Genomic DNA, 144,179 nt, shown 5'->3' with positions numbered 1-144,179 from the left:
GTCTGCTTCCTGGAGAGCCCCACTTGCAATGGTAGCAATCTAGAAGATGCATAGACACCCCCCCCGCAACTTGAGTCTCACTCATGTCTAGATCACAGGCTGTAGCACCTTGAGCAGAGATCATGACTTATACCTGTCATAGCGCTGACCTCTCTAGTATGTAGAACATTCTCAAATATGTGCTGTGATAAAAGGATTATAATGAACAGAGAGGGCTGTGTGAATATGAGGAGTTCTGAGTAAGCATCAGCTGAGTGTTGCCAGCTATTGAGATTAAAGGCAAGACTGACTGGTTCTCAAGTTTCAAGTCTGAGAAGCTACTGGGAGCTGATGTTAATTTTGTGGAAAACTGGTTTGATGTTCAGTTCAGTTCAGTTCAGTCGCTCAGTCGTGTCCGACTCTTTGCGACCCCATGAATCACAGCACGCCAGGCCTCCCTGTCCATCACCAACTCCCAGAGTTCACTCAGACTCACATCCATCGAGTCAGTGATGCCATCCAGCCATCTCATCCTCTGTCATCCCCTTTTCCTCCTGCCCCCAATCCCTCCCAGCATCAGAGTCTTTTCCAACGAGTCAACTCTTTGCATGAGGTGGCCAAAGTACTGGTGTTTCAGCTTTAGTATCATTCCTTCCAAAGAAATCCTAGGGCTGATCTTCTTCAGAATGGACTGGTTGGATCTCCTTGCAGTCCAAGGGACTCTCAAGAGTCTTCTCCAACACCACAGTTCAAAAGCATCAATTCTTAGTCTGGTGCAAATGTTGCATTTGAACTGTGTCAGAATCTTCAAGGAAAAGTGTCTGCTAGGTAGAAGGTATATAGAGCCGGGTCTTGTGTATGAGACAGTTTGAAGATAGATATTGAAGCACTATGGATTCACGTGGAAGTACTAGTTGAACCTGTGAGAATAAGGAAAGTCTCAGTCAGGGTTTTTTCCTTTTTAAACTTAGAAATAGAAGAGTAGAAGATCCATTAAATGATGGTGCCTTGGTTAAAGAGAGAAGAGGAGGCACGCTGAAGGGAGAGAGAAGGGGTCAAATGTATGAGGAAGAGACTCAGGATGCTGCAGTATTCCCATGGACAAAAAGAAGAAAATTTCAATAGTGAGTTCTTCATGTTAATTTGGCTCAAGTCGCACAGAGCTGTACACTTAGTTGTCTGTCCCACAATGCATGTATGGTAAAGGATACAGAGGTGATGCAGGGAGGAGGGCAAACTTCAGGGAACAATGATTGATATCTTCAGAGAGAAAGGAAAACAGCAAGATGCTGGAAAAGAGCAAGATCCAGTGTACAACAGGAAGCTCTTGGAAATTAAACACATGATAATAAAGATTTTTAATCTATTTTTAATCTTCTAACAGAATTAGAAGACAATTGACTAACTCTTCCAGAAAAATAGTACAAATAGGGAGAAAAGAAAGTTGGAGAACCAATTTAGGAAATCTAATTTCTGAAAGATAGAACAGATAAAACAGACCAGGGAATTATCAAAGAAATTATATAAAGCAACTTTTCTGTAGGATGTTTTCAGACTGAATAGGCTCCACAAAGGCCCAACACAATGAATACAAATGACTCACAACAATAATATTGATAGATATCAGTGATATTGCAGAGTTCTGGGGATAAAGAATAAAAGTTCTGAGAGACAGAGAGAGAGAGATCACATGCAGAACTAGGATGGTATCAGACTCTTTAGTAGCAATACCAGAAGTTAGAAGATAATGGAATAATGCCTTTGAGGTCCTAAGAGAAAATAATTTTCAAGCTAGAATCTCAAACCCAACTGAGCTTTCAATCAAATTAGATGGTGGAAAAAGACAAGATCTCAAAATGTATCTCCCATGTGTCACTTTTCCTTCTTTCTTTGTTTTATCGGCAATGCCCCATGACTTGCAGGACATTAGTTCCCTCACCAAGGGTTGAACCCAGGCCATGGTAGTGAAAGCACCGAGACCTAACCACTGGCCTGCCAGGAATTCCCCATGTGTCACGTTTCAAAAAGTTCCTAGAGGATACATTCCACCAAAACAAGGTAGTTAAGAAAGAACAAGACATGAGATTAACGACATTGTGCGTGCTAACTTGCTTCAGTCGTGTCTGACTTTTTGAGACCCTATGGATTGTAGCCTGCCAGTCTCCTCTGTTCATGGGACTTTCCAGGCAAGAATACTGGAGTTGGTTGCCATGCCCTCCTCCAGGGGATCTTCCCAACCCAGGGATCAAACCTGCAACTCTTAAGTCTCTTGCACTGCAGGCAAGTTCTTTACCACTAGCGCCTCCTGGGAAGCCGTTAACTAATGTAAGGTATGCTTCCTTGTGTCAGTCACAACAAATAAACAAAAATTAGAGGATCCAACAGAGAAGAAAAGAAAAAGCAATTTCCAGGATGGTAAGTTGGGGGAATATGAGAAAGCTGAATTCTGATCTTTCACAGCAGGAAGTTAATGGGTAACAGCTGTAACTGAAAAATAAAGAAATAGCAGTATAATATTGTTATTTAGAAATATGAAGGTAAATAACAGGAGGTACAGGTAAAGAAATGGAAGGAATTTCCTGGAATCTCATGGATGAAGAAATTAGGGGCAACAGTTGGGTGGGGAAAGGGTTGCTGTTTTTCTTTAAAAGTTTTGTAGCAGTCAATTTTTAAACTAAACACATTTATTTCTTTCATACAGATTAAATCTAAATTAGTAAAAAGTCCACGAATATGCCAGTAATCATTTGTAAATTGTGCGTAAAAATAGCCCTCTCACCTAGACTATTAGAAGTCATCTTTCAAGAGAGAAGGCAAGGCCCTCTGATTTGTCTGTCTTCTGCAAATGGCTTTTGAGGAAATTCTTGGGAGCCCATCAATCTGCCAATTAGAAGAAAATGCAAGAGAAACAGCAGGAATCAGGACCGCAAGGAAACAATTACCATCCCATAAAATTATTGCCTTTACCAAATTAGAATAAACCTGTCAAGGGAATGTTTAACTATTTTTATGTAAAAATCAAAACGGTCTGACTTCAACTGTCAAACAGACTCTTCCAACTCATCTGTAACAAAATGCTCCCTTTGTAAGTCGTATACTTCAAGTTGCATTTGCACTCTGGGGAGACGGAGCTGCCAGCTCAGGAATCCAGGAGCCTCATGGGGGCCTTAGGTGCACACAGAATGGCCGGCTCGTGTAGTTGGCCTGGCAGCTGCAGCAGGATAGGTGGATGTTGCTCCTGCAGGCAACCTACAAAGGGAAATATCATTGCGCCTACCTCACTGATCAATAAAACAAAATAAAAAGTCTAGCTTCTCCATTTGGATGAGAGGCAATTTTCTGTGGCTTCTCACATTTGCTATAATTTTACAAATACGTTTTCCCCAAACCACCAGATGAGGAAAATTGGTACACTACTAGTTATTTTTATGGGCCGCCTCATCCTTTACACAAAGTATCTCAGATCACTTTAAAGTGCAAGGGCAGAATGGAGAGTGTGATTTATAGAGCCTAAGGGACCAGAGCTCATGCTACAGAAGTAGGAGATGGCCCACAGAGGACCTGGGAAAAAAGAGGGGCTGAAAGTTGGATGTAACCACAGTTGCTTCCCCTTGCCAGGACGGAGAGAGATCTGTAGCAGGAGTGACAGCTTCACTCTCAGAGTTGAGGAGCTCATCATGGAGGGATGGGCAGAATTAGAAGACAGATGAACCCCAACAAGGGTTGAAATGCTTATAAATCTCTCTTCACACTAATTACTTTTTAGAAAGAGCTTGATTGAGATATAATTTACATGCCATAAATGCACCCACTTAAAATGTAAAATTCCATGTTTTTAAATATATTTACGAAGTTACACAACCACCAATAAATTTTAGAACATTTTCATCACCTCCCAATAAAACCCATACCCCTTAGCGCGATTACTGTCCTGTTTCCCTCCCCACATGACACACAGTCCTAGGTAACCACTATTCTACCTTATGTCTCTGTGAGGTTGCCTTTTATAACTGAACATCTCATATAAACAAAATCATATAATACGTAGTCTACTGTGACTGGCTTCTTTAATGTAGCATAATTCTTTCAAGGTTCATCCATGTTGTAGCATGTATCAGTACTTCTTTCCTTTTTGTGGCAGAATAATATTTCATTGTAGGTATATACCACATTTACTTATCCATGCATCAGTTGGTGGACATTTGGGTTGTTTCCACTTTTTGGCTACTATTCTAAGATCATGACATCTGGTCCCATCACTTCATGGCAAATAGATGGGGATACAATGAAAACAGTGAGAGAGTTTATTTTGGGGGGCTCCAAAATCACTGCAGGTGGTGACTGCAGCCATGAAATTAAAAGACGCTTGCTCCTTGGAAGAAAAGCTATGACCAACCTAGACAGCATATTAAAAAGTAGAGACGTTACTTTGCCAGCAAAGGTCCATCTAGTCAAAGCTATGGTTTTTCCAGTAGTCATGTATGGATGTGAGAGTTGGACTATAAAGAAAGCTGAGTGCTGAAGAATTGATGTTTTTGAACTGTGGTGTTGGAAAAGACTCTTGAGAGTCCCTTGGACTTCAAAGAGATCCAACCAGTCCATCCTAAAGGAAATCAGTCCTGAATAATATTCATTGGAAGGACTGATGCTGAAGCTGAAATTCCAATACTTTGGCCACCTGATGTGAAGAACTGACTCATTGGAAAAAACCCTGATGCTGGAAAAGATTGAAGGTGGGAGGAGAAGGGGACGACAGAGGATGAGCTGGTTGGATGGCATCACCAACTCAATGGACTTGAGTTTGAGTAAGCTCTGGGAGTTGGTGATGGACAGGGAGGCCTGGCGTGCTGTAGTCCATGGGGTCGCAAAGAGTCAGACATGGCTGAGCAACTGATACTTTCACTCTCAATATCATTAATACTTTAGAGAACATTTGTATATCAATTATAGTGTGAATATATGTTTCCAATTCTCTTGGATAGGTATCTAGGATAGGAATTTCTGGGTCATATAATAACCCTATTTAAATATTTGGGGAACTTTTCCAAAGCACCACTTTACATTTCCATCAGCAATGTATGAAGTTTCTAATTCTCCCCCATCCTTGTCAATGCTTGTTTTTGCCTGTCTTTTTAATTATGGCCATCCTAACGTTAGCATGTGCAGTGGTATCTCCTTGTCCCAATAATTTCTCATTTTCAATTTTGTTGCTACACTCTCATGATATGTGGGCTTTAATGGCCAGTGGTTGTTTTATTAAAATTCCAAGATTGAAAAGAAAGGATCAATAAAGAACTCTTGAACTTTAGTGCACCTTTTAAAACCATCCACAGACCCCAATGTTTGGAAGAAAAATTACCCAATGCTTGGAAAGGGTAAACATGGGTTTAAAATAAACTATATGTTATTACTATTCATTACACACCATTACTTATTGAGGACATATATACCACCAAAGGACCATGCAAGTGCCTTAGAGGAAATGAAAAACACACAGGCTCTTGACCACCAAGGATTTGTAGAATTCTGGAACTCATAATGATGGCAATAATACTATTTGCACACAACTTTACAGATTATAAAGGGCTTTGAGATCTTAACTCTGGGTCGTTTGGGTATTTTTTTTCTTAGAAACTGAGAGTTAAAGCAGTCAGGAGGTCTGTGACCTCACCCCCACCCCAATAAGACAAGGGACCAGGGGCATACTAGGAGGTAGAGGTACCATGGGGAAACACAGCAGGGGGACCCTCGCATACAAGGCACACTTGGGGAGCCCCACAGTGCAGGCAGCATGAAGAGCCAAGAAGGACTGATAGCTGGGAAGGAAGTCCAACCATGCTATGACACCATGGAGAAACAGCACAGGTGGAGGTGTCCAGACAGATCACAGAGGACTGGGGACCAAAGGCCAGGTGCCTGGGCACTTACCTGAAATGGCTTCATGAGTGGCCATTAGCTTTCCCAGGCCACCTCCACTTCTCTAGCAATCCTGGCTCCTCTGCGAATTTTCCAAATGTGCCTCCCATTCCTACCTTTGTGTGTTTCTTCTATAGGTTGTTTCCTGAAACACCCTCCTCCAGTTCCTACACAACACTGCCAAAAGCAATTACTTATCAAAAACCTTTTGCCTTCTCACCATCACCTATACCAAGATGACCAAAACAGCATTCAATGCTGTTCCCAAACTGCTCCAGCCCCCACTTTCCCAGCTCCTCTGCTGCCCTTCACCTTGCATTTGCCATTCCCCCCACATATTCCACAAGTCTTCCCTGACTCACCCAGGCAAAAGTGATTACCCTTTGCTTTATGCCATCATTGGTGTGTTACAATGTTGTGTACATTTCAGTTCCTCAAGTTGTGGGGTCACTTTAAGCAGGGCTTCTGCCTCATTCATCTCTGTGTTAACAGTGCCACAGGAGGTTATCCAAGTGGAAATATCCAAAAGGTAATGTATGAATGATGGATGGATGGATTAATGAACAAATGAACTTATACAAAATGTTAGACCAAACCTGGAAATATTTAGGAAAAAAATTGCCTTGGACAAAATGTTATGGCTAAGGGTTAACTTAATCTCAACATCAGATCAGAACAATTGGTGAATTGTTCTTTTGTATATACCTTTGTTCTCCAGAAAACCTAAATAAGCCTGCTTTGATTAGAGCTCTTTTTTGATTAGAGTTTGTAAAGGATATAGAAGTATTATTCAATGCAAAAATGACAAAATATAAACGAAAAAAATGAAATGCAAGCATGCTTTTATTTCACAGTGGTCATCAATATCAGTGAGCTAGAAGAGCAAACAGAAGCATAGTGTCTGAGCCTGATTACTCTCCATTATAGTAAAAGTGCTTTAAAAGGGTGTGGGGTAGTCATGCTGGCCTTTGTGTTGATTTTCTAAGAAATGCAACAGTTACAATTACAAAGTGAGTGAAAGTCACTTAGTCGTGTCTGACTCTTTGTGACCCCATGTACTATACAGTCCATGGAATTCTCCATACCAGAATACTGGAGTGGGTAGCCTTTCCCTTCTCCAGGGGATCTTCCCAACCCAGGGATCAAACCCAAGTCTCCTACATTGCAGGCAGATGAGCCCCAAGGGAAGCCCAAGAAATGCAATAGACTTGTACATTTGTGAAACAACTGCACAATATCAGAGATACATTTTGTGGCATACTCTGTCCTCAGCAAGTAAATTGATCTCTATAGGAGAAAATACAATGAATTAAAGATGGCTGCATGTTCTTTGCCACTCATTTCATCAAGAGATGGATCTATATCATTTCACCTTGATTCTGGGCTGGCCCTGTGACTTTCTTCATCCAATAGAAAGCAGTAGAAATGACACTGTGTAATTGCCAAGGCTGAGCCTTGAGAGGCCTGCAGTTTCTGCTCTTGTGTGCTAGACATGTTTCCTCTTGGAATCCTCACTATGCTATAAAAAGCTCAAGCCATGTGGAAAAACTGAATGGAGGAGAACTAAGGTGCTCTGGTCAACAGTCCCAGATGAGCTTCCAGCCAAAAGCTAGGACCAATTGCCAACCATGTTGGTGAGGCAGCTTAGAAAATCCACCCTGGTGAAGCCCATAGATGACTGCAATCCCATCCAACACCACACAGTGCAGAAAAACCATCCAGCTGAGCCTGGTCAACCCTCAGAATTATGAAAGACAATAAACTATTGTCGTTATTTTGAGTCATTAAGTTTTGGTGTGGTTTGTCATCCAGCAAGAGATAACTGAAACAAACCCTGGTTTAGAACAGGGTAGGTTGAATTTACTGGAAAGTGAGACCAATTCAAAATATTTCTCAGCCCTAGGAATACCAAAATGGAACAGAAATAAGACTTTCTGCCTCTCAGGCAATTCCCAAGAGAAACAGAGCTTAGTTGGCTCTGGGAGAATTAATAAGAACAATGCAGTAAAGTGAGATAAACTGTGCTTTGTCAGCAGTGTCACTGGCAACGTGTACAAACGCTATTGTGCCATTAAAGTAAGCAATCTAATTACTACAATATGTATGAAGCAAAATAATCAACTTTCAGTTTGATGAGAAGAGTATATAAAATCAATAGCTATAAACAGCACAGTGGAATCAATAAAGTTTATGAAAATGGGATTAATTTTTTGTGAATGTGAGGAACAAATGCACAACATGTCTTGTTCTTAAGAAATGTGAAGAGGGCCTTCTGTGGTCTGAGGCCACATTCAGAACAAAGAGCTGACATATACCTATCTACTGCTTGATTTATTTTGATTATATCCAGGACTCTCAGGTTTATTCTAATTTTTTAGGTTTTGCATTTGTCCAGACATCCCCACTCCAGTAGTCCTGCCTGGAAAATCCCATGGACGGAGGAGCCTGGAAGGCTGCAGTCCATGGGGTTGCTGAAGGTTGGACACGACTGAGCGACTTCACTTTCACTTTTCACTTTCATGCACTGGAGAAGGAAATGGCAACCCACTCCAGTGTTCTTGCCTGGAGAATCCCAGGGATGGGCTGCCGTCTATGGGGTCACACAGAGTCGGACACGATTGAAGTGACTTAGCAGCAGCAGCAGCAGCAATCTGTAACTTGCCAATTTTGCCTCCAGTGGACTCCTACTTATCTATGTCCAGCCAATACTGCCGCTGTGAAGCTTTGTTTTATTTCTCCTACCAATAATTAATCATTTTTTTCACTGTGTCCCAATGATACTCTTTACAAGTTGCTAAAATAGCACATATCACATTGTTTCAATTTCTCATTACATGAGCTTATTGGGGGCAGGACTAAGCCTTATTCAGGTTGGTGCGCCCTCTAATGGGTAAGAGCTGGTTCTACACACATAGAAAGGCTACACAGTGGGTGTTCAGTATTCAAATGAGTATGGATGGATAGAAAGAATGGCTCCCAGAGCCGACTCCATTGATGGAATTCACTGGATATCAAATGAATATGAACGGATAGGTGTGTGGATTTCCCTTAAATGGTGACTTATGGAAAATTCCAAGAGTTGGAAAGATGGGCAAGAAAGTTATGTGATGGCTTGAGAGCTTCTCTATAGGAAGAGGTGGCTTAGATGGTAAAGAATGTGCCTGCAATGCAGGAGACCCAGGTTCAATTCCTGGGTCGGGAAGATCCCCTGGAGAAGGAAATGGCAACCCACTCCAGCATTCTTGCCTGGGAAATCCCATGGACAGAGAAACCTAGAGGTCTACAGTCCATGGGGTCACAAAAGAGTCGGACACGACTTAGTGACTAAACCAAGCATGGGAGTACTGTTGGAAGGAGAGGTGGAAGAACCCACTTAGAAGCACACATTCTTTCAATTTAGATTTCATGTTTATTTGGAGCAGATTTGGGGGTACTTACTCCTTGGTATAATTCCTTGCAAAATAAGTGTGATTGGTTCTCAAAAGCTTACTGGTTGGTAACAATATCTAATGTGCCCAAAGAAGGCAACTGGGACTGAGAACAAAATTACCTGATTGAGATCTGAAGCTCTACCACAGGGGCAATAGCAAGAAAGCATTATAATTTTGCAGCACCAAGCATAGAGATCTCTGTAGATGGGGTCTCTGCCTTCCCAAACAGTTTCCCAACCGTGACTGGGCTCATCCTTTTTCCTTCGAGACCTTGATTTGATTGACTGGAAGGCAGTCTCCAGAGTATTTTCTAAAATCTTTCCAAGTGTGTCTAATGGACCATTGGATTAGAAACCATTCATTGCTCTAGAAGCTTGCAGATACGATGACAAGGACCACAGTGGTTTCAGGATGCTCTGGAAATCGAATAAAAACACTGTCTACATGTGAAGAGAGCCACATTGTATATACATTAATTGAGCTGACATTTATTGAGTGGCTATGAGATACCAGGCCCCACATGAGGGGCTTGGAAACAACGATATGCAGTGCTCATGGTGTTTACGTAAGTCTCGTTGGGGTATTAGACATTAAATTATAAACACACATATAATTACAAATTGTGACAGGTGCTCTGGAGGAAAGGACAAGATGATGTGATACAAGATAATCCAGTTTAGCTGGAGTGGGGCAGGAAAGGGAAGCAGAGAGCAAGTCTCATTTAGGTTGAGATCTCAAATACAATTCAGTACATGTATTTGAGGAGTTGGAGGTTAACATTAGGTTGAACCACATGAAATTACTAAGATTTAACCATTTATGACCTACAAAATGGCAATTTCATACAGTTCAACCTAATATAAGCATGTAATCTGAGCAGGGACCAGGGAGAGGAGACAAGGGGTGTTCTATTTTCATCAGAGCTGGGACAGATGGCTGCAAGATTAGAGGCAACTGCTGCAAAGGGAGGAAAACTTGCAGCCCCACATTATAAAAGTAGCGCTGGAATTTGAGCAGTATACTGAATGTTTATAGCATCCTTTGATTTTAAATACCCATACTTGTTCTCAAATCACTGAATCAGTGTTTGGAAAAAAATCTAAACTTCTGTTATCTCCCCTCCTTCTAGAATAGAAATGAAGAGGCGCTGTTGTTTAAAGTTTAGTTCTTGGGTACAGTGCATTTCTGAACAAATCAGCGGCTCCCATCACCAGGTAACCACACAGCAGTGGACAATGTGGTCCAGTTACCATGACTGCATAACAAAACCCCCCTAAACGTAGTGGTGTAAAGCAACAACCATGTCGTATGCTCATGGATCCCAGGTATCGAGTGTTGAAAAGGTCACAGTGGGGATGGTTATTCTGTGCTGTAATGACCGGGGCCTCATTTGGGAAGATTTGGACTGTGAGGGATTAGAATTGCTGGAACTGGAGGATCCACCTCCCACATGTATCTACCTCCCCCACTGGAGGATCTCCACTCCCTTGTCTGCTGCCTGAGCTGGGATAGATGGTAGGATGGCTCAACTGGGATGCTCACTAGACCACTCCCCAACAACTTGGGCTTCTTGCATCCTACTAGCTAAGTTCTGAGAGGAAGGTCTCAGGAGGGGGCCTTTGCAGAGTGAGCATTTCAAGAAGACCATATCAAAGCCAACTAGACTTTGACCCTGTTTCAGAAATCACAATGAATCCCTCTGCCCCATTTCATTGGTGGACACAACCATGAGCTTACCCATGTCCAAGCAGGGGGAGAGAAAGAGAAAAATTCCACTTCTCAGTGGGAAGAGTGTCAAGGTCACATTGCAAAAGAGCACGGGGGATGGGAGATATTATTGCATCCATCTTTGAAGATACAATCTGCTGTGACACGGTTAGAGAATAACACCCAGAGAAAATTTCATGATGGGCCAGGTAATGACTTCGCACAGGGTAGTTGGGCCTGGGCACAGTGAAGGTGAGAGAGAACTAACTCTGTTACAAGAAAGCGGTGACTCCACCAAAAGGAGTTTTCCACTTCTCTCGTGATAGTGTACAGAACAATGCTGGTTCTTCCTGAGAGGATGGACACACGCACACTCAGTTTAAAGAGAGACAGAAGCCTTCTGCCGGCAGAGCTAGAATTTTGCAGAGCATGTTAGAGGGAAACAGAGTCTTGCAAAGAAATCAAAGGCTCAGTTTGAAAAGATTTTCTCAAGAGAACTGCAGAAGCAATAGCTGAGATAGAGTGACTGAAGGCAAGAAGCAGATGTCAAGATTTAAGACATCTTAGACTGTAGCCTGGAAAGAAGGAGCCAGTGGGATAAATACCCTGACCTTTCTCAACTCCTGCCCTTTGATCTCCTGCCAGTGCCTCCCATTGGCCAAAGCAAACCAACAGCTGGAGGGCAGGAAGCCTGGGGCCAGGCAGCCCCAGGAGGCCAGCTTTTCGAGGTACAAAGCGATGTGGAGATGGTGGAGGTGAATCCAGAGTACAAGCCCTGTATGAAGGAGCACACTCAGAGTCTGTGACCCAGCCTCTATGATCACCTGGACCAGGGAGGTCTGATCTGTAGACCCAACCTAATTATTACATTCAAGGTTCCGCAGCCGAGATGAACAAAACTTAGGTAAGCATTGTTCCTGTTTTGTGTTTGAGGCTGAATTTGGTCTTTGTGTGCTAATGCTGCAGAAGCATTCCAAAAAAATACTGTAGGTGAATACATGCAGGAGTGTCTGTGTGCCCCACGTTAATTATTATAAGTCAGGGCAGCGAGGGGGTTGTATTACTTAGTAAAATTGATTAAATTAAAACCCCAACACAATAAATACACAGCAAAGGATACTGTTCTGTACAGTAAGCAGCAATGACACATTTGGGGACTGAAGGAATAATGTGAGCATAATATTTAGGTAGCACATTTCCAATGATGCATAGCCAGGATTTCTAGGGATGCAGAAGAAACAGGGAGGGAGAATCCACAGGAAGGTGGGCTGCAAGGGAACATGACCATGGTCCTCAGCTGGGAGACAACTCTGTGGTGAGGGCTCTGATGATGAGGAGGAGCCTCTCTCTGGGTGACTTGGCCAACTGTCCACATTAAATCCCATTCTCACTCCTGCCATCTGGCAAACTGGATGTGACTTTTAAGAGGCAGAGCATCAAACTCTGACTTGGCCCATTTATTCTTTTCCAAGATGTCAGTTGTTGACATATTTGTAGCCAAATAGGAGTATCTTAAGGCTGCAGAGAGAGGGAGGAAGCCTGGCAAATGCCGGGAAAGTGAAAACCTTGCCTGGACAGCAGGAGAGGTTTCTGAGTGACCTTCAAAAGCCCGACTTAGCACCCACCACTCACAGCCCTCCCTGCTTCTGAAGGGGAAGGTGCCATGGAGAAACGTGCCTACACCACACGGGGCTCTGTGAGCTCCACCACTGGGTTGCTGCCCAGTGCAATTTAACTTTAGCCTGGGCCCCAGGAGCCGATTGGAGGTGCCCAGCCTTGAATGTGAGGCTCCGTGGCTTTCAAGAGTCTTCGTGTATCCTTAGGGATGACCCGTCTGCAAATGACCAGGCCATGACCCCCTTCCCCTTCCACGTACCCTGTTGAACTGAGTCAGCCTCTCCATGGCGCTGGGGCAGTACTCATGCTAGAGGCTGGTCACCTAGTGGACAGTGATTAGACCCTGAGTCAGGCAAAATGAAAACACAGGGCTCTCAATCCGGGTGTGCAGAGGCCGGTGGAGTGGAGAGGTCCCCTGACTGAAATCCTGGGGACAGACGCCATACAGTTATACATGCCTACATAATTGTTCACAGGCTTCCCACAGAGGCCAGAATTATTACAGAAGTACATACGTTTGATGCAGAGAAAATGAAGGAAATGAAGGCCTCAACCAAAGCAGTAGGGCACTAAGCAGTAAAATAAAAAGTATAAAATCCAGCCACCCACCCACCCATTGCTTGGGGGCCTGGTTTCCTCTAGTGGATACTCACCTGGCCTGGAGTCCTACAGACGACTGCACGCCTCTCTACCTCTGAATCCCACTTTACATTGGGCTTATTTGCCCAGAAGGAATGCATTTGTCCTATACAATTTTTTAAAAGAAATACATTTTCCTTTTAATGAGAACCCTGTAAGCTTTACTTGACCCCGAAATGCAGTGGAGGTCCCAACCCAGGTACCATTTCCTCTGGACTGTGAATAAGACCCAACTTGCTGGCACCTCCTCTCTGCAGGTCCCTGCTAGATGGTTAAGAGCATCATTTCACTTAATCCTCACACCTTCTGAGCTGTATTTTATTTTTAGCCCCATTTTACAGAGAGGAGATGGGTTCAAAGAGGAAAAACAAGTCACCTATAGTCACCTGGGCAGTGTGACTATCACTCCATACACCTCATACTCTTTAACATATGACAACAAAAAGTTAAAAATCCAAGATTCCATTTCTTGACTCCCAAAGTTCTGCTTTTGAATTCAGTGACATGACCCTGCAATCCAAGCCATGCAGGGTGGAGATTGAGCTCAAAATCCACCGCCCATGGGCTGGACCTGGGTGCAGGCAGGGAGAGGGCACTGCTGCCCACCACTGTCTCCAGCATGTACCTTTCCCTGGTCCAAGCTGGATGCTTCCCAGGTAATGTGCCCCCGTGAGAAGCAACTTCTTCCTGGCAGACCCAGGCTGTGTTTAAGCAATGGGTGCAGACTAGGCCTGCTCCTGCAGGTGAGGTCTGCCCTGGCAGCTGACATCTGGTGTCAGGATACCTCCTCCTCCTGGTCCTGGTCATCGGTGAGCGGGGAGGCAGGTGGTCGTCTCCACCAGGCGAGTCCTGCTTGGGTCCATGCTCAGGCTTCCTTGTACCTTCTCCCAGTGGGGAAACTGCGTCCTTTCATCAATCTCTAAAGAGGTCCCTACCTGTTTTAACAAGAGCCAATGCTGTCCAGGCTATTTGCAGAGTCTTTACAAATCTTTGCTTTGGAATCCCTCGAGAGAAAGAAAGATTCCCTAAACATTTTCTCCCCTACTTTTGAAGGGGCTCTCATCCAACATCCTCTCCACTTTCCTAAACCAAAGGAAAGACATTCTTTGCAATCCCTCTAATTAACAGTTTGTTTTATTTTTCAATATCTGGTGGTCAATTTAGTTTAAGGTCCTTGGAGAATTTAAACTACATGGATTAAATAAAAGCAGCTGGAAAGTGGAGAATGTTTCAGCAGAGTTTTTCCCTCTCTTTTTAATTGGTAGCAGCACAATCTGTAACAAGGTGAGTCTAATTCTATTCTGCTGAAAGAGAAAGAAAGTTTTACTTTTATTATCCTTCCAAGAATATCTAGCAAATCGGCAGGGTTGGTGGATTTTTTTGTGTGTTTTTCCCCTCTAATATAATGAAAAGGAGAAAAGCCCTAATTTCTTTCCATTTCTGAGGAATCATCAAGTGTGGAGGTCAAATGAGGAGATAGACATGTCCCTTGCATGAAGACTTTGCCTTACTCTGGAGTCCCGATCTTGGTATCCATTTTATCCAGGAGCATGGGCTGGCTTCACTGTCCCCAGCCATTAAAGCCAGCCTGGTCCTGCTCCTCTTGGAAGTGTGAAGCGCATTCTCTCCTCCAGCAACTCTGCGACAGCTCCCTATTGGGGACAGGTGGGCCTCTGCTTTACATCAGTTGTTTCCTTGACCTCTGGGCCAGTCAATAACCTGCTTTCAAGGCCTCCCTTAAGCCTCACCTGCCCCACGAAGCTTCCCCGGACTAATACAAACTCATCAGACTACTCCCCTTCTATGAATTCCGCACAGTCCTGCACTGTTGGGCATAATTCTCCAGATGTGACCACAGCAGCATAGGCAGCAAGCTTCAAGCTTTCACAGACCTGTTAAAAACCATTGTTTACGTAGTCTCAGAGTTCTTATACTGATCAATTAAAAAGCAACTAGATACAGCTTTAATGGAAGGCAGCTTAGTAATAAGAATCAAAAAACTTTCAATTTCACTGGGCCTTTGACCTACCAATTATACCTCTAGGAATATATCCTCAGAGAAAAATTATATATGAAGAACGCTCATTAGAAATATTTATTACTTCTAAAATTTGGAGATAATCCAAGTGTCTAACAATAGGAAAATAGCTAAATAAATTATACAGCAGCTATACAATGGACTAGTCTACAGCCATTAAAAATATTACATATAATATTTAATGACACGGAAAATTATTCAGGTTATTTTTTTAAGTAGAAAAACAGACTTTAAATTAATGGCAAATTTTACTTTTAATCATACAATATGCTATTTTATATTTTTACTCTATTATCATTGAATTAGCTGTTCTTTGTTCCTTTGAATAGCAAAAGAATTACCAACAAAACTGCAGAAAATCACTTCTGCCTGGGGCAAATTTAGGGGTATATAGCCATTCAAGGATTCTTTCTTTGTAGTTCATCTACCTTCTGCCGACTTTATTAGAGACTGATGCTTGATATTGCCTGTGTGTGTGTGTGTGTGTGCGTGCACACGTGTGCTTAGTTGCTTCAGTCGTGTCTGACTTTTTGAGACCCTATGGACTGTAGCCTGCCAGGCTCCTCTGTCCATGGGACTTTCCAGGCAAGAATACTGGAGTGGGTTGCCATGCCCTCCTCCAGGAGATCTTCCAAACCCAGGGATCAAACCCGTGTCTTTTATGTCTCCCTCATCACAGGCAGATTCTTTACCATTGAGCCACCTGGGAAGCCCCAGGATATTACCTATTGCCTGGCAAACCAAGGCCCAAGTGAGAATGAAACCTGATGTCTTCCTGAGTAAAGACCATACTGCATCTTCCCTGTTAAGGTCTAATTTTGGTCAAGGGGTGAAAGCGTGTACTGAGTCAGGTCTACGGTTCCAAATCACAAGATAATATTTTGATTTGCCTTTTGTCCCCTCACTTGTATTGGTGAGAGCTGCAGCTACTGACCCCTCTTTTGAGTCACACACATACACACACTTCTATTGCTAGTGCTCAGTTTCCCAGCTACTGGAAAGAGAATCTAACGTTTCTTTTTCAAAGGTCAAGTCTATAAGAGTTATTAATTTCCTGTTTGAGCTAATTTGAAGAATAGCCTTCAGAACGGAGAGAGGAGGAGGTGGCATTCTGTAACAGTGCCTCCCTCTCCAGGGCTCCTGATGAACAGAAGTGGGTCTTGGGAGGTGAATGCAGCAGTGTCAAGGACCTCAGGGCATAGAACTTCATGGCTTCTGGCTTCTCAAGGAAGCTTCAGAAACAGTGGGTTTTCTATGCTCCATAAAGCCTGCCTCAGTTAGTAACTTTTGGACACTGATGGACAGACGAATGCCATAGAATTCATGCTTTTTAGAGAACAGGAGTTTTTCTTTGCCATGCTGTGCAGCTCACAGGATGCCAGCTTCCTGACCAGAGAATGAACTGGGGCCAGGGCAGTGAAGGCTCAGAATCTTAACCACTAAGCCCCTAGGGAACTCCCTAGGCAATTGGGGGTTTCTAAGCCTGGCAGGGAGGGATCCATCCTACTCCTATCACAATTCCTTCATCTTTTTATGCAAGGAAGATCTGCCAGACTCCACTGCTCATGTGAGTACCAGCCCCATCCGTGGCTCAAAGAGGATTTTAGCAACACTTCCACGCCCCCTCCCTCAGGCAAGTTTTTAATAGTTCTTTTCCCATCCTAACCAAGTTTCCAAAGCCAGGGGATCAAAAGAAATAAAGGCTCTGGGGGATCAGACTTTAGAAATCGAATTCAATTCAAATCACCTTTGTTGAATTCTTGGGGCTGCATATATGACTAGGACATTGCATTTTCTAAAGAAAAAGCAGTCTTTAGTGTAATAACCTCAAGATATCTGTCATATGCTTTTTGGGGGAAAAATAGCATATATATATACATATATATATGATAATACCATTTTTAGACAAATAGACACATCTATGTATAAGTAAATAATAGTATATACATTTAAAAATTTGTAAGAACACAAAACATGCTATTAATATAATTAGACAGGGAGGACTTATTTTATGTACTTTGTTTTCTTTTTTTACAAGCAAAAATTACTTCTTAATAAACATTTAAATTTTTTAAAAATAGAGACTTTGGAAGAGTTTCATGAAAAATAAAAGTATAATGAAACACACTAGAATACTCAGAACTTTAAGTTATTTTAGATTTAAAATTCTGTAATTGATTCATTTTTTTTTTATTCATCCCACACATATTTTTAAACATCTCTGTTCTCAGCATTTTATTACTAGGTGATTTTAAAAGTTAAAATGGACTGGGTCAGGGGAGGGTAGAGGGAGCAGAAAAGAACCAAAAAGGAAGGCCAAAGAACTAGAAGACAAGGTCCTTATGCTTAAACTTAACAAAATTCATTACATCCAAGCATCGATCCATCTCCTCAGTGAATATATACTACTTGCAAGACCCTATGCTAAGTACTTCAGGGTATAAAGAGTTTAGAAAAATCACTCCCACCTGTAACAATTCTGCCATCAGGGCCCTAGAATGTTTGCCCTATGCCATGGACACTGTAGTGCACCTCCCAAAGCCACCTTCATCAGAAGATCTGCAGTTCCGGCGGCTGGAAGGCAGCCTTTCAGTTGTCAGTTCCTTCAGTGATGCCCTCAGCTCCAGAGAGCCGCCTGCCAAAGTTCTGACCCCTCCCCTGTGGCTGATACCCAATAACGGACTCTTACAGGAGTATAAAGGCCCAGACACCTCAGCCCAACTTGGGAACACTCTAAGGGGATGTTCTACATCCAGAGCACCTGTGGAAATGGCTGAGTCTATTGCCAGGTCTGCAGTAGCTTGGCTTCTCCCTCTATCTATTCTCTCCCATTTTCCACAGGTGATGATATCAAAGGCATTCCTTAATAAACATCCTTTTCATTAAATTCCCTCTCAGAGTCTGCTTCCTAGGGAATCCAATCTGCAACACACTAGCCCTATAAAATCCACTATTTACAGAAAATGTTAGAATAAGTCAGATTCATCTACTTGGCACTAGTCTGGCCAGGGTAGTTACAGAAGCAGTATTGTGTAGGGCAGGGGTAGCAAACTATTCTGCAAAGGGTCAGACAGTCGGGCTTTGCAGGCCACAAAAAGTTTCTGTTGCATATTCTGTATGTGTGTGTGTGTTTAAGATGCAAAAATCATTCTTAGTTCGCTGGCTGTAGAATAAACAGGCTGCCTGCCAACAGATGGTAGTTTACTAACCCTGGCGTAGAGCATTAAGAGCACAGACTTGTTAGGAGATTGTTCTCCAGGGGTCTCTCGTATTTTTCACATCTAGCAAAGTAGAGGTGTGAATAACATTGTCCCACACTTATCTTTTTAAGCATTTTGTACAGCCTACAGTCTGGGAAGGTACAGCATCTCCCTCCACAGAAGAGGTCAGGCATACTCTGCCTACTGTAAAAGAGAGCCACTTAGGTGACACGGAAAACAGAGTCCATAAGTCTCTCTTGGCATCAAGCCCATTTCATATTTTTCCAGAGTGTACTATGCCTCCTTCCCCACCCCCTTTCTCATGTGTCTTCATGAGGGAGCATGTTTCTGTCCCCTCTGCCCCCATCAAGAATCTCTGATTTAATGTCAGTGGAAGCCTAACAGAGAAAAGAAGTATAGACCACGGTACTGTAGAGTGTGTGCAAGTTTTATAACTTATGTAAAATAAATACATTGTTATTTGTAAAGTGTAGGCCTACGAATACAGGTAAAGAAATACTTTGCTAAGGTCCCAAAGCTACTCACACCTTCCTTCTATTAACTACACAAGAGGACCCATTTGGGCTCCTTCCCAGAACTCCGGAACCAGAACCAGTTTTGAGGGCAGGGTGAGCAACACCACTACCACCCCTTTCCTGATTTAGGAAACTGAAAACCTGGAAGACTGGGCCTCTTCATGATGGGCTGGTGCCTAATCAGTGGTCCAGGGGGATCCCCACATCTGCTGGACCCCGAGGCCTGTGCTCTTTCATATAATAGTGACCTCGCTGATCATTTCTGATCATGGGTCTCTAGCCAGACCGAATCAGGATCATCTAGGGGAATTTTTTTAAAAAATGTGGTTGCCCAGGGCCCACCCCAGGACCAAGTCAATAAGAAACCCTGGAGATCAGGTCTGGGCATCTATGTTTTTGTTTTTTAAAAAAACCTCCCTGGGGTGGTTCTCAAGTGCAGCAGTATTGAGAGCCACTGATCTCTCTGTCCCTGGGAAGACCAGTTCCTTCAAGACCTGGAACTCACCCACAGCCCCCAACCACAGAGGGGAAGGGAAGGCTCACTGGTGCCCGCCTGTTCCACTCTAACCCCTACACAGAGCAAGTTCACTGGCTTCCTGGGTGTCTGGGAAGCTGCCAGTTCTGGGCCTGCCCGCTCTGGCCAGGGCCCTGGGACAGAAGACGCGAGTCCATGCACCGCCAGTGGCACTCAGGCTGCCACCTGCCAGGAACATTCTGTGGCTTAATATTTCTGTCAAGAAGGTGATCAATAAAAATAGTATCTGCTCAACAGAAAGAGCAGCTATTACAATGCCACGATGCCTGGGGTGGAGGCTGGGGGCTGGGAGCTTACTCACAGGGCCAGACAGAAAGAGGCCCCATTTGGGCTCCTTCCCAGAACTCCTCCGGAACCAGAACCACTGCTCTGACTCTGCAGTTATTTTCCTCTTCGTGCCAAGTAGGACGCAGTGTGGGGTTCTGGAAGGGATGCCTGTCAGGCTTCAGGGATTCCAAAGCCCAGCATCCAGCAGAGGGATATCCAAGCTCCTTGGCCACATCCTCCTCTGCCTCCCACCTGGTGGTCATTTCACTGCTCATTAGCACCTCCTCCAGAAGGTGAGGGGTTGAGGAGGTGAAACTCAAACCCAGACATCCTCCTGCCTGTTAGCAGCGCTTATAAAAGCCTCGACAGAGGCGCAGATGAAGGCAATTGGCAAGAACCCCAGCCTCAGGCATCCCAGTCCCACAGATGCCCGGGGCCTGGCATTTACTGAGCACTTCCTGTCACTACCAGGGCCTGGCGTTTGCTGAGCACCTCCCGTAACCACCAGAGCAGTAGCTGATGGTGTGGGAGGCGCTCGGGAGTCCAAGAGGTGCTTTACCTCTTGGGCTCATCGCTTCAGAAGCAATCCTCCAGCAAGCCTGTGAGATGTGTACAGTTCTTGTCTTGACAGATCTGGAAGCTGAGGCTGGGAGAGGCCAGTGAAGTCTGTTCAAAGGTCACACAAACCACAGAGAGGAAGTCTACCAGGAGTGTGAATTCAGACGGAAATCAGAGTCCAGATGCTATAGGCCTTACTCTATCCCTCTGGTTTCCTACCATTCACTCTCCCTGTGAGGTTCAAGGTCTCCACTCCCAAGGGATTTCTATCCAACAGGAAAGGAACGTCATTCTCAGGTTAAAATTTTAAAACCCTCAAAACCCAAAAGGAAAGTAATGTGTGAGAGTCATAGCTGCTGAGAAGAAGAGAATGAGGAGAGGGAGCCTGAAGGGGCAGCATCGGAGATCTGTTTGAAAAGGGGGTGGCATTTGTGTGGATGGAGATCAGAGGAGATTCTAGGCAAGGACTGGGGAGGAGGGGGTGGGAGGCCCTTCAGAATGACAGGGGCCACGGTCAGGTGAGCAGTGGTGGGGCCGAGGCTGGCCTGGGGCGACTGAAGCGCCTGCGGCTGCCTGGCAACTCTGAAGGCCGAGCAGATCAGGTCCAAGTTGGGGCTACGCTCCAGGAAGGCCACAGGGACAAACATGGGTGGAACAGGTTGAAGGGAAAACGCACAGGAAGCAGGATCAGTCCCACTGCCGCCATGGTCCAGACTGAGCCAGGAGGGAGAAGCTGGGAGAACAGAGTGGCCCGACAAGCAGAGAAATGTCCTGCAGAAAGAATCATCTTTGTTTATGGAGCCTGTAACCAGCTCCGGGGAGGGCCTGTAAAAAAAGGCTACTGGGCTTCCATGAGGTCCGGTTACCCTGTTACAGCATCAAAGGGGTTATTAGTTTTTGGTCCTCAGATGGCTGATATATCTGTTCTGGGATTTACAATTTTTCTTGGAATACTCAAGTTCCTGGAATTCTTAAAGATTTCAAATCCTTCAGCAATAATTTTTAAACATTAAAATTTTCTCCAGGAGCCCACCTCTCAGGTCTCTCTCCTTGCCTGCCAGTCAAGAGGCAGCCGTTATGTAAACGACTTGCCCCCATCAAGCTGATCCAAGAGTCCAGTCCATAGGCTGGCCAGTGACTTATGGGTGGCTGGGAGCAAAACACTGAACTGGGCTAATCAGATTCTAGCTCTTGAGAATTTGATCTGGCAAATATAGAGGAAATTAGGCACCAATATGAGCTGAAGTTGAAAAGATGTGATGATGGAACAAAGAACAGGGGAGGGACTATTATGGGCAAAGAGGAAAACAAAGTTATGAGGCAGCAGCTTAGGTCCATGTGTATCCCATCAGTAAATCCTCTGCTTCTGGTTTTCACTCCCAAAGAATACCTCCTCAAACTACATCCTAACCACAGTATCCCCTAACATAGCATGGGCTGAGCCCTACTCAAGACACCAGGTTTTCTCAGACCTGAATGTGAAAGGAATCCTCTGGGGATCCTGTACAGATTCTGATTCAGCAGCTCTGGGCTGGGGCTGGGCTTCTGCTCCCAGGTGATGCCATTCCTGCTGGTCCCAGGTCCATAAGAACGAGATGACAGGTAACTGTTGTTACTTGGGAAGAAAGAAAAACCTAAATCAAAGCCAACAAAGACAGATTTCCATCCTGTCCAAAAGATAAGCAGTAAAGAGGCAAAGTCAGTGATACTTTCTAGCCCTCCTTTTCCTTTCTATTGCATTTAGAAATAGAGTGGATGTAGATGGTCAAAATACAGGACCAAGGGCCTCTGACATTTCAGTATACTATAATATTTGAAGCAATCATTAAAAATTAAAAAAAAAAATAGAAGTCTTAGGTTTTTAAATAAATCTGTACTCTGGCATCAATAAATTCCATCATTTTGCTAAATGGATTGGTTTTGAATAATTTTTATGACACAAGAAACTGTTAGAGTTCACCAGAAGGCAGTATGATGGAAGCTGGTAATCATTCTAAACTCAGCAAGAATTCCCTGGCAGTCCAGTGCTAAGGAAGGGCTCTGTGCTTTCACTGACGACGACCTGGGTTCAATCCCTGGTTGAGGGACTGAGATCCCACAAGCCAAGAAAACAAAAAGGCTTATATGGTCTAACTCAGGAAGTAAGCTTCCTGCTCCATCATTTCCAACAATGCTGCTTTCCACTGATGCTAAGTCTGGGATGTGTGTTTTGCTATTGAAATTAGAAGGCTAATTCTTGATTGAATGCAAACCTCATTTTCCGTGTACATATTTTCCTGTTTTAACTGCAAGGTGGATTAAACTGCACACCCTCTTCAAACACCAAAAAGCCCCACTGGAGCAGAGGTTAATAGTGAGATGGGAAGTACAGGGAAGAAAAGGGGTACGTTACTGAAAATACGAAAGCCAGCCTTGGAGCTGGTTTAATGAAATCAAAAAGCATAAGATAAATACGTGAGCTCTAAAAGTATCCAGTAGACTACACACTTACTTATCTGAAGGGGGGAGAAGGAGGGTTTTGCCTTAGTGGTATTATCATCTGGGTGAGAATCTCAGGCAAGGGGTCTTTTAGTCCATTATGGTTTGTGAGCATTTACTGCCTGTGATAAGCTGGGAGCCTCACCATGAACTTTTAGTGCTTCAGGTAGAGTGATCACAGCTTTCCAAACTGTAAATTACTTTAGCAACTACTCTGGACAGACCGAAGTAAAACAGGAGACTCAAGCTGAGAGGACCGCTTCTTATTCTCCCTGTGTCCTGGTGCTTATCTGCATGGGACATTTGGGTAAAAGCAGGCTTTCTGCCATCCCCCATCCCTAATCTGAGCAGCCTTTTTAGTTGGATTTTGAGTAAACTTCAAAGCCCTCTGTCAGTCATGCAGTACATGCACACGTGAACACAGCTCACCATGACGATAAACACAAGTGCGTACTGGAGGCTTAAGCACCACATTTCACGTTTTTAAACTACTTCTCTTGGCCTTCCTAATCTTCTTCACTACTCAACCAACTCGTTGAATCAATCAATAACAGGGTCTTTAATCGATAAGGTTGGTACAAGGGTAAATGCTTTAAAATTTCACTAAGATAATGAAAAAGTATACAAACTATATAAACCAGACCTTTCACGTCTGGGACATAAAACAGTTTTAAAGATGTTACATTGATCATGTCCTCTGGATTTGAAATCAATGCATCTTGTACACTACACAGTTTTCCTGAGGAGACACCTGGACAAAATATTTGAAAATGGAGCTGAATCGTATTGACTATCTTCCATGGGTCAGATGCTTTATAGATACTCTTTCATCTCATTTATTTCTCCCCAAAGCCCTCTGAACTGCTTTTCCATTACAAAGTTAAGAAAACTAACTTTAGAAATGTTAACATGCTAATTGTTGGCAATGCTGGTGTTCCAATATAAGTCTGCCATACTCCAAGGCCACTGTTCTTCTCCTTTCTAGGTATCATTCCAGATAAAGGCAGCCCTCTCTTTACTGCTCTCTTCTCCCCTATTCCTGACTCCTGTCTTTTCCTGCCTCCACACAGTAGTTCTGTTTTAGTTTCCACAGCTCTATCATTTAATCTAGGATCATATTTGTCTGCCTAAATAGTCATTTGTGCTTCCTCTCCAGTAACTAGGAGGCTTATAGGTAGCTAGAAGCAAAGATGCATGGATAATCTTCACTGGCTATGCTGTGCCTCTATTCACAATTTAACAGATGTAGGGAACATGCAGAGGTTCCTATAGTTCTGTGGTAGCTCTTCACACCTTTCTCACATCTCTAAAGCCAAACCTCTTCACCAGCTGACCCTAAGCCTGGCAAAGCTTGACTGGAAAGAGCCTGAGGAAGACGATGGTCAGATAAGGCACTGAACGACCTGTCAATGCTATGAAACAAGCTAAGATGAAGGGTTATGCTTATAAATATATCTCTATGTGCTGAAACAAACAAACGTTTCATTGTCTCTTTAAGATGCATTCCTAGGAATGAAATGACCGGCTCAAAGCATCTACTCTGTGAAAGCACTGTGCCATGCACTGCACATATCTTGTCTTTTTAAAGCCTTTCAACACCCCCATGAGGTAGGCACTATCATCACCCCTATTTTAAGATGAGAAAATGGAGACTGAGGGAGGCTGTCACCTTTCCAAGGCCACACACTAGGACATAGTAAAGCAGGGATTCAAACTCAGGCCTGATCTCTTATGGCCCAACGACCCTGCCTCACTGTTGCTGTGTTAAAAGGTGCAGAAGATGAGTGGAATGAAGGATGGCTTTCATCATTATTTTCAGAAGTTAGGTTATAAGTTTGTAAAATAAAGATGGGGTTTTAAACCTATTTCAGTCATGTATGTGAACCCAGGAAAAAGAGACTAAGCAAAGCTTCTGACTTTCTGCTACAATGGGTTTCTGTGTCCCCTGAGCTTGGTGATTAGCCAAGCAGCATTTCAAACTAATGGGCCTATGAGTCCAGTCGAAGTGCTCACCTGCCAGCATCCAGACACAAGTCACTCTGGGACATTGACTGAGTATCTGCTATAGGTCAGAGCCTGTGCTAGTGGCTTTACATGTGTAACTGGCTGTTTAGAGGGGCTTTTCCTGATGCCGTAGAATTGGCCTTGGGGCCCTTAAAAACAGGGGCTAAGTGTTGTTTCGAACTCAGGAGAGCTTCTGGAGCTGGGCATGGGGCAGCACCCATACAGTACCCCAAGGCTTCCAGAAACCAGGCAAACCAGCCCCACTGCAGCCAGTCCCTCCCCTCCAATCGCTCCCGCTCAGAGCCCACAACAGCAGAGCCCATGGGAGCTTTGGCTTCAGCTCTCTTCCTGGTGAGCCAAACAAAGGGGAATGTCAGAGTATTACTAATAAAAATTGGGGATGCTTATAACAGAAAACTGGTATCTCAGCAATTTGCTCATTTATTCATTCATTCTCCCTATAGATGCAGTATTTAGTGAGTCTATACTGTGTGCCAGGCACCGCACTGGATGCTTGGGACACAAGTGACAGCAATGGCTCTTGCCCACGTGGAGCTCCATCTGGACATCTGCCCCGGCACTAGCCGTGCTGGCCTGCCTCAGGCTGGCCTGAGCTGGGAAGAAGTGAACTGGAGAGTGATGTCTATAGAGAAGAGGGGGAGAAGGAAGGGGAACAGCCTGGCTTCCCACCATGGGGTGTCTAGGATGCAGGTGTTGCCCAGACTCCTGAAAAGCAGGTTCCTGGAGCCTTCTTATCAGTACTCACGTAGAGGGTTACTCTCAGACAAGCACACCTGCCTGAAGAGGCTGTCAGGTATATTCCCATGTAGAAGATGAGAGAGATGTAGAAAGGGGCAGGCTGGAAGGAGATTCTTCCTATGAAGGAATACTGTGGGGGTGTGGATGGGGGATGGGGGTGCCAGAATGGGGGAACCACAAGGCCTTCCAAGGCCCCGTATATGTTCTCTTGAGAGATACAGAATGCACGTGAGCCAGCTTTCCTAAGGAGTACAGGTGACTTGCTTGGCCTCAGCTGGATTGCCCTGCAACCCTTTCCCTAGCAGTCTTCACCAGCAGGCACCTCAAGACCTTCTCTTCCTCCTCAGCCTAATCAAACCCATCTGGAGAAACAGAGGGCATGGCCTCCCTTTACACCGTCCATCCATCTGAATTAGCTGGACAGGACCTGGAGTCCTGGCCAAGTCAGTATGAAATTGTCCCCGGCCTCTCTCCTAACACTTACCAGAGCTGGAGCATTTTTTTTTTCAGAGTGGAATGTCTCCAAGGTGACATTTATAGGAGTGTGCTGATTAGGAAGCAGGGTAAGGCTGAGGTCCTTGGCCTTGACAAGGCCAGACACAAAGGCTGAAGATTATTATTTAAACTCAAGTTCCCAACTAAGCAAGTTAGTGTCACCAATGTTTACAATACTTAAAAAGCATCTTGCATAAGCATAAGGATGCTGCTGCAAGCCAAAGAAATAGACCACTGCCCACCATTAATTCACTGCCTTTTTGGAAGGTCACAGGTGAAAACTTTCAATATCATTTCATTTTCTTTAGGGACTGTTTATTTTCCAAGTTATCCTTTGTCTCTACTGAGCTGCCCATTTGTTATCTATTCAAGGATCAGAGTAAGCAAAGGTTTTCTTTTGACAATTTCTTCACTCCAAAAGATATTCTTGATTACTGATAGCAAGGTAATTACTTATTATTCTGAAAACCAAAAGTAAAAGTACAGTTATACTGATCAGAGGCTCTTTTCTCTCTGGGAATATCAGTCTTGCCCACTTCTCAAGCAGAGGGCTGCTAACTAGCAGATTTTATTTAGAACGTGCGCTTAAACTGGCCCAATTCTTTCCTCTACTGTTCCCATTTCTCCATAATGGTAGGCTCTGGAAGGTAGGCTCCATGGGGTCAGGGCTTTTGTCTGCCTTGAGCACTGGTGGAGGGAAGCCTGGTCCATAGAATACAGCCTGGCTCTAAGGAGGTCCTCCAGAAACATTGGTAGGTAAATAAATATCTGTGGTCTGAGTCTGCAGTCCAATGTTACTTTTTCTGTGATCATTCATATTAATCCTCCTTTACCTCTCAAATAACAGAAAGGGAGGAAAACCTTTTTGTAACCTAATTTTAAACTCATAACCTATGTCCTTCATTATACCCTTCACCATTTAGAGCAAGCAAAACAAGTCTTAGGTCATCATTTTCCCATTAGCTGTGGACAGAAAGTGTTCACTTTATATGAATATTCTTTCCCTTTCCCACAAAGTAATTACCTAAGATTTCTAGCTTTAAAAAAATGGTGTAATTTCCAACCTGGAAACAGCATTGCTCATTAAGGTTGAAAAAGTGACTGGGGCTAGCTGAATCCTATGCAAATCAGTCCTGATGAGCCCTTAACTAATCTGTTTACAAACCAGACCTGCTGGACAGGCCTCACTGATTTTCTATCAAAGCAAAGCACTGCTCTTTATGGGCATCTGGCTGTCCCTGAATGGGGAGTTTAAACATAGACTTTTTCCTTCAAAGTAAGATCAAAGGCTTTATTACTCTTAAATGAGTGCATTATTTCCACTTACTACCTTCTTGTTTGCAATTTGTGTTTATTAACAGCACTGTCTCAGGTTTACTTTGTGAATTACTCGTTTCTGAAAACAGTATGGCAGTTTTATGGACCACAGTATACATTTGTGGAGATTATGTAGCATATAATACATAGAATGGCCCATCAGATAGGACATTAGGCAAAGAAAATTCTCCGCAAAGATGACAATACCTGACCATGCAGAATTCATTTATGATTTCTTCTTTTTTTTTTTTTCTAAGAGGAAACCATCTGGCATAACAGGGCTAACATAAGAAAAGATTCCCCACCTCTAAAGAGCTGGAGATTAGATAACTCTTTGACTGCCTTAAGGAGAATTTTCTTTGAAGTTTTCATTTTATTTCTTCCAAAGAGAACAAGCACACCAAGCTGTACCATAGATGAGCGATGCCATCGGTACTGTTCCAGGACAAGCACAACCAGAGACAGAAGAGAACAGACTGTTTTCAAAACCCGAAAATGCCAGCGTGTGAGTAGTAGCACTGCGGAAACCCCTCTTTCAGAGAGTCCTTCAAGCCCGCAGTCTCCCTGGGGCTCCTGGCGGGAGGACAGGCGTGTCTGCCCTCCTTGGTCCTAACACGGAGATTAGAGCCTTGTCCTTCACTCCCACCCTCCAATTCATCTCAGGAGGATGAAGCTGCCAAGAAAATTGCATCTTTTAAGATTTGTGGTGACACGGGAATACAAGCTCAAGGGTGTCACTGACCTATAAAAGGGGCCAGACTAAACTGCTGTGAGTGCAGTGCAACTCAGGGAACAGGCAACCTCGGGAGGGGCAGCTTTTAACGCCACTAGTTGGACCAGCCAGAAATTAAATGGGATGGCTGGGAGAGGCCATAATCAGGGATCAAGCCACTGTTCAAAGTCATATCAGTTTTTAATAGTGGAGTGTTTTGTTTTTTTTTTTTCTGGACACTGAAGCAAGCATAAATTCACAAGGATAAAAACACATTGTCAGAACCCCACGGTCAGACCCCAACCAACCCAAATGAGTTGGGCTGAAAGTGGAGAGGCAGACAACAGAGAAACTAAACCATCGTAAATCTCTTTAAAAGTCTGTTCGTGCTTATCACTTTCTAAGCGTCCTTGATGGCCCAGGTCTGCCATTGCAATATTGAAAAAAAAAAAAAAATCAGCATGCATTAAACACCATGTCAAAAAAAATTCCTGCACACACAGACAGGATCAGAAATTACACTAGAGAGGCTGGAGAAATAAGACATTCATACAGCAAAGCTTCAAGCACGAAAATTTTTACTGAAGACATTATGACTCCTACAACTCAGAAGAGGAAACTGGTTCTGAGAAATAGCGCATTAGGGTATAACTGCACAGTGAACTATGCTCTTAATGAACGTTTGCACTGTCATCTGTAACATGGTACACATATTTGTGTGCAGAGGCACACAATACAAAGACTCTCTCCTTCTTGAGCAGTTTGCTTTATCTTTCATTCCTGGGTAATGTCTGTCTCCTGACTGGCTTGTTAACGTTAACTGTTTGCATCTCCCTTGTCTAAAATATGGACTTTTCATCTCTGAGACAAAGGGTCAATTTTAGGCAAGAGTAAAAGACAAATAAATGAGTTAAGAGTTAACTAGTAGAGCATACTTACATTAGCACAAATAAGCTATCAGGTCTCCCTAGTCATCTTGGCTCATTAAAGAGGCAAAACTAAATCAAGCAAGGAGAATGAATCATGTTTGGCACTTATAGAGAGCAGGCTTGGGGTCAGGGTTAAGGTCATTAAAAGGAGGAGAGGGGAATGAAAGCTACATTTGCTCTTTGGGGTCTCTGAGATTGGAACTCAAATGTGAAATTTCTAGAGGAAGGCTTCAAATTGTCTAAAATTACCATAGAATATTTCAAGTTCCAGCCATAAATGGAATGAAAATTGAATGCAACAGGCACAAAACAAATGTGAAAGAACAGTGAATTTGATATCATCTGAGCTGTGCTCAGAGGGGCTGAGAAGCACCATCTGGAGGCGAGTTAACCATTTCAGGGCACAAAGCTATCTCTTCATGGCGTCAGGAGTCATCATCTACCTCTAAAAGGCCCAGACCATTCATTTTTATAAGGAGATGTGGCAACAATTATACCCAATATCCTCTGACTTATAGGGAAAATAATGGAGGATTTTTTATTTTCTGATTTGACAAACTTCAGTGAGAAGTTTTCTACTGTAGGGTACCGTCTGGTCCTGAAACAATATTTGTTCTAACCTACAAGAATCCCAACTCTCAAGCATTTTAGGCATTTATCATTTTTAATGACCACAGCAAATGCCAAATTTTGTCCTTTTGAAGATAAAATGCTACACTCAAAAAGTCATGGGATTTACATATACAGCCAAGGCTGAGAAACACACCCCAAATCTGCCCTTTGATTTTATGAGTCTGGCTGTGAGGAAGGTTTCCATAGTGTTTCCCTCTGCCAATGTCATTATTTTACAGAGAGGCCTGCCAAAATGCAGCTCAGAGCTAAGCTCAGTGTGTCAGGCTTATTCAAGGGGCTCATTCTAGACGAGCTCTCTTGCCATCTCTTTACCAGGCATGACGGACTATCATTAATAAAAATGTATTGATCTCTGAATCTATTCCCAGCTACAAAAAAACCCTAATAAATAAGATGCCTATATGAGCAATAAATAATCCCTGACCAGAGTCCAAAAACTGTCAGAAGCACGTGCCTTACATTTTCCTAAACCCTTAACTAAGAGGAATCAGAAATTTAGAGCTAAAACCAACCCTGGAGATCAGTGCAATGCCCTCGTTTTAAAGAGAAGGGAACTGAGCCATGATGCTGGACAGGTGAATGCTGACCCAGGTCTCCTTTCTGCCAGCCAGGGGCAACTTTGGGAAACAATACACTGAGGCACTCCCGACAGGCTGCTCGAAAAGTGCTTCGGCTTTACTGTATTTTCCTATTAATGTTCTCCAAGAGTCGAATTCTAGTCTGAATGAAGAAGTCATCATCCCTTTTAGGTATTCTTGAATTATTAACTGATGAATACAATTAAATAGTAAAAGGTCATCTTCAATCTCTCTGCCACTGACGAAAGACGATTCCCCATGCGCACTGGCGAGATAGACATGCTGGTTTATGGGCCTGACACCTTGCATGGAACGTTACAAATCTCTATGATGTCCTTAAGCTACCACTTCAACTGAACTGAAAGATGGCTAAAAACCCCACTCAGGCAGACAACTCCCCATTGGTTGGCCGTTTGAGAATGCTCAAGGGGGCAGTTACTGTGGCTGAAGCTGGTGGTAACCTGTGAAGTTTCCCTGAGCAGCAGCAGGCTTCTGACAGTAGCCGGGTAGGATTTATGCACATGGATAATGCAACCCCATTCTCTGCCCTTTCTCCCCCAACCCCCATAGGAAGTGGATAGATGACACGCATTTCAGAGTGCTTAGAAAACAAGTCAAGATCAAAATCCCTGCAATAAGATTGGCCAAGAGTAGACCCAGACCATTTGAGGGTCCCTTAAATAGGGACCCAGCAGTGGCCTTGCGTATGTTCTCTCATCATGGTTTCAGATCCGCAGAATAGCGAGAGAGTCTCTGAAATACCTAACTCTTCAAGGATCCCTTGAATAAATCAAACCTGTGTTATTATGAAATTCACCTTATGCCTCAAGGTCTCGGCTGCATGATAAAAAGATCACATTTGGAATTGCTGTACTCCATAAGGTGGAAGATGTGCATGCTTTATCTGCATGCAAGTTGATGTTTAAAGTACGTTCACATGAGACTAAAGCTTGCTACCCAAAATGCGTATTTTGATTGCACAAGTTCTTAGGTCAAATATCATAAGCTAACCTTTTGACTAAGAAAATTGTGTAAAAGTTCCACACTCTGCAAGTGTCTAACAAACTGCATCATTTATAACCCAAAGGAAAATAAACTTGATCCGCCAAGGAAGAATCTTTCAGGAAAAAGTTCATGCAGATCATAGTTAACCTAACGCAAATGCAATGCCGCTGCTTCCACTCGGTCTTCTATTGAGCTCTTATTTGATGCCAGGTGCTGACCTCAACACAGGGACTCAAAGCTGAATAAGATACATTCTGTGCCCTCAAAGACCTAACATTCTGTTTAGAAAACAGATGAGCAAACCAGCAAACATAATGTAAGAGGAAAGTCCTATGATGTAGGCTGGATCAACAAAGAGCTATAGAAACAGGGGAAATGACTCAGCCTGAGGTGGCCAAGGAAGGCCTTTTAGATACGGTGCCTGAGCCAGTGGGTCAGGAGTGTAGGAGAAGGGTATTTCAGGTGAAGGAAGCAGCATGTGCAAAGGTCCCGAGGTGTGAGAAATGTGGCATGCTTGGGAACTGGCAAGTGCTGTGGTTCACAAGCTGGGGCCCACAGGGTGCCATAGAGGAAACAAAGGGCGACAGTCTGGTGAAGTAAGACAGGAGCCAGAGGATGAAAGGCCTGACTCCCACACCAAAGGGTTCAGGCTGCATTTGAGGCTCAAAGGTGTTAAAGCAAAAGTGAAAGTGATAGTCACTCAGTTCTCTTTGTGACTCCATAGACTATAGGGTCCATAGGATTCTCCAGGCCAGGGCACTGGAGTGGGTAGCCTTTCCCTTCTCCAGGGGATCTTCCCAACCCAGGCATCAAACCCAGGTCTCCCAAATTGCAGGCAGATTCTTTACCAGCTGAGCCACAAAAGGTGTTCTGCAGGGAATTTTAGCCTTCCACTTCTCCTGCAGTGGGGGAACAAACAAATTGGGGAAGAACCAGATTGGTGGCTAAGCAGCAGCTGCAAGTCTACAGAGTCGGAAAGATGAGTGGTTGCTTAGAGTTTTGGGGTTAGGGCAAGGAGAGACGGGCAAGTGACTAAATGAGATTTGAGGGTGGTGGTGATGGAAAACTGGATGGACCGTGGTGATGACTAAGGGTCACTAAGTCATACATTTAAAATGAGCAAGTTTTATTGTACGTAAATTATACCTCTGTGAAGTTCTTAGGAAAAAAAGAAGTAACCACAAAGAAACCTAAGTATTCTAGACAGGAATCCATGAGGGTGTGAAGCAGGTATGAGAGATTTAGAATCTGCTTTGGAGAATGGGTGGAGGAGAGAGCCTCAGGGATGCTTCCTGGGAATCTGGATGGACAGGGACAAGGAGAAGAAGCAGGTCAACAGGGGAGGATGTGGGGCTCAGGCTTGATACACTGAATTTGAGGTATTTAGGGAATACCTGAGCAAGGCTTCTCAGATGCCCATGATTGACATCAGCGTGCATTAGTAGTCTGCTCCTCTTCATGGCCAGTCCTCCACAGCATGGATACACCATGGTGTGTTTATGCAATCGTCAGTTGAGGGGTGTTTGGATTACCTCCACTTTTTGCATATTATGAATACTGTTGCTATAAACATTTATGGTCAGGTTTTTATGGAGGTGTATATTTTAACTTTTTTTGAGCGCTTTCTAGGAGGAGAATCACTGGATCACGTGGTAACTCCATGTTTAACCTTTCAAGGAACTGCCAAACCATTTTCTAAAGTGGATGCACCGTTTTACAGTCCTGGCAGCAATGTTATGAGGGTTCTACTTCCTCCACATGCTCGTTAACACTTGCAATTGTCCTTGACTCACGTTTTGTTTCAAGTTTCCAAAAGAGCACTTAATACTAAGCTACACTATTGATGATAACTTTGTAGATGAGAAAGCTGATGATCAGGAGGGTGACTGATACAGATAACGCTTATAGGTCACTGAAGTCCTTTCCAGCACTAATACTTATCTGTTGAAAAAAAAGTATAATTTTTAATTATATTTAATTGTAGTATTTAACTGCAATACTACTCTATCCTTCATATAAGATGCTGGCAGTTTGACACATGATTTTTATGCTGGTTTTTAGTTTTCAGAGCTCCATCCATGCCTCTACCTTTCTCCTCTCACTACTCAAAGACCCCACTTAGCAAGCATCCTCTTTTGTGCATCATTACTTTACCCCTCTCTGATCATTTCACCTCCGTCAGCATAACCCTATAACACCTCCCATCCTAAAAATATGATGAAACTTCCTTTGACCCCATGTTCCCTACCAGTATTTATCCCATTTGTCTTCTTTCTATAGCAAAACTTGAAATTTGCCTCCATTCATTTCTCTCTTCCCATTCCCAATCTTATTTTTAACACTCCACCAAAACACTTGTCAGAGTCAACAATGACTTCTATTTTGCCAAATCCAAATGACTAATTCTCATCCCTTATATTACTCAACTTGTCAGTAGCTTTTGATACAAATAAGCATTCTCTCCTTATAGTGAGTCTTGCATTTGGCTTCTGGGACACTGCTCCCATTTTTTCCCCTACCTTACTGGTCATTCAGTCTCATCTGCTGGTTCTGCCTCATGTTCCAACCATTAAAACCTAGAGTAAGATGGGGCTCGGTCCTTGGACCCGCTTTTTCTCCACTTAGATGTCTATCATAAACTCCTGATTTTTTCTCCTATACCTCTCCCAATCCTCCCTAAATTCTTCTCCCACAATCTTGTTCTCATAGTACATGGTCACACCTTTCTTCCACCTTCTCCACCAACCTTGGAGTCATCCTTGACTCCTTTTCTCTCTCCCCATCCATCTTTATGTTTAGAATCTGACCACTTCTTGCCTCTTCCATCTTCATCATTCTGGTCCCAGCCACCATCCTTTCTCACCTGGATTATTACCATTGCCTGCCTGGTCTCCTTGCTCGTACTCTTTCCCCAGTAGTCTGTTCTCCACACCACAGCCAGAGGGATCCCTCTAAACCAAAATCTTTCATGTGCTGGCTGGGATTTAGGTTGTTTGCACAATGGTCCCATACTGCCCCCTTCTCCGTGTCCACATCTTATGCAACCCCTCCCATATTGACTCAGGGCTTTGCTAGGTGACCTGCTTTAACCAATGGGACAATACAGCCATAAAGCAAGCAGAGGCTTGAAAAAAGCTTGTTCACTGGGACTTGTCCTATGTTGCTGCTGGGAACCTTCTGCCACCAGGTCAACAAACCTGGATTTTCCCAAAGGATAAGTGACTATGTGGACAAAAGCCTCAATCATTCCTGCTGTCCCTGCTACATGAGACCAAACCACAGCTGCCAGCTCCAAATGAGTTAGCCCAGTCAGAAGAATAACATAGCCCACGTTGAGAATCTTAAAAAATAATAAATGCTTGTTATTTTAAACCACTAAACTTGGCAGTTTATTGGTTACCTTTCACTTTTGCTAACTGACATGCTACGTTTCACTCAGAGTAAAAGCTACCATCCCTACATAGCCTCCAAGGTCCTACACGATCTGGTTTCCCTCAGTCTATGACATTTCACAGTTCTGGCCTCCTTAGTCCTCATGTATCTTATGCTGTCCTAACTCAGGGCCTTTCCACTTTCTGTTCCCTGTGCCTACAATGTTCTTTCCCAGATACCTATATGGCTTGCTCCCTCGCTTCTTTCCTATCTCTGCTCAAAGGCCACACTGCCCTTACCTGCCTAATAAGGTACCCCTACACTCCCCATCCATCTCCCTCACCCCGCTTTATTTTTCCTTTTAGTTCTTATCATCTGACATACACATTCAACACTTATTTCTTGTCGCTCACACCTCCTCACATATACACCTAAGAGACACCAGAATTTATGGTCTACAAGGGCAGGACTTTATGTTTTGCTCATCACTGGAGCCCTAGCACTTACAATAATGCCTGGAATTTCTGATCACCAGGAAAATGATTAAAGTAGCAGTACTTTGCTAAATCTGGTGTCTAGGTATATGGCCTGGAGTATTTCTAGGGGCTGTGATGGGGAAAAAAAGCAACTGTGCTGCCTATTGGGACATAATTACATCTACTGCAGGCCAAATTCCTATAGTACCCACGAACCAGAAAACAAACAGACTCATTAAGGATGCAGGCAGAGGGGAGGATGGGGGCTGCCCACTGGCCAGTTCACACTCAGTTCCTTTTGACCTGCCCTCCCTTCCCCTCGTCCCATCCTTTCCCTATTAGTCGACAACACCAATCTGTCAGGTCATTTGACTGTTCACCAAAAAGGTTAGGAAGACACAAAAACTCCAAGGAAGTATTATCAGCATAGAAATTTATTTGAATTCAAAATAATATGGTTATATTTAGGATAATGTAATAATTATCTAAAGCATATATCATTGGCTCTGAAACAGTTCTAAAGAAGTCATTCTTCTGAAGTCAAAAAATATGTAGTAAGAATGTACAAGGAAGCAAAAATATATTTAAAAAAAAAGTTTGCTGAGTATTGGGAGTTGTTACAAGAGGGGCACACTGAGATACTATAACAGGGTCCAAATTACATAACATGCAGCAAGGCATTCTCTTGCTTTATCAACTCTTGGAAGATAAACCATAACCTCAATGCAAGACCACCACCACTGGGTTAACAGGATAAACTTCCTGAGGGACACAGGGAGTAATTCACTATACTTTCCCTTTCCCTAACTCATTTCCTCATACCAATTTCTTCTCCTTCCTTGAGGATAGGTTTTATCCTGTTGAAAAAAATTGGTCTTATTTGTGAAAGTGAAAAGTGGAGTAAATAATATCCTGATTGAAGTAGGCAACGTTTCAGCTGAGGATGCTCAGGAATCAAACTTTTGAAAAAGGTCAGTTGGCTAGCTAGCAGAGACCATCAGTGGCTTGCAGAAAAGGAAAAAAAAAAAAATTCAGGTACTAGGTGTTTTCTAAATAGATAAAAACAATAAGCAGTTAAAAATGGGTGAAGAGTCCCAGGGTTTATTGTGACCTAGACAATCAAAAGCAGACAGGTGACCTCTGATTAAGCCCATTTACTTGTGAAGTAAGCTATAAGTGGCTCCAAGAGAGTTTGGTTTCCAACAGTGTCCCCAGCCAAAGGGCAAGTTCAGAATGTCTCCTCCTCTCGTAGAAACTGGAACACGGATGAGAAGTCTTTTTTTGAGTAGCCTTTTGCACACATCATCCTGTAGATCTGATGGGCTTGACTGCCCAGAAGGATTGGGCTCTTCGTGCTGGTGGCAGAGTCTTGTGCTAATCCCAGATCCTAAATCAAACAAGGGTGGAGGGAACACATTGAGGCTGTGCAGTTAAGGCTCACTTCGGAATTGTGGCTCCTAATGCTTGGGTTTCAAAGAAGAAAAAATGAAATCTGAAAAAATAAGATACTTACAAGAATGACGTTAAGTTATCCGTGTGTGTGTGTGTGTCTATAAATATTTGATAAGTGCTATCTTACAGCTACAAAACTGCTCCAGAGACAAACCTTGATTTCTGAGTGTCCTCTCCACTCCTCCACAAAACCTATCTGTTTTGACTCTGGACAGGTATGTTCCTATCCAGAAGAGACCACATAGAGAAATGCTTTTTCACATCTGCAGAAGCCTGTAAGCCTAAGACAAACCCCAATATGAAATTAAGCATGATGAAATTATCAATGATGAAAATATCCATTCAATCTCTTAGCACATATTTAAAAAATCCTGTGTGCTAGACACTGTTCTAAGTGCTGGTGATACGTAGTCATAATAAAACCAAGTCATTATTCTCAGGAACTTAATGTCCAGTGTGGAAGACAGACAGGAAAACAACTGCTGAACTTCCAGATAATGACAAGTGATGAGGAAAAATAAGCAGGGTAAGGGGTCAGGAAGTCATACATAGCAAGGGGTAGAGTGGAAGGAAGAGAGTTCTGATTGATGAGATGTTTAGGGAAGACCTCCCGAGGTGAAGACACTTGACCTGCGATGTGAATGTGAGGGGGCAGTGAGCTGTTTGGAGAGCTGGGGGAATAAAGTTTCAGGCGGGTGGAAGAGCAAGGGAAAGGCCCCACAGGAGGCATAGCTTGGATGTTCAAGAAACAGTAAGAAGGCCAATGAGACTGAACTAGAGTGAGCAAGGGGCTGGGGAGGGTAATGAACCTGGGGATGGGCAGAGGTGGAACAAGAAAACTTTATGATGTTTGGTGAGAAGGCTGGATTTTCTTTCAAGTGCAATGGACAGTCAGCATCACATCAACCCTTTAACATCTCTGAGAGCTAATGCTTCATTCTGAGAGTTTTAGAAAACTTATGGTTGTTTAAAAATAGACAAAAGCTAACATTATAAATTTTTTACAGTTCAACTGTGGTGAATGATATCTTCTACTAAGAACAGAATCTTGTCCCACCTTGAAATATGTAGGGTAAATGGAAGACAATGAAGGCATGGATAACTGAAACAATATTCCCCACATTTCATTTTATTTGTGATTATATAAGAGCTGCACAAGTGGCAAAACCAACTAGATTGCCTTCTTACTGTTACCATCCTCATTGCCTCATCAACAGAAAAGTCAACAAGCAATGAAAAAGGAGGCAAGATCAGGACCATTTGTATTCTTTGAGGAACATTCTTGATAAATGAGCAGATTTATGGATACCATCCACTCAAAGGAGGAAATGATTCAAGAAAAAAGAAGGAAAGTTTAAAGAATGGGTTAAATCTCTAGCTGCTTGGATATGTATGATGCTATAGGTGTTAACATGATTTTGTGCTTACTTATATATTTTCACATGCAAACTCATGGATTTGGAAAATCTACTTAACCTAAAACTTGTCCATAGCTACTCACACATTTAACAAATGTGGGTGAATAAGCTACATTATTGCTTATACCTGGACAAGCAGATAAGCCTCTTGTCAACATCATTTTGCTGCATATCTGCAAGATGCATTTATTTAAAATGACAGGAAATCGGCATAGAAAGACTGCCTGTAATTTTTAACCTAGAAATATAACTAGAATATAAAAACTTAGAGTAAACATAACATATTGAGGAGAACACAACATTATTGAGAAGGAAGGTCTATTAGAGGTTTTCAAATGGGCAAGTAAATATCCCAAATAAGAGCTAATAAAACCAAAAAAAGGAAGCTAAAATAGCTTTGCTGGCTGCTACCTCAGAGGACAGACATTCTAAAAAGAGAAAGGTGATTTAGTCTATAAAACTCTAAGTGGTTTGTCTGTCCTGAAATGTAAGAAAAGAAGGCATGCTTTGAAGTCTGTAACATGTAATCTAAAACAAACAAATGCCCCACTTCACTAATCAAATAAAAATATTTATGAATTCATGAGCTCAGTGGGTGGTTCAGGGGAAAAAATAAAACAATTGCAAAAGTTTTCAACAAATTAATGAAGGACCAAGTCACTGCATTTTACAAGGAGACAGGTACATTAAGTAAGTAACAACAGTGGTCATGATATTCCGTAAGTTGTTCCTTAGAGGCCATCAGAAACAGACTTTTAGGTTGAGGAGTTTTTGGATGTTCTAATTATGTTCTGATTATATACACACCCTATATTAGAATTTTATGATGTTAAAAAATAAACATATAAGCCTCTACTTTAAGAACACACTAACATTCTCTCTCCCAACATAATATGATCTAATAGCAGTCAAGCAAAATATCTCCTAGTAAGTTAAGACCTTGTCATGGTGAAGGGGCTTGCATAACTCAATGAAGCTATGAGCCATGCCATGCAGGGCCACTCAAGATGGACATGTCATAGTGCAGAGCTCTGACAAAACGTGGTCCACTAGAGGAGGGAATGGCAAACCGCTCCAGTGTTCTTGCTGAGAGAACTCCACGAACAGTATGAAAAGGCAGAAAAGATACGACACAGAAGGAGGAGTCCCCCAGGTCCATATGCTACTGGGGAAGAGTGGAGAGCAATTACTAATAGCTCCAGAAAGAATGAAGCAGCTGGGCCAAAGTGGAAACAACGCTCAGTTGTGGATGTGCCTGGTGGTGAAAGTAAAGTCTGATGCTGTAAAGAACAATATTGCATAGGAACCTGGAACGTTAGGTCCTTGAATCAATCAAACTGGACGAGATCAAGCAGGAGTTGGCAAGAGTAAACATCAATATTTAAGGAATCAGTGAACTAAAATGGATGGGAATGGGCAAATTTAATTCAGATGACCATTATATCTACTACTGTGGGCAAGAATCCCTTAGAAGAAATAGAGTAGCCTCATGGTTAACAAAAGAGTCCAAAATACAGTACTTGGGTGCAATCTCAAAAACAACAGAATGATCTCGGTTTGCTTCCAAGGCAAACCATTCAACAACACAGTAATCCAAGTCTATGGCCCAACCACTAATGCTGAAGAAGTTGAAGTTGACCAGTTCTATGAAGACCTACAAGACCTTCTAGAACTAACACCAAAAAAAGATGTCCTTTTCATCATAGGGGACTGGAATGCAAAAGTAGGAAGTCAAGAGATACCTGGAGTAACAGGCAAGTTTGGCCTTGGACTACAAAATGAAGCAGGGCAAAGGCTAACAGAGTTTTATCAAGGAAAGACACTGGTCACAGCAAACACCCTTTTCCAGCAACACAAGAGACAACTCTACACATGGACATCACCAGAGAGTCAATAAAAATAAGATTGATTATATTCTTTACAGCCAAAGATGGAGAAGCTCTATACAATCAGCAAAAACAAGATCAGGAGCTGATTGTGGCTTAGATCATGAGCTTCTTATCGAAAAATTCAGGCTTAAATTGAAGAAAATAGGGAAAACCACTAGGCCATTTGGGTATGACCTAAATCAAATCCCTTATGATTGTATACAGTGAAGGTGATGAATAGATTCAAGGGATTAGATCTGGTAGAGGGTCTGAAAACTGTGGACAGAAGTTCATAACACTCTATAGGAGGTGGTAACCAAAACCATCCCAAAGAAAAAGAAATGCAAGAAGGCAAACTGGTTGTCTAAAGAGGCTTTACAAATAGCTGAGGAAAGAAGAGAAGTGAAAGGCAAGGGAGAAAGGGAAAGATATACCCAACTGAGAGCTTCCCAGGTGATGACAGTGGTAAAGAACCTGTCTGTCAATGCATGAGATAAAAGAGACACAAGTTCGATTCCTAGATTGAGAAGATCTCCTGGAGGAGGGCATGGCAACCCACTCTAGTATTCTTGCCTAGAGAATCCCATGGACAGAGGAGCCTGGAAGGCTATAGTTCAGAGGGTCACAAAGAGTTGGACATGACTGAAGCAACTTAGCATGCACACATATCCAATTGAATCAAGAGTTCCACAGAATAGCAAAGAGAGATAAGAAGGCCTTCTTAAATGAACAGTGCAAATAGAGGACAACAATAGAATGGGAAAGACAAGAGATCTCTTCAAGAAAACCGGAGCTATTTAGGGAACATTTCATGCAAGGATGGGCAGGATAAAAGACAGAAATGGTATGGACCTAACAGAAGCAGAAGAGATTAAGAAGAGGTGGTAAGAATATATACAATTACACAAAAAAGATCTTCATGACCCAGATAACCACGATGGTGTGATCACTTACCTAAAGCCAGACATCCTGGAATGTGAAATCAAGTAGGCCTTAGGAAGCATCACTACAAACAAAGCTAGTGGAAGTGATGGAATTCTAGCTGAGCTATTTCAAATCCTAAAAGATGATGCTGTTAAACTGCTACACTCAATATGTCAGCAAATTTGGAAAACTCAACAGTGGCCATAGGACTGGAAAAGGTCAGTTTACATTTCAATCCCAAAGAAAGGCAATGCCAAAGAATGTTCAAACTACTGTACAATTGCAGTCGTTTCACATGCTACTAAGATTATCCTCAAAATTCTTCAAGCTAGGTTTCAGTAGTATGTGGACTGAGAACTTCCAGATGTACAAGCTAGGTTTAGAAAAGCAGAGGAACCAGAGATCAAATTGCCAAAATGTGGTGAATCACGGAGAAAGCAAGGGAAAAACATCTACTTCTGCTTCACTGACTATGCTAAAGCCTTTGACTGTGTTATTACCACAAACTGTGGAAAATTCTTAAAGAGATGGGAATACCAGACCACCTGACCTGCCTCCTGAGAAATCTGTATGCGGGTCAAGAAGCAACATGGAACGACTGAGTGGTTCAAAACTGGGAAAGGAGTACAACAAGGCTGTATATTGTCACCCTAGTCATTTAACTTATATGCAGAGTACTTTGTGTGAAATGCAGGGCTGGATGAATCACAAACTGGAATCAAGATTGCTGGGAGAAATATCAATAGCCTCAGACAGATACGCAGATGATACCACTCTAATGGCAGGAAGTGAAGAGGAACTAAAGAGCCTCTTGAAAGTGAAAGAGCAGAGTGAAAAAGCTGGCTTAAAACTCAACACTCAAAAAACTAAGATCATGGCATCCAGTCCAATCACTTCATGGCAAACAGATGGGGAAACGATGGAAACAGTGACAGATTTTATTTTCTTGGGCTCCAAAATCACTGCAGACAGTAAACGCAGCCATGATATTAAAAGATGCTTGCTCCTTGGAAGGAAAGATGTGACAAACCCAGACAGCATGTTAAAAAGCAAAGACATCACTTTGCTGACAAAGGTCCATATAGTCAAAGGCATGGTTTTCCAGTAGTCATGTACAGATGTGAGAGCTGGACCATAAGGCTGAGTGCTGAGGAATTGATGCTTTCAAATTGTGGCGTTGGAGAAGACTCCTGAGAGTACCATGGACTGCAAGGGGTCAGACTAGTCAGTCCTAAGGGAAATCAGTCCTGAATATTCATTGGAAGGACTGATGCTGAAGCTGAAGTTCCAATATTCTGGCCACCTGATGCATAGAGCCAACTCACTGGAAAAGACACTGATGCTGGGAAAGACTGAAGGCAAAAGGAGGCAGTAGAGGATGAGATGGTTAGATAGCATCAGTGACTCAATGGATATGAATTTGAGCAAAATCAGGGAAATTGAAGGACAGGGGAGCCTGGCATGCTGCAGTCCATGGGGTCACAAAGAGTCTGACACAACTCAGTGACTGAACAACAACAAATAGCCTCATCTGCCCAAGCAGGTACGATTGCTTTCATCAGTAGCATGAATGGGGATTTTTTTAACCTCTATCAATTTCTCGACACGAGTCTCATCATCTATAGTGTGTTTCACTACCAGCTCTCTGAGGTGATGAAAGCATTTCTGTGTAAATTCTCTCATTTTAAGCAAAATTCAGAAGTCTTGTTCTTTGTAAGGGAAATGACACCTGCATTTTACAGAGAAAACAAGGGCAAAAGAGAACAATGTTCATATGTTTTACTACTGAATTGTCTTATGCTACCTTCTACTATCAAGGAAATAATTTTCAAGGACCTCAGTAGGGACAGATTCTTCCTGGGCAGGGATACTGGAGCAAACGGTGGAAGGAGAGGTGTGACACAGGGTCAGCTGCAGTTGAGACCCACAATAAAGCCAGCACTGCTCACAGGCCACTTGGTAGCTGCTTCTTCAATTGGAGCCATTAGTAGTACTTGGGAAACCAAACAAGCTAACAGGCCACAACCTACTTCACACAGATAGAGAAAGCAAACCGGGCATAAATGCGGTTCTTTCACTCTTCTGTGTCCTGATAAATGACCCTGCAGCTTTGTGAAAACAATCCGCTTAAGGAGCTACTTTCTCCAATAAAAGTAACACAGCACACTACATCAATAAAAGCCTGTGTGGAAGATATGCAAGCCGAAATACAAGTACAGACTGGCATAAAAATTAGTGTTTTCTTAAATGAAACATGAGGAGAAATGAAACTACAAAATCCACAAAATAAGAAACATAGTTTCAAACCTGGCTTCACCCAATCAATATTTCAAATGAGCTGACAATGTGCCAGGGGTCAGGCTGGAGGGAGAGGAAGCACTGAGGTAGGCCTGGGGCAGACCAGGCGCAGGGCTGCCAGGGAGGGGAAAACAAGGGGCCAAATGAGTCCCATGCGGCTAAAGCAAAGGAGGGGAGTGGGAAGCAGAGATGAATCAGGAAGGAGAGCAAAGGCCTTTAAGAAAAACGTGCAGAGACGGACTTTAACCTACAAGCAACTGGAAACCACGAAAAGAGACTTAACAGGAGAGACGACATAATCAGGTTTTTACATTTTAGGAAGCCCACTCTTTGCCATGTCATGGAAAATGAACTGGAGACGATGAGAATGAAAGGCAAGGAGACCAGTTGAGGGCTGAGGTGGCAGCATCCAAATGAGGTTCAGCCAAGGCATTGGAGGTGGTGGAGAGGGCAAGTGGACAAAGTCAAGGCACAGTCGAAAAGCAGAATGCACGAACATCATGGGGAACGAATGAGGGTGACCTGCGCACCACATCCAGGTGTTCGTACTATTACTTTGGTCGAAAAGTAAAGGGCAGGGTTGTGGGCAGTGAGAATGGGACAAAGCGCTACACAAAAATCTGAAAGTCTGTCTAAAAAGTATTTCCTAACGTTGAAATCACAAATGAAAGAAGGCTGATAATTTGCTTTTCAAATGACTTTACACATAAACACATATTCTTAAAGCAGGAAGATGTATTTAGAAATCTAGTATCATGAGAAAGATCCTCTCTTCTGTGATATGTACATCTAATGTCATTAGATTATTAGCCATCAGAAAATGCTTACTGCTTCCATTTCTAAGGACTTGGCAAATGACTAGAAACAAGAAGATTATAAAACATAGGAAGAACAAAATTTTACCGACTCACATTACAAACAGCCAAGCACAAGAGAAACATCCTAATCTATTCTCTATCAAAAGACCAGGATTAAAAATGAACAAGATAAGGGTTTTTATCGAAGCTAAGTTTGAGCTAATTTCCTGTGAGTCACTATTTTAGTCATCTTGCCTTCTAGGATAGGGGTGTGCTTTGTTACAAGCAGGGAGGAGTGGGGTCGGGTGAGGTGGGTGGGGTGGTGAGCCCTGGGGAGGGAGGGAGGGAGTGGCAAGGCGGGTGGGTGGAGAATGATGGAGGGAAAGATGGAAGGAGAAGAACAGACCATGACACATTTCCCCACTCTCTTGGGTAGTCACTGCATTTCCCATACCTTCGCCATGAGTGTTGTTCCGAATCCGCCCTGATAGTTATTAGCCGAGGGAACTCCATCCATCACCCCAGGTACAGGATTATAAGTGTCACTTGACCAACATCGTCCTGAGCTCATATTTAGGATTTTAGCCAAGAGTTTTGGGTCAAGCCCTAACCTGTCAAAGGTCAAAGGAAAGAAGTGTTAAATGTCAAAGTGTACAAGTCACATGTGACTTATTTACGTCTGAGGGTGCTCCATCTTCTCTCCATTTATGATGTCTTGAAAAATCAAAGCAGATGGATGAGTGAAGAATCCAATCTTAGATTATAGGGTGTTAAAAGCTAGTGAAGAAACACTTCTGAGCCAGGACATTCTACACTGAGAGAAAACCTGTGCTACCCTGCTTTTAAGAAATAATATATAATTGCATAAAAAGTATTGCTGGCTTATCATACATATAGGTTTTCTAGTCTTTTGAACATTATTGCATTTATGCATCACCTAAGAACCTTAAGCCAAGATGATCATCTAAAGTCTTTACTCGCAAATGATATATTTCAGAAAGAAATACTGACAGATAAGCTACGTACCATGGGAGTCTATGTATCATTTATGTGTATGTTTATTCTTTTAGCTTTTATGAGAATAAATGCAAGAGATGAGTCATGAGCAGTAAAATGAGCTTATGAGAAGTTATTATTATAAAAGAGGACATTTCTTGCTGTAAACTTTTCCTTATTTATTAAATCTTCATTAGCCCATCTTGCTTATGAAGCAAGTCTGCACAGAGCTGTGACATATGCTATCTATTCAGAGGCATGCATTATAGTTCTGGGTCAACTGCTGATAAGGTTACTGATCCTGATAAAACAAAGCCTGCCCAAGCGGAAACATCATTTGTTCTATCACTGAGCTGATGGCATAAACGGCTGTTCAAATGTGGACCCAGAAAAAAAAAAAGAATTAAAATGCTGTACTACTTTGATTTCAAGTATCTTAGTGCAGTCTGGGAAGCACAGTTTTGCTAAGTATCTTTTAATCAAGTTTCAAATAAAACTTTCTGCTTTTCCTTAAAATGAATCCGTTCCAGAATAAAAAAAGATTAAAAAGAGACATATAAACGTTAAATGAATTGTGTGTTTTGGTATGCTGCTTATTACCTGTGTGTTGAAAGATATCTGTTTATTTCCAGGGTGGAATATAACAACCAGGAAAACCTTTTTCCAAATGCTCAAGTGGGGTCAAGGGCTAATACCCGGGATGGGTAAGGACTGTTATGTAATCATACAACTGTTATGTAATCAGACTTTCAAGGAGCAACTGTGATTCAAGAAATACGATATGGCATGCCATCTACACGAATTCACACAGTGGGCCATGTTATAATGAGCAGTTTTTACTAAAAGATTTTAACAGATAAAGATTCCATTGAAGTCAGCTGTTCAACTGTACTCTGCTGGAAAGTAACCTGACAATTTCATTCATTCTTTTATAAAGATCCAAGTTTGTTACACGTACAATTTGCTACTGATGCTTTCTTTCTCTTTTAAATAAAATCAGGCTATCAGGGTTCTATGGTAGCAGATGACCCAAACACAATGCACTTAGGGAATAACTATGAAAAATAAAGTCCCAAATGAACAATTAGTTAATTTGCTTAACTGCAAATATATTTTCTGAGCACAAATATTGTGTTCTAGGAGCAGGGGATATTTTTAAAGACCCCCTCCCCAAAGCACTGCTTTTTCCTTCCATTTGAAATGTAATTCAGGCTTCCTAATTTAAATTTTCTTTTAAAATGGCTCATCACATTCTGAGCAGCAGAGATACTCCCTGCTTACCAGCCTGGACTCAACAGTGCCTCACAATGCTCTTTATTGCTAAAGAAATTCATACTCTGTCTATAATACTCACCAAATGGGAGCACAGCTTATTATCTGTCGTAAAACCCTATATTCCATTTTGCTTGAATGTTCAAGGAAAAATACTGGCACTGATTTATGGAACTCTTTGGTGAACATGTTACTATTTAGAAGCACCCTGAGGGGCACACCAAAAAACAAGGTGACAGTTGTTACGTGCTCACTTTTCAAATCTGATGCTCCCCCACCATGCTGATACCCTTTAGGAGATGGCTGCTCCCTCTCCGCTCCTCCCCAAGGCATCCCCCCCACCCCCAACAGCAAAGTGTATCATTAAAAAGAGCAAGTTAGAAGTGTTTTGCATTTCATCTTTCTGAGGATTCTTTCACTGGCATATATATAACTGACAGCTAAAATTAGACATGATATTAAAATCAGTTACTGAAGTCCTCTGTTTTCCACTGTGCCCAAGGCTTGTAATGGTCTGCAACCAGCTAGAATACACAGTAATTGTCATTCAGGGAGTCTATCCTAGAACGTCATGCTTCACTGGAGAAGACTGAGTTTCCATTTGAAATCAACAAATTAATCCAAGACAGGTATCTGAAAGGGCAAGTTTAATAGGAAGCAGCTACTGGGCTCTCAACCATGATAAAATGTTATTGCTGTTTCCCTGTAAATTGGCTGGGAACATATGATACTTTCTGCATAAGAGCCCCATTGCTGTTCAGGAGATATACAGCTCAAGCCATCAAAAGGATGACAGTCTGTCAGTCCCCATAATAACTTGCCACTGGATGTGGTTCGAGAGTATGCGCGTGCATGCATGTGGCTTTACAATTGCTGGAATGTTCTCTGATATAAACAGAGAATGAATTCATTGCTCTGACCGCATATATAATGCAACTCAAATAAACGTCACTGTGTCAAATCTACTCACCTTTAAAACACAAGAATTTTAAATGAACTTTTGAGAGAAGTAAAAATGATGCATAAACTGTAAGAAAAATTCAAGAGAAGCCAAGTGTTTGCCTTCACTGTAACCAAGGCTTTTAAAGGCCAACAAAGTTTGCTCACTTTATAGTCTCTGTAAGTATCTATACTGTGTGGTTTATATAAGGACACAGCAAATGATGTCCCTAAACTGAGATGTGTGTATCACAGGAACCAATCTGGAAATGAAATATCCAAGACTAGGTCAATTTAAATCAATCATTCCCTTATTCACCAAAGTTTATGCCGACTTGCCAGCTAACAAGAGGCTGTGCCTGCCCTCCAAGACTGGGCCAGTTAGGATATCCAGATAGTAACATTTACCTAAGGCAAGGGGAAGAGCCTTGCCCACCTCCCTCCCTCTTTCCTCTTCATTCACCTGACAAATCTTCACTGAGTGCCTACTATGTGCCATGGATGAGCAGACAAAGCTCACAGAGCCTGCATTCTAGTTGGGAAGACAGGCAATAAACGAACAAACAAATAAATATATAAGGCTAGCCAGTGAGAAGCATTATGAAGAAAAAAACGTTAATTGTACGTTAAGTACAATTCAAATACTAACCACCACCATCACGTCAATAACTGCCATGTATTAAGCACCTACTACATGTCAGGAACTGTTTTAAAAGATTGACATGGGTGAATTTATTTACTCCTCACAACAGATTACGGGGCTTCCCTGGTAGCTCATATGGTAAAGAACCTGCTTGCAGTGTGGGAGACATGGGTTCAATCCCTGGATTGGGAAGTCTCCTGGGGAAGGGAATGGCTACCTCCAGTATTCTAGCCTGGAAGACCCCATGGACAGAAGAGCCTGGAGGGCTACAGTCCATGGGTTACTTAGAGTTGGACACGACTCAGTGACTAACACTTTCACTTTTCACAATAGATCCTATTATTACTGTGGAGAGATACTATTATTTTTGTCATTTTATAGATGAGAAAAGTTTAAGTTGGTGGCAGAGCTGGGATGTGGTCATCAACAGGCACCCAGACTCACCACCCTGAGTCTCACTAGGTCATATGGGTAGTCACTTAATCAGCCATCAAATTTGGTCAAACTTTTATTATAAACCTTTGGCCATATGTTTTATCTATTAGGGTATACAACTGAGAGGTTTCAGTCATCACTTAAACAAAAAGGCAACACCATCTCAGGGCAGTAGCCAAGAAGCTAAAATTATGCTAGTGGGAAAGTCTTCATCTTGAACAGTCTTCCAGAAGTTTAACTGTTTTAAGCTTCTTTTGGTGGAAGGAGACAATATGGCTGTTGGTAGAGGGCCCTGGGCCCTGGTGGTAATGCAAATAACTTGTTACACCACCCATATTGGGGAAAAAAAAGAAAACCAAACAAAAACACAATTTCTGGTAGAAGAAAAATGAAAACAAAACAACAAAACTCACATTACCAACCTTATTCTTATGTGGTACATGGGAACAAAATCTCTCTAAGGCACATAAGGCATTTTTAGTACCTAAAACTATGCTCTGAGTCCTAAATAGAACCCAATTAGAAGGCAGAAAGGTCCAGTAAAAAAGAATCTCAAAATATGTTGTATACCAATGCTTTTTACACTTTACTTTTTTTAATAGCATTTAAACTTTCACTGACATCCATAAACATTCATTGTAAAAGATCATATAGGGTCAATAAGAGTTTAAAACTATAAGGTTTTATTCTACTTAAAAAAGGGAAACGTCAGTGTTTCAGAAAAAAACACTGCCTTATGAGAATGAAATTAATCAGAAATGATCACTTCATAGGAACAAGTGACTCAATTTGTAAATGTTGACATTAATGCTCTAGAAAATTTTCACTTCAGAGTGAACAGAATATAAATGTGGCTGAACCACTTTGATGCTATAGTACTTTGTGGGAATTTACTACTTGGGAATTTATGCTTGCTGATGCCAATTTTCTCTTTCACCTTGCAAAGCTCAATAAATCGTGGTTGCTCTCTATACTCTGTTAGAGAACAATCCTGTCATTTTAAACCATGTCTGTAAACCATGGAGAAAAGACAATAGCCAAAGCAATCATTTTTAGGACTTTCAAACCACTGAGAATCTCTGTAAGATAAACTGATAAAATCCTAATGTTATGAAAATAAACAATTCATTAGTACAGTGTAGAGTACCACAAACTTACAGATTATTAATATTATAGCACATAAGTAAAAATAATGAATTCCTGCTTTGAATTCAGACATATATGTGTGTGTGTATATACATATGTAAATATTTCATTTATACACATATAGATCAATAATAGTAATATGTAGTTTTGGGAAAATTAAACATTGAAAGCTTAATATTTTCCAAATATTGTTTTTATCATAGTGAATCAAAGCCAACAATAAGAGAAAAGATTTATTACTTTTGCTCTTAATACTTGTTTGAAATTTTATCACTTTTTTTTCTCTTTGATAATAAACTAGTAGCCAAGGTATACATTTTATTCATTTGATTCAACTGATTTTCATACTACTCTTTATTAGCTGGCCTTTGGAGTTAGACTTCCATAAGCACTTACTGTACAAACATTTCATTTTAGAACGATCACCTAATAAGAGTTTTGCTAGGAAAAACATTTGAGGAATGCTATAAGATGCCTAATGAACATTCTGATCCAGTGATGCTTAAAGTAAGAGGCCAGAATATAAAATAAACTGGCAAAAATAGAGGGAAATTTTGGTATAGTGTAACCTAGGCTTCTACTTTTTTAATTATATACTCATTTATATCCAGAAAAACGAAAATAAAATTCTAAAGGTGAAAATGCATACTAACTTTAATCCTGTTGTCAATACCAATTAATTTTGTATGCAATTTGGTTCCAGAAATTTACATTGTCTCCCTCCACAAAATTAGTCTAAAGAATGGACATGAAAACAAGTTACTAATAACTAGTTTTCCAATTATGATAAGTGACCCATAGCCTAAACTAGCTACATTTCAGACACAGCACTCTGAAAAGCTTCCTATATACTACTAGTTTTATTAAGACTTTGTACAGATATGCCTTACCATCTTACAGACATTCAATTTTAAAATGTAAATGGTACAGGATATTGATAAACCAATTAGCACTGATGCAAAGCAAATTCCTCTTTTATCTCAATTACAACATGACAACTTAATAGGTCAAGATAGTTTAACATCTGAGACAAGGGCAATTCAATAAAACAACAGCATCTTGATATGGTAATTAAGAGGAAATGTGAATCCATTACTGTGTTTTAAAAAATATCTCAAGTCCTTTGGCTCTTTTATTACTTTTATCAAAAGCTATGATATGAAACACTACTCTGATTTGTAATATATTTGGCAAGCAGTTCTGGCAAGTGTGAAGAAAACACTTGAATAAAAGCATCTTTCTCATTAAGCATTTTCTAAAATAAGAAATATATATTATATTCATGAAATACAAAACATCCAAAAAATTAATTAGGTGATTAATCATATTTAAAATTCCTAACCCAAAAGATTAAAGACTAAAATTAAGGCATTAACCTTAAGCATTCTAAAGGATGATCCCCATTGTAGGAAAAACTGAATTCCTAAATCAATTTCAGCAAAGTATGAATGCCATTTTATTTCAATGAAAAGATATATTTTTAATGTAAAGTAAGGATAATGTAAAACCCTAGGCAAGTTAAAATGAAGAGTTATGCTATGCAGTCTTATGAATGCCATCCAGTTTATCCTGAGAATAAATAACCAAGAGTCCTTTTAGTGTAGATACTAGGGACTGTATTTTAAATAAATACATAAAACCAGTCACATGGTAGCCTAACACTTGAATTCACTACACATTAAAACTGTATTTTATACAAATTTGTCCTACACTGCCAAAAATTGTTTAAATTTTATAGTAAAAGTGTTTCTTGCATTGTGACATAATAGAAGAAATGGAGCTCTCAATATAAAAAGGATAATGTAACTTCAAATATACAGCACAATACATTTTATGGCTTAGGGCAAAGAATATTCATGCTCTCCAGGGTCCTATTGGTTGTCCAATAAACAAAGTCTATTAAAGTTCAATAATGAAATACTTTCAAAATGTTTCTGGATCAACTCATTTATCTCTCATGAACATTTGTTTTCAACATCAGGAAATCAAATTGGAAAGCTCGTAAAAATTGTTAGTATATGAAAATGTACTATTCAACAAACCTGATTCCCAGATTCATAGCTTCAGCAGTTCCAATCATACTAATAGCTAACAGCAAGTTGTTGCAGATCTTCGCAGCCTGAAAACAAATTGAGTACATATTAAATATATTTATTTTCAAGCCGTAACTCACAGGAAGATTTCTTCACCCAATTCTACATGTTTCTAAAAGTAAGAGCATTCAACTGTTGATTCTCTCAAGCAGGAAAAGGCATTTGGTGCTGCAAACCTCCCTCCAAGCCTAACACAAGCTCCCAGAGCTGACGGGGGTGGGGGTGTCTCTTGCACCAGGGAAGAACCGTGAAGTGTAGGTGACCGAATTACTCCCATGGGTGCAGGCACGACAGGGAATACTGACTGATGTGGCACAACTGTTCCTTCAGGAATGGGGCTGACATCCTAACTGGGGAAACAGTGGTAACACACTGAATGAAAAGGCAGTGAACAAGCAAACACAACTAAGTGGTAAATTGCATGGGAGAAGCTGTAGACAGACAGCAGGAGTTCAGAGACACCAGATCACTGAAGGCAGGAGCAGAAAGGAAGTGAAACCTGAAACCATCTCTCAGAAGGTCACGCAGGATTTAAATAGGTAAGAGAGGGAAAGGAGGAGACCAGGAGAAAAAGTAAATATCTCATACACAAGAGAATGAGATATTCTTGAGAACAGTAAGGAAACGGATTCCTGGGCAGTGGTTTTAAGGAATGGGAAGAAGTAAGACTGGGTCAAGAGCTACAGAAGTTAGTATACAGCGTCTGAGTTTGACATGGTAGGAAACAGAGATCTACACAAAGTGTCAGAAGTGGGAACTCTACAAGGACACAAACATCTTGATTAGTTCTGGCTATAATGTTGGCAGAGGGGTAAACCCAGTGTCCAGAGATCCACTAGGCCCTGTGAACAGTAAACAAGGCAAGACACAATGAAAGACCAGGTAATGTGTGGACTGAACTAGAGAGAAAACAGTGAGAGCCACTGAAGCTAGAATCAGAAACTGGAGACTGACTGGATAAGGGAATGGAGACAATAGATGTATCTAAGATCACAGTATAGTCCTGAATATGATTAAAAAAAAAAAAGGGGGGGGGGGACCAGTGACCAGGACAAAGCATGAAGAGGAGTGCGAGTGTTGGGTGGGAGGGGAACAACCTGTTTGATTTCAAGATTCAATGTGATCGTTCACCTTTATCTGACTAGAAAAGTAACATAACACATTTCTTAATGAAAAAAAAAATTTTTAAGTTAAAGTGCATACATTACTTCTACCCAACAGTACTACGAATAGAGCTGTGGCAAGCAATTACAAAGTTAGAGGGTGGATAACAGCAAATAAGACAACACGAGCACTTCACACGGAAGCCATTTTAAGGATAATTTCAGTGGTCGCTGGGGCAAATATGTTAAAGTCTGAAATGAAGGAACTTTTGACATCTTTTTAAATTAATTGGCTGATCTCTGCTTACTTCCAGTAGGAATGATGGAAAACTAATTTATTCTAATTTAAGAAAACCTGAGCAAACAAAAAATCCATAGATTGAACAGAGTAAGGCAGAATCAGACTGTCGTCAGGAAAGAAATAATGAACATTAGCTGATTTTACATCATCAAATCAGTGTCAGTGATGTGAAAACGTTACCTGCCCTGTCCCAACAGCTCCACAATACACCACATTGGAGCCCATGCACCCCAGCAACTCTTGGGCAGCAGCAAATTCTTCTTCGACTCCTCCTACCATAAATGTGAGGTTCCCCGACCGAGCGGCTCCCACACCTGAATGGTTTGGGGGTAAAGGGATAGAAGCAGAGGGATACATTTCTTCAAGTGTTTAAGTAGATTATAAAATCAGAGAAAATTCCAAACCAAATCAAAAACCTTGCCTCCAAATTGTATTTGTATCAGGCATAAATCTCTCTTGGAATATTTTAATTGTCAAGTATTAAGAAGGTTACTCATAAGCCAAAGGCAACACACAGATTCAGTCGAACTCAATTCATCTCAAGTTTTTTTGCAAGATCATGGAGTACCATGGGAATTTGAAATGTGAATTTTATTATTTCCATGCATCTTTTATTCTCCTGAAAAACCTATTCAGTAATAGTGTGTGAAAAAGATGACCTGTACCCCGACCAGTACCTGTGCCATGGGAATAGCCATGGGGTCAGCTGCCCAGGTTTGGATTTGGGGTCTCTGGCTCACTCACTCCCTCTCTACACACTATCTACAGATGAGACCGACAAAGAGAGGGACTTGTCTTTTTCTCCCATAAACAAGTAGGCATTTCAGATGGAAAGATTCTTTTTTAAGGTAAAGAAAACAATTGCTTAGTTAGACTGATTATTCTGATGTGCACTTTTTAGCTATTACTTGATTATTCTTTTTCCTCCTGCTATACAAGCATGCATACCTTGAAGATTCTGTGGGTTCAGTTCCAGGTCACCCCCATAATGTGAATATTGTAATCAGGTGAGAGTCACATGAATATTTAGATTTTTTAGTGCATATAAAGTTTATATTTACACTATTCTGTACTCTACTACATGGGCAATAGCTTTATGTCTATAAAAACAATGTATACACAATTTAAAAATTCTTTATTGTTAAAAATGCTAAGTATCACCTGACACGTCAAGGTTACCACAATGTTGGTTCTTTCTGTTAAATAAATATTTAATTTATTTATTATTGAAGTACAGCTGATTCACAATGTCTTGTTAATTTCTGCTGTAAAGTGACTCAGTGATACATACATATATTCTCTCTCATTACAGCTTATCACAGGATATTGAATATAGCTCCCTGTGCTATACGGTAGGACCTTGTTGTATACTCATTCTGTGTTTAATGGAGAAACCCAATATTTGTAAAGAGCAATATAACAAGGTATGCCTATACACCTTTTGGGCAGTTCATTCCTGGTGACATGATGGGAAGAAGAAATAAACTTTATCAACGGTTTGGCCACTCCTCAGCCTCTCAAAGGTCTGAAGTATGTTCACTAATGGAAATGACTGGAGAAGCAACTTCTACTTCAGCACAGAAAATATGGCCTAGACTTGTCTTAAAAAGGAAGTAGGGGGGAGCTTCACTCATCTATATTATTATTAACTATAAAATAAAACCAAGAGTATTATTTATTGCCTTTAGCATTAGAAAAAAATCTTAATTCGTAATTTTCAGGTTAGGTTTTGTTGTTCAAAATCAGGGAAGTATGTGAAAGAACTATATTAGTACAATTTTTGCCTTTACAACTTATTTATAGTATAGCTAGGAATAAAGAAACTGTAACTATTTGTGCTATGTATCAAACCTGGCTATTAGACTAGACAGCTGCAAGTAATGGCCTACTTTTAAATTTGATTTATTCAATGAAATACAGGTTTTATACATAAAAAGCCAAATGAGGAGATCTTTATTTCATTCTAATTGTGAACATTTCACGAACTGATAGCCTTTCTATTTTACAGTTCATGCTATTTTTAACTAATTATTAAAAGGAAGAGAAGTCAGCATTATGTTAGCCAAACAATCTTGGAAGAGGAAGTGCCCACATGCTATGAAAGTCTGAGATGCTTACATATGGTTAAATTACATTATTTCACAATATTTTCAGACACACTATGGAACTGATTATGTACAAAAACCCAATTAGAACAAATGCTTTTAATTAGCTTATCTGTGTCATTTGAACATTCTGATAATGGTGAAGTTTAAGTGACTGTCATTTTGTTAGTTTCTAATTTACTTCACCAAGATGGTGGATCATTAATGTTTTACAATCATTTTGCTCAATTTCTATGGCTATTTTAATTCCAACCACATAACCACCCTTACTCCAAATCCTGTTGATCTGACCAGGAGAAATTAAGCAGACGATTTAAGTCAAAGCTTATAAACAAACCCAGCACTATCCATCATAGGTCAACAGCTTTGTATCTAGATTACAGGCTGCTAAATAGCTTCAGAGAGTCATTTATTAAAGGAAAATTAATGCTGACAATGGTTCTCAGCTGGTTAATCTTTTGACAAGTGTACTTTCTCACTTGTTCAAACACATATTTCAAAAAGAAGAAATAAGTTACTTAAGAGAATACCACGAAAGAAAGAATAATTCATCTTTTAATTTGTAAGTCTGTGGTATTTCCACTCTTTCCTTCTCTCATTATGTGATGTGATTATTTCCGACTTCATCATAATCGATATTCCAACGTAAGGGTCTGACCAAACTGGGTAATTCTAAAGTTCTGGCATTCCCTGGGACCACATTCTAACTTTCCACATGTATTCCTTTAACCATATGTCACTACCAAGCATAGTCCTATTGCAATGACAAAATTAAGACCTGGTCCGTCTAGTCAAAGTTATGGTTTTTCCAGTAGTCATGTATGGATGTGAGAGTTGGACTACAAAGAAAGCTGAGCACCGAAGAATTGATGCTTCTGAACTGTGATGTCGGAGAAGACTCTTGACAGTCCCTTGGACTGCAAGGAGACCCAACTAGTCAATACTAAAGGAAATCAGTCCTAAATATTCGTTGGGAGGTTTGATGCTGAAGCTGAAACTCCAATACTTTAGCTACCTGATGTGAAGAACTGACTCACTGGAAAAGATGCTGATGCTGGGAAAGATTGAAGGCAGGAAGAGAAGGGGATGACAGGGGATGAGATGGTTGGATGGCATCACCAACTCAATGGACATGAGTTTCAGCAAGCTCTGGGAGTTGGTGATGGACAGGGAAGCCTGGCGTGTTGCAGTCTATGGGGTCACAAAGAGTCAGATATAACTGAGTGACTGAAGTTATCCCAAAATAAATGCAACCATTTCAAGTTTTGAAATAACATAGAGACAGCTGGAACTCTAAAGCTGTATAAGACAATGTCATGGATTTCAGAAGACATTGTATATATTTTTATGTCTATGAATAATAAACAATAACTTTATTACTCTGCCATGAGTTTTAAATCAGATCCACTCCCCAAAATAGGAAAATATGGAATATATAACTAGGCAGCTGCTAGACTATTGGGAGTATTTATTTAAACTTATATTTTAGTAATTGTATTATATATACAAAACCAAAATATGCCCTATGCTTAATTTTATTACAGCATTTATACACCTTATTAAAACCTTTGACTTTCTTACCTGATTCCTCCATGACACCATAAATCACTTACAAGGGGGGCATTTGGGTCATGCTTATGTCAGCACTCCATTATCTATCACATTCAACAGATAGTTGTTCAGTAAATTAATTCATGAGCATGGTACAAACAGTAAAGGATCTGGAGATGAAATACCTGGTTTGGGGATGTGCTGGTTATGTTGTTATTATAAACAAATTATAAACAAATTACTTCACTTCTCTGAGGTTCTGTGTATAAAAGAGGAAAACATTAATAGCTTTTTCAGAGTGGTTTTTTCTTCACCTATATAATATCTTGAGTCCTTTCCTATTTGGTTATCTAAGCTGTCTGCTGTAGTATAATTTTAGCCTCTCTGGCTAAATAGTGGCTGGCTTGAGCCAATTCTATAAATAATGGAACCAGGCTGGTTGAAGTTAAGAACTACTAAAGTAGTCCATAGCCAGTGTCATTAAGATTACAGTGAAAACCTCTTGTAAAATCTTTCAAAAGCAACACAATTTGGGAAAGTGACAAGAAAGCTTGCATTCGTTTGGTCTTATTCATTCAACAAAATTAACCTACTAAAAATCAAGCCCTGTGCTAAGCCCTAGGGTGACAGATGAATAACATGTGTTCCCGATCCTAAGAAGTTGTTATACACTTGTGAACTAGCCCCCTCTCTCCTTAACCATCACTAAACCTGGGTTGAGTCATCACCATCTCTCACCTGAATTACTGCGACAGCCAGGTCCTACCTGATTTCTCTTCAGCTCTTGCCCCTAAAGCCTATTCTCCATACAACAGTCAGAGGGATCCTTTTTAAAATATAGCTGACCCTTGAATAATACAGAGATGGAGAGCACTGACCCCCACCCAAATGCACTTGAAAATCTGAGTCTAATTTATGGCCAGCCCTCTGCATCCAAAGAGTTAACCAATCATGGGTCATATAGTACAGAAATACTTATTACTGAAAAAAAATCTGCACATAAGTAGATCCCCTGTTGTTCAAGGGTCAACTGTATAAATCTAGTTCATGGTTCCTCCCTCCTCTGCAACCTCCAAAGTGGCCCATCATTCTCAATATAAAATCCAAAGTCCTACAAAGCGGTACATGGTGTGGTCCCTGGCTACCTCTCCTAGCTCATTTCATACCATTCTCTTCAGCACTCACTGCTTTCCAGCCATGTGGCCTCCCTGTTGCTCCTGAACCAGGTCAAGTAAGTTCCCTTCTCAAAGCCTTGGACTTGCTAGTCCTTCTTCCTGGAATGTTCTTTTCCTAGGTATTTAATACTTGTTTCCTTTATTTCATTCAGGTTTTTTCTCAAAATTCACCTCTTTAGAGAGGCCTTCCCTATCTCCGTAACATAATCATCTAAAATGGCAGCCAGCCACTCTCTATCCCCTTTTCCAGATTTAGTTTTATTCACAGCACTGATTACCATCTGCTTATGTTAACACCTCTATTTATTTGTTTCTGATCTGAATTCCCCACATTAAAATTAGCTCCAGGAGAGCAGCAACTCTGGCTTATTCACCCTGTATACACAGTGTCCAGTCCATAAGAGATGCTTAGTAAATACAGTATGTGTTTCAGAAAGAGAAAGGGGCAAAGGGAGAGCCAGGAAGTGAGTGACTACAGTACATGCAGGAGCTGTTCCCATAGACGCACAAAGCATTTGTCATTCTAGAAAGTTTCTCAAATGTAAAGTGAGATGATTAGACAAGATTATCACTGAGTTACTTTTAAGCTTTTGAAATTCTGTAATTTTGGATTCTCAAGTTCATACATATACACTTTCCCACACCCATCATATTAACACACAAAACTGAAGCAGGTTTCATTTTATGCAAATAATATATAAAAAGTTTCAGATTAGAGAAAAGAGTTAAAAAATGAATTTTTTCATGTAACGACAGTAATTAAATCTGACAAGCCTAAAGACTTGTAGTTGCCTTTGATGGTTTATCTAACGCTTTCCTGTGATGATGTCGTCTGTGTTTCTCTCCTATGACCCTAGATCAGAAAAACTGAATGCACTGGTACAGACAAATGAAAAGGCAAACGCCCAAACCATTCAAAATGGGTGGCTGACCAGCCTGCTTGTAAAGTGATAGATATCTATCACTTCTCTTGGTAGCAGTTTGATTTCAATCAACCTTACAGTGGAGAAGCACTTTAATCCAAGACCCTAAATCACCCCTCCCCTTTATAAGAAAGGTATCACAGGGAGCCTCCGTTATCTAAACTACCTTCCTTCTTTCCTTCCTTCCACTCCTACTTATAGCTGACATAAAAAAATGTGACCATCCGAAATCCATTCCTCAGTAGTTCTCAACCAAGAATGGCAAAGAAACAGTCCTTGCACCCAAGGAGTTTGACAGCTAGTGTTTGTGGCACTGTGTGGGTGCATGTGGATGGAGACAGGAAAAGAGGTAAGACAAATGCAAATATAAATAATAAAAGACTGTTAGATGCAAGCTACAGGAGAGGTAGACACACAATTGCAAGAAGTTCAAAGAAGAAAACATCAGCAGGAAATATCTATCAGTCCTTCTAACAGCTTGATAGACCTTGGTGCTAGGTACAAAGATTCAAGGAGTAAGCATATTTTCTAAATGAAAAATTGGGAACTCTTTTTTGGTATCAGGAGAATATCTGAAATACAACTGTTCTAGAAAGTCCAAAATGTAAGGTCATGATAGGTATAAAACATAGTCTTTGCTCTCAAAAAGTCTAACAAATAATTAGGAAAAAGAGACACATTCAGAAGTGAATGCCAAAAGGTAGCATCACATACCACGTGTCAGATGGATGAAGACAATCACCACCAAATACCAACTCCCACTTTCCTTCTATTTTTCAACCTCTATCATCAAAACAATACTGATTTTCAGAGAAAGAGTGAAAATCAAATAAGAAATTGATCTCAGATAGTAACGGTCTTGCTGTCAACTGTGGGTAGGCTTATGAAAAGTTTGATAAGAATACAAGTATTCTGAACCCATTTGTAAATTGTGTTCAGAGCAGTTTCAAGTAACTTGAGCATGTAATTTTGTTTGTTTTATATACAGTGAGTTCTGCCTGTTATCTAAATGCACATAATACCCTACCTCTCTTCACAACACATTTGAGCTTGCTTAGTAGAACAAAACAATCAGAAAACTGAAAATGAGAATTAAGAACAAATAACAAAATGAAACCATAAGATTTCACAATGAATTTCAAACACAGATATCAGGTTTTGTTTTATTTTGTTTTGTTTTTGGGCAAATCCTATTTGGGAGAGGAATAAAGCAGTCCCAAGGAAAATATAACTTTTCCTTGAACTAAGTTACATGCTTAAAATATTATCATTTGGAACTTTATGCAGGAGACAGTAAATAAAGTAATGGACAGTGTTCTTCATATTTTTACAAAATAGTGTAGTGATAATTTTTTTCAAGGTAAACTGAGCTAAAATTCAGTTCCTTCTTTATATCCTTTTCTGGCTAACCTTAGTCTTGTACCTGTCATATAAGTCAATATTAATAACCTTATTCTAATATTTATGTTTATCCTAATCTTTGGCATTTTTTTTTTGACAGAAGAACCAAAAAGGGCTTAAGTCTCAAGTCATGCGTCAACATGAATATAACCAGTAGCTAGAGACATTAATAACTGTTTCTTACTATTTCTGTAGTCTCACAGTTTCTTTTTCCATTAAGGAAAAGCTATTTTTTTCTGAAGTACTTAAATGTTTGTTTCTGCAAAAAAGAGAACTTCATAATTCACTGTATCTTCCCCCTCTTCTTTAGTTACAGGAAGCAATAACTTTCTATTTCTCTTCTTTCTCCGTAACTGGTTTCTGAATTTTTTTCTTTTTAATGAACTCTTAACTTCTCTGGTTTCCTCACCTAGCCCTGCAACAAAATGCACTATGCAATGCATACTGGAAACCCTTTTCAGTGGCTGTCATTGTGCAATGGCTTTTCATGCATCCATGCCTCTTCTGGGCATTCCTTCTTAAGAAATCTCCTTCTCTTTCTTCTTTGCCTAACTCCTGCTTATCTTTCTAGACTCAAGGGACTTCTTTGATGGTCCACTGGCGAAGACTCTGCACTCCCAATGCAGGGGACCTGGGTTCGATCCCTTGTCAGGGAACGCATGCTGTAACTAAGATCCGGTGCAGCCAAATAAATAAATAATAAATGAAATAAATATTTAAACAAAGATTCATCTCAGGTTAACTCTGAGAAGCAGTGAATGACCATGACCCCCTTTTTCTATTATTGTGACATTCCTAGTGATATCTCTGATAAAGCACTGATACTAATCAATGATTTTTCTGGGGTCTTGATAAGATTATTATGGGCATAATATCATGTTTGAATCTTAGCATCCAGCATGTGTCTGATAAATGATCCCTGGCTTTTTAGGAGGTAAGCAGAGAAGAAATCAATGATTAACAAAATGATCAAGAATACTAAGACAATGTTTTCTAACTTATTAAATAACACAATGTTTTTACTTTGGAATAGCATGATTCTCCACATGTGATAATGGCATTCTCACTTATTGCTGAATAAATATGCATGCACATAAGTACACATGTATGGAGATACTATCATGAACTTGAAAAATGAACATGTGATCTGGGTTAAGTGACCTGGAGTGAGGGTCACACCACTTGGACCTCTTACAACACCTTTCAATCTTGGTTGCTTCATCTGAAAATGGTGATATAAAAACACTTGCCATACTTAAATTTGAAACTCAAAAGAAAGAGTACATTGGAAAGATACTGAACACAGTTTCTATGCTGGTGTTACAAAAAATTCAAATATAACAAAAAGTAAATCTACTCAATCTGAACATGTTAAAGTCTTTGGTCTAACAGCAGCAAAGAACTGAAATATGGAATTTAGCCTTAATGAGAAGCTGAACAAGAGTTCAGCTCATAATAAAAAAAACTATTATGCAAGCATAGACAACTTAGAATAACCATTTATAAGTCACAAATAAGGAGGTCATTTTCAATACAATGGCTATTAGAAAGAAATCTTCAAAAACCAGAGAAGGGAGAGATGGCAATCTAAAGAGTACAATCGAGTTAGATTTGTCTTCAATACTGTAAAATCCTGCCACCAAAGCATTCTCATTGATATATAGCAAAATGTAGTAAATCACTTAATTTACTCAAAAGAACTTAAATGTTTTAACCAGTCTGCCATCAGAAGAGATCACGAAGAGGGCCAATGGGACTCGGGCTGCAATGTGAGCCGTCTTTAAAATGCAATTGTTCTAATCATTTTCTACAGATGCAGCCTCACAAGGGGCTGCTGTCACAGGGACCATTTACGACTTGTTATGGTGTCTCTATTGTTTACCAGCGACATTCGCTGAAAAAGGCGACAGCTGGGACAGAAAGCTGCTACTCAACGAACAATATAATCCCGTGAAAGTAATCAACAAATTTAAGGGTGTTAATTAACTTTACACTTTATCATGTTCAATTAGTTGTCCTTTCTAGAAAAGATTGCCGTGCACAATCAGTTTAGAGCGTGCCATGTTTGATTTGTAAGTGATCACTGTTTCTGTTTCAGAGCCCATGTCAGATGTCCTCTTGGGTTTTGGTGACACAGATGAATGGCTCTGCACATGTTAGGGGGTGATCTGGTTTAACATAAGCCAGCATAACATAACCCCTTGTTAACACTATTTCTGGCATTATCCAAGCTGGAAACAGAAAAGCAGAAACATTCACTGCACTATTCTGGAGTTGGATAAATGAAGTTTAGTTCTTCCTGCAATAAACACAGACACAAATACATGGAGAAATAAGCAATTTTTCATCATTATTTTTCAAAATAAGACTTGTCTTTCAGGGGCATGTTTGGGATCATTTCCTCCCAGCAAGATCTTGAAGCTCTGCTGCATTATGCACAAAGCACCAGTGTCTCCTCAGCCTTTACATAATGCAGACAGCCTTCTCCATGGCAGGTGAACAAATGCTAGGATGTGTTGTTAAGTACTAGCTGGTATTAAATTCTAGACTGTGACTTTCAAATCCAGACGCCCTGTTTTATGTGTGGGAAATCTTCAAGGGACTATATCAATCTATGAACACAATGTGTTTCTCTCTTACCTTTAATGCACCTGTTCTGACATGCTAAGAGTACAAGGAAAAGTTCATGATACAGTGACAATATATTCAGTATCATATTTTAATGTAACTCACTGCAGTTCCTCTGAACTGATAAATGGAGCTTTGTATCAAAATATTTCATAAGTCGCTGAATCAGTGAACAAAACCTGAAACAGGTTTGGCAGGAGGTGTCCATCGATAAGAAAACAAAAGCAAGGGACATGTTTCTCTTAAAAGAACAAGTAAAAACCATTTACGTAGGATTTTGAAACATCTTCATAAAGCTGCACCTTGCTCTTTCAGACTCTTTCCTATATAATACAAATTAAACACATACAAATAAACTACAGCTGGTTAGCTAGTTATAGACATACAAGGACAAAGCTGAACTTCTTCAAAACAGAAAAGTTGTTAACTCTGAAAGCTAATAATGTCCTAAGTTAAATATTAAAGAAGGAAATTATAGGCTCTATCTGAAACAGCTGAAACCACAATACATGGCAGCAGAAAACATTAGTTTTCTGCAGAAGATCTGCAGGGAGAAGGGAAGCGGTCGATAGATCCTTAAATTGGAAGCAATAGCCGTTCTTCTATCCCAAGTTGGCAGCTGCTACATTTGCAGACCTGGTTCATTATTTACCCATAATGACCATCAAGCTGCAGTCAAAGTCAGATCACAACAACTGTCAGCAGCTCTTTTAATTAGCCTTGTTTGAATTCAGATAAATATCACAATAGACCTGCTTATGCTGAAAGAGCAACAGAACGTCCCGCATGGAACTGGGCTGGTTTCAGGACCAACGCAGTACAGAAGCCGTCACACAGAGTGGGGATTTTTATAGGGTGGGGGTAAATCAGAGAATGAAATGGTTTGCTTTTATTTTGAAAATCACTTTAAAAAACAATTCTCTGAAAGTCACCCCAGATCAAGATGGTGCATAATGTTGGATTTGCTATGAAACTCTAGGCTCCTAAAACCTACATATCTGGAGCCCAAGGAGAGCCCAAGGAGAAAGTTAATGATGTCTTCAGAGACTGTGATTTTCAAAACTCCATCTTACAGATAACGTGTCTTTCAGCTTAAAAAAAAAAAAAACAAACAAAAAAAAACACTTTTAAAAGCCAAATAAAAAATCTTGTATTAAACAGCTTGTAGCCTTTGTCCTTCTGTTTGCTTTCTTTAGAAGTAGCATAATTTGCAACAGTTTTCTGTGATAGGAGTCAGATTCTTCCCTATACATTTTCTACACATTCCTTGCATTCAGCATTAACAATCACAAAGTATAGCAAGGCTAACACGCCAAATTCTGAGTGATCCAATCACTGCCGTATTTCACAAACCTCTGAGGTTCCCTTTTCCTCCAGTTTGCTTGAGAAGTAACACAAGCATGTTCACCCACCTTCTATTTTAGAGAACTGATCGTTCACCTGAGTTCTGTTTTAACTTTGGGGAAAGGTAAAAGAAGTGACGACCAACAGAGAAGGGAGAGTACAGAATAAGGAGGAAAAAGCTAAGGGCCAGGTGATAACCTGGCAGCAAATCAGAGCCAACTCAGGATAGAAACTAAAGATTAAGAGAAAGCCATGCTAATAAGTTACCGTCAGCTAACTGGGAATTACGGTCTCCAGGACCCACTGGGAACTCCTTGAGACCCTGGCCTCTGGAACTGCGGGGCAGGCACAGTTGAAGAGGTGGCGCTTGCGAGTGTGCGCCAGTCTCAGTCCACTGTTGTGCTTTCCAGCCCTTTGGTTTTTCAGTACCCTTTTGCACCATTTCGATGTTGCATAGCATCATAGTAAGAAAGGGTAATTATCGTATGTGCATGACGATCAAGAACATACTGCTGTTTACACAGGGTTTAGATCCCATTTACCATTTCCTTATTGAGTAGAAAAACAATACTATAGGAAGTAATAAAAATTATTATATTTGTGGTCAAGTACTAAAACCTGCAGAAGAAAACTTTTACTGAATACTGTGAGACCAAATATGTCGTCAAGGCAACTAGTGAATGTTGACCATGTAAGCGGTATGAGAATTCTTCGCCTGGTTTCATGAGAATGAAACATGGCAGGAAGGAATGCTTCTTGCCCTACCTCTTTTTTTTTCCCTGAAAGTAAAGAATAAGCCATATACATCATCCTATCATAGATGACAGCCTTCTCCCTCCTCACCCCTTAATACAAACTACCTCCTGACGACATTCATAGCCAGCCACTTTGTTTTGTTCAGGATGCTGAGTACGAAGTCAACTTGTCAGTCCCAGGTCTAGCTCAGTGTATTTGAATCAGAATTTATTCTGTAAGAATACCAAAGAAAACCTCACATCCAGTTGGATGGCTACTCTAAGACAAAACAGAACTATAACAAGCAATGGTCAGAATGTGAGAAATTAGAACCCCTGAACACTGTTGGTGGAAATAAGAATCGGTGCAGACGTGCAATGCAGTATGGTTCAGCTTAAAAAAGGAAAGAAATTCTAACACATGCTACAACATGAATGAAAGTTTAGGTCATTGCATTAAGTGAAATAAGCCAGTCCCCAAAATACAAATGCTGTATGAGGTACTGAGAGCAGTCAAATTCACACTGACAGGAAGGAGATGGGCTTCCGAGGGAAAGAGGGAAATAGGCAGTTGCTGTTTAATGGGTGTGGAGCTTCAGTTTTGCAAGATGAAGAGTTCTGGAGATCAATGATCATGATGGTTGCAAATACTACTGAAATTTACACAAACTTGGTTAAGATGGTAAATTTTATGTAATATGCATTTACAACAATTAAAATTATACTAAATAAGTAAATTCAGTTCAGTTCAGTCACTCAGTCGTGTCCGACTCTTTGTGACCCCATGAATCGCAGCACACCAGGCCTCCCTGTCCATCACTAACTCCCGGAGTTCACTCAGACTCACGTCCATCAAGTCAGTAAATTAATTAAAATAAAAAGCAAAGAAAAATAATTTTTAACTGGTGGTATTCTGATGCTCTTTTGTTGATTGTGAGGGCTACTCCATTTCTTCTAAGGGGTTCTTGCCCACAGTAGTAGATATAATGGTCATCAGAATTAAATTTGCCCATTCCCATCCATTTTATTTCACTGATTCCTAAAACGTTGTTGTTCACTCTTGCCATCTCCTGCTTGACCACGTCCAATTTACCTTGATTCATGGACCCAACCTTCCAGGTTCCTATGCGATATTGTTCTTTACAGCACTGGACATTACTTTCACCATTAGTCACATTCACAACTGAACATCATTTCTGCTTTGGCCCAGCCTCTTCATTCTTTTTGGAGCTATTTCTCTGCTCTTCCCCAGTACCATACTGGACGTGACAAACCTAGACAGTGTACTAAAAAGCAGAGACATCACTTTGCTGACAAAGGTTCATATAGTCAAAGCTATGGTTTTTCCAGTAGTCATGTATGGTTGTGAGAGTTGGACCATCAAGAAGGTTGAGTGCCGAAGAACTGATGCTTTCAAATTATGGTGCTGGAGGAGATTCTTGAGAGTCCCTTAGACTGCAAGGAGATCAGACCAGTCAATCCTAAAGGAAATCAACCCTGAATATTCATTGGAAGGACTGCTGCTGAAGATGAAGCTCCTATACTTGGCCACCTGATGCGAAGAGCCGACTCATTGGAAAAGACCCTGATGCTAGGAAAGATTGAGGGCAAGAGAAGCAGGTGGCAGAGGATGAGATGGGTTAGATAACATCACTGACTCAATGGACATCTGACCAGCCTCCAGAAGACAGTGAAGGACAGAGAAGCCTGGCGTGCGGCAGTCCACTGAGTCACAGAGTCAGACACGATTTAGTCAGAACAACAATTCTGATATTCTCACATACTGCAAAAGAACAGAGTATTTCAATGATATGCTATTAACTGTGTTTTACAAATCATTAATGCAGTTATGTACAGAGTTTTACAAATCATTACTGCAGTTGTGCAGAGAAAACTAAGGAAAGTCATACTAGTCTTACAATTTAAAAACACATAACAATTAACAGGAAATAAGTAAACGTACATAGTTGAGCCAAATGGGTAAAACGAGGGTCCTCTAATTTGCAGTATTATGCTCATTTCACTAGGCCAAATTGCCTCCCCAAAGAAAAATGCACAAATTCTGATAAGAGGTCACCCAGGAGTTAAGATGAAAAAGGAGACTAATCAAAGCACAAAAACTAGGATCAAGAACTGGTTCAACTAAAAGCATAGGCTAAACTAAAGAAGCAAATAATTTTAAATCCACGTGGACTGGTACTTGAACTATAAACAAGGGAGTAGGGGAACCCAGTATGCATACACGCCACTATACACAGGCCGTCGCACGTAAAGCAGCACCCAGTGTCTTACATGGTTGAGTGAAGGGTAGGCACGCGGAGGAGGAGAGGCCATAAAGCAAAGCGAAACGCCTTCAAGATTCAGGAGAAGGCAATAATCCCAGGATAACACTACTTGGAAGCAGAATGATGGTTATCTGGTTTGCCTAATTATGAAACCAGATTCGTGCCAAAAGAAGAGGGTTTTAAATCTGCCTTTGTGTAAACTGTAAAAACCCTCCAGGGCAAAAGCACCCAGAAAAGAGCAGCCCCCGTGGGTGAACAAACCAGAAAAAGGCTTTACCCCAAACGGACAGAAGGAGGTGAGACCACCAATACTGGCACGTGGAGAATAAACTGAATTTCAGCCCCAATTCAGGTCTCCTCACCAGGAGACAGCCTGCCGAGGGGGACACAGCAGCCTTGGGAAGACACACCAGACCTATGCTCAGGCTCCAGTTCTGACAGGACAGTGCTATTTTGGGCAAATCAACCACTTTGGGCTTTAGTGCCCTCTTCTATAAAATGAATCTCATCTCCAATTTTATTAATCTGTGAAAATGACAAATTAATCACAGTTAATTCACATATCCTCTCAGCGTTACTGAACTCCTACTGAAATCCACAGCACGGGGCAAGGCAACTTCAAGACAGAGTTACAGTCCTTGGGCCCCCAAATCTTCCAGTCCAAAACACAACTGAAAAATGTCCAGTCTAATGAGCTCAGCTGGAAATGGCAACCCACTCTAGTATTCTTGCCTGGAGAATCCCATGGACAGAGGAGCCTGGTGGGCTACAATGGGGTCTCAAAGAGTCGGACACAACTGAGCGACTTAACTTTCACTTTCAAACCTGGACAGTGTATTAAAAAGCAGATACATTACTTTGCCAACAAAAGTCTGTATAGTCGAAGCTATGGTTTTTCAGTGGTCATGTATGAATGTGAGAGTTGGACTATAAAGAAAGCTGAGCACCGAAGAATTGATGCTTTTGAACTGTGGTGTCAGAGAAGACTCTTGAGAGTCCCTTGTACTGCAAGGAGATCAAACCAGTCAATCCTAAAGGAAATCAACCCTGAATGTTCTTCATTGGAAGGACTGATGCTGAAGCTGAAGCTCCAATACGTTGGCCACCTGAGGCGAAGAGCCGACTCACTGGAAAAGACCCTGACGCTAGGAAAGATTGAAGGCAGGAGGAGGGGACGGCAGAGGACGAGATGGTTGGATGGTACCACCAACTCAATGGACATGAGTTTGAGCAAGCTCTGGGAGATGGTGAAGGACAGGGAAGCCGGGCATGCTGCAGTCCATGGGGTCACAGAGAGTCAGACATGACTGAGCGACTAAACCACAATGAGCTCAGCATGTTTTGTCCTCCCAACCTTCCTCTCACACAGACCCCAAACTGGTTCTTTCTTCTGTGCATCCTTTCGCAGTTAAGACATTACTACTATCTGTATGTGTGCTCAGTTCCTAAGTCGTGTTCAATTCTTCGCGACCCTACGGACTATCGCCCACCAGGCTCAGACTTTGTCCATGGGATTTCCTAGGCAAGAATACTGGAGTGGGTTGCCATTTCCTTCTCCAACTATCTGTATATACTACCCATATACACTAGAAATCCCTGGCACTATTTCTCAAGGCCACTTCCTTAGAACACTACTTCTACAGGATGTTTTTGCATGTTTAGTGATATGGTTTTGTTTCTGGCCCCTGTAAGCTTTCCCATTCTCCTTCTATTAACAAATCCTCCCTCTCTGGCCAAAGAATTGTACTCATAGACTATAAAGATACCCCATCCTCAGGAAAACAGTACCTAGTCCATGGGGACAAGGAAATTCAACAAAACCAAGAGTCCTGTCCTAGGCTGCTAAGTTAAGATTGCTGAAGGCTCACATGGACAGTGTCTGCAGTAAAAGATTATGAGGCTGACAAGCAAAAAAGCATAGCAGAAACTAGCAGATAATAAAGACAAATAAAGAGTGTTTCAGCAGCATCAGCTGCTCAATTCTAGTCACTAAAACCCTGGTTCTTGAAGCTCTTCTTTCAATTTGAGTTATCCCATAAATTTCCTACCCCCTGACTCCCATCTCTTAAACTAATTAAAGGCTTTATGGTCAAACACATACTGGTTTAAACGAAGTTAAAACAGATAACTAAGAATTTAAGGGCTTATTTTAATATGAAAACATGTACCCTGAATAGTTCCAATTAACTATTGGAAAGGTTAACCAATAGTTAATCGGTTAATAGTTAATTGGTTAAAAAGGGTGACCAAAAAAAATGTATCATTTCTTAAATTTATTTGAATACAAAAAAAGAAACCTCCTCAGAATTAGTTTTCTCAGAAGCTGTCTCAGGAAATGCTACTTCAATCATCTCATTTCTTTTTAACTTTCTATATCCAGCTACTATTTTTTGTTAATTCTGATCTGAAATTTCTATTCTGGTTAATATTTTCTCAGTGTTTTCTCTCGCCCTATGTTTAATCTTTTTGCATAGCTTTTATTTCTTACTTTCTAAGCACTGCACAGCCTATGGGATCTTAGTTCCCCCCAACCAGGGATTGAACCAGGGCCCTCTGCAGTGAAAGCTGGGAGTCCTAACCACTGGACAGCCAGGGAATTCTTTCTTTCCTTTTTCCCCTTTAAAAAAAGATGTTTGGATATGTCTCTCATAGGGAGCAGACAGCTGAAGTTTTAAATAACAATCTCAAGAAAAATGAACTTAGCTAGCTTATATGTATTACAATTAGATTTATTCCTCACCTAGTTTTTGTGTTTACTTTCATTTTTCCTTAAATTACTTTCTTCCTATTCTCTTGCCTCCTGTTGGATTGATAAACATTTTCTAATATCTTTTCCGTGACCAGTGGGCTTTGGAATCTATGAATCACTTTTCTATTCTTCTAATGATAGTCCTTAAAAATTTTACATATACAAAGTTAACTATGACATTTTCCAGTAATATCTAAAGGTTTTCAGTGTTTCTATTCTCCTCTCAAACACAGTGTTGAATTTCAGCATGCATTAAGCCAGAGGATACTCACTGGCTTAATGAGTATTAAGTAGTAGAGGATACTACTCCCTCACTACACACACACCTCAAATCTTATTATTGTCCACTTTTAGCTTTACTTCTTAAACACACAAAAACAGGCCTTTTTAAACAATCAATACTTAAAGTTTGATTTGATTTTTTAGAAACTATTTATTTAGCTATGCCAGGTCTTAGTTGCAGCATGCGGAATCTTTAGTTGTGGCATGTGGATCTGGTACCCTGACTAGGGATCAAACTCGGGTCTCCTGAATTGGGAGCCTGGAGCCTTAGCCACTGGACCACCAAGGAAGTCCGACACACACACACACACACACACACACGCGCACACACGTTGCTCTGGGCCTTCATGGCAATGTGCACACACACACACACACATGTTGCTCTGGGCCTTCATGGCAATGTGCACACACACACACACACGTTGCTCTGGGCCTTCATGGCAATGTGCACACACACACACACACACACACACACACACGTTGCTCTGGGCCTTCATGGCAATGTGCAGGCTTTCTTTAGTTGTGGTGCAGAGCCCACAGGCTCAGTTGCAGCTTGTGGGCTCAGTTGCCCCACAGCATGTGGGAATCTTAGTTCCCCAACCAGGATCAAACTGGCGTCCCCTGCACTGGCAGGTGTATTTTCAACTACTATACCACCAGGGAAGTCCCTGTGATATGATTTCTAAAATCATCTTGTGTTTGTGGCTCATTTTTTAAAAATTAATGTTTTTCGGAGTATATAGTTGCTTTACAATGTAGTGTTGGTTTCTGTTCTACAGCAAAATGAATCTGCTATATGCATACATATATCCCCTCCTTCTCGGATTTCCTTCCCATTTAGGTCACCACAGACCACTGAGTAGTTCTCTATGCTATACAGTAGGTCCTTATTAGTTATCTATTTTTATATACAGTAGTGTGTAGACGTCAATCCCAATTTCCCACTAACATTTGTCATTTTGTTTTTTCCATGGTAGCCATCATAATGAATGTGAAATGGTATCTCACTGTGATTTTAATTTGCATTTCCCTAATAATTAGTGAAGTTGAACACCTTTTCATGTGCTTATTGCCCATTTGTATACCTTCTCTGGAGAAATGTTTAACTCAAGTCCTAGGCCCATTTTAAAACTGGGTTGTTTTCCGCTATTGTTAAACTCATTTCATTTTTCAAAATGTGTTTTTATTTTTGCTTTGAAAATAAAAAAAAATTAGGAGTTCTTTCCTATACTCACCTTGTTTCCTTTTAATATATACTTTCAGAATTTATTCAAAATTTGAATTTGCTTTCTTCTAGAAGTCCTACTTCAGCTGCATCCCAGTTGAATATATTTTTTTCTTTATTGTTGAGTACTATTCTTTTGCTCTCATACGATTTGAGTAAAGAACATGAACTCTTTAGAAATGTGGTTTTAAATTTCAAATGTACAGAAATTATTTTTGCTATTCATATCTCATTAAATTACATTGTTGTTAGACAATGAAATCTATAAGATATAAATTCTTTGGAGTTGGAGACTTGCTATATAGACTTGCTTTATACACGTGGTCAATTTTTAATACTTTGTCCATGTGTTTTAAGAAATACATTTCTTCAATTTCTAGATATAAGGTTCAAACTTGTTAATTGTGTTATTCAAATTATTGCATTTTAAAAAATTGTTCACCAATTGCTTAAAAGATGTATACTGAAATGTCTCACTATTATGGTGGACAATTTCTCCCTATGGTTGTCTTCTTTTTTGCTTTATAAATTTTTAAGGTTATTTTGTATGTGCAGTATGTATGTTTTTTAAGTAGGTCTGGTGAAGATAAAGTCTCTTAATTTTCCTTTAACTGAGAATGTCTCTATTTCACTTTCATTCCTGAAAGATATTTTGCCATATATAGAATTCTGGTCTCAGCACTAAAAATGTTGTTCCACTGCCTTCTGGGCTTCATGGTTTTTCTAAAGTCACTCATATCACTGTTCCCTGTAATGCATTTTTCTCTGGCTGCTTTCAAGATAATTTTCTTTCTCTCTGGTTTTTGGCAGTTTGTTTATGATATATCTAGGCATTAATCTCTCTGAGTTTATCCTGTTTCAGGCTCGCTGAACTTACTGGATTTATAAGATTTTCTTTTGTCAAATTTGTGGCACTTTCAGTCATTTTTTCCTTCAAACATTTTTTTTTTTTTTTTGCACCACACTGTCTCATCTCCTTTGGGAACACCAATGGCACATACACCTTTTGATGGTATTTCATAGGGTCCTGAAGCTCTGTTCATTGTTTAAAGTATTTTTATCCTCTGTTGTTCAGAATGAATAATTCGCATTCATGTCATTTCTATCTTCAAATTCACTGACTCTTACCTTTGTCATATCCACTCTGCTTTTAAATACATTCTGTGGTTCTTTTTTTCCCCAAATTTCTGGTTATTGTATTTTTCAGTTATAAAATTTCAATTTGGTTCTTTCTTACAGCTTCTATTTCTATACTTCTTGGAACATGGTTATGACAGCTATTTTAAAGTCTTTGCTTGATATGAAACATTTGCATAATCTCAAGTTGGCATCTTGATAGCCTTTTTCACTCGAGAATTTTTCAGATTTTCCTGGTTCTTTCTATGTCAAGTTAATTTTTCAGCGTATCACAGACATTTGGAATATTATATGCTATGAGACTCTGGGTCTTACTCAACTTCTATGAAGAATATTGCATTTTGTTTTTTTGTCTGTTTGCTTTACCAATTGACCAGGTAAGAGTCAAGCTACAAACTGCTATTTGCTTTTTGTGTATTGTGGTTTCAATGTCAGTTCGGTTTTTAAAGTCTCAGTGGTGATATTTGAATTGTACTGCGTGTGCATCAGCAGGGGCCAGTCTGTCTATCCCATAGTGAAAGTGAAAGTGAAAGTAAAAGTGGAGTCGCTCAGTCGTGTCCGACTCTTTGCGACCCCATGGACTGAAGCCTACCAGGCTCCTCCCTCCATGGGACTCTCCAGGCAAGAGTACTGGAGTGGGGTGCCATTTCCTTCTCCAGTCTATCCCATAGTTAAGTTCTTAAAGCTTTTGGTATGCTGTTTAGGGAGAAGTCCACGCTGTGTGGCTCTGGGATGGACCCAAAAGTGCACACAAAACTAAGGGATCCCTTTTTCTTGAGTCCCTTCCCATCTGTGAACTCCCGCCAGCCCCCACTCACTGACACTCCAGTACCCCCACTTCAGTCTTCTCCCTCTTCTGGTCCTCTGGCTATGTGCATGGGTGCTCAGTTGTGTCTGACTCTTTGCAACCCCATGGACTGTAGCCTGCCAGGCTCCTCTGTCCATGGGATTTTCTAGGCAAGAATACTGAAGTGGGTTGCTATTTCCTTCTCCAGAGGATCTTCCCAACCCAGGGATCGAACCCACATCTCCTGCATCTCCAGTAATGGCAAGAAGATTCTTTTATTACTTGAGCCATCAGGGAAGCCCCATCCCCGCTACCAATCCTCCCCCTATTCTGGTCCTCCGGCTGTACAGTCCTGCAATTTGTACAACTAGGTCTGTCTCTGGGTACCAGGAGCAGAAGAATAAAGAAAGTAAAAAGCAAGGGAATTTTCCCACACTCTTTGGACCACAGTTTCTGTGGTCAGAGAGATGGATTTCCTTCCTAAGATCTTTAAGAATCTGTATGCCTGCTGCTGCCACAAGAGAACTGCAGTTTCAGAAGTAAGACTTACCTTTTAAATAAGCCCTGCCCGTGGCAGAGCTGGGAGGAAAAAAAATAAAGAATTTCTTCCTGTTTCATGGGGCCTTTCTTTCTGCTCCTTGGACTAGAAAGTACCCTTTCCTCAGAACTCTTTTTGTTTGTACTCATGCATAGCTTCAGAATTCGAGCTGTCTTTGAAACCAGGCTGGGAGATCTGGGGGTGGGGAGGGATGTTAGGTGGATTCCTGTTTTTTGTGGATTTACGTCAATCTTGGAAATTCTTAGACATTATCATTTAGACCATTTTCCCCCATTACATCTGGGAATTCCAATCAGACATATTTGACTTTTTCTATCCATGTAGTCATGCCTCTTAACTTTCCTATTTTTCATCTCCAAGTCTTTCTGTAATACATTTGGGTGATTTCTTTAGATCTCTCTTCCTATTTACTAAATCTCTCTTCAGCTCCCTCTCCAATGCCCTTTAACTCATCTATTAACTTTTAAATTTCAATATTTTTTTCCAAATTTGAGTGGTTGATCCTTCTTGATACTCTCTCGTTCTTTGTTCATTTATTTTTAATTCTATGTTTGTCATTTTAAAATGTTTTATATATAGTAATTATATATATTCTGTTTGGGGGTTTTAGTATCCGTAGCTCTTCAGGACCAAGAGCTTTAGGGATTTGTTTGTTCCTGTTAATTCTTGTGCTGGAAACTTGCCTTATGTTTTAGATATATATATTTTTTGTCAGCTCGTATTTACTAAGCTGAATACTTGTGAATTCCAAGAGGTCTGGATTGAGGGTGATTTTCTCCAGAGAGGATTTTCGTTCTTTCTGTGGATGACAAGCCCTACTAGCCTTACCAACTCAGAAACTGAACTTACTGTTTGAGTGTTTCCCCAACTGGGTTAGTTGCTTAAATTTGAACACTATACCTGAGATCAGACCTACTGTTACAAAGATTTGGAGGGGAGAGCAAGGCTGATATATTATGCAAACTGTCAGTTCGGTTCAGTTGTTCAATCATGTCCGACTCTTTGCAACCCCATGGGCTGCAGCATGCCAGGCTTCCCGGTCCATCACCAACTCCAGGAGCTTACTCAAACCCATGTCCATTGAGTTGGTGATGCCATCCAACCATCTCATCCTCTGTTGTCCCCTTCTCCTCCTGCCTTCAATCTTTCCCAGCATCAGGGTCTTTTCCAGTGAGTCAGTTCTTCGTGTCAGGTAGCCAAAGTATTGGAGTTTCAGCTTCAGCATCAGTCCTTCCAATGAATATTCAGGACTGATTTCCTTTAGGATTGACTGGTTGGATATCTTTGCAGTCCAGGGACTCTCAAGAGTCTTCTCCAACACCACAGTTCAAAAGCATCAATTCATAGGTGCATAGACTTCTTTATGGTCCAACTCTCATATCCATACATGACTACTAGAAAAACCATAGCTTTGACTAGACGGACCTTTGTTGGCAAAGTAATGTGTCAACTTTTTAAAATGCTGTCTAGGTTGGTCACAGTTTTTCTTCCAAGGAACAAGCGTCTTTTAATTTCAAGGCTGCAGTCACCATCTGCAGTGATTTTGGAGCCAAAAAAAAAAAAAAAGTCTCTTACTGTTCCATTGTTTCCCCATCTATTTGCCATGAAGTGATGGGATGAGATGCCATGATCTTATTTTTCTGAATATTGGGTTTTAAGCCAGTTTTTTCACTCTCCTTTTTCACTTTCATCAAGAGGCTCTTTAGTTCTTCACTTTCTGCCATAAGAGTGGTGTCATCTGCACATCTGAGGTTATTGATATTTGTCCCGGCAATCTTGATTCCAGCTTGTGCTTCATCCAGCCAAGTTCATTCATTTCTCATGATGTGCTACGCAAATAAGTTAAATAATAAGCAGGGTGGCAATATACAGCCTTGAGGTACTCCTTTTCCAATTTGGAACCAGTCTGTTGTTCCATGTCCAGTTCTAACTGTTGCTTCTTGACCTCCATACAGATTTCTGAGGAGGCAGGTCAGGTGGTCTGGTATTTCCATCTCTTGAAGAATTTTCCACAGTTTGTTGTGATCCACAAAGTCAAAGGCTTTGGTGTAGTCAATAAAGCAGAAGTAGATGTTTTTCTGGAGCTCTCTTGCTTTTTCGATGATCCAGCAGATGTTGGCAATTTGATCTCTGGTTCCTCTGCCTTTTCTAAACCCAGCTTGAACATCTGGAATTTCACGGTTACCACCATAGATAGTGCGGTTTTTCCAGTAGTCTTTAATCTACTTTATCAGCAGGGATATTATCTACAGACCACCCTTTTTCCAGAGGATACGGCTTCTGGGTATTTTGGCTTTTAGGAAGTAGGGGAATATGAGGCAGGGGTCAGCTTTCCCAACTGGTGTGAGCACAAGGCCTAGTTTCCCATTACACTTTGATTCTTTGTTCATCAGTATTAATCCCTAAAGCTCCTGGTTCCTGAAATCAACATTTGCCTCTGGAGCAGCCAAAGCTTCTGGATTTATTACTCTGCCTTCAGGTTACAGGCATATCCTGTTTTATTGCGCTTTGCTTATTGCACTTCTCAGATAGTATGGGTTTTTTTTTTTTTTAAACAAATTGAAGGTTTTTGGCAACCCTATGTTGTCAGATGATGGTTAGCACTTTTTTTAGCAATAAAGTATTTTTTAATTAAGGTATGCACATTATTCTTTAGACATAATGCTATTGCTCACTTAACAGACTACAATATACTATAAACATAACTTTTATATGCACTGGAAAACCAAACAATTCATGTGACTCACTTTATTGCACTGGTCTGGAACTGAACCAGCAATATCTCAGAGATACACCTGTATTATTAAATTATTTGGTCACTGAGGATTTCTCTTATTTTTTGAAGTATCTGAAATGCATTTAAAAGTATGTTTGTTGTAATTTATCCTGCACCTAGGTGTCTTATTTTAACATACCTAATTCACTATACTGCCAGAAGAAGCAGATAGATATGTAAAAAAAGAAAACAGAACATGTCCTTAAATGTCAAAGGCATGATTGATTTCCATGTTATTTTTATGCTGAGATATCTTTAATTCTTTTATGATAATAAAAAAGGTTTTATCTTTACCATTAGCACCTGTGTTACACTAAAAATTTACAACAGAATGTTGCTTTTATGGCATCTACTTTTACAAGTGAAATCCAGAAATTTTATCCAGGTAGAGCAGCCAATCAAGTTTATGAATATTTTTCATGAAAGTAATCTAAAAGAAAACATTAGGTTTTGGGAGTCTCTAGATTACTTTGTGTTTTTGTTTGGTTTACAACTCATAAAATATATTTACTACACATAAATCAAATACTTACAGAATATTTCCTACATAGAAGGAATTCACTCTTGGTTCTTCAGAATATAAAAAAATAATTAAGACCCAATTCCTGCTCAAGTTAATTTTTGTGATCCAGAACAAGGATTACTCCATTATAAAATTAATCTTAATACAAAGACAACTGCCATAAGAAAAGCCAAAATGGAAAAATAAAACAAAACAAAAACAAACAAACAAAAAAGAAAAGCCAAAATGTTCAAAATTCAAAAGAAGGAAATGTCACATTCATTTATGGAATAAAACTAGGAAAAGAATGTAGGAGAATCTTCACTAAAAAGATCAGTTCAATATGGGCCATGAAAGATGATTAAGACTAGGATATGCTAGCAGGGAAAGATTTGGGGCAAAGAGAGAAATTCTAGAAGTGAACTACAAAAGCAAATACATAAAGGTATAAAAGTACGAATCTGTTCAGAAAATAATAAGCAGCTCAATTTGAAACAATTAAAACTCCAGAAACTGACTCTCACTTAATAGTCCTTAAATATGCCCTTTTGCAGTTCCAAACCTTCAAAACTATCTTTTTCTTAAAATACCCTAACCCAACTATAAAATACATGGTAACACTCATCAGCTCAGGAAAGTAACTGACTTTGAACTTATTCAATCTGATAAATACATATAATCCAAACTATATCATCATCTCATCATGGAACTTGCTTATACAACTGTTACAGCAACTATAAATCTGCAATGTAATGGGTTACTTTTTCCATGCCCATCTCATTGCCTTTTCATTTTGCTGATGACTTCCTTTGCTGTGCAGAAACTTTTTAGTTTGATGTAGTCCTACTTATTTGTTTTTACTTTTATTGCCTTGCTTTTGGAATCAGATCCTCTAAAAAAAAAAAAAAAAATCACTAAGACTGATGTCAAGGAGCTTACTGCCTATGTTTTCTTCTAGGGCTTTTATGGTTTCAGTTCTTACATTCAAATGTTTAATCCATTTTGAGTTAATTTTTGTCTATGGTGTTAGGATAGTAGTCTAGTTTCATTTTTAGGCATGTGATTGTCTCAACATCATTTATTTAAGAGACTATCTTTTCCCCATTTTATATTCTTGCCTCCTCTGTCATATATTAATTGACCATGTATGCATGGGTTTATTTCTCTGCCCTCTATTCTTTTCCATTGTTCTGTATGTCTGCTTTTATGGCAATACCATACAGTTTTGACTACCACAGCTTTGTAATAGTTTGAAATCAGGGAGTGTGATGCTTCCGGCTTTGTTCCGCTCAAGATTGCTGTGGCTACTGGAGGTTTTCTGTGGTCCCATACAAATTTTGCTGCTGTTCAGTTGCTCAGTCATGTCTTGACTCTTTGCAGCCCCATGGACTGCAGCATGCCAGGCTTCCCTGTCCTTCACAATCTCCCAGAGCTTGCTCAAACTCATGTCCACTGAGTTGGTGATGCCATCCAACCATCTCATCCTCTCATCCCCTTCTCCTCTTACCTTCAATCTTTCCCAGTATTAGAGTCTTTTCCAATGCATTGGCTCTTCATATCTGGTAGCCAAAGTTCTGGAGTTTCAGCCACAGCATCAAATTTTAAGATTACTTGTTTTGCTTCTATGGAAAATGCTATTGGAATTTTGACTGGAACTGAATCTATAGATTGCTTTGGGTAATATGGACATTTTTAACAATATTAATTATTCCAATCCATGAACAACATAGAATATTGTTCCAATTATTTGGATCATCTTCAACTTCTGGGCTTCCCTGGTGGCTCAGACGGTGAAGTGTCTGCTGCCAATGCAGGAGACCCAGGTTTGATCCCTGGGTCAGGAAGATCCCCTGGAGAAGAGGATAGCTACCCACTCCAGTATTCTTGCCTGGAGAACTCCATGGACAGAGGAGCCTAGTGGGTTACAGTCCATGGGGTCACAAAGAGTGGAACACAACTGAGTGACTAACACATACACAACTTTTTTAATTAATGTGTCAACAGTTTTCAGTGTATAATTTTTTTACCTTCATTAAATTTAGTAATAGGCACTTTATTCTTTTTAAAACAATTTAAAACGAGATCGTTTTCTTAATGTACTTTAGGTGTAAAATGAACACCAGATTTTGAAGACTCAGTACGGAAAAAAAGGATGTAAAAATACATCAGTAATTTCTACATTGATTACATGTTTAAAAAATGTTAACATTTTAGATATTCTGGCCTAAATGAAATATTATTAAATTCTATTCCTGTATTTTAAAATACTTTTTAAATGTGACTACTAGGAGGTTTTAAATTATCCATATGACTTGCATTATATTTCTATCGGACAGTGCTGTTTTCAGAGTCTAAACCTAAAATTTAAAAATTTTGAAACTGCAGCACACTATAAATAGAAATCAAGAAGAAGAACTTGTTTTATAGAAAAGATGAGCCTGACTTAGAAAAAAAGAGTTTAACTTAAGGAGTTAAATTAATAAAAATGCAGGTCCAGAAAGTAAAAAAAAACTGTGATGGAAATACAGAATTAGGAAAACATTTCAGAGATGAGCTACTTGAAATTTTAGAAGAGTAAGTGAATCTCACAGGAAAATTTAGAGCCCACAGCCTAGAAAGAGGAGGAAGAAGCAGTAAGTTGATTTTCTTAAAGAATAAAAAGGGCTGGCATCCTGGCTGGCATTCCAAGCTGAATCTCTGAAATCATTTCCCACAGAAACATGATACTTATCATAATTTAGGAATATCCTGTGTTGACTACATTTGATAGAAAAAAGGACCTGAATATACTAGAAAATGTTGTTTCCAAGGAAAAGTATATTCCAAATTCAAACAGGTAATACTTTATTTTACCGTGTTATAAACAAACACTCTGCAAGTTAGCTTCTATCATAATAAAGTGCATTCTTTATTCCTCTAATAATATGGAATTTATATATGTATTCAGCCACTGGAAAGACTAATTGAAAAGAGCTGGTTCAAGTTCAAAATGTATATATCCTCTTACTTTTACAAATTTTTATAAAACCACAAAAAATTGTAGCTGTTTAAGCAAAAGGTTATTTTTTAACTAAACTCTTAATCTCTTCAAAATAGAGCTATGCAAATATGAGGAGAATCATTTCAAAGTATAAAATACATTTCCATTTCCCTTTCCATTAAGTGATACAATAAAGAGCTATTTGTACCAAACAAAGAACTGTTTGTATTTTAGGACTTCTGATTTATTTGCCAAGAATTTTATTCAATGACTCTATATTGAGTGTAGGCAATATTGAGTCGAGGCAAAAACACAGGTACACAAGCCATTACAGTGCAAGGTGGAATGGTAAGTGTCCTACCTGCTATGGCGGTTCAAAGGAAGGCTCAGCACTACTGAAGGAGAATATCACAGAAGGTAGCACCTATGCTGGGCTTATTGTCTGACAGATAGGAAATGAGGAAGAGATGAAAACTGTAGCAAAGGAAAGCATAAACAAGAAATAGAAACTTGAGTAAATAAAAGACACAATTAAGAAATCATGAATGGTTCAGTTTGGCTAGAAGTTAAAGCATGTGAAGAGAAGTAATAAGAAATAAGAGTAGAATAGTTAGCTTGCTCCAGACTGTGGAGAGCCTTGAATGGCAGGTTGAGAAGACTGGGCTGGTTTGGGTGAACAATATATCGTGTATGTGCATTGCGTAGACTGAAGCAACCCTGAGAACTCTGAGTGAAAACAGGTGGCACCTCCTACCTGTGAATGCTGAACCTCAGGTACAGAGGGCCGACTGTCCTATGCCTTTTATATAAGAGACTTGAGCACAGAGGAGTTTGGTATCGGCAGGGGGTCCTAGGACCAATCCCCCATGGATACCGAGCACCCAGCAGCTGCCTAGCAGCAGGGGAAGTAAAGGCAACATGAAGCAGAGGGAAGTCTGAGTAGCAAAGGACTGATGTACCTGTTTCTGGGCAGAATGCACAAAATTGTTTTCAAGAACAGAAAACACATCTGCACGTGTTCCGGTTTTCTCCCCATGATTAAGAGGGCTCCTCCTGGGCAACCAGCCTAGTCTCTAAGGAAGAAAACAAATTTACATCACATGAGCAAGGAAATTTGCCTTTTCCTGAATGGATTCTGGGCTGGACAGGTTGAGGAGAGACATCTGCTTGGAGCAGCAGTGGTGGCAGCAGAACACACCTGCTCACATGCATATGGTTTTCCCTTTGCAGGTTTGCTGGGTCCAAGTCACCCACCCTGGGATTCCTTTAACATATGCAGTTAAGAGTCAAATTCTACTCCTCACTTACTCAAGGCTGGAAAGCTGGAGAGTAAACAGTCACTGAGTTAATCAAGCAGCTGATTCACATAAAGTAGACCAAAGAAGGCAGGAAAGAAACCAGGTTAGACAGAGCAGAGAACAGAGATGGGATCAAGAGAAACCAAGAATGAAGCATGAAGATGTCAGACAGGCAGAGGGTAGACTGGATCAGAACCATTACACCTGTGATCACATAAATGTAATTTTCATTTACAGTGAAACTTTCCTTTCAAAAGAACTTTCTGTTCCATGAAAGGGGTGAAGGTGGTAACAAAGTTAATTACATCTCGTAATTAGTAATTAAGACCATATAACAAAGCCTTTGGCAATACTTCTCTAATGATGGAGGACCAACATCTGAGAAATATAATAGTATATTAGCATAACCACATATGCAAAATACATAGAACCACTGCCACAGTTAACTTGGCATTGAAGGATTAAATATGAATTCATAATTAGAAAAACCCACACTGTAATTTATTGGCTTTCCTGACTGTTCTGGTTCATTAAAAGTTGATTACTAAACAGTGACCTCTAGTGGCCTGTAATTTTCTAATGCTATGTTTCTCTTTGAGTCAGCAAGAACTTATTTATTCTAAATAAGGCTGTTACTTTGAAAATGTTAATATTCTTTTTCCCCATAAAGGGAAATATTTGTTACCATCCCTCCTTAAGATACACTCTGTGTCACAAATACAAAGTGTTAAAGAAGTTCAGTTTCTGCACAAGTGACACATACTCATTATTAAATTATTACTGAGCACCTATCTATAAGACCATTGAGCTGGGTGTTTGTGGTGTTTTATTAATATCTGGAAACTGAATTCATTCATTCTATACTATCCAATCAGAAACTAAGTCAACCTTAATACAAGAGTCATGCTACTATTCACTGCCTATATACACATGGGACATGTGTATATTAATGTGCATATTATATGTATAAGACATTTGAATTTAAAATTCAAAGAGACTAGTAACTTCAGAGTCACTGAATACTAAACTACTGAAGTTTATCTTAAAAGGCAGCTGACTAGCAGCTACTTAAAAAATCTAGCCCTTTTCTTAAAAAAAGAGGTTTTTCATAACAATGACACTTCTCAAGAAATCTACGCTCATAGTACATAACTAAGCTTTCCAAGTACCATCTCTCCCTTAAAATGAATATATCTTTAAAAAATATTCATATGCCTATAATTTAAAATTAAATCCAAATTAAAAGTCTGTAAACATTTGCTTTTATTACTTGCTACCCAGGTATACTCACTCTTCAAACAAGTTTTCAGAAAGGTTTACAATATGAAAAAAAACTCTGGGTGTGTTATTTACAAAATTCTACACCCCTTTATTTCCCCAAATCAGTCAGAACATTTTAGTCCTCTAAAATAGTGGCAATGCTGCAGCTTCCATAGAGAACGTGATTAAGCCTCCAATAAATTTAAGATGCAAATAAAAGAAATATATACTTCCTCATCTTCTATTTCTACAGAACACATGGATGTGGGGGTACCATGATGATTTAATACAGTAGCTGGATAATGAGTTGTACCTTCTGCAACAAGCGAATCACCATTTAATGCTATTATCAACAGTTCATGACCCACCAGCAAGAAATGTCAACCTGATTAATCTAAACACTGCTGACCTCAATAAAAAAAAGGCGGGGGGGAATTTACTCCTGTTATTAACATCTACTGTTCTTTAGTATGAACTTACAGAAAACAAATCTTTAGATGAAAACAGTATTTTTAGAAAATCTGGTATGCAAATTTTACTAAGTGAAAGTTGTCAAGAGTTCTGAAAAAGGAAGAGCTAAAGACAATACTTAAATATCAACATTTGTTACAACTATTGAACTATTGTTTTGGAAATACCTGACTTTATAAGTTCAATATATGTTATTTTAAATATTTGCTTTATTTTCTTAGACAGCATTATAAACCAGGGCTACAGTAAGATGTCATTTTGGTTTTAAAGTTTACTGTTAAACTCTTACTACTTATACACAAGTTCCTAAATTAAACCAGAGATAAGCTCAGAATAATCTAAAGATACAGATATTGGAATGCCTATTTCCTCCCATGAGCATAAGGTTCAAGAGAGCTGGTACAAAATACTCACTTTCTTGGTTTTATTTCAGTAATCCACCTGCAATTCAGCCTGTTTCTGTTTTACACAATGTGAATTTTTGATGGGATGTAAATTTGAAAGCTTTGAATTTCAGAAGAATATTTAATGCTGTTCTTTTTCTATGGGGCAAACACCCTACCATCAGGTTTTGGAAAGGCTCATGAGATCATAAATTGGACAGCTGAGTTTTGCTTAAAATTTTTTTTTCATTACAATATGTCAGGTTTTTAATATCTACAACAAACAAACAAACAAATTCAACTACTACTTCTTTATACCTGGTTGAGACTCTAAGGAAAGCATCTGAGAAAAGCAAAAAATCAAGATTCTCTACAAGTGAATGCCAACTTTTTTTTCTTTCAAATCAAGCTCTGTATGGTAACCAAAAAGGTTTAACCTTATATCAATAAGGAAACAAATTCAGAATGAGAAAAATTCCATAAGATAACTTGATCTGGACTCCAAAAATGACATCATGAAAGATTTTTTAAAGGAAAAATTTGGAAGGCTGATGAAACATGACAACCAAACGTAATATATGAACCCTTATCAGAATGAGGATCACAAGAAAAGGAAAAGCCCAGTTATTTGGGGAGTAACTGAGAAAACCTGAATATGGATTCTACATTAGATGATACTGAATCAATGTTAAATTTCCTGGATGTGACAGCAGTCTTGAAGTTATACAGGAGGATGTCTTGGTTCTCAGGAGATTTATGCTAATAGTTTTCAGATAGAAGTAAATGCTTCAGCCAAAAAGAGTAGGAGGGATGGGATGAGGGTAGGGAAGGGATGTATGTATAAATATGTCTGACTTGTGCTGTTGGCAGAAACCAACACAACAGTGTTAAAAATTTTAAATATAAATTTAAATTTAAAAATAGAGAAAAAAGAACAAAGTCTCAAGGGAAGAACCTACAAATTGAAATTTAAAATAAAACACAAAATTGTAAATCAACTATACTCCAATAAAATAAAAAAATAGAATAATAGCACTGATCCACCTATAAATGGTGTCTTTGTATACTCATTATTTAGAAATGTTTCACAAATTCTACTTTTACTGTCTTTTACAAAGGCAGGAGGTGACAGAGGGAAAATTCTGACCTAAAGACCAACAGAGATAAATACTTGTACCTTGATTTACAAAAGATACTTTCCTGAAACATCTGCATCAAATTTCTACAAATGGAGCAATCCTTCATTAATTTACACTATTATATTGCTGAGTTACTTTGTATCTCCACTCTTACAATCAGCTTTACATATGTGCTTTCTGTCCCTGGCAGCTCTGAGTCCACCCTGGCAACAGCTTCCCAAGTAAATGACTAACCACACCAACGGTATTTGTTCTAGACTATCTACCAGGGCATACATATAAAAATTACGTGAGTTTCATTTTAAGGTTGTTTTACAAATAAAAATTCAACTGACAAAAAAAGAAGCGAGTATCATTATCCTAATATTATTTGATTGACATCGGTAAGGAAGCAGCGCTCAGGGACTGTTTTATTACATAGCGCTATGCTACTGAGTTACAGTTCATGAAAATCCACAACACTTTGCTATGCTGTTGTTCAGTCGCTCAGACACACCTGACTCTCTTCATGGTCTGTAGCATGTCAGGTTCTTCTGTCCTCGACTATCTCCTAGAGTTTGCTCAAATTAACGTCCATTGAGTCCATGATGCTATCTAACCAGCCTACCCTCATCCCTAGTGCTTACTTCCCACACACATGTACATTGTTCATGTACATTGTCAAAACGCACAGGAGTCTGAATAGCCACATTTCTATAAATTAGGATTTAGAGAAAAGAGATACAGAGCCAAATTAAAATATATGTGGCTTTTTCCTATGACTTTTCATCAAACAGAGGTATCATGAAAATAAACATTTTATTCTCACTTTAAGGAAAGAAATACAATCAATTACATTCAAAGCCAATACAGAATACTTCTTCATTTTTAACTGAATGAAGATCTCTGTCACAATCTAATTTCTTTTTATAACATTTACCTTAATGTAATTTTATATCATTTAAATTACACTTGAAGGTTTATCCTTACTGTTTCTCTCATCTAGAAGGTCTCCAGTGCCTGGATTAGTGTTTTGTCCACAGTAGGTGTTCAATAAATGCTGGGTAGGTACATTAATTAATGAATGAAGCTATTATCAACTTTTATTAATTAGATTTTTTTAAACCACAATTAAACTGGTTTTTTTTTTTTTTTTTTTTTGCTTAAAAAAGAGAAAAAAGAAATGCAATCAATTAGATTATGGTCATAATAGAATCTGTCTCCTTAAGAGAAAACATGATGGAGCTCTAAGCTAGGTCTTCTGAGCAGCAGTACTGGGTAAAAAGAACAGGGGTTTGTATTTAAATAGATCCACTCATTTGTGAAACTGCCACCAAGAAATCCACATGAAAAGGCTTGAGCACTCAGATACTAGAAAAACCTCAGCTCTCAGTAACCAAAAAAATCCAAGTAACTAGAATTACCTGCAAAAAACAAATTCTAAGAAAAAAATTTCAAATGAGCATATCTGTAGGAACTCATTAGAAACCTCACTCAACCAATATTTTTTTGGTGAACAGATCTGAACTTCTAATTATAAAGCACAGGGAAAGCCTATTTATTAGGTGTGTATGTTTTGTCCTTTTCAGAACTTACAGTTTATATCTTTTTTCGTTCTAGAAAAATTTATTCATTCACTCATCTATCCATTCAACACAATGGATAGGTGGATGCATGTCTACTATGTGTTAGGTATTGTTACAAATACTAAACAAAACAGAACAAATATCTGCTCTCATGGAGCTTATATTCTAATAAGAGTAGTTCTCAACCCCAACTGCAAAGAACAGCTCCTAGGGCTTCTGATTTACTTGGGGAGAAAGCAAGAGGGGTAGAAATCATGGCAGAAGTACAGAAGTTAACTTTCAACAAAACCCTGAGGGCTCATCCACTGTGACAGGAGGGAAGGCAGAGTGCACGCATCAAGTAGCATGGAGGTTAGTAGAGGCAGTGCTGGGATTACGTGGAAGTTCTTCGACGACTGCTATTTCCTCAGTGAAAGTTAAGAAGGAAGCTCATGAGATGACACTGGGGAAGGGTCCTAGAGAAGCTATGAAAGAATTATTTAGGTGATGAAAAGCGTGAATGAATTAAGCAAATGAAAAACTGTCCGTCTTAAGGGCCCACTTGAGATTAGTGATAATTTACAAGTGAAACCAGGCCAACATGGGCATCCATGTACTTCAAGCATGTTCAGCTCCTCAAGGGCAAATGAAGGGCAGAACAGGGATGGAATAAATTCAACAGAGGGATGTTTAATCATGTACCACAGAATATAAACTAAGAAAAGTGAGGACTGGAGGAGGATAGGGATAAAGAATAGGTTGTTTTATGATTCTCCCTCAGTTCTGACTCCATCAGGCACAGCCAGTAACTATATTGCTTATCTTCTCAACATTTGAAATTCCCTTGTTTTAAAATTACTCAATTCTTTTTCTTTTACAAAAGGCAATTTTCTTGAATACCACTGTTTAGGAATGACCAAATATAACCTATAATGTTAGTCTCTTTCACAGTTCAAGAGAATTTAGTATTTGCAAATTTTTCAGTATTTGAAAGGCTTCCTGGTGGCTCAGCTAGTAAAGAATCTGCCTGCAATGCAGGAGACCTGGGTTTGACCCCTGGGTTAGGAAGATCTCCTGAAAAAAGGAACTGCTACTTCGGTATTCTGGCCTGGGGAATTCCATGGACTGTATAGTGCATGGGGTTGCAAAGAGTTGGACACAACTGAGCAACTTGCACTTTCAGTATTTGAAGACCAAGACCCAGAATATCAATCTTCCACTCTCACTGAAAAAAGAAAGAGAAAGAAAGAGATTCTATTACAAGAAGACCTCTGGGAAGAAGAGACCAAGGCAAATAGATTTGTTTTTTTGTGGTTTCTTTGATAAACGCAGATCGTTCAGATGAAATATGGGACTTGATTCTGTCCCCAACATTTAACATGAAGTATATTTATATGAGAGGAGATGCGTGTTTTTTTTCTCCTTGGATATAGTTAGTATTTGAGATTAGGAGCAAAAAGGACTTACTGTTTTTGACTTAATATGTAGAGTCTCTTTTGAACACAACAATCATCTGACTATCTGTTCCTCAATTGGTAAAGAAATCTAGGCTTCTTTATTCTCTTGAAACATTATATTGTATGCTTTCTGAATCCACAATCCCATCCCTAGAACTCTGTTCTACAAAACTTCTAAAAGCAAAAGGTTATTTTCTTCACTCATTTGACAGCAAAACTTCACCTGAACTGACATAAGGTTATTTACATAGTCATAGTCTTTATCTTTTATATTAATAGCATTTATTATGCTTAGTGTGAATATCACGTTTCACTGCAGAGATAATTAATGTATTTGATTACCAAGGGTGGCCCTGGACCTTGTTAGGGATGTTACATAATATATGGTAAGTGTATGGTATTGTTTTTCTAAAAAATTTAAAATAAAACTCATATGGTTCCTAGAGTTTCAAGTAAGGGATTATGAACATACAGTGATATTTTTTCTTCTCATATTTTATAGTCAGGAACCCAAACTTTTGGCTTGGCCATGCAGTTATAACAACTCACTTCCATTTACTCAATGATTATGACGTATCAGACACTGTGTTTTATATGTTATTTTAACACTGGGGAATGAGACTCAGAGATCATGAAGTTTATAAACCTGAATCCAGGTTTTCCCCTACCTCAGAATCTCCCAAAGTGAGGAGCAGGGCTGGCTTGTTCCTTGTATTCATCTGGTTGTATTCACTTCTCTTTTATCAGAGGCAGTATATTATAGGGTTCAAAGTATAAACCTCACGGTCAGCCAGACGTGGGTTTGAATTTACTCCACACTCACAAATGACTAAAGACATGTTCTGTAACATCTCTGTTTGACCATTTCTGCCTCAGTAAAATGAGGGCTGTTGTGAGGATTAAATGTAATAACGTCTGTAAAGCATCCAGCTATTTTACAAAAGTACCTGGCTGGGAACTTAGGTATCTGCAGGTCATTAAATACTTGTTTCCCATACCCATCTTTACCAAAAAGCATGTGCATGGTGCTGTTTACTTTTTGTATTACAGCTATTAGTCCAAATTTTTTTCACAGAAGATGATAGTCACCTGAAATGCTCTTGTTTTCAAAGGACCGTTATTTTGACTTCAAGGGAATGTTTTACTAGCCACTGAATGTCACGGACACACTGCTACCATACAGAATTTTAGCATAGAGAGAAATGTTATATTAGAGGAAAGTATATATATGGGACAACTATCATATGCCAGGTACTATTACCTCACTTAATTCTTTCAACTAGCCTGCTGCTGCTAAGTTGCTTCAGTTGTGTTCGACTCTGTGCGACCCCACAGATGGCAGCCCACCAGGCTCCACCGTCTCTGGGATTCTCCAGGCAAGAACACTGGAGTGGGTTGCCATTTCCTTCTCCAATGCGTGAAAGTGAAAAGTGAATGTGAAGTCGCTCAGTCATGTCCAACTCTTCGCAACTCCATGGACTGCAGCCCACCAGGCTCCTCCGTCCATGGGATTTTCCAGGCAAGGGTACTGAAGTAGGGTGCCATCAACTAGCCTAAGAGGTAGCTATTGTCCTTATTTTTAAAATAAGGGGAAAATATTCAGGTTAGGTAAGCTGGTTAGAAAAGAACAAGATGTTTTCATCAAAAGCCAGGAAGAAACAGTATCTCATGATACACTTTAACATTCTTACAACTTTTTTAGAACTTTTTCTGCCTTCTTTCCCAATGAAAACTGCTTCATATCTGAGTGTTATAGAATACATTTGATATAAACATGATACACTTATAATATTTTTTTACAAAAATGGAATATTGTATATATTATTTTATAGCTTGCTTTTCTTACCTAACAAAATACTGTAAAATTTTTTCATGTCAAATATTTAACATTTTGATGCATATTATGCAATCTAATCAACTCCCTCCTATTGGACATCTGTGCTATTTCCAAGTAATCATTATTTTAAACCAGTGGTTCTTAAACTTTCTGGTCTTAAGTATTATTGAGGACCTTTAGCTTAGGTGGATTATATCAATTGGTACTTACTACATTAGAAATTAAAATTGAGAAAATGTAAGATTATGTATTTATTAATTCACTTAAAAACAATAAACCCATTACATAATATTAACATTTTTATGAAAAATAATAAGACTTCCTAAAGCGAAAAAAAAAAATTTAGTGAGAATAGTAGCACTGTTTTACAGTTTCTCAAATCTCTTTAAATCTAGCTGATTAGAAAGCAGCTGGATTTTCATACCAGATTGAGTGCAGAAGCAAATATATGTTGTTTTGGTTGATATATATAAAGAAAAGCTGGCTTCACATGGGTATGAAATTGAAAAAGGGTGGAGTGTTTCAAGAATCTTTTCAGATAACTGTGGATACTTTTCTTTGATATTAAACCAAAACTTTGAAAACTGGTAGTTTATTAAAGGCCAGCTGCAGGGTGGAATCTAAAATTGTTACCAATGAACTTTTTTCAGTCTGTTATACTAAAATCTATCTACTTTATACTTTGAATGCATCTCTTACTCAGGATAGTTCTGTAGCATTATTTAACAATCTCTTGGAAAATAAGGGTTCCATAAGTTACGCATATCTTTCAAATTACCAATATACAATATTAGAAATTCACACTCTTTAACAGCACCACAAACCTCTTCATAATAGTCTTTAGTGTTAAAAAGCTGTCAGGCTTGTAGAATCAGGTTTTCTAAAATTCTTATGTTTGCTTGAGAGGTCCAATATTATTATTGGCAACAAATATTTGAAGTAACAGGCTCACTCTGTCCTTTTTCTGGAAAATGTCTTATCATTCATTCTTTTAAATAAAAACGATATTCCACGGAAAAGCAGATAGTTCATCTGGCAACTCAATCACAAATGAACTTTTCCTCAAAACAATCTATTGTAGCAGAAGTGTTTATGCATGCTTTTCATTTTATCACACAGTTATTAAAAAAAATGTATTCAAAGATCAAGACTTAATTTGCATTGCTTCAAGGCCATTCTTAAGTAAAACTGCATGCAGGTGGCAATGAAGAACACAATGCCAGTGCCTTGATTCATGTTGGGGGCCAGCACTTTTACCCACAATTCCTTTTGCACTGTATTAGTATTAAATCAATATTATTAGTATTAGTATGAAAATAATACTGACCTCATGGCCACCCCCAGGGTCCAGTATAGCACATTGAGAAACAGTGTTCTGAACAACACTAAATGTACATTCTAAAAGGTAAATCTTTATATATATTCTGAATGTGTGGGGATACATTCTTAGAATTACTAGATAAATTATTTTACATAATTTTTTTAAGCTTTTGATGCATCTAGCCAAATTGCTCTCTGAATTGGTTGTAATAATTTCCATCCCCAACAGTAATCAATGAGGCTTCACATTTCCTGTCTTGGCTGAAAACAGACTTTTGTATCTTTGCTTATTTGAAGGTTAAAACAGTAACCTTTTGAACTGTTTTTACTACCATAAAGCCCAAGGTGCTCCAGTATGAATTGTGTTGTTTCATCAGAATTTGGTTGTATTGAAAGTACAAGAGCCTGGGGCTTATAACAGCAAATTTCTCATTTTACTGAAAAACGCTTCTGAGTTTTCCTGCCCTTAAAAAAAATATTGTATTGTCTAGTTATATGATTTTTTAGAGTGAAAGTGTTATAGATGGCAAAAATCTCAATTTAAAACTACAGATGTAAACTTTATTAATAGCAAGCACAGAGCTGGCCTTCCTCTATGTTCATTCTAATCTAAGAAGACAGGTGGTTATATAATTCTTCTACATAAATGCAGCTCACCTGGACACAGGAAAGGAGTGGCCTGAACAAACTGACCTCATACCAGTTCACTCATTTTCTCTGCAGCTTATTCTTAAAATATATCGCTTTTTCTTATAAGCAATAAATCCAAGATAGATCATTAAACTATCACCTATTTGCCGCGGCCCCCACCCCCACCCCCCGCCCCGCCACCAACAAATATGCCCTGGTGGCAAGTATGCAAAGACAGAGGGGCAAGTATGCAAAGACATAAAAAACAATGTTCTCTTTCATCTCAACTGACAGTCAACATGTGCTCTCAGGAAGGTGGCCAACTTGGTTTCAAAGTTTTAAGAATATGACATAATTCAGAATGACCGCAGCCTGGAGCAAATGTGTTTTTAAAAAAAAGAAAGAAAGAAAGCCTGTCCTCTTCAAAAAGGAGGGGAATGGCTCTGGAAGGCATTTGCTTTGGGGCTGCAATGGTGACCACCTCTACTTCCCTAGGACAGATTTCTTCAGCTTAACAACCCTCACTGGTGACTTGTGACATTCTCCTGCCAGTCCCTGCAGGTCCCATACCCTGACAGGCCATTATGAAAAGGCTCTCCAACCGGGCCACGGGCTGTCAGAAGCCACCAGCTGGCCTGCCACAGCCCTGCAGTCGCCAGGGTCCAGCTGCCAGTCTGGGCGGTGCTGTCCATGCTGAGCAACGTGCCGCCCAGCTGCTGCGCGGTCATGTCCATCTGGAGCTCGCTAGCTAGACAAATCTCTGTGCCTGTCAGATCTCTTCGGCAAGCCTTGTTATGCAAATTCAATTACTCAAGTGTGCCCTATTACTGCTGGCTAACTGCTCCTAGAACCAAGCTCACACTGACAGTCAGTTCACATTTTGTGCTCACCAAAAAGTACCTCATTTATTCTTGCTTTGCTATTCCCTTGTATCATTAAAACTGAACAGCCAAAGTCCACAGTATTCTAACCTCTCTGCAGTGGGCTACTATGCTCCACAAAGAACTCAGAGGAAAATTAATTACAAAAGGGAACCTTCTAATCAGACATGAAGTGGTGTTAAAGCTACAGCCTCCCTACACTTGACAAGGATGATTTTACTACTAGAAATATGAAATTTAAATCTTAATGACCTAAAGGAAAATCTAGTATAAGAAGTTATACTGGGCCAAAAAAAAATTATTAGGAAAAATGCTGCAGTGGTACTTTGGCTAATAGTCATTTTTAAATGAAAAGGAAAGAAGTGACAAATTTCATCAGGTACAGTTCATGTGGAGGGCTCACTGCCTTGTCTACGTTCCTCCCCCGCCACAACCCTCCCCAGCCAGGCACCCCCCAACGTGCACACCCTCCCTATCCTCTGCCTGCACCCTTTTCATCTCCCCTTTCAATCTGGTTTCTTTCTCATTTAATACCTTTTTAACCAACCAACAATCTGAGAATCATTTGAGGTGTGAGCATTCAAGAGCATTTAACTATTTCTAATCCTTTCAATACCTGAGAAAAGATTCCCACTGGGCTAAAGCTATAGTTCCAAGTCTCACCCAAGTAACACTATTATAAAATCGGACATTTTAAACAAGTGAGAGGGTAAGAGAGAGAGATGAGCATATCAGGTAGTCATACTTCCAAACTAGCGGATTCCATGTTCTGAGTATGGCAGTTCAGGAGGGAGAGGGTCTAAGTAAATGTCTGTTTATGAATCATGCAATGATACAAATACCAATAGAAATTTAGCTAAAACAGATATTGCAGAGTGGCAGAATGATATTTGGACCTCGGTCCCCAAGGAATGTTTCTAGCATAGGAATGTTTAGGATCTTTACTCTGAAAACAATTCACTATTGACTGCAAAACTGAAAGAATGAAGAGACTGCTGGCCAGGCACCAACCACATTTAAAATGCACTTCAGGTTTAAAGCTAAAGACAAGGGAGGAAGGGTGTTTTTTTGTTGGTTTGTTTTGCTTCATTTTCTAAGTAAGGAAATAAGGGAAGATGGTCCAGGATAAACGCAAGGCAAGAGATTTTGGTAACTATATATATATATAGTATTTTTAATATCAGTTGTACAGTAATTTTACATCAGTATGTAAGTATTTTAAATATATATAATAAAAGATACAGTACTTTAAAATATATCTCAAAATCATCTTGTTATCTGATAAGATGATTTAACTTACAATTCTCAGTTTTGCTTCTAGAAATTACTAACATTTCCTTAATGACATCTAAAGAATCAACACTCTAAAAGCAAATTATAGGGAATTCCCTGGTGGTCCACTGGTTAGAACTCCTCACCTTCACTGCCGAGGGCTATGGGTTTAATTCCTAGTCGAGAACTAATTCCACAAGTTGCGTGGCACAGCCAAAAAATAAAAGCATTTAACAAATTTAAAAATGAAAGCATATTATGTTCTCTATTTTTATTGCTTTACCCTGTTCTTGATCATTATTTTATTTCACAAGAAGCACAGACATAAAATGGCATATGCTCACTCTGGAAATTCAATGGTTTTATGAACCAATTAATATGGTTTTCATTTCATGCAATATTTCACTTAAACTTCAAAATAGCATATATGTACTCTCACCACTTTTATATACACCCAGAAAAGCCAAGGCTCACAGAAGTCAGGTAATTTTCCCAAAGCTACACCACAGGCGCTGGAAACAAAGCAACTCAAACCTGTCTTCAGATTCCTAACACAACTGTCCTTTTCACTATGCCCAACTCTCTTGCATACTTAATTAAATATTCTGGTGCTAGCCTACAGTAAATTAGAATTTCCTTTGTATGTAAAACCCTCTACAAAGCAAAAATACTGGTGTCCAATCATCTGAATAGTTTCTTCTTGATTCTTTCAGAAGTATAAGGCACAAATCAAAGGTTTCCTACAGAACCAAGTCAGCAAAAACCATAACAGACCTCTGGTTTGCAGATTTGAAAAGGAACATCTGCTATTACTTAACTACCACCCATCTGATCCCTTTAGAGCTTTACCTCTATCTACACCTCAGCTGCAGAGCATTCTCAAAGTATCTTAATTCCTTCATAGTCCCAGATAAGGATCTCACTTAATTCTGTAAACTAGCAATATCAATTTCTTCAAAGTCTGGGCGTAATACTAGCACCTAGAATTAGAAAAGTACCCTCTTATCACACTTAGAAAACATACCAGCAACAGTTAAGTGAAATTGTATTTCCAGCTTTTCACTGAGGCACTCTGCTAGTATCAGCGCTTGAATAGCTCTCTCAAGCAACAGAGAAATGGTTAACAGGAGAAGAAAACAGCTCAGGAAAAGTGCTAATACTGCAAGAGAACTGCCGTAGTTTTCCTTTCGTAAGTGACTTAAATGATAACACTATCATATTTTGGTATCAAATGGTCTTACTTAAGGTTAATTTTTTAAAAAATAAGCTTTGCTTTCATCTTTTATGAGTGGAAGCACTACACAAATTTGATTAACTGAGTACCATCAAAATTATCATTTAAGATTCTTCACAAACCTTAAGTCTCTCCCTGAAAGTATAAGTCTGGTGAGGACCTGAGCCCTCTCAGCTCACTCAGATATCACTGAGCCACTGAAGTTCTGACTGCCTCCTGTGAACAACATAGGCACTTTCACTATTTAGTTTTACTATCTGCAAGCATTTATAGGTTACATAGTGTAAGGCAATTTCAAAGATGGTATCTTCTACAAAATACGTTATCTGCTTTCTTGAAACTCAGTCTAATAACGTTAGTCTAGATAATAAGACTTTTTAAACGAAGTCATAAGCTTTTAAAAACAAAACATTGTTTACTCCCCAAACACAAATGCTTTTCTGAATGCAGTGATTCTGGAAGAAACTTCATGGTGAACGTCTTGCCAATTTGGCCCATCTCATCTTCTGCCACTTTCCCCTCCGTTTACAACCAGCAACACCAAAATTCAGAAATGTCAAACTGCCATATTTCAGAAAAAACATTGTGCTGTTTCAAGTTTCAGTGTCCTTCCACATGCTACATTCCCTTTGCCTGTTCTCCCCCTGGCAGATTTCTGTTTATCCTTTAAAATGTAATTTAGACCTCCCCTATTCTAAAAAACCAACCACAAGATGCCCCCAAAAGGATCAATAACTCTATTTTGCATGTTTTGTATGTTACATTTAGTACAGTATGTTGTTTTATGAATATACATCTGCCTTATCTATTACGTTACTATGACTTTGAGGGCCCAGTCATCTCTTTTCCAGGCACCCAGAAGAAAACATAACACAGAGGAGGTGCTCAATAAAATTTGCTGGATAAAAAATGCTTAAGAAGAATGGACAGAAATCTGATGAAAAGAGACTGGATTTCCAGATCAGGAAACAAAAAGAGTAAAGATGGAAAGAACTAGAGGACAGAGATAGAAACAATTAAAACCAACTCCTGGGACAAACATAATTTTTTTTATTCAAAAGCTGGACCTCCACTTGGCTTCCCCCAATCTTCTGAGTTATTCTTGGTGAATTTTATACACTGACTCTTTGTAATGCCTAAATATAAGATACTTTTAGGAAAACAACCAAATAAACAATCAGTTAGGTTGCCATTTTCTCTAACTCCACAGCCACAACTCTAGCTCAAAGTACCATCCCCCAGTGTTTGGCCTATTGCAATAGCCTCCCAATTAGTCTCCCAGTTTTGACGCTCACCCTGCCTCTAAAATACTAATATTTTCCACACTATAACTATGTGATCCTTTAGAAATCCAAATCCAATCATGCTGCCTCCCTGCTTAAAACTTTCAAAGGCTTTCCATTCTCCTTAGCATAGAGAACAAAATGAGGAGCACCACTGAAAAGGTCTTGATTGTTAACCCCTGACCCCTCTCTTCAACACTGTCCAACATGGTGCTTCCCTGCAAATGTACCCACCCTCAGCTTGGAATCTTCTTCCCCTGTGCTGAGTTACTTCATTCCCTTATCAAAGATCACAAATCAGAAGCTACTTCCTCCAACAAGAAAATTTCCCTATTTATATACTTCTATAAGCCCAGTGTATCTCCAATGTACCATACTAGTAAGAATACTGTACCACTTTCTGTGATTCGATGACCAACATCTGTCTCCCCTCAACTAGATTATAAATTTCATGAGGGCAGGAACTGTACTGGTTATGACTGCTCACTTCCCAGTGCCAAAGTTAAGTGTCTGACCCATACTAGAAATGTAATAAACATCTGAGGGAATGAATAATGAAAGCACCCATTAAAATAAAAGTAATGGAATACTTTCTTAACAATTTTTTTTCAATCTCCCTCAAACCAAAAGCTATCGCTCTATTTACCATCAAATCCAAAAAAGCCTTCTCATTAATGTCAAAGACATGACAAGGGTGCCTGTTACCACACTTTGCTATTCAAAACTGTTCTGGAAGTACCAACCAGTGTCCTTCGTTATGAAAGAAATAAAGAGAGCTGAAACTTGGAAAAGAAGCAAAGTTATTATTTTAGAAGTGGAAAACCCAGAAGAACCAACTAAAAAACTACTTGATGAAACAGTAAGAGAACTCAAAAGGGAGGTGGAACTCAAATTAACGTATAGAAATCAATATTTGTCATATTTATTAACAAGTTAGAAATATACAAAAAGAAAGGGCTCCATATTTGCCGACAAAAATAACAAAGATAAAAAAAGACTTTTTGAAATAAACTGCACAAGAAATATTTGGTGTACAAAAAGAAAACTTTAAAATCCTAATAAGAGACATAAAAGAAGAAATCAATAACGTGTAAATCTTACTCTTCAAGAGCTTTGTAACTATATCAATTTCTTTATAAATTCATCCATAAACTCAGTGCAATCCCAATCAAAATAATAACAGAATGTTTTGGGAGGAACATGATAAAATGTCACTCGTGTCTATACGAAACAATCAATAGGCCAAAGTAGTCTGGACAATTCTGAAAGGGAAAAAAGACCAGTGAAAGACTAACCTTCTAGATAGGAAAATAAAGCAACAGAAAGTTAAAAGGGCCTACATAGGAAAAACTCAACAATAAAGTATCAATAGAAGAGTACACAGAGCTCAAGATAGAGTATTTGAAATTAAAGGGAAAACATGGATTTTCATTAAGTGAATTAACAACAACAACAAAAAACATAATCTCCATCTCTACCCTTATTCTCTCCCCCACAATTCTAAATGAATCAAAGATTTAAATTTTTACAAAATGAAATCATAGAATAACTAAAAGACAAATGTGTAATTGTTTAAAAAATTGTTATAATCTTGGAGAGGAAAGGCCTTTTTAAAAAGGACATAGGGAATTTCCTGGCAGTCCAGGAGTTAGCAGGACTTTCCCTGCTGAGGGCCTGGGTTCAATCCCTGGTCAGGGAACTAAGAACCCACAAGGAGTGTGGCAAACAAAAAAGAAAAAGAAATGGGGCATAAAACTCAGAAGCCATAGGTAAGATTGACAAAATCAATTACATATAAATTCAAAACTTCTGTATTTCAAAAAGTACCATATACAAAATGAATTAAGAAAGGACAAACTGGCAAAAGATATTTGCAAAATATGTATCTCCCTATGGGCTTCCTTGGTGACTCAACAGTAAAGAATTAGCCTGCCAATGCAGGAGTCGTGGGTTCGATCCCTGGGTCGGGAAGACCCCTTGGAGAAGGAAATGGCAACCCACTCCAGTATTCTCGCCTGGGAAATCCCATGGTAGGACAGCCTGGTGGGCTATATAGTCCATGAAGTCACAAAAGATTCAGACACAACTCAGTGACTAAAACAACAACATATCTCCCCACACATACTCACACTCATTAAAAATACAGCCTCTCTAAGAGTGTGTATATATGTGAGTGCTTGTGTGTTTTCTCAATTATGTATTCCCAGACTTAGTATTTAAAACATGGTAGATGGTCAGTAAATATTTGCTGAATGAATGAATGAGCATTTGACATTCATACATATCAATTAGAAGAGATCAATGCCTAGCACAGTGCCCAGTACCCTCTAAGTACTCAACAGATATCTGCTGAAGGAATGAAGCCAATAAAAACATGCCTAAAGAACAGGAAGAAGCAATCACTGGAAAAAAGAAAAACAAAAGGTCAATGAACATTCCTAAAATGCTCAAACTCATAACTTAAAAAAAAGATAAAAACCACAGTATGGTATTTTAAACTATCAGATTAAAAAGGAAATGTAAAGATATTGTTGGCAAGAATGTGAATAAATACTTGTCCTACATTGTCGGTGGAAGTACACCTTTGGTGAAAAGACTGGCAGTGTCTAGCAAAACTGAAAAGACACACACTCTTTGACCCAGCAATTCCATTTCTTAGAATTTCTCTGATAAATTTGCATATACATGAAAAGACCTATGTTCAAGAATATTCAGAGTAACTTTTTCGTAATAACAGAAATCTGTCCACATAATAGAATACTTTGTAGTAACTAAAGTGTAAAATAAATCTATTACATATTAAAAGAGTAATTACATAAAACTTAAAAAATTGCAAAAAAATCCCATTTTGTTTTTTAGCAAGTGTACATATGCATATACATGCAGTAAAATATATTTTAAATATTAAGATGCAGTCTTCAATTATGATATACAGAAGCTTTAGGAAGAAATGGCAGTCATTTTGTTCTAAAAAACTGATGAAAAATAAGTAAAAAATAGAAAACAAGGCAGGAATAAAAGTACACAGAGGAAGATTTTAGAGACAGAAGTGATAAGAAAACTCATGTCTTTGTGAGTCCGTATTTATGACTCATATCCTTACTCCCAAAAAAGATTTGAGATAGTTGGTAAGATGACACAAACACACAGATCTTAAGCACTGAGAACAGGGAAAACAGGTCTCTCGTGTTCACCACTATTTTACCAGTGCTTAGCAGCAGATAGTAGGGTCTAAATAAATACGTGTTCAGTTAAAGCTACAAATGAGAATGGAAACCATGTGGAAGAGCACACTGGGGAAAATAATGATTACTACTGGGTACGTTAGCTCTGAGTCTCCTAGCAACCTCAGAAAAAGGAAAAATATGCTGCTGTGAGTCAACAATCTTCCGACAGGTATATCACGGTGGGAGGTCCCTTTTGCATCCTCCACTTCAGAAGCAGTAACCACAGTTAAAGACTTGTGTGAACTCCAGATACGACTGAAACCACCCAGTATTCTGCTTCTTTCCCCCAACACCAGCAAAAAGAGGGGCTTAATAAGATTGTGGATACTCTTATTATTATGCTTTGCTATGCTATTCCTGACTACTGAAGCTATGAATACTTAAGAGGTAGAACATAAAAGGTAAAAGAGCTGGAAGAGGGAGTCTCGGATTAAAAACTACAATCTATTTTTAACTTTATCAATATAAGGTAGTATTAAACTGCAAATAATTGAAATGTGAGGATAATAATAATTTGCAAATTGCCCCCACAGATTCCGTAGAAGCTTCAACTTTACTCCTAGTTTTGATCATAGCCAATCTTGAGAATCATCCAAGAAAGAAATAAACTATCTTCACTTTTTCTTTTCTTTTTTTTGGCCGTGCTGTACTGCTTGAGGGATCTTAGTCCCCTGACCAGGGATATAACTCGGACCCTCAGCAGTGAAACTGTCTTCAAATGTCAGGTCATTTGGTTATAATCTCCTATGCATTTTTAGTAACAAGTTTGTTTATAAGGAGGATTCAGTCAATGAAAATTTATTTCAATTCAGCAGCCAGGTCCGGTAGCCAGTATCTTCCAGTGTAGATAAATTATAGATCAGATATGCATAAAAGCTAGAACTACACAATTATCTAAAAACACTACTAGTTGTATTAATCAAAATTAAACTAAAAACAGTTGTGGCTGAAGAGGGAAATGCCTCTTAGAATATTAGAAACATGCACAAGGAAGTCTTTTTAACAATAAAACTAAGGCTAGCTATGCTATAAAAGACTTCAACACTATCTTGTGAATAACTTTTCTGTGAACACAAGAGAAAGGCACAACTGCTTTGCATTCATTCTTCTTTTATAAAATAGGGACAATCCTATATTATACAGCCACCTCTTCCTATAGGCTCTGAGAAGAAAGGTTTGACTATTTTTACCACTTACTTTACTTCAGACAAAACTGATCATCATTTCTAGCTTTTATTCCTAACCCTTCTTTTTTAAGGGAGGGTGGAAAAGTCACAAGCATCAAAGAGAAGCATGCATTATTACTGTTGATCTGCGGACGGGCTTGGCGTTCAACAGTGTGAATACTCAGATTCCATTTTCTTCAGGAAACTGAAACAAATACTAATCTTTCCAGATCAAACTTCCACCAAGCAGTTTTAGTACAACATTTATCATACCTAGCAAAACCAACAGAGGACAACTCCATCTGCTACAACAAAACAGAGGAAGATAAAGGTCTCCAAACACTTAACAGCACTTTCCAAAAAAAGGGCCATAAACCTAACACCACTGAAAGAGAAATGCAATCTGCACTCTGCAGACCTAGACAGGAATTGCTTCAATACTATCTTTTCCCCTCTTCCTCGCCATAAAAACTACCCACCCCTAGTTGTGATGTACAGATCTACATCCCAAGGCTCTTAGGAGATTAGGAACCCACAAGGACCAACAAAGACAGGAAACAAGGACTTCTTTCCCACACAAGCTTTCATTTCAGTAATTACGTAGAATGAACACTGAAAGGAAAAGCAAAAACTGCGCCCACTTAGAAGCATATCCAAGACAGAGTGGGTACAGCGCAAACTGGACATACATAACACAACCATCCCTGTCAAAGGTTAGGCGCAGAACACCTTAGGACAATATGAGATTGATACCATCCATTTTAGATCATTACTGAGGGGGAATCATTTTCAGAACACAAACATCATATTCAAAGATGTGTGTTCAGATAGGAGTATATATACCAATAAGAGTCAAAGCTCTGGTTTGGGGTCCAAGGAAAGTTAATTAAATGCCTTCCTCAGGTTTAATTTAAAGCACAGTTAAAAGGAAGGAACTTTAAGAAATTTCAGTAGAAAACACAGGAAAAAGCCAGATGCAATTAGATAAATTTTTCATCCTAAACTTTTTGAACTCTTTACATTTATACTTTTTATTAGTCTTTTAAATTATGATAAAAATTAAGGAGAAAGGATAAAAATGTAAATAAAATTAAACAGCAATTACTGAAAAGATTTTCTTAAGGAAAGTTTTAAGTTTTTTTCTTTTTCAAAAAAGGTTTATATGGAAAAATTATAAACAGATGCTTGCTTCTTTCTTTGTGTACATTGTGGTATCATCATATAAAAAACTCAAGAACATTTAAAATTCAAGCATAAGTAAAAGGAAGGTATATCACCTTCATTTTTGTTGCCAATGGAAAAAAATTCAGAGCTTAATTTATTATAAGATGTGGAGCGCATAACAGAAAAATAACCTCTTACTTCTTAGACGTTAAAATTTTGCTTTGGCAGGATAAGGGAGAACTATCAGATAAAGATGCGTATCCACACACATACACATCTATGATTCTCAAAGGAAAGTAAGCGGGAAATAGTAAATGGTTAGGTCATGAAACCACAAACAGCTCATTTTTACAGTATCTTTTCCCAAAACTTGTCCCCCAGTTGTGACCTTCATACCCACATGACACACATGACAAATTAAAAGTCAACAATTCCTTATTTTGGAATTTTATTTGAAGTTTATTCTGTTGCTCAACTGTACTGCAAATATACTTAATAAGGGGTAGACATCAAAATTACTATTTAAAAACTGTTTCGTTCCTGTTGTTAACTTTATATCTACATATAATTGGTAAGATATACAAATGCCCTAGTTCTCCCACTGCAACAACAAAACAGAATAGGTATTGTTCCTTTAGGTTCTGTACAATTCCTTACCTCAGTACTACAGTTTTCCCATATCACCTCCCCTATGAAAACACTGTCCCATGTTCACGTTAGCATACTTCCTGAAATAACAGCAGTTCATTTGTTCAAAGCCACAGCCTAAATCTTCAAAAATCATATCACCACTTAAAACTGATGCACAGATAAAGATCAAGATTGCTCATTTTTTCCCCATGAAGAATCTCAATATCATAGGCCACTTTGGTTAGAAAAGATAACATGACTGAAGCCAGGCAAAGCTAATCCTGACCCTGCCATAATTGGATGACCCACTAAAGGTCCCTTCCAATACAACCAACAATAGGAAAAGAAAGCAAAACCACATAAAAATAACATTTGACTAACTTTCAGTTTTCATCATTATCCAGATGGACGATTTTCTGACCAACAATAATAATTATTCACTTGGAATTTCACCCCAATAAAGATCAGGGTCAAAATATCCTTAAGAAAATTTTTTTTCCAGAAATTTCTTGCCAGTATTCTCTACTCTGCCTTTTCTATCCTCAATATTCATAGCAATCCATCTCGTAAGCATTTCTGGGGAGAACTGGATAATCCTTAGAATAAGAACAAACTGAAACGAAAGAAGCTTCACATATAACTTCCAAAATAACCTGGGAAGACTACAATACTCTTCTTCAGTGTTCTGAGCTATTAGTAACAAGAATGCTGATTTATTTTTTTCCTGTTGAACACACCAGGATAAAGGGAAGAAGGGCCCACTCATCAATCTTTTCAAACTGCTGCCAATCATGCCTGAAGCTAGATCTATGAGGATGAAACCAGACATATCACACTTGAAATTCTCACTCTTAGTATATGCCAAAAAAGAGATGAGGTGAGGTCCAGTTTGTATTCCCCACTCCAATACTCTTGCCTGGAAAATCCCATGGACAGAGGAGCCTGGTAGGCTGCAGTCCATGGGGTCGCTAGAGTCGGACACAACTGAGCGACTTCACTTTCACTTTTCACTTTCATGCACTGGAGAAGGAAATGGCAACCCACTCCAGTGTTCTTGCCTGGAGAATCCCAGGGACGGGGAGCCTGGTGGGCTGCCATCTATGGGGTCACACAGAGTCGGACACAACTGAAGCGACTTAGCAGCAGCAGCAGTTTGTATTCCAAATATATACTAGCATATCGCATTTCAACACACTTGATCTTTACAAAATTCAAAGAAAAATTGGCAAAGTAAAATATAATAAACATATTTTCCTATAGCTTTCGATGAAACCTATGTTTTATACTTAAGCTATGAGGAGTATGGGTTTGTTTGTACCGCTCTCATTTTTTTAACTAATGTGAATTATGTTTAGAAAATAACTTCAAGACAGACACACTCACATACCACACACAACTCTTAAAGGCCTTCTGCAAAAGCTGTTGGGACAGATTTTTTTAATAATATGACTGAAGAACTGTGCATATTGAGAGGGTATAAAAATATGACAGGATAAAAACCATTAACTCCCAATACATTATAATTCTTTCAGTAAAACACATGATGATAGCTATAATGTGAAATTAGACTAAATACTGTACTTTATTATTATTGAGCAATAAACTTTGATACACTGTTAATCACAAGGCTTAATGTTGAATACTATAAACATACTAAAAAAGGTATACACGCAGTTAAACATTATTTTTGTAAAGGCCAGTTTTTGGTGATTAAAAAGTTGTAAAAGTATACTTAAATAAATAATTTTTTTTAAATAAAAAATTTAAAACACAAGTTAAAAGAGTGAACATATGTAAAACTGTCTGTGTACTCATACTTCAACCACATAGCTAAAAAGATACCCTCTGGCATCTTTAAATCTTCTTTCCAAGGAAGTTATTTTAGAGGGTTTAAAACTTCTGGCTTTCACTTCTGGTTCTGCATTTTCTTGTCCCTTTTATTCTTGTCATTGACTAGATTCAAGCATAGAAGAACAAAACCAAAACTGATTTAAATTATGGAAGTTTTGTTTTTTCAGTTGGGTAATAATTTCTTCTATATTGGGTGGCAGGGGAAGGGGGGAAGTCACTGAGTGGTGATATCAATGGAATGTGAAAAAGTATTTCGCTGATTTCTTTTTTTTTTATTATTAAAAAAAAAAAAGGCTTTTTGTTATTCTAGCGACCAAAGAAATTCCAAATTTGAAAGTACTACTCCTTTCATAATAAAACCCTCTACCTAAAATGTCTTCTTGCTATATCAGGTTAATTCTTATAATAATTCCAGTTTGTCATATCATACCTTCCAAAATGAGCCTCAACTTTCACACTAAAAAAAAAATGAGGACAGCCTGCATTTCACGAAGTTGCTATAAGGATTAAATGATTTAAAATACACAAACCACCTAGCATGATAGCCAGACACACCAAAGGTACTTAATAAATATTACCTGCCTTCTAAAAATTTCTGTATTATGAATTTTAAGGAGGTTAAATATATTTTGAATCCACTTATTGATAAGGCTATGTGCTTTCCACTTCATTACGCTTCACTGCATTAAGATTGTCAGATTTTTTCCAAGAAAGAGGGGGAAGGGAGGTAGCAGACACAAACTGAAACAGAAGAACAACATAGATGGCATTGCCCTTTCGTTTTCTTAAGTATTTTTTAAAATAAACTTGACTTTTTATCGCTCTTATCTATTTTTCCAAGAAAGTTTTTCTTCATCTTTTTGTATAAGAAATCAAGTCTAAGCCGACAGTCTATGCTAAAAGTATACCTAAAAGTGAACGTAATGTATCTTGGTTGCTGAACATTTTACAGTTTAAGGGCCTCATGCAATCTCTTTAAAAAAAAAAGAGAAGAGTACTGACAACTAAGCCTTCTCTCACAGTTATGAACTGTTTCACACCCCTTGAAGGTTTCGCTTCATTAATTGTATATGCCAACATACTTTCTCCTTCTTTACTCTCAACCCCGTAGTTTTCTAAGCCACAGAATCCACTGACGACTAAACTCTTTGCATTCCATTTCACTTCTCAACACCCCTCTCTATTCCAACACCCGCCCACCCCCAGGAGATGCCAGCATTGTTTGTGTGGAGTTGGAAACAATACACTTCCACTGCTGCTTGATTTACATCAGATTCGGCTGGGCCTGGGGAGCAGTATGCGGTCTCCCCCGCTCCTCCTGTTTCCCCCCTCCCTTTTAAAAAAATTTAAATTACTCTTTTTAATTTAAAAACTTCCGGATGTTTTATGACCTTGGCAGCTTTACTTTTTCTCTGGAAAGACTAAAAAGGTAAGCTTAAACAGTTTTTGTCAGGTTAATGTCTTTTCTTTTTTTTACACGGATATATGACAACCAGAATCCATAGTGTTAAAATTGCAATAATAATGTTGCATTTTACCACACTAACTCCTGTTTGGCACAATTTCACTGGTTTTTGTAGTATAAATATGCAAAAAACAAAAACCGTTACATAACAGTAAAACTGGCTGTTCTCTAAACCTATTTGTCAGCAGCTATATGTGCTCCTGAGGATATAAAAGGATTTGATGCTTGCTTTTGCTATTTTCATTCTTTATTTTAGAAAACCATACAATATTATACATGTAAATACAGTAAATCATTGCTTCCTTGACCCATATTTATAGAAAAGCAAAAACTTCTTTAATTTAAAAAAATCTAATATTAAAAATACTATGAAGTCTAAAAGTCAGTTTTCCTTTGAAAGCCCACATTAACTGTCTGCTTATCAGCAAAGTTACAGTTAAAAAAACTTTTTTTTTCAGATATCTGAAAAAAATTAAGTATTTTAAACTCTTTAATAAAATTTATAATTAAAGTCATCTCAGAGATTGAAATCCTCAGTTTCCAACCAAGAAAATTTCGCAGAATTAAATATTTTATCTAAAATCAAATAAGTTAAACATGTTCCATCAATACAATTTAAAAATAAGCTATGCAGACACTCCCCAACATATGCAAATGATACAAATAATCAGGAATCACATTTCATCCATTTAAATTTTAAAACACTTCCATCTACGAGACTCCAAAAGTACGAGTACACGATTTTAACTTTAACGTCTACTTTCTACACTACTTTTTCTTCCCTTCTCATCCTAGCTCCCTCTAGACCCCCAACATATACATAAAATAGATCATTTAAGCCAGTGGTATTCGAGAACATCGCCCCTCCTCCTCCAGTTAGACAGTCTTGCCTTTTATATCTATGTGGGGGTTCCCATGGCAACACTCACTTACACCAATACTATTTCCAACTGAAATGAAAGAAGCCAAAATCTTAATGCTTCATTACTAAATTACACACACCCTAAGAGTAAGGATTTTTTTTCTATCATTTTTCTAGTGAAAAAGTAGATTTCTAGAATTTCAGCAAAATAAGTCATTTAATATTTTAGAAATAAATTAAAAAAGTCATTGTAGGTAATTACATATGCATATTATTACAGGAGATTTGCATGTGCTTATTCTTATTACGTAAAACTGATATACTGAGCCAGAAGGCTGACTCAATTATAATTATAAATAGTATAATTTTTACTAATCCAGCCTACTGTATCAAATTCTTCTCCCTGCCCCCGCTTAATGTTGGCTACTTAGCTCACAAAAACCCTGGTGAGAAATTCTAACAAAAAAAAACAAGAAGCAATTCATGGACAGCAGGAGGCAATTCCAGAACACAGGCACAATCTATAAAGAAAAACCACTACAGCTTTTTGATGTTAAATAAGTAGAAATATCAGCATACAACAAAGCCAAGAAGCAAACTGTTGTATCAAGTTTAAAAGTAAAATATTCAGTGTTAAGTGTCATGCACACCTTTTGTCAAGTTTCAAATATGAAATTTTCCTTATTTTTAAAACAAAGTTTTCATGATAATACTGAAGGTTTGTTTGTATGTATTTAGTTTTAGTACAACGCACATTACAATCAAGTTATTCAAAATATAGGGAAGGAGAGGGTTGTGTTGTGTTTCTGTGTGTATATATAAAAGCAGGAACATCAAAGTGGGAGGTCAAACACTTAATTTGAAAACATACACATTTCTTAATCAGGCTGTACACACTAAGAAGCCACAGAGGAAGAGGTGAGAATATAAATTGAGTAACATTTCATAAAGCATTTTAATAAATAATCAAAGCTAAGAATTAAACATCTCTCTGTACAGTGAACACATTTTTTAAAAGGATAAAAATCAATAGAATGTACACTGAACCTTATTTATTCTGACAAAATATTGTGGCACCTGAATACTTGTATCATACAATTTTTTTCTGAAGAGTTTATTAACATATATGGGTTCATAAAAATAGAACATTAATATATTTTAATGAAAGAATCTATTTTATTAAAATTTAAAATGAGCCTTTTTTTCCCCTGCTTTTACATTATCACTTTCTTAAAATGGGCTGACTCAAAAGACTATAAAGACTCCCTCAAAATCAGTACAGGAAACTGCAAGAATTTACTTTCCCAAAAACAGCTTTTAAGACGTGAACTGCCTAATGAATCTCATAGTTAGGCCTGTGAAAAGGACCAACTTGCACGTTTCAGAGGTCCTTCCCTCTTTTTAAAAATTCCCATACAGTGAAACCTGCTGACACCGCTTTTATAAGGTGGGTGTTGAGGGGAGGAGGGCACTGATTTGCCACATTGTAGGAATGAGCGGATTTTTGCAACATTTGTGAGGGTTTTATAGGCAGGATCCTCTCTCCAGGATTTAGACAAGTAAAACAAAACCAAAAAAATATCCAACTGTTAAATGTTCATTTTATTTAAAAAAAAAAAAAAAAAGGTAATCCTCTGCGAATGTCTCAACGTTTTAATTTACTTTCATTTCAGTATTAACTACCTAAACGCAAATACTTGCAGTTCAGAAATCTTTTCAGTTCTTTGGAGAGTGACATTTAATCAACCTTGCTATTAGATGTATTTTTAAGCTAACTTCAAAAACGAAATCTAGAGAAAGTAGTATGACCTCTCCTGAACAAAAAGCATGTATTTTAAAATCCTCCCTTTATCACAAGCAGGTTTGGATATAATGCCACCTGGTGGTACAGAAAAAAAATTTTTTTAACGAAGCTTAGATTTTTAGAAACTGAGCTGTTCTATGAAAACACCAACCACCCCTTCAGACTCCTCTACCTTCCTCCTAAACAAGTTATTCATCCTGCCGTTTAATAATGACAACTAATTTTTATTTTAAAACATTAAAAATTTTAAGCAATTAACTGCATGTGACAACATCCTTAGTGTTTAAATATCATAAAGGAAGCCAAACATTTTTTCTTTTTTCAAAAACCTAAAACTGTACCAAAGCTCTAATTTTTAAAAGATGAAATACTTAAGAATTGGGGGTGTAGGGATGGAGTAACCGAACTGCTTTGTAAAATTACACTGTATAATTAATTCCATGGTAAGAATGTTTTTATGGTGTGTTTTGGTGACCTTTTATTACCATCAAGTTCACAATGCTGGTGGGCTGCCTTTTAATCCCTCCGCAGACAAAGGCCCTAAATAAACACAGATCCCTTCCTGGGAAAAAGTCCACTCTGGTTAAATGGTAAGGAAATGAGTAAATCATTAGTAATCTTTAAAGCCAAAGCTATAAACTCAAGTTACCTTAAGTTGAAATGAAAGTGTCCTGCAAGAGTTTCAAAGTTCTGTCACAGATAGAAATCTCCAGCTCTTGACTCCAGACTAGGCGCCAGCTGATAAACAAACAATTTAAGTCAAGAGCTGGAGAATTCCCAGCTTTTTCATTTAATGGCTTTGGCCCAGAGTATTTATTGCCTCCAGTTTTATTCTCACTTAGCTCTAAGAGGAAATTTAAACTCATCATTATCTTAAAGCCCCATATGGGCAGCAGTCAGCTCACCTGATAGAGCTCCTCTTACTCGGTACCAGTTTTGAGTCTCTACTAGAAGTGATGTAATAATGTAAACTAATTAACTAGTGTTCAGTTGACTTCTTAACAGGCTACATAAATTGTGTTCAATATAGTTTACATTCCCACTTGGGGTAGTAACGATTCCAAAAAATTTAATTCTGCAGTTTTATTCCAAACTACCAGCTAAAACGGAGAAGGACAATGTCAGCGTTCTCAATCCCCGACATGTGCCCACCTAGCCTCCCTCTACCCTCACTCTCACTCTTGTCCACCAGCCCTTGAGTATTACATAAAAAGCAACTTTCCTGTATAAAAGTAGGCTATTTCTATTAACTTCAAAATACTCAGTGTTGTCGGATCTATTTCCCAACAGAGCAGGGTGTAAGATTTAAGATGTAAATGCTCGATCATGAAAAGTTGTTGATTTTATACGAGTACTAGTAAGAATACAAAAGTACAGCCCAACTAAAGCCCATAAGATACCACCAAAAATTTCTAAACGCTGTTTTTAAATGTTTGCTACTAAAGATTACAGATCTCAAAGCCAGAACTATACTCAAAATTATCATTTACTTTTGAAGAAAAATCTCATCTCTACTCAGGATTTTATGTCAAAATAATTCAACTATCTGAGTGAGTGCAGATACTTCACAATTACAATAAATCAACTATCCTTCTTCCTCTAGCTGCTTATCTAATGAAAAAAACGCTGCAAGAAAATTTTTATAGCCTAAGGTAAAGGGTTAATGTGGCACTAATGCAAAGAAAAATTCTCTCATTTCTTAATTTTCAGAAAGTTTTATAAACCTATCTTGGCTAGAAAAGCAAATTAACTATTTCAGCCGTCTGCCAAGATTATTTTTCTACTTTTACTATATGTACATAGTACATTAAAATGTTGGCCACTTGAGAACGAGTATTACCCTCACACATAAGAATTAGTGGAAAAGAAACATAAGTAATGATAAAACCACTTGTATGCCTGGCCTCATATTGTGTTTCACAACTCCATAAGAACAATGCTGTCTTAGAGACTGCAATGGATAAACATTCTGAAGACCACAACTAACAGGCAACAACTTAACTTATAAAAAAGATGTCAGGTGCAAATCTTAAAATTCTTAATACTCTTTTTAGAATAGAGTCCATACCTCTCCCTTGCTGGATATAACCTGAGCTAAATACAAAATAACAACAAAAACTCTCTACCTTCAGGTCAATTTAAATTACTTGACGCAGAAGACAGATGGTGAGTTGGTTATCAAACCTTCACTGGCCATGTTGGGAGGATGGCCTCCAAGAAATGTGCATGTAAATTTAAATTTTTCACAATTAAAATATCCCAAAGAATGTAAAATAAAATAGAATTGTATGACAAATATATACAGAGAAGGTATTAAATTCTATGTAATATACTTTTCATCAGCTGATATTATCAAACTTTAAGAAAATCAGACAACTATAAAACTGCAAATAAATCTGGTAACAGTTTGTGATGACAAAGCCCTTGTCAAATTCTTAATTCCATTGCCTCCTCTCACCTCCCGCCAATAGCTATCCAGGGATCACAAGCAAAACAAAATAAAGACATATAATACATCAGGGGTACTGGAATTAATTTCATGCTGCTAAGGAATCAATAGATGTTAATGAAAAATAAATTATATACAATTAATAGACTTAGATTTATTTACCAAATCTATTTCACCTGTATATAAATACTGCTAAGCAGTTCTAAACTATGTGACCAGACCCAAATGTGTCTGGTCTGACTTACATCCTGAATGGCAATTAAAGGACATTAAAAATACCCCAGGATTACTTGAGGCAGGACCCCTGCCTTATCCATGCGCTTTCCAACAGAACCATGTGAAGAGAACACAGTGTCCCTCCACCACAGGGTAGAGCCTGGCAAGAGCAACTCTGGTAATAGTTACTTGACTGCAAATTGAGATGCAGTTAAAATCTGGCCTGCAGATTTGGAGATGAGGGAATTGCAAACTGCAAGCGAGTAAATTCTTAAAAATAAACTAGGTTTTTGTTAGCAATAATAATTATTACCAACAATAACTGATAGTAATAATACGAACACTGAATGAAGTGATCACCCTGCATTCTCTATCCCATTCCTCCACTATTTTCTTAGGAGACAAATTATTAATGCTGCCTCAACCATGTTATCTTGGGCAGTGAGTCAGCAGTCTTCTCTAAACATGTTAAGAACTCATTAACACCTTATATAGGGACTCTCCACAACAACTGTTGTAAGGGAGTTTCAGACATGCCAAAGAATGTAAAAAGAAGCTTTTATGGGCACCTCTTCTTTGGGACTAATTTCAAAGAAATCCTTGGAATTTATTTACCAAACATCTCTGAACCACTTTGTGCGAACTGGAGAAAATCCCAGGCAAAATGTACTCTCCAGAGACAGAAGGGATACTTAATGGATACAGGGTGATAAGTAAAATTATGGGTAAATGCAGATGGATAACAAAATTAACTCATTTCTGGGTATACTGGTACTGATGAATCTTACGTCACTTCTAAAGAAATAGACTTATCCATTAAATCAAGTTAAAGAAAAATTTAATTATTTGAGTTACTACTAAAGTTTTAAATACCATTGAATCAGACCAAGGAGAGGCTTACTTTAGCCTTTTAAGATAAAATAATCCAAGTCTCTGATACAGAAGTCAATGCCACAAAGTACTTCTAAGTTTTATAATAAAAAATAGAAACTGATCATTTAAAAAGAACTAAAAATCATCACAATAATACAATTCTTTAAAGGAAAGAACCCATGAAAATGAATTATCTGAATCATGTTAAACCAACTTATTTCAAAACATTAAAAACAATATTACTGAGGTAAGACTAAAATTCAACAATGAATACCGTACAAAATACTACTGTGTAATCAAATAGCTTATGAGAGCACCAAAGACCTCCTATGATAGCTCTTTCCCCCAACACACACATTACAAACCACGGTAAATTAAGTTATATGAAATTTGGTAAAAGAATTTGCTTTTGGACAGAAATAGCAATGTTTCAGCCCAAAGCAAAGTAAAATTGCCAAGCTATAAACCTCTCTAAGAAAATGTTTTAATGGAAATGCCAAGAGACCCTTAACCATAATGGTGTGGTGTTAGGTGCCAAAACATAAATAAATTTTGTTTTTGTGCTCCCTTTACCCTAAATTAGATACAGGTCGAGTGGAAAAACAGTAGGTATCCAATTCAGTGAGCGGTAAAGGCCAAGACGTGCACATTTGATTTTAAAAACAATAATGGAGTCTATGTGAGACTTTCATTGAAGAATTAAGCGAGCAAGTCTAGCACTCTAAGAGAAACTCCTTAATAGGTCTTGTGCTTACTATTCCATATTCTAAGAATACCTCAAACAAATTACTAAAATTTAACCCAGCCAAGTAGAGTATAAAATCTGGTTTCCTGGTCGGGAACTGTTACACAAACACATACACACAAGTTCAATTATTTAATTCTGACATTAATCCTAACCAGGGCAATACAATTTAGCAAATCAATGAGGCTGGCCAGCACAGAAAGCCTTGGGCTATCTACAAGAGCCATTTCAGAGTCACTTCAACTCAAGGTTTCTGTGCAAACCTACAGACATACTATGTAATCAGTGATCTTATTCTTCAATTATTCAAGCACAGTTAAATGCTATAATTATGCCCTTGGCACAGAAAGAACAGTATTTAGATATCAATTACAAACAATAGTTTTTAATTTGTTTTATATCTAGCATTCATTATACAAGAGAGCTGGTCAAACTGGAACTAACTCTGTGGTAGCAGACCACACCCCCCACCAAAAAAAAAATGCATGTGTCCAAAATGGTGTCACTAAACAACACTTCACATTAAAGGATTACAACTTTCATAAAGATGTGATTTACACAAGACAGATAAACAGATTAGGGCATCATACTTATGAGGCCAGTGTCATGGCTAACAGACAGAGATCCTGGTTAGCTTTACTGTAATAAACAAACTGTTAAACAAAGGCATGGTATTAGACATATAGGGAATCAATATACAGGTGATCCAGTTTAACTAACTCCGAGTGAAACTACCTGCTAAGTCCTAGCAATACAAAGACAAACGTTCCACAAGCATACCAAGTTTGTTCATGCCTCAGAACAAGTACAGAGTACCTCTTACCTTATAGAGTACCTCTCTCCACTGAGAACAGTCTACCCCGGACCTGTGTGTTCAGATCTCTGCTTAAATGTCACTTGCCCAGAGAAGGTTCCCTGTCCACTCGATGTAAAAGGGCCCTCCCCTTGGTCTGTCGCCTTAACGGTTTACTCTATTTTTTCCTTTATCGTGCTTATTACTGAAATTATTCTTGTTTGTTTATCCTCTCTATTCCGATCAAATAATAAGCTCCATAAGACAAAAGATGTTGAGTATCTTCAAAGCTCTCTCTAGTACCTAGAACATACCTAGTACATAGCAAGTACTCAATAAATGTTTATTGCATGAAAGGAAGAATGAAGCATGTCCCTTGCAATCAAGGTCCCATCAGCATAAAAGAGAATATTAGAATATATGATCAGAAAACAGTATATAACACTGTAAGAATTATATAAATACAATAATTTAAGTATAAGACATTCCACTGAAGAAAAAAATGAAGACCTTCACGTTTAAGTTCCAGAAAATGAAACTAAAGGTGGTAGAATTATATGAACTAACCAATTTCCTTTCTTCCTTGCTTAAAGAGTATTTACTAAGAACAGTCATATCTAATTCCAAATTCCAATGATTCTCCTTGGATCTGGGAATCATCTACAAGGTTTCCAGGTGATCTTTAACATAAGTGTTCCAGTTCCAGAACTTAAAATCCTTCACTAGCCTAGAATCAGGTGTATGAATCAGATCTGGTGTTACCCTCTTTTTAAATATCCAGAAAGGTCAAATTAAGTATTAATACCCACCCCAGATAGGACAAAGAGTAGGAGAAACACGTAAGAATTTCAAAGGTAATAGTAAGGCTTTATTTCTTAAACTGGAAGGGGGAACACATGGGCCTGATGTGCACTTATAGTTTGCACCTTTATCATTTTATAAATATTTTGTATATAAATTCACATTTAATAAAAATTTGGGGGAAAAGTTACTCCCTGCACTCAAAAGGATTAAGCTTTACAGGAAGAAGAGAATCAACACCTATAAATATAATGTAATATGGGCTTTGATAAAGGCATGTTTCATAGCTTCAAAAGGAAGCACCAGGATTTCCCTACTGGTCCAGTGGTTCAAGACTCTGTGCTTTCACTGAAAGGGTTCGATTCCTGGCTGGGGAAGTTAAAAAAGGAAGCACCAAAATCGGTTGAGGCATGTCAAAATATTTTATAAAGTAGTATCTAGGGTACAAAGCGATAACTGTACAAGCATATAACAGTTATTTACAATGGTTTCAGGATGATAAGTAGAACAGTTTAAGCATCATTTGCTTTTTATTTTTTTTTAAAGTTACATGAAACAAAATTGAATAAAAGCTAGCAGAAAGCAGAAGGGGCTAGACTGAAGAAATCACTGTCTTAAAAATCTGTACAACTTCAAATTCTTCATCTGGGTTTTAAAAAAGGTTCTCTTTAAAATGCTAACCACAGAATAGGAATACAATGTATTCCCATTTTAATTTTCAGAATACTACTGTATTTGTAGGTAACACCTCTATATAATTACACAAAAATGCATTTTTTAAGTCTAAGATAAGAAACAAATGAAGAGTGGGGGGAGGAGGATAAAAATGGGGGAATTTTTTTTAAGATTTTATTACAATTACCTCAAATAATACATGTTTTAAAACTGACAAACATAGAACCTCTGTAAAACTGTAAGCCCATTTGGGTACCTAACCCAGACTTTTCCCAAGTCCCTGTTCCTAAATTTTATTTAGTTAAAATGCAATGATTTTTAAACCTGCTAACTCTAACTTACAGAAAGTTCCCTCTATTTTAACTGAGAAAGTGCAGGCATTTTTAACCCATATTAAAAATATAAAAATAATAACAATGAGAAGACAAACATAAGTTTCTATTATATGTTAGCCAAACTCATAATGATGATGTGTCAAGCAACAAATTATCACAAACCGTCTCTACACAAAATTTTCAATCTGTAATACAGATCAGACTGAAGTGAATAAACTTTTACAAATTAGCATTTTTATACTCTAAAACCAAAAAACTGTGATAAAAATAACTTGATAAGGATGAGGAGTAATCTCAAAGTTTTATCACAAAGAAGACTATTTTAAATGTTAAAATAATATTTAATGTTATTAAATGTTATTTAATTTATTGTATTTTTCATTATCAAATGATCATTTCAGGCTATACTCTTGAAGCAAAAGATCAATCAACTAATATGTACCATATCAATTTTCAAATTAAATTACAGAACCACTCAAAGAACAAAGAATTGTTCATTTACTGAATCTATTCTATAAATAAATTCCAATACCAAGCTTAAAATTGCTTATTAGTATTTTGTAATCAAAGATCCATACCACATTATAAATCTTTACACCTAAAATTCTACTTAGATGATTCAATATAACAATTATAGGGGCTAAAAATTACTTATACCTCCACCTATACTAAAAGGGCTTCCCTGATAGCTCATTGGTAAAGAATCTGTCTGTAATGCGGGAGACCCCAGCTGGATTCCTGGGTTGGGAAGATCCACTGGAGAAGGGACAAGCCACCCACTCCAGTATTCTTGGGATTCCCTTGTGGCTCAGCTGGTAAAGAACCTGCCTGCAATGCAGGAGACCTGGGTTTGCTCCCTAGGTTGGGAAGATCCCTTGGAAAAGGGAAAGGCTACCCACTCCATATTCTGGTCTAGAGAATTCCATGGACTGTATAGACCATGGGGTCACAAAGAGTCGGATATGACTGAGTGACTTTCACTTTCTATACTCAAAAGGGTTTGGGATATAAGATTCCTTTACAAGCTCACTAGGTTCTTTATGAAAAAGAAACTGATTTAAATTATTACATTTCATTATTTTTTAATTCCAAAGCCAATAATCATGTTTAACAGGAATAAAATTGCTATTTCATTGTCTACTGCCATATCGCTATAATTACATATGTATGTGTATATATGTATGCACATATGTATGTGTATGTGCATATATATTTGATTACACAGTAACTCTGAAAAATTTGTAAATTATAGAAAATCATAATCTTGCCATTCCAAAATACCTAGATACCCATATTAGTATTTTATATAATATTAAGCTTTTAGAATTTTATTAGCTCCCTGTCCTCTGATTGAGATTGTGGTAAAATTTATTTATAAATTTTCTAATATTAAGTTATCTATACATACATGAGATAAACTGAACCTGGTTGCAGTGTCTGATCTCATTCATACACGGTTGTATTTCATTTGTTAATGTACTTTATAAAGTTTTTACTTCTATATTCATGACTGATGTAGACCTATAGTTTATCTCTCTCATAATGTTTCTAACTGGTTTAATTATCAGAGTTATACACATTTTACCGAATGATTTAGGAAGCATTTCCTCTTTTCTCATTGTCTGGGAAAGTTCATATAAAATTGAGATGGTATGCTCCTTGAAATTTTGGTTAACATTTGGTAAAATCACTTGGGCCTAGTATTTTCCTCATGAAATAATTTTCTCTTTTTTGCTACTTCTTCAGTTTCTTTAATAGTTATAAGATTATTAAGGCTAATTATTTCTTGAATCTGTTCTGAAAAGTTAAAATTTTCTAGCAATTGATCCAGCCCTACCCACAGGATTCTGGATCAAAAATTCACAGCTCTTCAAAGCTGTAACATCCTTTTATCTGAGTTTAGAACAAGCATTGTATTTTGAGAGGGCTAAACAACATAAGTCAGTTTTGGTTTGTTTTTATTTGTAATGAGGAAACAGAATCTGCAATAACTCTAAAAATAACTGGATTATCCTGGGTACCAAAAAATCGTAATTGTTACTTCTGACAAACAGAATAGGTGTGCATCTATTTTAGCTACGACTTACCACCAGAAACAGGGGCATCCATGAAAACTGCTCCCATTTTTTCAACTTCTTTGGCCAGTTCTTTTGAAACCATAGGATCAATAGTACTGGAATCTATTAATAGTGAGCCTTTCTTCACTTTTCTAAGTAAACAAACAGAAACATTGTTTTTTTTAAAAGTACAGTTTTATAGTTTTAAAAATATAGTTTACAACTCTTAATAAGTCTTTCATGCAACTACTTACAGAATCAGAATCTGCTAAAAGCTGCCAGATATCAAGGAAGTCTCTGGTGTAAATATTAGAAACATTGTTAGGGACTTCCCTGGTGGCTCAGTGGTAAAGCATCGGCCTGCCATTGCAGGACACATGGGTTAGATCCCTGATCAGGGAGGATCCCATATGCTGCAGAGCAGCTAAGCCCATGTGCCACAACTACTGAGTCTGTGCTCTGCAACAAGAGAAGCCATCACGTTGAGAAGCCTGCACACCACAACTAGACTTGCTGCAGCTAGAGAAAAGCCTGCACAGTTACAAAGACTCAGAGCGGCCAGAAATAAATTATATTTTTTAAAAGCTCGTTATTAGAATTGGTTCAAAATCTCAAATTCATTTTCAGATCAATTACAGTTCAAAGTAAACTCAAACTATTTCAAACAAACCAAAGTAACCTAATAAACTGCATGGTATAAATTCTGGTTTCACGTGAAATACACATTAACCATAATAATGTAGGTTAGCTAAGATGTAAGCAATTTAAAACACCTATTAACTTTAAAGGGGCTATTTGGTAAGATTTAAATTTTTGTTTGTAAAATAGCTGGGTCTCTTTAAAAAGTAATTTACTTGTCTTTAACAAGCCATATTGCAAATTTCACATATCCATTTTATTTCCACTAGGAAGAAAAAATATAAGCAATTAAAATTTAGCCATTTGCTTTAGAATGGCATATTCTTTAATAATTGTAATTTTGTAAAGATAAAATAAAATATCAAACAGATACTAAGGAAAATATAGGAATGGACCTAGAAATCTCAAAGAGTCTTCTTGTTCTTTATGGTAAATTTATATATATACACTGGTAAAAGGGGGAAGCAGTCTTTTCATTATCATATTTTACATCAATATTTAAATGGCGTTCTTAAAGTAAAGGGCTTCCCTGTGGCTCAGCTAGTAAAGAATCCTCCTGCAACGCAGGAGACCTGGGGTGGATGGATCCCCTGGAGAAGGGAAAGGCTACCCACTCCAGTTTCTGGCCTGGAGAATTCCATGAATATATAGTCCATGGGGTCGAGTGACCTTCGCTTTCACTTTAAAGTAATAGTTTTGTTTGCACTCTAAATACAGACTATACACCTGTCGAGTTCCCTTACAGTATATTATCTATGCTATTGTCACTAGCTTGGAAACTCAGACCTAAATTACAGTTTTTTTAAAGGGCTATGGCTAACCTTCCCAAAGTTTTTACTACAGATAAACTAACCCGCAAGACATTTAATCATAACTATGATTGGAAAATTAAAACTGAATAAATATAAATATTAAAGGGGAAACAAAATCATTGCTAAAACCATTAAAAATGTTTTTTCTACAGAAAAAAAAATAGCACATAAAATGCTTTAAGCAACAATTTTTGACATATGAATTGATCTGGTCTAAGTGCAGTAAATGAGTATGTTCTATAGAAAGGAAATAGCATACTCTATTATAGATCACTCCAGGATGTATATACCCTAAAAATGACAATTAAGTTTACCAGTCTTCTGTGATATTAGTATTTTTAAGATCTTAAATCTTTAATCAAATGGGAAATCACTTCAGAAACTACACATGCAACTGGGTGTGGGGAAGTGATCCTGGCCCAGAAGAAAATAAAGAACCACCCTTGAGAAGCAAATTATAGTTCAGTGTAAAGCCAAACTCCTTCAAAGCACTCCCTAGACAAAACCACCCTGGTTGGTGGCCACCATATTCCTAATAAAGGATATTAATTAACATAGAATTTTGTCTACACAAAGTTTTTAGTGACTTTTCCCTGACAGGTAAAGCAGGGCCATAATTGGAACAGACTAGGTAACAACACAGCTAGGTCACCTCAGGGCCACACACACTGTGGGCCTGAGGGCTTCATCCAAAATGAGTATCTTTCAACCTTCTCTGAAATCTAAACATTTATCTTATCAGTTTTCTGCCTAATATTCAAGTGTCTTTTGCTTCTAAGTTTGCTAGTTTTCCAAAGCAATTCTGTTTCCTAAAACCTCAAGTTCCATGCGTTACAGCTTCATGAAATTAAAACCCTTTCTTTCAGCCCTTCATGTGTCCACTGAGCCTACGTTTGTTCTAGCTCTCTGCTATAACTCAACAATGAAACAAGTTAGGTACAGGAATCAGTAAGACCAGAAAACTAAACTGCGAACTCACCCATTGCCATCCTAATATAACCACAAGGGTCTGGCAGCAGGCACCAATTAACCAAAAGGTTCTTGAAGCGAGGCACTGGGTAGGAAATGCTGGCCTAAATAATATATCATTCAGGGAGCTACTGCTAATCTTTAATTCCAGCTTCTCAAAGTTCTTACTACAGATGAACTAACCCAGAGGACATACAGTAACTTTTAATTTCATAATAAATTTTAAATAATAGTGTTCTTTCCAATGCTTGGTTTTATTTTTCATAGAAATCTTTTCCTGAATTTCTATAAACCATAAGAAAAGTATGCTTGTAACATTTGTGTACAGTTTAAAGTCAAGCTTTAAAAAGTCTCTTAAAACAGCTTACCAATGAAAGTGTTAAGTTTAACGCAAGAGTTAAAGGAAGAGAAGCAAAAAAAAATTCATTCCCAAAAGTCACATACTTGAATTCAGTGAAAAAATAAACCCTTTACAATGAGAGAGAAACCACACTATTCACTTTTAAGACATAAGAAAACAGTACAAGAAGACTTAACAAACATAACTGTAATTTCACAACTGTTCTAACAAATGTGAAATACATAAACTATCATAGAAAGAACGTATCTACAGTTGAGAAATACATACTTTAGAATTCCATTTGCTCCAGAATAAGCTTCTATCGCATTGATGCTGGTGGGCAACATGGTAATAATTCTGTCAGCTTTTTCAGCTACATCTGCTGGGGAAGACACTACCTTTAAAAAAAATTGCAAAGGCACATTATTTAAATCAAATGCTTCTAGAGCACAAGGAGGACCCACTTTTTATGCATGCCTGTAATAGTAGCAGTGAATAAAAATCAATACTTGTTTTCAAATGACAAAAAAAAAAAACCTTACTGCCTAAAATAGAGAGTCCACTCCTTACACACATACAGATGCAGTTTCTATGGAATCACATCCACTGTTTACTTTTAAAAGTGTGAAGTGAGTTGAGGGGGAAAAGGGCAAAACCCTACAGTCCTGGGAACAGACACACTTCTCATGGATTCCTCCAACTTGGACTCTTAAAACAGCATACTTCTTGGTAGATGCTCTAAGAAAAACATTCTAGTATAACAGAGCTGGTAGCTGAAGTACAGGATTCACCAGTTATTTCATGAGCAGCAAAATCCCCAAGAAAATTCTCAAGCCCCCATTACCACTATCTTCCAGCCTCTATTTTCAAGAGAAAAAAAAAAAAAATTAAGCCTCTCATTAAAGTCAGAACAAGGACAAGCATGAACTGCGCTGACTGAGACCACCATGAAAGTCTGAGAGCGTGAGCTGCCAGGACTCCTGTGGAAACCACATTTACAAGGAAGACAAGCCAACAGGCATCAAGGTATGCCCTCTCTGCAACCCTGACTTCTGCTTTAACAATGAGCATGAACATACCACACAGGAAAGCTGCTCTGTCCATCCTCTGAACATACGTGCACACAAGTGTCGGTGTCTCTGCCCTCACTCACATCCCCCACATCCTCTGCTCTCTCGCATACATACACCATGATACACCTGACCAGCTGGGCAGCCACCAAAGAGGCCAAAAGAGACTAGGAAATCACTTCTTGACTAAAACTCCCCTTTAACAGAAAGAATCCACCACCCTGTCATAGAAGTTCCTGTCCAAAGCTTTTTTTCCTCTTTAAAAAAAGACAAAGGATTATCAAGAGGATAATCAAAGATTTCTCCGTAGGATGATTTACTTATGCATTAGAAACAAACGTATTTTCTACAAGGAAATGTGAACTGGCACATAAGCATCTTGGGAATGGGAATGACTCTGTTTTTCATGCAGTGGAAGTACACAAAACGTTTTCTTTTTGTCTTTGATGTACAGCTGATGAAAGAGTGAGAAGCCAAACACAGTGTGCAATCTAAATATTATGAACTAGAAGCAGTGACATTTCAATTTTCCATAAGAGATTATCAGCTTCTAAATCAAAGTCTACATAAAGGAAGTTTTAACAGAATTTCCTATGTTGTACTTCAAAATTTCAGACAATCAAGTGTCCTGTCACTTTGTGTGTTAACATTAAGTGAAACACCACAGATTCTAAAAACCAAAAGAAAAGAAAAAAGATAGTCTCTCTTATTCTAAAGGCAAGACAGTACTTTCGAGTCTACAATGCAGCACATTCAACAACATGTATATTTTGATATATAGTAGGGATCTGCCGCAAATCATTCCAGAAAAAACATTTTTTTCCATCCAACGACAAAGAAATACTTAAGTTAGGTGAAAACCTTTCCTACACTCAAACAAATACTGAGATTTGAAAAGAGGCAACTATTTCCTGGCAAACAATTCAAGTTTATTCAAGCAAAAAAAAAAAGTTCAGTAAGATGAGAAGATAAGAAAAAGAAAGGTTGTAGGAGTTGTAATTCCCTACTTCTGGACTGTGTCAAGAATATGGGTTACATGGAGAGAGCCCCACCCATTCACCCTACTTAAATGAAGTAATAAACACAGACAAAATGCTGGCGTACCTTTCAGTGGCCTTTCCTTCTATCGCAGCTCCATCTCGCTTGATCTTTCAGGGCCTGTATTCTAAGACCTCAGCCGTGAGGTCTAAGAGTCAACTTCAAACTTTCTCTTAGGAATTGAGTCTCTTCCACTGAAGGAAATTCAATTCCATCTAGATAGCTCCTTGAGACGTGCCTTCGGGGACCCCGACGATTAGCTCACAAATCTAGGAATACTTCACACCTCCAAGCTTCTCATGTTCATGAATTGGCATTGCCAATTCATACAACTGCCAAGTGCATGGGGTGGCCAATCAGCCCCCTGCATCCTTAGCATCTGCTTCTTGGGATGCTTGGGTTGCCAGAGTACTGCTAACCCCTCAATTATAAAGGAAAGTAGTGTCAAAGCTCACAGGTCCGGAAAAAACACACAATGATAGTGATAGCTGGAATGTCACCACTCTACTGGCCACAACTGCTCCATATCTAATGACTATATACATTCGGTACATTATAACAGTCTCTAATTTGCACTACAGAAAAGGCATGTTTACTAGACAGATAAGACAGACATGTGTGTCCAGTTATTCAAATCATCTTGCCTTCCATGTGATGACTTCAAGACTGAAATAATTGACTAACAAAATTTGGCCACGACTCAAAAGCTGGCAGGAAAAAAACAAACCTTATTGCCAATCTGACACTTACCACAAAAGCCTTTAGGAGCCAAACTAATTAGAGTCCCTTCAATTACATTAGCTAATTGAATGGATAAGCACAGACAGACAGCATGGATCAGTGAAAGGAACACTAATTTAGAAGGCAGAGACCCGGGTTTAGCTACAGCTCAGCCACTAAGTCATGTGTGCTTTTGTGCAAATCACTTAACCTCTCTGACTTTAGTTTCTGAACCTACAAAATAAGAAAACTGACTCAGGTTATCTTTAAGGGTTTCTACCTCCAAAGTAGAAAGATAACTCTGGCAAGGAAATTTTTCCATATTGAGTAAATTTAAATGCTAGGAAGGTACTGCCTCTGTGAAAAAGGACTGATAGGATAGGAAGCATCTGCAGCGACTCAGGACTCTTCTGCACCTCCACATGTGTGGGTGGTCACTGATCTGGCTGACTCTGAACCATGGCTTTGCTCTGTCATGCGCATTCCAGAAATTCTTGACAATTTCAACTGCCTCCTTCTTACACCACTGTGAATTAAGATGACCTTACTAAAGGGCAACTCATTCCAGTATTCTTGCCTGGGAAATCCCATGGACAGAGAAGCCTAGTGGGCTACAGTCCATGGGGGTCACAAAACAAACACAGCTTAGCAACTAAACAACAACAATTTTTCCATTATCTCAATTTTGATTACAGGAGATTGGTTCCCTTCAAACTATCTAGTTTTTAAGCATTTCTGCAATCAGATTCATCCATATGCTAGTAAGTACAATGGCAGGTGTACAATATAAAGAGTAGATGACTGGACAGATGGAAGACAAAATCTGCTTTGCTGGGTAGGGGGGCGGGGCATGATGGGCATCAGGGTCCACAGTAATCTGAAGTAACTGTGGATTTTTTCTACAGTTACATTACTTTCCTTTTTACATTATATTTTACATTACATTACACATTACATTTCCTTTTTACATTATCAGTGGAAGGAGACAACAATTAACCTAGCTATTTTACATAAAGAGAAAAATCTCGCTGTCTCTTCTAGACAAAACAGTCACATAAGTCAAGCTCTTAGCACTGCTTCCAAATAAACTAAGTGGGACAGAGATATTTGCAAAGAGACAAGATGAAAATGACCTTGGTTAAACATGCCACTCTGTGTATTTTCATCTTTCCAAATAGAAAAGCATATTGTTGCTTCAAAATTGCACCACCCTTAAAAAAATTGACTGAAATGGTTTGTGCCTACATCTTGAAACATCTGGTCAACAATGATGAAGCCCACTCAGCAAGAGGCGTTTAAAGTTCCCATTTAACGAGACCTGAGTGGATGCCAGATTAGATCCCAAGAGACTTTCTTAACCAAACATGGTCAGCCTTATAATCTAGGAACAACAAGATGGCTTCCAAGTTTTTAGAGAGAATCCAATTAAGCCTCATTCAACCGGAAAATTCACACAGAAATGGTTGCATAAGTCTCAAAACTTTTGGTACCAATCAGAGGCATCTCCAAGGAAATTGCTAGACAATGAAAATGAAAATAAAGCACAAGTCACATGCCCCTGATACTAATGCTTAAAAAGAGAAACTGCTATCTTCTGTGTCCAGGACACAAGGCACTCTGCAGAATGTATTTTTAAGCAGGGATGCGGTCAAATTCCTCTTTGTCTCCTAATTTGGTTTTAACTTTTATCATCATTCTTTGACTTAAAAACATGTCTAAATTCTCTTCCAAGCAACTCTGGACTCAGTGACTCAGTCAGGACAGTGGTACACTTCTATGTGTGATATTGGGGATGAAGATTTGGGAGAAATACAGTATAGATACTAAAGCAACAACCATAACAGTAGTAACAGCAGTGGCAGCAATAATAGCACTTCCCATGTGCCAGGTTTTCTAGAACTAAAATGAAGGTACTATTACTAATTGACATTTTATGAGACACTTTAAGTATTGATAGAAAGACATTAATCTGTCTAAAGTCACTCAGAGCTGAGATTTGAGACCAGACAGTCAAGTTCCTAAGTTTGTGCTTTTAAACCACTACATTCACCATTTATTGATTCATAATTTCTAAAACCCAAAGGGCTGACGATTACCAGGGTTACATTCTTATAATAGATGCTATAAGTTGCAAAGATGCATTCAGGGTTAAACCTGTAGCCCGCCAGACTCCTCTGTCCATGGGATTTCCCAGGCAAGAATACTAGAGTGGGTTGCCATTTCCTCCTCCAGGGGATCTTCCCAATTCAGAGATCGAAACAGGGTCTCCTGCACTTCAGGCTGATTCTTTATCAGCTGAGCCACCAGGGAAGCCCAGGTTAAACCTGAGTTTCCAACAGAAATAAAGACATAACAAAGGGTTACTGCAAGAGGAAGGCATAGGTTTGTTTTGTTTTGTTTTTTTATGGGAATGACCACAAATAACATATTAAACCAGTTGTAAATGTCCCAATTCGTTAACATGTAAAGGTACAAATTTCCTTCATAACCCAGTAGCGTTTTTTACTACTAGGTACAGCTGGAAGGAAACCCTCCAGGGTGGTCACATCCAAAGCACTTCTGCACCTGGAGCTACAGGCGACCACCTTGCACCTTGAGGGGAGGGAGGGCTGGGCTGCGGAAAGGGGAGCCAAGACACAGACAGAAATGAATCTGCTTACATCTGTACCCAACATTCAACTATGCTTAGGTTCAGACCACTCCCCAACTCTTCAGTTACATGAAACAACAAATTCTCAGTTTTTGCTTTTTAAAAATTGAAGCAGCACTTCTTCAAGATGTTCAAAGATCTTTAAAACCAAGTGATTGCTTTTTGATCCTTCAGATATGTCTAGTTTGGTACTTTCTCTTCCCGCAAATTTCCTACTGAAAGCACAGTTGACATTAGAAATCAACTAGCCATGCTTTCCACAAACTTTGAGGAAAAAAAATTATGTTTCCTTTGGCTGCCATTTCATAGACTTCCCTTGAGATAGTAACATTAAGGGAAGAAAGGGACATCTGTCCTTAAAATGTAAGCACCAACTCAAATATACTCTGAATTTTTGAATTCTTAATCCATCCATTGTACTACTGTGGATAATAGCCAGAGGTTTCAAGGTTTTCACCTGCATTTTCCCATCTAATCCCAAATCTTATCTTCATCTTTTAGTGGTAAAATGAAACTCACTTTTCCCTTTATCAAACATTTAAAACTAAATACAGCTATGAAATAATACTGACATTTTAACATATCAGATGTCATCCATCCAAATTAACACTATCTTTTAAAGTAGGACTCTTAAGAAATCACACTTGTTTGAATGACACTGCCACTGTTCAAAATGGTTTTTAAGCTGCCAGCATAAATCATTTATCAACAAATGTTTTCATTTTATGATATTTATGACAGAATATTCCCCCTCAGGCCCAAAGCTTTTTTACTTTTCACCCCTCTCCCTTCATTCATCTAAATTTCACGTCCTCCAGCCCTCCACTGCTGTTACAATCAATACACACAGGACTCCTTGGAGTCAAGACTCTGAGGGGAAGCAGAGATAGAATGTGGGAAAAGAGGAGCCTGCCTTCCAGGCTTGCCACCTTAGACTGAAGCATCTAAGAACCTTTCCCACCGCGTGCAGTGGTCAGGGGTGGGAGCTGCAGGCACGAAGCTAGGACATGTCTTCACTATTCACTACTCTGGGAGGGGCAGCTACCCAGAACCCAACGTCTTTCCTTCCTCATACCCACTTCAGTGTCTCAAGGAAGACAGAAAGAAGGGAAATCTAATGACTGAGCCTGCGCCCTAGAACCCTCTGATTTCTATTCAGGAGTCTGAGAGACCTTGTCTACATGACTTTCATTTCAGACTACAGCATTTCTGTTTGCAGGTCAGCAAACCTTAAAAGCAATATTTATGTAGTTTTCTATGAGAAATGAAATGGCTCTTAACAGTTACTTATTATTTTTCCCCTCAAAACCTGCTTCAGCACTTCATTATTGTCAAAATGCAATTTTAATAGAAACTCCCTCCTAATTTTAGTCTGGCTATCTACGACACATCTAAAACATTGCCACATTCAACCTGTTTTATTCTCCACAGCACTAGGTGCTCTGCTAGACATACTGGTTCAGTTCAGTTCAGTCGCTCAGTCGTGTCCGACCCTTTGCAACCCCATGGACTGCAGCAGGCCAGGCCTCCCTGTCCATCACCAACTCCCGGAGTTCACTCAAACTCATGTCCATCAAGTCAGTGATGTCATCCAACCATCTCATCCTCTGTTGTCCCCTTCTCCTCCCACTCTTAATCTTTCCCAGCATCAGGGTCTTTTCAAATGAGTCAACTCTTTGCATCAGGTGGCCAAAGTACTGGAGTTTCAGCTTCAACATCAGTCCTTCCAAAGAAGGACATGAGAATTGAGTCATACTGGTACTCAATCTCTATTTGTTGACCTGATGTAGAAATCTCTAGAAACTAGAGAGGGAGCCTTCCACTTTTATTTATTATTTTTTTCCCCTCTACCCTCAGCTTTACTCAGACCCAAAGTATCAACACTCACTAGGTGAACTGCTATTGACAAAAAATACTGCCATCATTGTAGAGACTTTCACTTTTAAAGAACACTGCTCCTTTGTCTCCATTATTCATCTGGATAAATCCTGCTTGTTCTTGCACTATCTGCCTACACTGCTAGTCTTCAGCGAACAGCCCTAACTGCCCTCTAAACCAATGTAATACAGGTTTTTTTTTACTGAAAACTGAGGAGACGCTACTTTTTCTTTTGACATCGAAATTTGGAATAACATATTTGTGTGATCTGATTATCTAATACCTCCTGCTCCTCCCCAAAGGCAAAATTGTAACTATTTTGTTCTAGGCTATAATACCCATACCCAGCACAAAGAAAGTACTCAAGAAACATCAATCAAAGTAGCAAATAAATGAAGGTCCTATCCCTTGTTTTGCTGCTGCTGCTGCTGCTAAGTCACTTCAGTCGTGTCCGACTCAGTGCGACCCCAGAGACAGCAGCCCATCAGGCTCCCCGTCCCTGGGATTCTCCAGGCAAGAACACTGGAGTGGGTTGCCACCCCAGTGTTGTCTCCACTTCTCCAGTGCATGAAAGTGAAAAGTGAAAGTGAAGTCACTCAGTCGTGTCCGACTCTTTGTGACCCCATGGACTGCAGCCTACCAGGCTCCTCCATCCATGGGATTTTTCAGGCAAGAGTACTGGAGTGGGTTGCCACTGCCTGCTCCCTTGTTTTGCTAGGAGAGTCTAAGGTAGCCTTAATCTGCAGTGATCAAAGTAACTTCTCTTCACAAAGAAGAGATTCTGACATGTCATGTGAATAGAGAGCATTAGAAAAGGAATGACAGCTCTGCACAGCAGAGGGGAAACAAAGACTTCTAGGAACTAACTTAGACCTAACACACACAGTACTTACCATGCCAAGCATGACTTTAAGCTTTTTACAAATATGAATTCATGTAATCCTCATACTAACTCTCTGAGAAAGGTTGTTATTATTCTTAGGAGGAAACAGAGATATAGACACTAAATCTCTCTCCTGGGATTGCAGACACTAAGTGGTAAAGTCATGTTCCAGGTTCCCAAAACTCTTGCAGTATTGGTTTCCTGTGGCTGCCGCAACAAGTTCCCATAAGCGTGGTGGCTTAAAACACAGAACCTTATTCTCACAACTCTGGAGGCCAGAAGGACGAAATCAAGGTGTAGGCACCACCATGCTATCTCCACAGGAAGAGCCTCCTCTGCCTCTCCTAGCTTCTGGTAGCCCCGGCTGCTCCTTAGCTTGCTGCAGCATTAACTCTGAAGTCAGCAAGGACCTGCCATAGCCTGCCCTTATGTCTCTCTCTAAGGATGCTCATCACTGCCTTTAGGGCCCATGCAAAGTCCAGGAGGACCTCATCTCAAGATATACAACCTAATTGCATCTGCAAAGACCTTGTTTCCAATTAAGGTCACTGTCACAAGTACTGGGGTTAGAATGTGGACATTTATCTTTTTTTTCCAATAACTTTATTGTGATATATAATTTGCCCACATAAAGTATATAATTTGATGGTTTTCAGGGTATTTTCAGATATGTGCAACCATTATAATTTTAGAACTTTGTATCACTTCAAGAAAAAAATCCCATATCCATTAGCTCTCTCTCTGTCTTGTGCCTGCCTCCCTCTTTCCCACCCAGCACTGCTGCTGCTGCTGCTAAGTCGCTTCAGTCGTGTCTGACTCTGTGCGACCCCATAGATGGCAGCCCACAAGGCCCTGCTGTACCTGGGATTCTCCAGGCAAGAACACTGGAGTGGGTTGCCATTTCCTCCTCCAATGCATAAAAGTGAAAAGTGAAAGTGAAGTAGCTCAGTCAAGCAACCACAAACCCACTTTGATTTCTCTGTTCTGGATTTTCATGTGTCACTGCCTCATTCCTATTTATGGTGGAATAATATATCATCATATGCATATACCATATTTTTTTATCACTGATGGGACATCTAGGTTGTTTCTGTCTTTTGGCTATAAATGAATAATGTTGCCACTCATCTACAAGTTCCTGTGTGGGCATGTGTTTTCATTCTCTTTCATATATACCTAGGAGTAGAATTACATTCTCATCAGCAGTGTGTGATAGATAGTTCAGTTTGTTCACACTTGTCATCTGACTCTGTGATTCTAGCCAACCTAGGGGGTGGAAATCTCATTGTGATTCTGACTGCATTTCTCTAATGACAAAAGATACTGGCATCTTTTCATGTGTTTATTGCCTGTCTGAATACCTTCTTTGTGGAAATGTCTATTCAGATCCATTGCCCACTTAATTAAGTCACTTGTCTTTCTGTTTGAGTTGCACGGCTTCTTTACACATGCTAGATACAAGTCCTTATCAGATACATGATTTCAGTTCAGTTCAGTTGCTCAGTAGTGTACGACTCTTTGAGACCCCATGGACTGCAGCATGCCAGGCCTCCCCGTCCATCACTAACTACCAGAGTTTACTCAAACTCAACTCCATTGAGTCGGTGATGCCATCCAACCAACTCATCCTCTGTCGTCCCCTTCTCCTGCATTCAATCTTTCCCAGCATCAGGGTCTTTTCAAATGAGTCAGTTCTTTGCATCAAGTGGCCAAAGTACTGGAGTTTCAGCTTCAGCATTAGTCCTTCCAATGACTATTCAGGACTGATTTCCTTTACAATTGACTGGTTTGATCTCCTTGCAGTCCAAGGGACTCTCAAGAGTCTTCTCCAACACCACAGTTCAAAAGCATCAATTCTTTGGCGCTCAGCTTTTTTCACAGTCCAACTCTCACATCCATACATGACTACTGGAAAAACCACAGCCTTGAATAGATGGACCTTTGTTGGCAAAGTAATGTCTCTGCTTTTTAATATGCTGTCTAGGTTGGTCATAGCTTTTATTCCAAGGAGCAAGAGTCTTTTAATTTCATGGCTGCAGTCACCATCTGCAATGATTCTGGAGCCCAAAAAAATAAAGTCAGCCACTGTTTCCACTGTTTCCCCATTTATTTGCCATGAAGTGATGGGACCAGATGCCTTGATCTTAGTTTTCTGAATGTTGAGTTTTAAGCCAACTTTTTCACTCTCCTCTTTCACTTTCATCAAGAGGCTCTTTAGTTCTTCTTCCCTTTCTACTATAGGGGTGGTGTCATTTGCATATCTGAGGTTATCAATATTTCTCCCGGCAATCTTGATTCCAGCTTGTGCTTCATCCAGTCCAGCATTTCGTATGATGTACTCTGCATAGAAGTTAAATAAGCAGTGTGACAATATACAGCCTTGATGTACTCATTTCCTGATTTAGAACCAGTCTGTTGTTCCATATCCAGTTCTAACTGTTGCTTCTTGACCTACAAACAGATTTCTCATGAGCCAGGTCAGGTGGAATGGTATTCCCATCTCCTGAAGAATTTTCCACAGTTTGCTGTGATCCACACAAAGGCTTTGGCATAGTCAACAAAGCAGAAATAGATGTTTTTCAGGAACTCTCTTGCTTTTTTGATGGTCCAATGGATGTTGACAATTTGATCTCTGGTTCCTCTGCCTTTTCTAAATCCAGCTTAAACATCTGGAAGTTCATGGTTCACATACTGTTGAAGCCTGGCTTGGAGAATTTTGAGCATTATTTTACTAGTGCTGTGAGATGAGTGCATTTCTGCATTAGTTTGAACATTCTTTGGCATGGCCTTTCTTTGGGATTGGAATGAAAACTGACCTTTTCCAGTCCTGTGGCCACTGATGAGTTTCCACATTTGCTGGCATATTGAGTGCAGCACTTTTACAGCATCATCTTTTAGGATTTGAAATAGCTCAACTGGAATTCCATCACCTCCACTAGCTTTGTTCGTAGTGATGCTTCCTAAGGCCCACTTGACTTCACATTCCAGGATGTCTGGCTCTAGGTGAGTGATCACGCCACTGTGATTATCTGGGTCATGAAGATCTTTTTTGTACAGTTCTTCTGTGTATTCTTGCCACCTCTTCTTAATATCTTCTGCTTCTGTTAGGTCCATAACCATATAAATACCAAATAAAGGACCATTTCTGTCCTTTATTGAGCCCATCTTGGCATGAAAAGTTCTCTTAGTATCTCTAATTTTCTTGAAGAGATCTCTAGTCTTTCCTACTCTATTGTTTTCCTCTATTTCTTTGCACTGATCACTGAGGAAGGCTTTCTTATCTCTCCTTGCTGTTCTTTGGAACTCTGCATTGAAATGGGTATATCTTTCCTTTTCTCCTTTGCCTTTCGCTTCTCTTCTTTTCACAACTATTTGTAAGGCCTCCTCAGACAGCCATTTTGCCATTTTTGCATTTCTTTTTTTGGCGGATGGTCTTGATCACTGCCTCCTGTACAATGTCACGAACCTCTGTCCATAGTTCTTCAGGCACTCTGTCTATCAGATCTAATCCCTGTAATCTATTTGCACTTCCACTGTATAATCATAAGGGATTTGATTTAGGTCATATCTGAATGGTCAGGTGGTTTTCCCTACTTTCTTCAATTTAAGTCTGAATTTGGCAATAAGGGGTTCATGATCTGAGCCACAGTCAGCTCCTGGTCTTGTTTTTGCTGGCTGTATAGAGCTTCTCCGGAGAAGGCAATGGCACCCCACTCCAGTGCTCTTGCCTGGAGAATCCCATGGACAGAGGAGCCTGGAGGGCTGCAGTCCATGGGGTTGCTGAGAGCCAGGCACGACAGAGCGACTTCACTTTCACTTTTCACTTTCATGCATTGGAGAAGGAAATGGCAACCCACTCCAGTGTTCTTGCCTAGAGAATCCCAGGGACGCAGGAGCCTGGTGGGCTGCCGTCTATGGGGTCGCACAGAGTTGGACACAATTGAAGCGACTTAGCAGCAGCATAGAGCTTCTCCATCTTTGGCTGCAAAGAATATAATCAATCTGATTTCTGTATTGACCATCTGGTGATGTCCATATGTACAGTCTTCTCTTGTATTGTTGGAAGAGGGTATTTACTATAACCAGTGCATTCTCGTGACAAAACTCTATTAGCCTTTGCCCTGCTTCATTCTGTACTCCAAGGCCAAATTTGCCTGTTACTCCAGATATTTCTTGATACATGATTTGCAGATATTTAATCCCATTCTGTGGGTTATCTTTTCACTTTCTTGCTGGTGTTCTTTGGAGCACAAAAGTTTTTAATTTTGATGAAGTCTTTTTTTTTTTTTTTTTATTCTGTTGCTCATGATCTTGGGTATCATACCTAAAGTCCTTTGCCAAATCCAGTGTCATAAAGATTTACCCTCAGGTTTTCTTTTAAGAGTTTTCTAAGTTACTTCTTTGGGGGGCTACTGTTCAACCTACTGTATACTCACTAACTATATTATCTATCATAATAGATAACTATTAATTACTTCCAACAAATTTCATGGGTGCAGAACAACACAATTTAGTAGGGTGTGGTATATAATCATTACTGCCCTGACATCATCTAATCCAAAAGAAATCTAGGCATTTTATTGTCTAGTAGTCTAGGTTGTAGACAGGTTAACAGGTGCTTATTTCAGAATCATCAAGGAAGACACCAAAAATACACTTAAAAATGTCTCATACATAAATTTCATTAGTTAGTGACTAACTCCAAAGTCAAAGACAGACCTTTTTTCAGATCCTGGCTCTTGCCATTCACTCACCATGTAACCTTGGGGATGTTACTTAACTTCTCCAAGCATCAGTTTCCTGAAAATACTTCTGTTGTGAAGATAAAATTAGATAATATGTACAAAATATTTAGTAAGAGACCTGACACATAGTAGGTACTCATTAAATATTGTTTCTTCTCTCTCCCTTTTAAAATGTAAATGTCTCCTTCATTCAAGTATAAGTCTTATTGTTAAGGTAACCTTCCTTCACATCTACCCAAAATTAGCAACACTAAAAAAATCAGAATTTTGTTAGGGAATGCCTCACTCTCTTCAGAGTATGAGGCAATTTAGGCAGAGCATCAAAAAGCTCCAGCAATCTGGGAAGCAGCAGCAAAGAGATTCACAAAAGGATGATGAACATTTCAGTTCTCCACAGGCAAGCTGTTCAGTACTACAGGAACAGAGGGAAGAGTAAGGGCATTAGAAACAATCTGAAAGGCCCTAAGCATCTGGTTTGCCAGTCCATGGTAAATCAGCTTCCATTCAATTTCTACCTCTCTATTACTAGAAGGGGTAGGAAGAGGAAGAGGAATTCATGGGATTTTTCATGAACACACACACACACACACACACACACACGAAAACACCTGGAACATTAGCTCCAAAATGCCAAAAGAATTTCCTATTGTTACTTTGATTAAATTCTGTATTTAATAGATTTTTCCTCTGTTTAGAGATTATGTACCATTGTTATTTTTACAAATAAATACATAAACTATTGGAAAGTGCCAACATCAAATAGATGTGTTATCCCAAAAAGTAATATTCAACTCCTGAAAATACAATTAATTCACCCCAGACTGAGTATCAACTTGGAACTCCTGTCCACCCTTAAATATGGTAATGGCCAACCTGTCCCAGAACAAAGAACTGACCAAACCTCTCCAACAAGTCTAAGTCCCTTAGCTACTTAAGAGCATCAGTAACCTGCTGCACTGGTAGCACACTGTCAGCACCCAGAGACTATATGGGCATACGCAGCCGCAACCCCACCCTGAAAAGTCCCAACAGGATACTCACACATCCTTAGACAGCACTGCAGCCACCCCCATCTGGCACACAAACCTCAAGGGAGGAGGAGACAGAAGATATCCAAGTTACGTAAACCTGCTCTTTGCATACACACTGCGTCTTCTCAGTATTTATTTCAAGTCTGTTATCCAGAAGTTTATTTGTTCTCTAACTGTTTTCTATATTTCTCAGTATTTTTTAGTATTCACCCAGCTCTGGGATTGCATCCAGTTCTCAATTACCACTCTACACCTTGTTCAAGAAGAATTTCCTGCATATCTTGTGGGGGAACCTCTAAATTTGGTTACTAGTACACAGTCTCCTGTGTGTGTGTGTGTGTGTGTGTATGTGTGTGTACATGTATTTTACATATTATATAAATATACATATGTAATCTCACATATAAAGAAATAAAATTAACAATGAGTTAACTTTACAAATCCATCATGTATACTTCCAAGCAGCTATTACTTACTTGAATGTCAAATATCAAAATCTGAAAAACATTTTTAAACATCAATATCTTAAAAGAAATTTAAGAAAAGGCCTTACCTGTTCACCTGCATCTAGAAACTCTTTGCAAGCATCAGGGAACACATCATAAATAATAAGTGGATAGCCATGTTTCATGAGATTTTTTGCCATTGGATTCCCCATGTTGCCAACTCCAATGAATCCAACTGGAGTCTTAGAAGCCATTGACCTAGAACACACTGATTTCAACACATTATTTTTAACAGGAGCAGACAATGTTTTATTTTAAATATTTTAAATATTCACTTCTGAATATACAGTTCTCTAGGAATAATCATAAATTTTTCTACCTCTACAACATCCCTTTACTATTTTAACAATAAACTTAATAATGTTACCATGTACCTATTATTTACATTGCCTGTTAAGTGAAGTATCCTAAATTCTCTTATCTATATTATCTTCTTTAAAAATGTGTACAAAAAAACTGGAAGTATTCAATAAAACCTGTATCTTGGACAAGCACCAAGAATGGAAAAACTTTTTAGCTTCCCACCTTCACATTTATTGAAACTACTTCCTCCAATGGTATAAAAAAAACAATTGAATAAAATGTTAAACCCAGAAGAATGTATTTCAACTTAAAAGTGACCAGTTTATAAACGGGGTCCTAGGTGAGACCAGGGGGACACTTCCACGGGCTTTCCATGACAACGGAAACAGTCTCAGGACCTTGGGCTAACAACTCCAGGCACTTTCAGAGAAGAGACATTTTCACTCACAGAAAAAGAAAACTGTTCTTAAAAATCTGTATGTAGCTTTTGATTTTATTTTCTTTCTTTTCATAAAAGACTTTGTGAAGTCACACTGGGGCATACAACTCAAGGTAATGCTTTTTGCAAGACAGCAGAGAAGCTCCGCATTAGATGGTGTTACTACTCCATTCAAGAAGTATTTACTGCATGAAGTTCTATGATATGGTCCTTGCCCTCCAAAAGTTCACACTCCAGTGAAAGAAGAAAGCAAAATAATTCCACTTGCCTTTTCTCCTATCATTTCCCAGCTTTATTATTTCTTTTTCTTTCAAGGACTCCAGTTTTAAAACTGTGTAGTGTTTAGTAAAGTGTATAATGACTAATCACAGTAACACTTTTTAAGTTTCAGATCCTCTCAACTGATGGATCCCTGCTCTTCTTTCAACTTAATCTCAATGTAATGAGATTTCCTAAAAGCAGATTATTTGAAGCCCTAATGCTTAAGAAAAAGAGGTCATCTTGGGTCAGAAGCATGTTTAATTCCTACGAACTCCATGTCTGTCTCTACCATTTCCATTAAAGATGGGTGTGCTTTCTATGCATCACCACCTTACTAGTGCTGAGTTTAACATTCTGGGCATGACAGGAGTCCTGTGCCTAACTTTCTGGTTCACAAGGGGTTTAATGACAGAGAAATGACTCTTCACTGAATTTTTATTTTGATATTAAGTATACTTTGTAAGAGAACTCTCATAAATACTAGTAACTAGCATGCCTGACTACTGTGTTAAGCTTGAAAAGGTATAATTTAACTAAAAACATTAGAAACTAGAAATATTATTATTTAAATGCAGTTAATTTTAACAGGCAACTCACTCTAAGTCAAACAATAACTATGGCAAAGTAGAACCATGATTTATTTACACATTCAATAAACATGAAGCAATCATTTGTACCATGCCAGATGCCATCAAAGACACAAGTGACATACAGTCCTTGCTTTCAACCAGCTTAAAACACAAGAAGACAACTAGGTACACAGACACTAAAACATGAAAGCAAAAGATAAAGTACGAAAAACAATGCTGATACTAAAAGAGAACTTGAAAAAAAACAGCATTTGAGCTAAGTATTTTAGGATGGGTAGGCTTTCAAATGGAATGAGAGTAGAAACAAAGGGAGTTCCATACAAAAAAGGAATGAGTATGCATATGAGTGTATACAAGCAAATAGGAAAGTCAAGCAAACATGAATAATAAAAGTTAATAGTTGTGGCAATTTTATTACATGCCAGACACTGTACTAAGCACTTGATAAATAGCACTGTCATTACATCCCATCATTAAGCCTATCTTCCAGTTCAGGTCCCTGACACTTAGTTTAAATAAAATGCACAGATTCAAGTTGTTGTAATGCCAAGATTCAAATCCAGCCAATCTGACTCTAGGTTCTTCATTTTTAACTGCCATCCACTCTTCCTACAGGACCCACACAGAAACAAAAGAGCAAGATTAAGATTGAAAGAAAAAAATGCAACCATAACATGGCTGGAAAGTATGCTATAAACAATTTGACTGTATTTTGGCAATCCACTCCAGTATTTTTGCCTGGAGAATCTCATGGACAGAGGAGCCTGGTGGGCTACAGCCCATGGAGCTGCACAGAGTCGGACACCATAGAGCAACTAACACTTTCACTTTCTGTAAGCAAGTAGCGGTACCACAAACTGAATGTTTGGTGACCCCCAAATTTCTATGTTGAAAAAATAACCTCCAATGTGAGGGTATTTGGAGGTGGGAGCTTGAGGCAATGATTATTAGATCCTGACAGAAGAACCCTCAGGATGGCATTAATGCCTTTACAAAAGAGGCCGCAGGGAGTGCCCTTGTCTCCTTCCACCCTGTGAGGACACAGTGAAAAGATGGCTGTCCTTGAACCAAGAAGTGAGCCCTCACTTGACACTAAATATACCAACACGCTGATTCTGGACTTCCCAACCTCCAGAACTGTAAGAAATAGTTTTCTATTGTTTATAAGCCACCCAGTCTGTGGTATTTATTTATAGCAGCCCAAACAGACTAAAACAGGTAGTTACTGAAAGGGCTGAGCAAGATAAATGACCTGATCAAACCCATGCTTTAAAAGGAGAGAAACAGAGCAGCAGTGTACAAAAACTAAACTGTAAGAGCAGCCTGGAGGCAGAAAGACCAATATAAAAGTGACTATCTAAAGTCTCAGTCCATTCCAGCTGCTGTAACAAATAAACCATAGACTGTGTGGCTTGCTGCTGCTGCTAAGTCGCTTCAGTCGTGTCCGACTCTGCGACCCCAAAGACGGCAGCCCACCAGACTTCCCCGCCCCTGGGATTCTCCAGCCAAGGAGATTGTGTGGCTTAAATGACAGGTTATTTATTTCTAACAGACCTGGAGCTGGGGCAGTCCAAGATGAGGTAGGCAACAGATTCAGTATCCATGAGAACCCACTTCCTGGCTTGTAGATGACCCATTTTCTTGTATCTCTGGAGAGCAGAGAGAGAACACAGGCTCTCCTGCCTCTGTTTAGGACACTAATCCCATTCATGAGGGCTCCAACCTTATAACCCAGTTATTTCCCAAAGGCCTCAGCTCCTAATACTATCACAGTGGGGATTAGGATTTCAACACATGAATTTTGGAGGGCTGCGAACATTCAGTCCACAGTTAAGTTCAGAACTAATAAAGGGTGGTGCCATAGAAAATACAGATAGGAAAAATATTTCAAATATAGTAATAAAAGGACACAGTAATAGGCCTCATTATAATGTAATAATGGAAGAAATACTGGAAGAAAAGACTTTAAAAACAAAGCAATAAACTATCCAAAACACAATACAGAGAGAGAAAAAAGAATTAAAAAAAAACAAAACAAAAACATCAGTGAGCCGTGAGACAGCTTCAACCAGCCAAATACACAACAAAACTGGAATCCTCAAAGGAGAGGAAAGCAAACTGGGGACAGGAAGAGTGTGTGAAGACCTAATGGGAAAATTTTCCAAATCTGATGAAAACCATAAACCCCACGCATTCAAGCTCAATGAACTCCAACACAAGAAACATGAAAAAAACTGCAACAAGACATGTCATAATCAAAACGTTGAAAAGCAACCAGCAGAAAAAAAGGCATTACGTACAGAGGAGCAAGAATCAAAATGAGTGAGAAAATAGGAGAGCACCATCTTTAAAGGACTGAAACAAAAAATGACTGTCAAGCTAGGATTTATCTAGCCAGTGACAGTATACGATTATAGAAACCTGCGTATGCAGGGGTATGAGGAAATCGGCAGGAAACGGGTGAATGGATATGTTCTCTACCTTGATTGTCATGATGGTTTCCCACATGTCGAAACCCATCAAACTCTCCATGTTAAAGATGTGTAGTTTATTGTAGGTCAACTATATCGCAATAAAGCTGTTTTTAAAAAGTCAACATGTTCACAAAAAAACAACCAAGAGAAGACATTCCTCAGTCCAAAGATACTAAAGTGATATATCAACCAAATGCAACATGTGAAATATGGATGGATCTGGATTGGGGAGGTGCCAAGGAAGCATTAAGACATTCTAAGGAAAATTATGAAATTTTATATATAAGCTGTACATTAGGATGATATCGGGAAGTTCTAATTGCCTTGTTGTTGTTGTTTAGTCACTAAGTCATATCTGACTCCTTGCAACCCCATGAACTGCAGTCCGCCAGGCTCCACTGTCCATGGAATTGTCCCAAGCAAGAATACTGGAGTGGGTTGCCATTTCCTTTTGCAACCCTGACCTTGGGATCTTTGCATCTTCCTGACCTAGGGATCGAACACACGTCTCCTATTGGCAGGTAGATTCTCTACCGTTGAGCCACCAGGGCAGTCTGCTAATTGAGATAGTGGTAATTTGGTTATGTAGGAGACAGTTTTTAAGAGATTCGTGCTGAATCATTTAGGGTTGAAAGTGTCATGGCGTCTGCATTTTACCTTCAAATAATACACATGGGATATGAACATATTGGAAAGAAATAAAGCAGACCTGGCAAAAGGTTAACAACTATTGACACTAAGCAAAGAGTACATAGATGTTTGTGGCATTATTCTTTCAATACTTTATGTTTGAAGTTTTTCATGAAAAAAACACAGGGGGAAAACTTACCAAATCTATATACAAAAAAAAAAAAAATCAAAAACATGACCAAACACAAATAACTAGGAAGAACACTTGAAACACAAGATAGATATAGGGCTATTTTACTTTATATGCAAATAACTTTAAAATCTATAAGAAAAATTTAAATAACCCATTGTTTTAAAGTATGCCAAAATCACAAAATGACAGTTAACAGAATATACCCAAAAAAAACTTTTAAAAAATGTTCAACTTCTGTCATAATTAGAATAATGCAAACAAAACAACATAGTATCATTTTTACCTATCAGCTGGACAAATGTGTTTCTCTGATAAAATGCATAACTGGTTATTCCTGATAAAAACATATACTCTTGTACACAATAGAATTGTATTTTATATCAATCCTAGACAGCAATTTGAAAAAAAGATCTACATTTGAACCTTACTATAAAATTTAAATTTAAAATGTGCATACTCTTTGAAACAGTAATTACATTTCTAGGAATATACACTATATGTAAGGGGTCAGCACACTTTTTCCTAAAGGGTGAGGGGTAAACAATTTCAGTTTGGGGCCATAGGCCTCTGTCACAACTATTCAACTCATCCACTACATTTTCAAAGCAGCCATAGACAATATAAAAACAAGTAGTTGTGCTTATTTTCCAATATAGCTTTATTTACAAAAACAGGTTCAGCTGTTGGGCCACAGTGTGCTGACTCCTACTATATATAAACTCTGAAAAACACAAAAATGGGGATAAAAATCAATGCTAAAACAAAAGATAATGATAAAATAGATCCAGCAAAGAATTAATTTAATTGGTATTGCAGCAACCATTAAACAAACATTTTAGGTTTACTCTCCAAATCCTTTCCTCCCGGACCTAGAGTCAAGCTCCACATTATTTAAACCACTTATGTACTGCCATCTCTCTGAACTGACTGTTCACAGACTGGTAACACTGAGTAAAAGATTTAGAGAAGCTCTGAAAAATATGAACATGTACTAGGAAATGAAATACAGATTAAAGAAACGATCGTATCTAATCAGCAAACCTCTGTGATTCTCAATACCACCACATAGGAGGAAGAAATAGCCAGAAAATTTGGCAAAGTTAAACTCTAAATTGATAGCTGTAAATTTACAGGTTATGACCTCTTTCTCCAATGGGACATGGACAAAATTACCCATATCTTGTTAACACTGTGAACCCAAATCAGGCTACTCCAAGTATAAAAATGCAAAAATTGGTAAGAGGTTAATTATTTTATATTTCCAAAAGTTTTTTTTCCCTTGCATCAAAGTAATTCATTGTAGAAAAGTGGAAAATATGAAAAAGGTGCTTCCCTAGTGGCTCAGTGATAAAGAATCTGCTTGCCAATGCAGGAGACACAGGTTAGATCCCTGGGTCATGAAGATCCCCTACAGAAGGAAATGGCAACACTCCAGTATTTTTGCCTGGAGAATCCCATGGACAGATGAGCCTGGTGTGCTACAGTCCACGGGGCAACAAAGAGTCAGACATGACTTAGCAACTGAACAACAACTAATAAAGTCATAAGGGAAAAAGTTAATTTCACTACACAAAAACAACCAGTTAGCTTTTTGTATAGCCCGACCAGTCTTCTGAATGCATTTTTTACATTATATCATGAGACATGTTGTATATACAACTTGGTGTCCTACTTTATCACATATTATGTCATGAGCATTCCTTTTGCTTTAATGCTAATTATTATTAGACTAAGAATAGTGACTCTATAAAGGCCTTTATTATTTGGATCAAGTTATTTTAGAAATACAGTTGACCTCTGAACAAGTGGGGGTTTTGTGATGCTCCTCACAAAATCCAAATATAATTTGTAGTTGGTCCTCGACATCCATGGTTCCAAATCTGCAGATTAAACCAACTGTAGTACAAATTCATTGAAAAAAATCCATTTGTAAGCTGACCCTTGCAGTTCAAACCCATTTTGTTCAAAGGTCAAATGTATTTTCCTTATGCAATTTTAAGGTCAACTTTTGGTCCCAAGGTCATGTGCAGCTTCTCAGAGCTTCATGTGCAACCCTAGAAGCTAATATAAAGAGAAAAAAAATGCCATTAGTCTTATTTACACAAGGAGTTAAAGCAGATTTCATACACACACAGCGTCAATAATAAAGAAATGTATTCCCATATCTGTCTATAATTCTGGCTAATTTTCCCATTCCAGTTTTGCTCAGGTGGTCACTTTAAGATGATCTGTTACAAATTTATTTTTACTTGTACTTGTTAGTGAATCACAATGGCTGTAGAGGGTCAACATCTGTAATTTTTTTGTCTGTACAAAGAAGTCTGAAACTAAATTTAATTGCCTTTAAGATAAAACACAAAACTTACTTTTATTAAATGGTGATGCAATAGTAATGTATGGCTAGTTTAATGCTTCTCATTTTTTTATTTCCTTTTTAATGCTTTAAATATTAAAATTAAGATATGCTATTAACCAGTAACTACTAGATCTTATTTTTTTCAAACTGTACAGTAAATAACTGTACAGATCTTTATAATATTACCATCCACATGATATAAACATGTTGAACATAACATGGAGGCAAACAGCCTACAGAATTTAGAACACTAAATAATGTTACTATTTGAACTTGGCTGTTTTTCTTAATGTCCCTAGACTCCAAATTGGCATGTAATTTTTAAGACTCCAACATCAAAAAAGTTAACACTTCTGTAGTAAATTAACAAAAACATTTAAAACAATTCAAGAGTAAGAATACTGAAGCATTTTAAACAATCATCACACACACATCAAAAAAAAAAATTCAAAATTTGTCATATATCTATATTATTACAATGTATTTGGGTAAACAACATTATATGCCAAAGTAGTCTATCAACGTTTCAAGGTAGGCCTTTCCAGTCTAGAGAAGCATTTATTATAGTCAAAGGCCTCTGACTCCTCTTCCATGAATTTTAAGAACTTTCGTAACTCTAAAAGGTACTTCAAGGGTTCATTAAAATATCATTAGAACACCTTGTAAAACCACTAAACAGCCACATATGCCTTCTTTGACTAATCAAAACTGAAAGAATCACACATTCATCTGAAAACTGGTGCTACATTTACTACTGCAGAAAAGTGTTGGGTTTTTTTTAGTATCTCCAACATGGGAGGCATTGTCTGTAGTTCAATAGATGTAGATCAAGCAGTGGTTATACTCAAGTTTGACAAATTCTGTGAGTTTGTATCTTATTAGTGTGATTCTGTATCAGACATCTGTTTTCTCTCATCACAGGGAGCTTTCTTTTTTCAAACCAGGGAGGAAATCCACTCTTCTGCTTAGGTTTTTACTGAGGGATAGAAAGGGAGTCTGTTAAGAACTCAATTCTCAGCCTGCTATATTTTTTTTCAGTGAGGATCAGAAAAAATTAATACCAAGGCTTTCTCAAAACTCTCAAGTATGAAAGTGTTAAACAGTACACTGTCAAAACTAAAAAATTTTACAAGAAGACAATGGCAGTGTCCGCACAAATCAACCAATTTTTCAATTAAACAGGAATCCTGCTGTAGAAGAAACATGCAGGAATCAGGAAGAACCAAGGACTACTTTCTAGATCCTGTTGTAATATCCTAATTCACTTATCCGAGAGGCTTTAGGTTCTTTCCTCTGAAAAATGAAAAGACTATTAGTTCTCTGTGGGTCTAAAAAAACCTGTTTCTTCCTAAATCGATGGTTAGCTTCCATAAGTTATAATGATACGGAAGGTGGAAGGGGACGGAAGCAGGATAGCGTCAGGCCACAATTTTAAGGACACAAAGTATTCTGGTAAATAAATTGACAGAAGTGCCATCTTCAGGTGGCACAGTTACAGAGAACTTGGAGGGCTGGGGGGAAGGGTAAGGAGCCCGCCTGGCCACCCAAAGGTGACTTAAAACTTTGCTGGAAAGACTGATCGTCTGGCTTGTATAGACTCCATTTGTGTAAAAACATCTGAAACAGTTAAGGTAGTTTAACAAAAATCAGGTCCTGCGGCCAGACGGCGCGCCCACCCGGGGCGTTGAAAGGCCAGCCAGCGCTGCAAGGCCAGGGGTCGCCGGCGTAGGTACGGGGTCGCCCGTGGGGCTGGGCCCTCCAATTGTCCTCAAACTCCTAACTCTAAAGAGGCACGAATCGGACCCAAACACTCCTCCCTTTATCCCAAGCTCTTCGCATTACTAAGTCCCAGAAGGATGCTAATCCCTATTCATATAGATCCAGGTGGGGAGAGTTCAGAGACGCACTGGCGGCGCGAGCCGCGGCCGCAGGAAAGCCTAGGCCTTGGAATGAGCCAAAATGTTGGGTTTTAAGCCCCGATCTAATCGCAGCGCCTCCGGTGAAAAAAACCTCTTCCGATCAGGGAGCGAGAAGCGGGCGACTGGAGGAGGGACGGGGGAAGAAGGAGCGAGGTCCTTACCCGCTGCAAGGCTGGCCACTGCCGGAGGCTGCCGGCGGCTCCAATACCGGAGGCCGGAGGCGGCTCCACGGAGCCGTAAGGAGGCTGCCATGCTGCCCCCGCCCCGCCTCCCCACAGTGACCTCCGCGCCTCCCCGCTCACCCACTGACTGGCAGGGTGCGTGGTACGGCGGGCGGGCTCGGCTGCGGCGTGGGGCCGCTGGCGCATGCGCTCTGCTGCTCGGGGGGGGGGGGGGGGGGGACACCTACCCGGGAGGGGAGGAGCACGGAGCCGAGAGGCGTGGCCCGGCGGGACAAGCGCCGTCAATCACCTTACAGACAGGGAAAGAGATCAATCAGAAATCCCAGGTCTCTCCGCCCTTTGTGAACCACCAATAGGAGGGCGCATACCTCCATGACCCCGCCCCCCAAGTTCCTCCCTTATTTACGGACTGCGGGTTGG

At 38.9% G+C, this 144,179-nt stretch overlaps 1 protein-coding gene and 1 non-coding gene across 3 annotated transcripts; both read right to left on the bottom strand.

The window, feature by feature from the left end:
* Positions 1–35,597: 35,597 nt before the first annotated feature.
* HIBADH (3-hydroxyisobutyrate dehydrogenase) lies at positions 35,598–143,897 on the bottom strand. 2 transcript variants are annotated; one of them, XM_019958843.2, is made up of 8 exons: positions 143,739–143,897; positions 134,460–134,620; positions 120,180–120,289; positions 117,162–117,283; positions 53,047–53,180; positions 51,412–51,488; positions 44,393–44,549; positions 35,598–36,568 (listed from the first exon to the last, which is right to left on the bottom strand). In XM_019958843.2, the coding sequence occupies exons 1-8, from the start codon at positions 143,827–143,829 to the stop codon at positions 36,410–36,412; spliced, it is 1,011 nt and encodes a 336-aa protein (XP_019814402.1). In that variant the 5' UTR covers positions 143,830–143,897; the 3' UTR covers positions 35,598–36,409. The 2 variants fall into 2 exon arrangements, with proteins under 2 accessions (XP_019814402.1, XP_070644006.1); XM_070787905.1 differs by lacking the exon at positions 143,739–143,897 and having other exon boundaries at positions 120,180–120,270; positions 134,460–134,599.
* Positions 127,229–127,299, bottom strand: LOC139182839 (small nucleolar RNA SNORD56). The gene has a single exon (XR_011566407.1). It is a non-coding gene; the product is annotated as a small nucleolar RNA SNORD56 (small nucleolar RNA).
* Positions 143,898–144,179: the final 282 nt, after the last annotated feature.

The sequence above is a fragment of the Bos indicus genome, chromosome 4, assembly GCF_029378745.1.
Source record: "Bos indicus isolate NIAB-ARS_2022 breed Sahiwal x Tharparkar chromosome 4, NIAB-ARS_B.indTharparkar_mat_pri_1.0, whole genome shotgun sequence".
Lineage (NCBI taxonomy): Eukaryota > Metazoa > Chordata > Mammalia > Artiodactyla > Bovidae > Bos > Bos indicus.
The sequence above is the reverse complement of the archived record's forward strand: the minus strand, read 5'-3'. Positions and strand labels throughout refer to the sequence as shown.

Excerpts from the sequence above, each read along its gene's own strand:
- HIBADH (XM_019958843.2), bottom strand. The coding sequence starts at position 143,829 with ATGGCAGCCTCCTTACGGCTCCGTGGAGCCGCCTCCGGCCTCCGGTAT. Across the intron at positions 51,489-53,046 it reads GAGCTGTTGGGACAGGGCAG|GCTGCGAAGATCTGCAACAA; the intron begins GTAACGTTTTCA and ends ATTTGTTTTCAG. Across the intron at positions 44,550-51,411 it reads GCTATGAATCTGGGAATCAG|GTTAGGGCTTGACCCAAAAC; the intron begins GTTTGTTGAATA and ends GACCTTTGACAG.